This window comes from Elgaria multicarinata, chromosome 7 (assembly GCF_023053635.1).
Source record: "Elgaria multicarinata webbii isolate HBS135686 ecotype San Diego chromosome 7, rElgMul1.1.pri, whole genome shotgun sequence".
Classification (NCBI taxonomy): domain Eukaryota; kingdom Metazoa; phylum Chordata; class Lepidosauria; order Squamata; family Anguidae; genus Elgaria; species Elgaria multicarinata.
Window position 1 is genome coordinate 105,814,671 of NC_086177.1, and position 144,179 is coordinate 105,958,849.

At 44.9% G+C, this 144,179-nt stretch overlaps 2 protein-coding genes across 2 annotated transcripts; both read right to left on the reverse strand.

Moving 5' to 3' along the window:
- Positions 1-29,872: 29,872 nt before the first annotated feature.
- On the reverse strand, positions 29,873-60,100 carry LOC134401858 (cytochrome P450 2C19-like). Its single transcript, XM_063131165.1, has 9 exons — positions 59,918-60,100; positions 55,640-55,802; positions 53,923-54,072; positions 51,486-51,646; positions 48,594-48,770; positions 45,920-46,061; positions 44,708-44,895; positions 42,428-42,569; positions 29,873-31,268 (listed from the first exon to the last, which is right to left on the reverse strand). Exons 1-9 carry the CDS (start codon positions 60,095-60,097, stop codon positions 31,087-31,089), a joined length of 1,485 nt encoding a protein of 494 aa, XP_062987235.1. The 5' UTR covers positions 60,098-60,100; the 3' UTR covers positions 29,873-31,086.
- A 13,403-nt stretch (positions 60,101-73,503) lies between these two features.
- LOC134401859 (cytochrome P450 2C29-like) lies at positions 73,504-95,071 on the reverse strand. Its single transcript, XM_063131166.1, has 9 exons — positions 94,831-95,071; positions 92,463-92,625; positions 89,444-89,593; positions 87,782-87,942; positions 86,202-86,378; positions 81,319-81,460; positions 80,619-80,806; positions 77,832-77,973; positions 73,504-74,959 (listed from the first exon to the last, which is right to left on the reverse strand). Exons 1-9 carry the CDS (start codon positions 95,008-95,010, stop codon positions 74,778-74,780), a joined length of 1,485 nt encoding a protein of 494 aa, XP_062987236.1. The 5' UTR covers positions 95,011-95,071; the 3' UTR covers positions 73,504-74,777.
- Between the last annotated feature and the right edge of the window lie 49,108 nt (positions 95,072-144,179).

Below are 144,179 nucleotides of genomic sequence, written 5' to 3' on the forward strand. Positions count from 1 at the left end.
GGGAGGATTTCACGATCACCATATTGCGAGATCCTCCCCCCTCTGCCAGTAGGTCTAGCCATGCCCATAGTGTTAGTAGAAGTAGGCAGAAGAAGTAGCTAAAAAGAACAGTGGTCTGGCTCATACTGAACTCTTAACCTGTGTTATATTGTTCTTGTAGCCGTGATGTTATCAACATGGATTGTCTCAATTGTAATGGCACAGCATGTTTATAAATATTCTGACTGCTCAGGGAAAAACTCTCTCAACTTCTGTGAGGGAAGGAAAAGTTGTCAGTTTGGACAGGGATGCAACTTCACATAGGTCCTAGAAGTAACTTAGTGGAGTAGAGACTAAGGGAAGCTAATAAGCAGGGAACAGGCAATGATATAAGAAGAAAGTAGCAGGTAGTGGAGAAGGAGATTTGAGTAAGAGGGAAGATGAGACAGGAGTCTTTGCTAGTGGTGAACACATTTTACACACACACACCAACACACAAACATATCATTATTCAGCATTTTGTTTCTCCAACTGGAATGCATGGCAGCCATTCACTTATATGGGAGCAAGTAATGGCATGAACTCAGAAACATAATGGGGTGGGGGTAAGAACTGGCCCCATGCCTTATGATCTCAGTATCCAAAATGAGAAACAGGTCCCCCTCTCATTTACTTGATCCCATAGAACTCGATGGGAGTCACTGAGGCCAATTTACCACTTGGCCGTATAAACTCCTCTTGGTCCTCAATCTTGGTCATGCTGGAGTTTGGTTGAATGTGGTGAGAATGGAGCAGAATGTCTGGAAATAGCTTTTACACATAGAGAAGTTATCTCAGCCATGAAGATGGCTTGCACTGCTTTACTTATCTTTCCCCCAGACAAGAAGATGCAAAGCATAAAGATGACACAGAGTGATAGCTCTTGGAAATCATTCTGAACATAATCACATTGAGAGATCTCACCTGATAAATGAACAAGATCAGAACGCTACCTCAGCATCTGTGTCCTCTTGTTTTGAAGGCCAAGGGTACCAGAAGAAAAAGATGTTTGGGGTGGGTGGAATTCACTATAGACATCTCACAGAGCTTAAAAGCTCAATGGGCTCATCTACACCAAGCAGGATATTCCACTATGAAAGCGGTATATAAAAGGCAGGAGCCACACTACTGCTTTATAGCGGTATTGAAGTGCAGCGACAACTGTTGGGGCCCACAGACACATCTACAACAAGCAGGATATTGCACTATGAAAGCCGTATGAAAGCAGTATATGGAATGCGCCAATGGGCCCCAACAGTTGTCAGTGCACTTGAATACCGCTATAAAGCAGTAGTGTGGCTCCTGCCTCTTATATACTGCTATCATACCACTTTCATAGTGGAATATTCTGCGTGGTGTAGATGAGACCAATGCAAACTTCGGAGGTGTGAGTTCGGAACTTCGGAGGTGCAACACACATCAGTACGGACGCTAGGAAGTATTTTTTTTTAACATTAGTACTGGAGTTAGTTCATTCATTACGCAAGAATGACCACAGAAGTCACATGGAACGTTGCTTCTAGTCTCATCTGAAACCTTCAAATATTGCATGAAAAGCAGCTGAACATTCCTCAGTGCTCAAAGAGATGGTTCAAGCTAAGTTTTCTATGTTTTGGCTTTCAATCTGATTGCATTTCAAGTAAATCTCTCCAGCAATTTACAACTCTTTGCTACTGCTGGAAAATATAAGCCCTCATCCTAGGGCATAACAACTAAGTATATGTTTGTCATATACTAAGTATATGTTTGTCAGCAGTCACTATTAGGGTCATCCCCTGTTTGCACATTTGGTTGGCACTGTGAGGGAAGGTGGTCCACGGACCACAAGATTCAGTTCAGACCCCAATTGGAAATTCTGAAAGCAGATAGTTTTGCAACAGACTGATTTGGAGACTGCTTAATTTGACTTGGAGTCAAATCTGGATTCTTGTTTCAAAAATCCAAAGCTCCGTGCCTCCTACTGCCTACCAGTGGAAATCAATGGCCGCGTGGGTGTTTTTTGACAGAATTGGATGAAATGCATGGGCACTGCAGCCCCTTTGATTTCTCATCCTTCCTTATGGCAACACAGCATGTAGGTTTTAACCCTGAGACCTGAAAGCTATCAGGCCTCTCCTCTGATTCCCCCTTGACTGAGTACATAAGCTTAGAAAAGAGGGAAGAAGGGTTTCATGGACCAGCAATGTCCTGTTCGATGAGAGCAAGGGAAGGAGGAAAATGGTGTGCCCGTTCTCCTTTTTGCTCTTCCTTAAAAGTTTGGAGGGTTTTCCTTTCTGTCCCTCCAACAACGCCCTTGGGTGACATTACGTCAGGTGCTCCAGGGGATTGTGGGGATTTTTCCCATGATAGTGTATTATTGGTGAGCCCAGGTGGCCCAGGAAAGGTGTCAGTATTGGTAGGCTCTACTGGGCAGGCTTTGGACATGCCTTTCTTCACATACTCCACACTGCTAAAATTTCTACTATTGTATGAAGATTTGGCTAAGTTATGCTTCCTTTCTTGGTTACAGCTGGTAGGAAGTGTGGGCAGGAAGGAAGTGAGCATCTGGGGGGACCTGGGATGCCTCATTGTTGGCTAACTCACGGGAACTGCGTATTGGCTTGGTTGGCTTTGACCTTAATGATTGCTGATGAGTGACGGCTGGCATCACCACCACCTTTGGCTGAGCAGGCTATGGTAGTCAAATCAGTGACCTGCTGGAACTAAGGGTGCAGAAGGAGGGAGGGGGTAGGATTGCAGACTTACCTGCTTCTGTGATCTTCCCCCAGCATCTTGACAGCCATGTGACATCCTGGAAGGAAAGAGGGACATCATGGCCGCTATATATGTAATAACAGGGGAGATGGAGCGCAAGTGTGCTCCACCAAAAAGTGAGTTTTTTTAAAAAACAACAACAACAATCTCCCACTCCCCCACCCCCATGGCCCCAGAGCCACCCCATACAGCTCCGTGCCCATTTTCAGAGCCCTACTACTCGCAGGGAGGAAAGGAAGAGGTGGGAGCAGTGGCCACACCGCTTACAGTCCACGGGATGCTCCCAGGGCTGCTGGAAACATCAGGCTTTCCGTGGCTCTCAATATCCCATCCCTGCTTGCCCCCAGGACTCCCTGTGCATCATATGGACACACAAGACACCAGCCCGGATTTAATGGCTGGTGTAGACATACCCTAAGTTTGAGCCTTGGTGGGTTTGCCAATTAATGAGCACTGTTTGAAATCCCAAAACATGATTGCAATCGTGTTCTTTCCGCAAATTGCTGGACGTCTGCTCACATTCGATTTGCACGACTATCCCCATTTGATCTAGAACAAATTTCCTGATTTGTGCAACTTTCCCCTGCACACTGAAAGCCCCACTTTAGTCTATGGAGGAAAGTTCCATAAATTAGGAGACATTTGTGCAAATTTCATATTTGATGGCTTCTTGATTTGCGCAATTTCCCCATTTGCACAGAGTGAGCAGCAATCGCAAAGCCAAGCAGTAATCTAGCATGACATGAGTGGCAAGGTGGTGTTTGGAGAATCCTAGTGATTTTGGACATCACTCATTTGCCTATCCCTACAGCTACAACAGTGGGTTACATCCAAGTCGAAAGCCATGACGTTCCGCTTCAAGGTTTGGAATCTCTGTCCTTAGCTAGACCAGCGATTATCCCGGGCTGATACCCGGGATCACCCTGTGTGTCCAGATGATTCACAGAGGATCCCAGGATCGGGGAGGGATCATCCCTCCATGGCCCTGGGATAAAGCCCTACACTTTGGGCCTGGTTTTTCCCGCGGTCTCGGGATGAGCCCAAGACCGCGAGCGTGTGGCCCATTTCTATGGCTTTCCCTGACTCTGCACAATTACTTGAGTGGAGCCGGGAGCTGCTGCGCCCACTAGGGTGAGGGGAAGTGGGGAAATAATTTTAAAACAAAAAACCCTTACCTTTCTGCTCCTGCACTTGTGCGCAACCGGCCCTTTAAGAAAATTAAAAAATGGCGGCACAACGCCTCTCTTCTTGAGCTCGTCGCACCTTGTGTGTAAATGAGGGTGAGATCTCATGTTATTCACAACGCGAGGTCTCCCCTCCTCTCCCCCGGATTTTCAGGTAGGTCTAGCAAAGGCCTCTGACAGACTCTTCTTGTATCGTGGTTTTGTGTGCGTAACAACCAGAATGTTTTACAGTTGGAGTAAGAAGAAATTGTTTCGATAAAGACATGCTTACCCTTGAGAGAGACAGCCTTAACTGTAATCATTGCCAATGGAAAGGAATAGATAGCAATTCCACTGCCTTTTTCAATTCACATTTTCTCCCTGAGTAGTAACAAACCTCTCTCAATAATTTATCAACACTTTAAGTATAATAATATTGTTAATTGATAGAAGTAATTTTGATGCTTTTCTCATATAGCAAATCTCTAGTGTACAATAATGCTCATCATGAGAGGTATAAAATATGTAGAGGTGTTATTTTGAATAATTAAAACTTTGCATTGTGGGTTAATTTCATAACCAAGTGGAAATAAGGATATATACAGGAGAGTGTCATATTGGGGTAAATGTTCCTATGTGTTTTAACTGTGTAATCAGGATGGGAATAATTTAATATCAATGTATTTAAACACTAATTTCTAATGTCACCCTGGTGGAGAATGTTGTAGAGGAAATCAAGCTAGCTGGTTCTTTTACCTAATGCCCACAGGTATAAGAAAATGGATCTATAACACACTAGCTCCATACAACATAAAGTTCATATCTTCCTGCTTAATTAAAACCTATTTTTAATTTTACACTTGCTGTCACGATTCAGCTGATGCTGAAACCACATGTCACAAAACAGTTAGACAGTTAAACAGATAGTAAGATGTATTTTTAAAGGCAAGCTAACCACAACTAGGAAACATATGGAGATGTATTTCCTGTAACTATTGTAATACCCATTTTTGTATTCTAGTCAGAGAAGTACTTGAACTCTGTATATGCCTAGGTGCTTTGCTTCTCATTGGTTATTGTATTGCAGAGCTGTATTATGATTGGTGGGAAGGTTCTGTCATTGTATCTGAGGGGATCTGACCCTATAAATATGTTAACCTTTCCTGAAATTGTTGGGCAATTCCTCAGGTCTTTTGGGACTGTCACCTTGCAGCACTGCAGGCTGCTCATAATAAATCTTCTAAATTAATTATTATTATTATTATTATTATTATTTATTTATTTATTTATATAGCACCATCAATGTACATGGTGCTGTACAGATTACACAGTAAATAGCAAGACCCTGCCGCATAGGCTTACAATCTAATAAAGTTGTAGTAAACAATAAGGAGGGAAAGAGAATGCAAACAGGCACAGGGAAGTGTAAACAGGCACTGGGTAGGGTGAAGCTAAACAGTATAGAGTCAGAACAAACTCAATATTTAAAAGCTATAGGGAACAGAAAAGTTTTTAGCTGAGTTTTAAAAGCTGTGATTGAGTTTGTAGTTCTCAAGTGTTCTGGAAGAGCGTTCCAGGCGTAAGGGGCAGCAGAAGAAAAAGGACGAAGCCGAGTAAGGGAAGTAGAGACCCTTGGGCAGGCGAGAAACATGGCATCAGAGGAGCGGAGAGCACGAGCGGGGCAATAGTGTGAGATGAGAGAGGAGAGATAGGCAGGAGCTAGACCGTGAAAAGCTTTGAAGGTCAACAGGAGAAGTTTATATTGGATTCTGGAGTGAATTGGAAGCCAATTCACTAGAGAGAGAAGTTGTGTCTTGAGAGTCTGTGACCACCACTCAGCGAACCACAGGGACCCGTGGTTTCGGGTTCCACCACAATGTCTTGGTTGCTTAAATTAATCATATTTTATAGAATATTCTATTTTAGTAAGAATATAAAAAGAACCAAGTATGGATTGGACTGGTTTCCATGTATCCCATAATCCTTCTTCCAACAGTGGTCATCTAGAAGATATCTGGATGTCTTATAAGCAGGTCAGGAATGCAACAGTCCTTCTATATAGGGATGTACAGATTTTATTCCATCTGTATTTTATTTATTGTCAGGGACCTTTCATTCCATTATCCACTCATTGACAACATCAGGGTGTGGTTGTTGTTTTATGGTGGGGTTTTTTAGGAATGTACAAGAATTTCATGCCATTTTCACAAATGTGCCTATATGCATTAGTGCAAGTATGAATTTGTGCAAATGCCACCCCCAAAGTAAAATCAATCAATCAATACCTGTCTACAAGTCTGCACATGACTAAAGAACAATGGTTCACTGTAGTAGGATCTGCAGGGCAGATTCATAGAAATCTGAACTCATTTGAATCCATTACAGATTCCTCCAATGAAATTCCTCCTCCCAGGTCGTTAATCCTGCAGCAACTTCTCAGATTTCTGTTTTTATCCTCTCCTTTCCTGACTGCTCACTTGGGCTTACAGCAGCTGTGATGGATATATGGATCTGCCTTCCTTAAAGGTCTCACAGTAGAAATAAATTTGTACAGCCTAGGGATGTACGAATTCTTTTTTGCTTTGCTGTTGTTCCCTGCCTCGATCCAATCGGAGAGGCAGGTAAGAAATAAAATTATTATTATTATTATTATTATTATTATTATTATTATTATAACAAATGAACATGCTGCATTCAAAGCCCTGGATGTGATTCCAATCACGAGCACGTGTCTGCTGAAAATGTTTGCAAATTGCTGGTTGTGAGCCTGCATTTGATTTGCATCAACTTCCCGGTTTGGTTTTGCACATATTTCCGAATTTGAAAAAAATAAAATAAAATAAAATAAAAAATCTCTGTAGACTGAATCAGCCCCACTTTATTCGATGAAAGAAATTTGCACAAATTTGGGGACGTGCAGAAATTTGCGCAAATTTCACATTCGACCGCTGCTCGATTTCTGCAATTTTCCCCTTCACACAAAGTGAGCAGCAATCACAAACCCAATCAGGGATCGGGCACAAAGCCTATGCGGCAGGGCCTTGCTATTTACTGTTTTACTCTGTACAGCACCATGTACATTGATGGTGCTATATAAATAATAATAATAATAATAATAATAATAATAATAATAATAATAATAAGATGTTCAGACAATCCTAGGGATCTCAAAGATTGCTTGTTTGCTCACCCCTAGACCAGCCTTCCTCAATGTGATGCTCTCCATACGTGATGGACCTCAACAACAATCAGCCTCAGCCAGCATGGCCAATGGTTGGGAGTCCTGGGATGGCATCAGAATGGAAGGCATCAGGCTGACCTAGACCATAAAGGAGACACAGGAAGCTGCCGTAGAGCAGATCAACCAATTTGTCCATCTAGCTTAGCCCAGCACTGTTGGTGGTCCTCCATAGTTCCAGCCAAAGATGGCTATTTTGCATCACCTGTCATCAGATCGTTTAACCTGTGATGCCAGAGGTCAAACCTGGGGGGCTTTTTCCTGGAAAGCAGGGACTCTATAGATCTAGGAGGAGAGGACAATGGAATAGGTTGAAGAAAGGCCATAGACAGTAGAACAACCATAAGGGCAGGCCTATATGAATGCATCATTCCACAAAAATTGGCCCTCTGCATGAAACTTGTATGACCACAAGCATGCTAGTGATGCTGTACATCCCCATTCTTTTCCTTTGGAGGCTGCCAGGTATGGATGCTTAAGGAATTTGATCATGATATGGACTGAAGTGTTCCCACGCCTCCTGGACTGGGAACCAGGATGATCATGGGTCTGGAAACAAAGCCCTATGAAGAGAGACTGAAAGAACTGGGCATGTTTTGCCTGGAGAAGAGAAGATGGAGGGAGACAGGCTAGCACTCTTCAAATACTTAAAAGGTTGTCACACAGAGGAGGGCCAGGATCTCTTCTTGATCATCCCAGAGTGCAGGACACGGAATAATGGGCTCAAGTTACAGGAAGCCAGATTCCGGCTGGACATCAGGAAAAACTTGCTGACTGTTAGAGCAGTACGACAATGGAACCAGTTACCTAGGGAGGTTGTGGGCTGTCCCACACTAGAAGCATTCAAGAGGCAGCTGGACAACTATCTGTCAGGGATGCTTTAGGGTGGATTCCTGCATTGAGCAGGGGGTTGGACTCGATGGCCTTGTAGGCCCCTTCCAACTCTGCTATTCTATGATTCTATGACTAATGTACAGATCAGAACTTAAGTTATCCACTAGATTTTCACATTCCCTGAATGTGCTGACGTCGTTCTCAGAACGAAATGTCTCAACATATGCCTAAAAGATGTGTGTTTTGAAAGGAAGCACATGGAGGAATATGTCTTTTGGTAGAAAATACATTTTGACATTCACATTTAAATATCTATTTAAGTGCAAATTTCTGGGCAGATTTTGGGTTTGTTACAGATGCAGAAATGGAATGGAAAGGATTTATCTGTGAACAGATGCAGAAGTGGGCCGGAAAGAGACTAACTCATGCATCCTGCCAGCTACTGTGGAACAGTCTGAAAGCAGTTTGTTATACAATATACACAACAACTACAGAATGCCTTGAAACACTTGTCCGCTGAAACCATAAGACCATATTCTTGTTCCTTCTCTCTTGGGCTCCCTCAGATGGTCTATATTTAACTGCTCAGACCTATTTTCCTTTCCTCCTCTTTTTGGTCTCCAGAGGTTCTCCCAAGCATACTTTAATGCACTGCCCCTGTAGTTAATTCAGCTTACATGATGTCGGGTCTTGTCCTACATGCAGTGTTTTTTAGTAAGGCTCCGGGCCAAAACAGAAATTGACAGTGTTTTTTGACCTTTTCCTCAGACACTGCTCAGTCTCCCCTCCTGCTCAGTTCTCCTTGGCTTTTTAGTTGTGGTATCTGAGGTGACAACTTTTGCTAACACCATGTACTGAGATGCAGAAAGGGCAGAAGAGGAAGAATCAGAAACTCACGCATGCACAGATGACGCAGCAAAGTGTTCCAAGAATAGAGTCAGCAAAGGGTTGGGGGAAAAGAGAAACCACATGTATAGGATATTAATAGGAAATCACAGTCCTGATAGCTATGTGCTACCTCCAGTAGAAGAGGCAGTACGCTTATGTATATGAGTTGCTGGGGAACATGGGTAGGAAGGTGCTGTTGCACCGTGTTCTTCTGGTTGGCCACTATGTGAATAGAATTCTGGACTAGGTGAACCCTTGGTCTGATTCAGCAGGGCTCTTCTTACATTTATTTATTTATTACATTTTTATTAGCTGATGATCTCTGGGCACTGCACAATTGAAAACATAAAATAATACAAGTGTCAGATAAATTTTAAACGTTTAATTTTTTTTTTTTAAAAAAAGAAGGCAATATAAACCAGCTAAGTTAAAGTCCAGGAAAAGCTTGTGTGAGGAGGTATGTTTTCAGGAGGCATTTAAAAGAGGTTATGTTTTCTGCCTCCGAAACCACATGAGGGAGGATTTTCCAAAGGGTCTACATTGCTAACAGAGAAGGCCAGCCGCTGACGTTCTTCATGGTGACATTCTGTTTATTTCAGAATGTCCAACAAGACCTCCTCTGAGGATTATAGCTGTCATCTGGGGGTATCATCTTTTTGCTTCTTTTTATTCTGTTTTTATTTTCATTTTATTTTGTACGCCACTCTGAAATTTTTCAATGGGGAGCGGTATATAAATATTCTAAATAAATAAATAAGGGAAGGTAGTTGCTGTAGTGAGACAGCGACCGGTGGAGTTCTCTAGAGAAGCCACCTGGCCTCTGTTTGCCTTGTTACAGAGCAAGATGCATGACCAGACATGGCTATGGGGGTCTCATGAGAGCTTGCCTGAGTTTCACATGAGTTTGACTGCATCCTAGAGGAGCTCGCCTAGCTCCAGGTTACCTGCCAGATTGCCTTCTCCTGGACCATCCACCCCACACACTCAGGTCCTCTGGAAAAAATTACTTCACTCAGCCAAAACTAGGCTTACAACCATTGCCCAGAGGACCTTCTCTTCTGCCGCTCCCAGACTGTGGAATGGCCTCCCAGGAGAGTTCTGCCAGCTTAATAGTCTTTCTGAATTTTAAAAAGCCATAAAATGGATCTCTTCCGGTAGACCTACCCATTCGAATTTTAGAATTCCAGGGGGGACTGGAGCAGGCAGAGACCATCGCAGCCTCCTTCAGTTGGATACCCCCCCCCCCCACACACAGGGCTAACTGTCATCTTCACCCTGTGGGGAAGAAGAAGGAGCTGTTAATCTGCCCCTCCATTGGGAGATGAGAGGGGGCAGCAGGGCCTTCCCACCAGCCTGAACAGTCTCCTTAATTTCTTTTTATTTTCTCCCTCTTCCCTCCCCATCCCCTTTTCCTTGTGTGTCATGTCTTTTTTAGAATGTAAACCTGAGGGCAGGGACTGTCTTCTTAATGATCAATTGTAAGCCGCTCCAAGAGCCTTTTTGGCGGAGGTGCGGGATAAAAAATACTCTAAATAAATAAATAAAATGCCTTAAAAGATTTTGAGATTTTAATAACATATTAGTTTTATGTTTTTAAACAGTTTTATGAATTTTGTATTCAGTGTTGTTCCCCACCTCGATCCAGAGGGAGAGATGGGTTAGAAATCATCATCATCATCATCATCGTCGTCATCATCATCATCATCTCATTGGAACTCGCTTGGGTGAGCCCTCGCGAGAACCTCACTTCCACTACTTCTGGCAGAACAGCTATCTGCATGAGGAAGCAAACAGAGGGTATGTGGTTGCACATCTAAAGGTGGTGTGATGCCGCAGCACATATTCTCTCCTGCCCCAGGGCTGTTCCTGTTAAAAGGGGGGGATAGTATGACCCCCTGTGTCATCTCAACTTCACCTGAGACACCCACAAGCTGGCTGACAGGACTGTCCACGCCATTACCACCCAGGACCACTTCAATCCCCCCTGTGCTGATGACATGTTTTAGGGTTTAGGTCTACTGCTGCTGCTCCTGTCTCGCCTCTTCTTCAGGCTCCTCAGCCCAGCAACCTAGCCCTCAGTTTCCCATTCCACTGCCACCATTTGTTGTTTTCTCCTCAGACACCTCCACAGACCACACCAGTTGTTTGTAAATATAATTGGAATTTATTAAGTAAATGCATGCATAAGCTTAATGGTTTCCTCAGTTCAAATGTGAATGGTCACAAGGTTCAAAGTGTATTGGTTTCAGTCACTTCTTTATTACAAGGTTCCACTATTTAGTCTTAAAATCTTCTCTCTACCTCACAGAATTCTAACCTACACACTGTATCTTTCACTTGCTTCACAGACCATCTCCTAACACTCAAACTCTCATGTTCTACTGACTCATCTCACACTGACACTTCTACCCCCTCCTCTCACTCACTTAACTATATATAGATATATTTTTCTAGCTCCTCCCACTCTTACTCAGCCAATCTTCACTCCCTCTCAACCATCCAATCAACACTCAGGCATTCAGCCGCCCTCTACAAATTGTAGAGGCTTACTTATTTCCTGAACCTTATACATATAAACAATAACTTTGTATATATATATTTACATTTACATCATATAAGGCAGCTGAACATCACAGATAGCAGCTGATGCATTATGTGTGATCATGTGCCAGGAATAAACTATGGACAACTGTCAGAGGGCAGCCAAGGAGAGGAATGAAACCAGAAGTTAGAGCTGAAGATTAAGACACAGAATCTGACAGGCCCCGAAAAGGCCAGATTTCCCAGAAATAGACATCCCTATAATTGAACGTTGGTTCCCATGTTGGTATGGAAGTGCAAAAGTAGATAAGTTCACATTAAAATGAGAATCTAAGAATTTCTCCCCCATCTGAACTTCCCTCAAAGGTTCATATAATCATAGAATAGTAGAGTTGGAAGGGGCCTATAATAGGGTGACCATATTTGGGAAACCAAAAAAGAGGACACCTAGTGTGTGTGTGTGGAAGCAGCTTTCTGAGTCCTGCCGAAAGTACGTTATTCCCCCTCCACCTTAAAGAACCTGATTGGAGTGGAGGAGGGGAAAGGATTTCATTCTGCACCACCACCATCCACTCCAATTGGGGCCTTTTCTATAATGTCCACGAATGACCCACTTTCCCCTTTAAGACCTCAATTGGAGCTCGGGGTGGGGGAATGATGTGCCTCAAGAAAGCATGTCATTCCCTCCTGCCATGCTAATGGCAGCCTTAAAGAGGAAGGTGTGTCATTCCAGGACATTATTGAAAATTATAGAAAATCCCCCGACACCATGGAAAGAACAAAAACAGGACAAATCCGGGGAAATCCTGACAGTTGGTCACCCTAGCCTATAAGGCCATCGAGTCCAACCCCCTGCTCAATGCAAGGTTCCTGTTTCTAGCTCCTGTGATGCCTGAGACCATGCAACAGAAATAAAAGGACGCCGGAATCATATTGCATCTTGCTTTTCCTCTCTACTGTGAGCATCAGAGCAGAGGGCCTGAAGCAAGGCATATGTGATGGAAAGGCAGGGTGAAAGTGTTGCTGGTTGACCCCTGAGAGGGCCTTTATGATAATATGTCCTCGAGGAACCACTCAGGGACAAGCCATCCACCACTTCACACAAGCAGTTGCCCAGGCAAGACAGGAGAGCCAGCGACTCATGGGATCTATTTTGTGTACCTGCTGCTATTTGCTCAGCTGAAGGACAGATAAATAGTGGCTTTGAGGAGAGACAAAATTAGACACCTGGCCAAGAGTGGGACAGCCATGGAGTGGGTAAACAGCTGAATGGCTCAAATAGAAATGGAACTGTTGGCAGGTTGACACCTATGTCACCTTGAGGGCTAGAATGCTGCTGGATAGATGTTATCGAGACGACAAAGCTTCTGCTTCTAGTGGGCCCTCACAATTGTTCCTTTTTTTCATTACCAAAGTGTCTGCTCCAATAGAAACTAACCATAAACTGATGGTTTGGATGGCCCAGCTGATCATATCAGAATCAGGAGAGTGACACCTCCTGAAATCCCCTTTTCGGAACAGGTAATAAATGCAAAGAGGGTTGCAAGAGTAAAATACTTTTTAAAGCAAAAGTCATAGCTAAAAAAACTGGCTTTCTGAAACAAAGGCCTCATCTACACCTACAGCCCTTTTGCAATGGAGGAGGAGTGATGGTGAATTTTCCAACTTCTGCGATCGGCATTCATAGGGTGCATGGGAACGAAGTTTCCTGCAATGACAGGAGTGCCATTGTGGGAGCACGTGTGCCCGGTAATGGTGGTTCCTCATGTGTATCGGTAGAAGTGGGTGGGGCTAGGCAGATGGCCGCGGGGCGCAGGTTGTATTTTGAATTGCTCGTAAGGGATGCACACCAGCGCAGATACACAGGAACACATGGGGGAGTTGGAACTCTGATGAATATGCGCTCCTGCCCAGAGATGTGTGTTGTCATTGTTTTAAAAAACTTCAGCGGTGAAACACACCAATACCCTTACACATGCCTCTCAGAGCTAATTGGCTGTTCGCTGAGCCTAGAACTCATGGTGAAGAGCAACAACCTTGCAAAAGGGGGTGGGCACATGTAACAGCACCAACCTCATCCAGAAGGCCTTGCCTGCACAGCATTGTGCAGACTCTATACTGTTAGTTTTACCCTACCCTGTGCCTGTTTGCATTCTCTTCCCCTCCTTATTGTTTTACTATGATTTTATTAGATTGTAAGCCTATGCGGCAGAGTCTTGCTATTTACTGTTTTACTCTGTACAGCACCATGTACACTGATGGTGCTATATAAATAATAATAATAATAATAATAATAATAATAATAATAATAATAGCACACCCTTCTCAAGCCAAGCACTACCTCTTGAAAAGACTGAGCAAAGGGTAAAACCAACACAACCCCTCCCCTATATATGAGGGAACAAGGTAAAGGGTTTTGGGAAATAGGTTCTATTACTGAGGTACTGAACTGCAGGTGTACTGTTAGATGATTTTACACTGTGTAATATAGCAGGTAATAAATCCGAGCTGCCGCGTGGTTTGTGGTAACAGAACACAAAGCAAAGTTTATTGAAATTTAACAAGTCTTTAGTATTTCAATTTAGATCAAACCTGCATATTTTTATATTTAAAACAACAATCCCAAGTCCCTTAAAGTTCTATCTCTTCTCGCTCCTCACACCAAACACTCTCACGAAGCACAAGCCAGACTAAAACTCTCAGACTAAAACCAAACCTCAAAACAACCCAAACCCCACAATCCCCTCAGCCAACCTATTTATACTCCTCCCTCCCCCTTTTTCACTGCATCACTAGCCACACCCACTCAGTCAAACATTCCACACTTACTAGACATACAAAACCAGACATACCTAAGGGACAGAAAGTTCAGTATTGCCACAGCGCACCACACACATTCCTTGCAGTGGACACGAGAGAGCCAGAAAACTCATGTCAGAAGCTGTCAGGGATATTCTGGGGAAACTGAGAGGTGGAGCTGAGATCTCCACGGGAGCAGGTGAATGTCATGTGGCCCATTAGTGATGACGACGATACAATCCTGCAATAAACAGCTGGTATAGACCCCCAAAGTTTGCTCTTGGCCAATTACTGGCAGCTTATCAGGTCAGCTTGAAAAGAGAACATGAGAATAGTTCTGAAAAACATTTGCTCTCTGTTAATGAATGTTTTGAAACTTAAGATCAGACCAAGGTCCATCTAGTCCAGCATTCTGTTCACACACTGGCCAATCAGCTACCCATGGTAAGCCCTCAAGCACTAGGGTGACCATATGAAAAGGAGGACAGGGCACCTGTATCTTTAACAGTTGCATAAAAAAAGGGAATTTCAGCAGGTGTCATTTGTACATATGGAGAACCTGATGAAATTCCCCCTTCATCACCACAGTTAAAGCTGCAGGAGCTATACTAGAGTGACCAGATTTAAAGGAGGGCAGGGCACCTGCAGCTGTAACTGTGGTGATGAAGAGGAAATTTCACCAGGTTCTCCATATATACAAACAACACCTGCTGAAATTCCCTTTTCTGTGCAACTGTTAAAGATACAGGTGCCCTGTCCTCCTTTTCATATGGTCACCCTATCAAGCACGATATGAGTTCAACAGCACCCTCCCACCCATAAGAACATAAGAAGAGCCATGCTGGAACAGACCATGGGTCCATCTAATCCAGCAGGCTGTTCACAAAGTGGCCAACCAGCTGTTGACCAGGGACCCACAAGCAGGACACGGTACAACAGCACTCTCCCACCCATTTCCCCCAACAACTGGTGTACACAAGCTTACTGCCTCTGATAATGGAGGTAGCACATAGCCAATCAGGACTAGTAGCCAACGATAACCTCCTCCTCCAGGAATTTATCCATCCCCTTTTAAAACCATCCAAATTGGTGGTCATCACTACATCTTGTGGTAGTGAATTCCACAGTTTAACTATGTGCTGCGGAAAAGTCCTTAACTATCTTGAATCTCTCACCAATCAGCTTCATGGGCTGATCCTCAGTTCTAGTATTATGGGAGAGGGAGAAAAAAGTCTCCCTGTCCACATTCTCCATACCATGCATAATTTTGTACACCTCTATCATGTCTCCCCTCAGCCTCCTTTTTACCAAGCTGAACAATCCCAGATGTTGTAACCTTCCCTCAGAGGGGAGATGTTTCAGTCCCAGTTGCGCTTTTATGCCCTTCCACTTCTCTTCCAGATCTGCGATTTGCAGATCGGGCCGCTTCGCTTCTCCCTCGCTCCACCTATGTCCTCTCCGCTCCGCTGCGGAGCTCCGGATCCGGATCGGAGCTCCGTTTTCCTCCCCATAGGCTTGCATTGAAAGCTAAAAAAGTATACAACTTTTTTTCTGTTAAAGTTAGAAACCTCAAGTTTGGCACCATGACACCTCATGGAGGTATATACATACACGCCAAGTTTCAAGCCAATCCCATCATCCCCTGATTTTTGGGGAATTTTTGAAAATCGGGCAACCCCCTTCACACCCCTTTCGATAGCTCCGTCAATTTGCACGTTAGAAACCTCAAACTCGGCACCATGATAGCTTATCCAGGGATACACATGCATGCCAAGACTCAAGGCAATCCCATCATCCCCTGATTTTTAGCGGGGCTCTAACCTTTTAACTCACCCTAAATCAACTCCCATGCTACAACTACATCAATTTGCACGTCAGAAACCTCACCTTCGGTCCCATGAGAGCTTATCCATGTGTCCATATGGACGCCAAGTTTCAATCCAATCCCATCATCCCCTGATTTTTGGGGACTTTATGAAAGTCGGACACCCCAGTATCTCAGGGATTTAAAGGTGCAGACAGCTCAATGGGCCCATTTCAAAGGAAATCCCAACATGCCATGAATTGGGGAGTAGAGATAAACCTAAATATGAATCTTCTTCCACACTTGAAAAATTGATTTGAAAGTTGAGCACAAGAAGGAATTCTCCCCTGAGTCAAAGCAAGACACACAAAAACCATCCCTGCGAGGTGGGCAGGGGAGGATGGAGGGAAGGCAGGCAGGCAGCAGACATTTCTGGGGGCATAAGGAAGTGAGCCAAGGATAAGCCAGTAATGCATATAAAATGGAATAAATAAATAAATAAACAAAGGAGGGGTGGAACTAAAAGCAGCAGTGTTGCTGAATAAACAACAAGAAGAATTTTTTTAAAAAAGGCTATATCTGTCTTTTACCAGTAAGAGGGGAGTGGACGTGCCCAAGGGGAGGGGGAATCATCTGCCAATTTGACTGGTCCTGTCTAGGTACCAGTCTTTAAGAAGCAAACGATCACTTCAACTCATGATAGGCATTCTCTCCAGTGATTTACCTTTGGAGGACTCTGATGACGTGCCCAGGGGGAGGGGGAATCATTAATGCCATTTTGACTGTCCCTGTCTTGGGACAGTCTTTGAGAAGTGACCTGCCACTTCAACTCATGACAGGCATTAGCTTCACTCTGTCTCCACTGGGTTACACTTTGGAGGGCTCTGATGACCCTCCAAGGTCAGGAGAGTGCACTGGGCACATCCACATGCCCTAGGGGAGCTCATCCCCTTGCACCACATCTATTCAGTTTTTCCCCAAAGTTAGGGTGGGTAGCAGTGCTGTGTTTCCTCTCTGTTAGTATATGATTTCAGGTTGTGTTTGTGCATTTGGTGGAGCTACTGTTTTAAAAAACACTGGGAAAACTCCATTCAGAGTAGAAAGAGAAGTTTCCCAGAATCCCAAGTTACCCGTTTTGCCTATCCCCTCCTCCAACTTTGGGATCATGTGATCATGACCGGGAGTTGACTCTGCCCCTCAGCCCTTTGAAAAAGGTACATTTTTCCTGCTGTTTTACCTGATTTTTCCAAAAATTCTAGTAAGCGAACCGAAGCACGCAGAGAGCTGAGAGTAGGCTCAAAATGACCCCCATCCACGACTCTCTAAGCACAAGAAGTTTCAGAAAGATAGCTTGAAAAACAACACAGTTATCCCCTATTCTTTTCCGCAATGCAATCCTATGGGCAAAATTTTTCAAAATGGCGATCGGATTGCGCCGCGAAAAGAGAAGCGCTCTGCGTATGGGCGCTTCTCTTCGCCGTGCTTCTACGGGTCCCCGGTCCACTTCTACTCCACCTCTGGGCAAGGCGGAGCAGGCCAATTCACTTCTGATTCTCCGCTTCTAATAGGAGCGGAGCACATCCCTACCTTTTACCAGTTCTACAATTTCTTTCTTTCTTTCTTTCTTTCTTTCTTTCTTTCTTTCTTTCTTTCTTTCTTTCTGTGTGGTGACCAGAACGGTACACAGTATTCTAAGTGTGGTCACACCATAGATTTGTATAAAGGCTGTATGAGTGTGTAGTTGACAGCAGTAAATTCTGAACATAACCAATGAACAGTGAACAGAGACCACGGGGCTTTTCTTGTCCGAATGGTTATTGATGTCACATTTTCAGTTGTTAAGAGGGCTATCCCATAGCTCTCAGAAATCTGAATTTGCCATGCCTCCCAAAACTTATGATCATATGAAGCTGCTCTTTGTCCATGCATGGGCCTCAGTCCATCTAGTCCAGTATCATTCATTGGCCGACAGAGGCTTTCCAAAGAGTTCAGGCTACCCGAGAACTGAGATCTTTTAAAATAATGGGAATAGTAAAGACTGAACTTCTGACTTTCTGACTTTCAGCACATGAGCCCTGCCAGGCCATTGTGCACCAACCCTGCTTCCATTGCTTGTGTAAAATATAGGCTTTTCCATAACCTTCTCTTATCTTCCTATCAATTGTTAATTTCATTGTGACTGCTATTATCTCATCTTTTCTGAAGCCATCCTATTATAGACAGACTTCTCCTATTCTTCCTGCATTTCACAATTACTGTAGACGCTTCCTACAGCACGTTTCCTTTCTATGCAGTCGAGATGGAGATATGTCACTCGGAACCCTCTTGATCTTACATGCAGCGCAAGAATGGCATCTCAGCGATGGAGATTTATTCAAGCAATGTGGCAACTGATTCTCCTATTGTTCACTTTGGGTACCATCAGCAGCTGCAGCATGCACTGTGAATATGGATGCTGTGAATGCCTGCATTTCCCAGTAACACTTTACAATAAGTGACACATTGCGGCTGCTTCCTTTGCAAATCAGTGTAAGGATGTTAATCACACTGAATTAATTTGCTCTGGGGATGTAACAACAGAAAGGGGATTTTCTATATCTGTTATAGAGGTGAAAGCCCATTGCAATGCATGTAATCAAGGCATTTGTCGACACTGTTCCTTAATGTTTTAAATTAAACTTTGGCATGGACTGAGCCCTTGCATGGTAGGACCAATCTTTCTTCCTCCACACTACTCTGAACTTCATGATTTCCACATATGTTTAGCTATTGGGTGGCATGGAAAGGTCATAAATATATAAACATTTTTGTGCTTTCAGAGCATAAGAATATAAGAACGTAGGAAGGGCCCTGATGGATCAGACCAAGGGTCCATCAAGTCCAGAATTCTGTTGATACAGTGACCAACCAGCTGCCAATGGGAAACTTACAAAAAGCACCTTCCCACCCATGTTCCCCAGCAACCGGTGTTCAAAGGCATACTGCCTCTGATACTGGAGGTAGCATAGCCTTCTCTTCTGGTAATTGCTCTAATCTCCTTTTAAAGCCATCCAAATTGGTGCCCATCACTTGTGCAAAATGCAGCGGCCAGATTGATAGCCGAAACAGGGAGGTTTGAGCATATAACACTGATTCTGGCCCACTTGCATTGGCTGCCTATATGTGTCCGAGCCCAATTCAAGGTGCTGGTTTTAACCTATAAAGCCCTACATGGCTTGGGACCAGAATACCTGATGGAACGCCTCTCCCGACATGAACCTACCCGTACACTGCGCTCAACATCTAAGGTCCTCCTCCGAGTTCCTACTCCGAGGGAAGCTCGGAGGATGGCAACAAGGGAGACGGCCTTTTCGGTGGTGGCCCCTCGACTGATGAGGCTCGCCTGGCACCAACATTGTTATGTTTTTGGTGCCAGGTCAAGACTTTTCTCTTCTCCCAGGCATTTTTAACATGTTAAAAGCGTTTAAACAGCATTTAACAATGTTAAGTTTGTTTTTAATGGACCCTAGAATTGTTGTTTTTAAATGGATACTGTTGTTATGTTTCTGAAGTTTTTTTAAAAAAATTGTATACTTTTTAATGTTTACCATTTTAAACTGTTGTAAACCGCCCAGAGAGCTTCGGCTATGGGGCGGTATATAAATGTAATAAATAAATAAATAAATAAAATACATCTTGTGGAGGTGAGTTCCATCATTTGACTATGTGCTGTGTTAAAAAGCCCTTCATTTTATCTATCCAATCAGCTACATAGGATGACCCCATGAGGTTCCAGTATTATGGGAGAGGGAGAAAAATGTCTCCCTATCTACATTCTCCACACCACACATAATTTTCTACACCTCTATCATTTCTCCCCTAACCCTACTTTTTCCAAGCTAAACAATTCCAACTGTTTTAACCTCCCAGCCCCGGGACCATATTAGGGCACGATCCTATGCATGTTTAGACAGAAAACGTCCTACAACTCCCAACATTCAGCCAGTTAGCATGGCTGGCCGGAGAATTCTGGGAGTTGTAGGACTGTTTCCTGTCTAAACATGCATACGGTTGGGCCCTTTTCTGCAGATGGCCTGAAACCAGAATAAACTCAGGGTGAGCAAGAATCCACATTACGAGAACAGCTTGATATTCATAGAGCTATAGATTTGGAAAGGACCTCAGAGATTTTCTAGTCAGCCCCTGCAATACAGGATACAGCTACAGCATCCCTCAGGCTTTTCAGCCTGTTCTTAAATACTTCTAGTAAAGCCAATCCCACCATCTCCTGAGGCAGCGTGTCCCACTGCTGAACAGCTGTCACTGTTAGGAAGATCTGCCTTCACTCGACTGGTGAGTTGCTCAGACTGAGGAACCAGAACAGAGTTTGTGGCTTTATAGAAATGACTGGAATACTAATAGCCCATTTGTGTCACCTGATAACTGGAAGCTGCAGCACCGTGTTCTAGTCAATAGCCCCCGATACCAAAGTACAGCAAAGAATATGCTGGCAGCTCCATCTTCTGGCAAGTGGCCTCAGTCACACAGCGCATCCGTCACCTTTCACTAGTTGCCACAGTTTCTCATTTGTGGTCTCCGGCAACTTACAATTGCTCGAATTCAACTCCTTGTGAAGTAAAGATCAAGAAACTATCAATAATGAAGACATATTACCAATGGGGAAAACATTGGCACGAAGGATCAAGTTTACATAATAATAATGATTCTTGCATTCCCATGAAGTTATACAACGTGAAACATTTATTTATGTACTGCCTTTATATGCCACCTTTTTGACACTGTGCTCAGAGCAGTTAACATTTTATAAGCAGTTAACATTTTATAATAATGGCTTAACAGTGTAAGAAATGTGATACAAAGGGATAAAGGGAATTAGGGATGGATGAAATTAAGGGGAGGAAGGTTAAGTAAATAGGTATTGCTTACCTATGTGCAAGGTTTTTTAATTTCATAATTCCACTCATTTTTGCTACTAAGAAACTAATTGGCTAAGAAACTAATTAGTTACTCAAATTCACATTTGCTTTGTCATTCATTACAATAGCATATTTGTTTTTTACTCACATACGTTGCCTTTCCCATTTTTAGTAGTTTCATACAATTCTTCAGGTGATAAGAGAAGCAGAACAAATCCCAGTGGTTCCTTCCTAGCAGCTGCTAATTTATTTCCCCAGAATGCATTCTTCTGAGGCTTACATGGTGGGGGGGGGGGAAGCACCACAGTTCAGGAAGGATGCAGACAAGCTGGAGGGGGTTCAGAGGAGGGCAACAAGGATGAGGAGAGATAGAAAGAACTGGACATATTTAGCCTGGAGAAGAGAAGATAGAGGGGAGACATGATAGCACTCTTCAAGTACTTGAAAGGTTGTCACACAGAGGAGGGCCAGGATCTCTTCTCTATCATCCCAGAGTGAAAGAAACAGAATAATGGACTCAAGTTACAGGAAGCCAGATTCCAGCTGAAAATCAGTAAAAACTTCTGGACCGTATGACAATGGAACCGAGAGAGGTAGTGGGCTCTCCCACCCTAGAGGCATTCAAGAGGCAGATGGACAACCATCAGGGATGCTTTAAGGTGGATTCCTGCATTGAGCAGGGGGTTGGACTTGATGGCCTTATAGGCCCCTTCCAACTCTTCTATTCTATGAGCATCACCATTTTGTTTTGTGAGGCTACCTTATTTACATGGAATGCAATAGAATGGCACAATATCCAAGAAAAGAAAGGCCATTAGTTCTGCCTCTTATTTATTTATTACATTTTTATACTGCTCATTAGCCAAGGCTCTCTGGGCAGTGCAGTTGAGGAAGCGGACATGCCCATATCCAACAGCTTTGAAGCATCAGCAAACTTCCACAAATCCAGCTTCTCAGCAGCCCCTATAAACGGATGCAGGCAGAAGCTGCGGGCAAGTTGGTAGGCAGCAAGAAGTGTGCAAATCGGCACACTTCAAACTTTTCTAAGTTCCCTAAATTGCAACTTGAAGTTCATTCTGACTCATGTCCATATCAGATTGTAAACATTTTCTTCTTGATGCACATTTTCATGCACATTGTTGTAAATGTAGGCATCTGTTCTGGGCATGTTTGAAAACATACAGCTTTCCTCCCATTGATCAAATCGCATTTGTGCTCTCTTTTTTCCCCTCTCAAATGTGCACTTCTCTCAAATGTGCACTTTCCCCCGCCCAAAGTGCATTTTTGAACACTCCTCCCCACCTCCACAGATCACATTACAAGTTTGGAAAGATGTGAACCTTTTACCAGAATTTGCCTGGTTCACATCTATGGTTCTACTATATGTGAAATGGGAATTTTGGTAAAAAAAAAAAAAAAAGCTGAAAGAATTTTTTCTTGCCTCTCTGTTGATGATGATTATTTGATCTCTTTAGCCGTGTTGTGAACTTCTCCCTGTCTCTTTGGTATCAGAGTTCCTGATACTGCCTGAACCTCTATTTTCACTCCCAATCCAGGTACTCTTCATATGTTCTGTCTTGCCCCAACAATGTATACAGTTTTTAAATGCTACCTCAACAGTGATAGGGTCACTGCACTTAGATTAGTAAATACTACCTTACGAAGTAATGCACAATGCTCATCTGGGTGTGTACAGCTGAAAGGTTATTTTGCTGATTAAACTTTGAATCTGGAAAGGATAAACGTAACTTCTTTATTTCGGAAAAATAAACAGTATTTGCAAGATATTTTTCAACAGATGCTATCTTTTTCTTTCTTTCACTTCAACTTGTTTGAAGGTCACATTTGCATATTTCTTTCGATTGCCTGCTCATCCAATGAAGAGCAATTTCAATTGAGGTGATCACTTTATGGTGCCCAAATATCGCTCTATGCCTTAGAAAAATATTAGCCAGGGAGATTTATTTCAACACTTAAATGTTTATAGTGGGCCAATATTTATTGCTCACCCCGTAATGATGGCTTGATTGTTTCCAGGTATTAAGCGTAAGATGAATACATTGCTCACCACTTCCTGTCTGCAATGAAGTAACAAAGCAAGTGATGTAAAACTGGATGATAGCAGTGCCATGTGTATCTACTACAGCCCATAAATTCATCACGGAGAAAACATGTAAAATACAGAAAAGTGTGCAGTGCATTTTAACGTTCTTTCAACCATTGTGAAGGACAAAGTGGCACAAACAATTGAGCAAATTGAACCACCAACTCGATTCCTTTCTTGTTTCTATAGCTCATAAAATGTTTCCTGTTGATTGATTAGCAACTTTATATCTTATCCTTGTTACATTCAATAACATTAAACCGGTCAATTTATCATTTGAATTAAATGTTCTGGCTTGAAGGAAAAATAGCACGGGCTCAGTGGAAGAGAGAAGATTCTCTATAGGAGGAATAAAAAGCTCTGTCAAATCCTGGAGAGTATTAAATGTACTGAGTCTTGCTGGGAGCTTTATCATCCAGAATCTCCACCTTATAATAAGACAGAGCGAAGCATAATTCTGCCTTGCAGCACAGAAGTAATGGGATGTGTTCAAACACAGATCCACCTGGTAAAAATTAATGGGCCAAATTTGTCCCTGGCATCACTCACTGACCCCCTTAAAAAAAGAAAGAAAAGAGACTCCTACTATCTGCTCATTGGTATGAAAAGGAAAAGAAGAAATGGGAAACCATTGGTTCTAACTAGAGCAGAACCAAATATTCTCTAGCTTGGGGCTTTTTTTTAAGTAGAAGCCAGCTACTTAAGTAGTACTTAGGGTGACCACATGAAAAGAGGACCGGGCTCCTGTATCTTTAACGTTGTATTGAAAAGGGAATTTCAGCAGGTGTCATTTGTATATATCGAGAACCTGGTGAAATTCCCTCTTCATCACACCAGTTAAAGCTGCAGGTGCCCTGCCCTCTTTTAAATCTGGTCACTCTAGTATAGCTCCTGCAGCTTTAACTGCTGTGATGAAAAAGGAATTTCACCAGGTTCCCCATATATACAAATGAACCCTCTTCAAAATCTCTTTTCTATGCAACTGTTAAAAATACAGGAGCCCTGTCCTCCTTTTCATATGGACACCCTACCTAAGCCAGGTTGGCAGGGCGAGCAGTCCAGGTCCTCTCAGTGAAATTCCATTCAGGTATCTCAAAGCAGAAGTGTAGTCAGGTCGGTCCATAGTCTTTTGCCAAGGGGTCATGGAGCCAAGCATGGACACCATCAGGGAGTGTCCAGAGAAGCAGTGTCAGAAACGTGGCCTAGGCATCAGAGTCAAGATGCAGCCGGTCAAAAGAACAGAAAGTTTGCCTTCAGCAAGTTATGCTTGGGCCTGGTCTGATTTATAGCCAGCTGTTAATTAGCACAGCTGGGTCATCAAGGCCGGGTCTGGTATTTAAGGGCTCTCTTTTGCTGTGACTGACTTTTCCTCCTTCGCTGGTCCAGCCGTTTGCTTTTTCTTCGCTGCACCAGCAGAATTATGTCCAGCTCCAGCTCCTGCAAGTCAGGCATCGCTGGCATGCAGCCTGATGTGCCAGGCTGGTCTTCTGCCTCCTGCACTTGCAAAATTCCTGAAACACTGACAGTCAGGGCCTCTGGCTGTGGCACTATGAGCTGGCTCTCTTCCTCTTAGGACTCTTCTTCGAGGTGAGGCATGACAGATGGCAACAACTGAGCTAACCGTCAGTCAGTCAGCTGGCTGGCTCCCTCCCTCACAATCTACAGGCACATATTGCGCAGTGCAGTGTGGAGTGGCTCAGCCAGACATCACTTCCATGAGCCTCAGCGGCAGGACTCCCGTTGGGCAAGTTGGGCACTGCAGCGAAAGGCATGCTGGAAGTTGTAGTTTTCATTTTCTGTGTGGACAAGGAAAATCATGGTGGCAGCTTCAAGGAGGCCCTAGCCATGTGTTGAGGGAGGGAGGGAGGGAGGGAGGGAGAGAGAGAGAGAGATGATTACCACACAGACATACATCTTAGGGAGGTGGGCGAGCAACGCAAGGTATATCTGATGAGGATGAGGATGATGATGATAAATATGATCCAACTGATAGGTGGCAGTAAATGCCTTCATGCTCTGGAATATCATTTGGTTCTTCATGTAGTTCTTATGTTCCACTAACTAAGAGTAAACCTTGTTTGTAACGATTGTAAAACTAAAAGTTTTGCTTCTTTTGCTATTGGTATTCCATAATGCTTTACAGCTGATCCAATATGTTCTATACAATTTCATTACCTCATTTGCAGATGGCAAAATGGGGAGGAGGAGGGGGGCATTTGAGTGATTTGCAGGGAGCAAAAACGTTGAATAAAATAAGGGGGAGGAAGAGAGAAAGCAAGCAAAAAAAATGAAAAAAGAATGATAACTCTTTTGAACAGTTGGGAGATTAGGATAATATGAGCTACCTATGGCTGATATTATCCAGTCTTGTAGTAGCATTGTAAGAACACGGAACGGACGGTGGGGGGGAATGCTAGCTTTGCCCTTTGTGGCTGGTCTTGGCTCCTTTATAAGTATTGTTCAGATAGGTCTTTACTTGCTAAAATCTACGTGGGCAACGAGGGTGATCAGGGGTCTGCAAACAACACCCTATATGGAGAGATTGAAAGAACCGGGCCTATTTAGCCTGGAGAAGAGAAGACTGAGGGGAGACATGATAGCACAATTCAAATAGTTGAAATGTTGTCACACAGAGGAGAGCCAGGATCTCTTCTCTTCTCTCTAGAAATATAGTACTTAAGATTTTTGATCCTTCTGGAAAGGGCATTTCTGAGACATCAGGGTGTTGGTGGTTGTGTTGGGGTGTGTGTGTGAGTGTGAGAGAGACACAGAGGCCATAGCTAGACCTAAGGTTTATCCCTGGATCGTCCAGGGGTCAAACCTGTTCATCTAGGTGACACACAGGGGATCCAGTGCTCAGGCAGGGGCGAACCCTGGATGATCCCAGGAAAAACCTTAGGCCAGAGAGACTTAATTGGGTTCACAATTGTTTACTGTTCTCCTTGCCGCTGCCAAGGAGTCCACGAGGCTCCTGGATTCCAGGGCTTTTATGAGAGCAAGGCTGGACAATGGGCAGAGTCCCCTTCTCGCTGACACGCCGACCAGAGCCACTTGGGAGGTCCTTCCCAGCTAATGCAGCCACTGCTATCTACTCCCAACAGGAGACTTTATGGAACAGCCCAGGGTCACAATTAAAAGCAAGTGCTTTAAAATAGAAGAAAAAAGACAAAGGCGGTGGAAAGAATGGAGTGAAGAGTCTTGGGGGTGGGGGGGAAGCCCTCCCATTCATCAGAAGGCCACTCCCCCCAAACCTCCTCCCCTCCCCATCTCGCCGTGCATTGGGAACCTTTCCTATGTGTCTCTCTCTGTACGTCTCTTGCTTATTGGGCTCTTAAGGGCTGGCTTCCATGCATCCTCTTTACAAGCTGCAAGCTGTAATTGCGCAGTTTCAGGCTGCTGTACTATTGTATTTGCACGGAAATGAAACAAATATAAAATCAAAATAACTGCAGGGGAAAGAACATAGGGAGGGGCAGGGGCAGGGGCAGGGGCAGGGGCGGGAGATTTCATCGGGATAGTAGTGATACAGGTGAAAAGATACATGAGCCGAAATAGTGCAACGACGCATAGAGGTAAAAGTGCCCAGTGCTTGACTCGCTAAGGAAACGGAGGGCGGAACCTTGGATGCAAAGCTTTGGGGGGAAAGTAGGTGTGATGGAGCTCTATGATACGAAGGTATGAATGTGTTTGAAACCATGAGTTTGGCCGTCGCATATATGCACTTACAATGACGTACTAGGGAGTGAGTCATACAGGATGAAGACTCTTATCAGATGCACTGAGCAGATACCCTCTTTGTCAAATTCCCCAGCATGGAGGGGACGGAAATGCCTGTGCGTGCCGATGTGCTGTACTGGCAGCAAACATGATGCTGGTTCCTAGTAGGGGTGTGCACGGACCCCCCACTCCGCTTCACTTTCAGATCCGCCATTTTCGGATCGGGCCGCTCTGCCCCGCCCCCACTCCGCCTGTGCCCACTCCGCTCCGCTCGGAGCTCCGGATCCGGATCGGAGCTCCGTTCCCCCCACATAGGGGGGTTACCGGGCTCTGCCGCCGTCGCCACCCATGCGGCGACGGCGGCAGAGCCCGGTAAGGGACCAAGGGAGAGGGGGACCTTACCTGCCTCCATCCGTGGTCCATCGCCGTCTTCAATTGAGCCCGCGGTTCCACCAGGAAGTCTGGGCTGCAAGTGGCCCAGACTTCCTGGTGGAACCGCGGGCTCAATTGAAGATGCTGACGGACCACGGACGGAGGCAGATAAGGGAGAGGAGGGCGGGGGGGTTACCGGGCCCTGCCGCTGTCGCCGCATGGGCGACAGCGACAGCGGCAGGGCCCGATAAACCCCACTTACCCACTTTTCCGCCTTCACCTCGATCCTCTCCGCCACGCTCTGCCGGCCCCCCAATCCTCTTCGCCTCCACCTTAAGGGCAGGCGAAGCCCCCAGCTCCGCTCCTGCTTCTCCGGTCCGATTAGAAGCGGAGCACATCCCTAGTTCCTAGCAGTGCTCAGAGGTGATCAAAGGCATCCTGTGCAGAAGTCTGGTATGTTTGTGTTTATAGGGAGGGGCAGGAGAAAGATTGCATCCAGCAAGAAGGGTGTAAGGGGGGGGAGAATAAGGATAATAAATCCAATTAATCAGACTCCCTGCTTACTAGAGACAGGCCCTTACTTCCTATCTATATCTGGCTGTGGTTCAGAGAGATGTGGTTTGTCTTACGGCGCAAGGGAGCACTGAATTATACAGATAACTACTTGAAATTCTTTTATCAAAATAAAATAACGCACACACCATTTATCCAAACCTAATACAGAAATAGAAAAGGCTCTAGAGAGGGCCCAGTCTACCCTTAAAGACCCTCTGAATGAAGCCAAAGAAACCCCAGAATCTTGAATGAAAACAGAACATGTCTTCTCAAGCTAGGCTCTGTTTTATACTGTTGTATTTTGGTAGCTTCTATGCCCATTGCTATAAATTGAAACTCTAATGGGAGACGTGCTAGAGGTGTACCAATTACGCGTGATGTGGAGAAAGTCGACAGGGAAACATTTTTCTCCCTCTCTCATAATGCTGCAACCTGGGGTCAACCCATGAAGCTGATTAGTGGGAGATTCAGGAGAGATAGAAGGAAGGCCTTCTTCACACAGCGCATAGTTTAACTATGGAATTCACTTCCACAAGATGTGGTGATGGCTGCCAATTTGGATGGCTTTACAAAGGGGATTAGATAAATTCCTGGAGGAGAAGGCTATCAAGGTACTAGTCCTGATGACTCTATGCCCTAATCTACACCAAGCAGGATATTGCACTATGAAAGCAGTATATAAAAAAACAGGAGCCACACTACTGCTTTATAGAGGTATTGAAGTGCACTGACAACTGTTGAGTCCCATAGACACATACCATATACTGCTTTCATACCACTATATTCTGCTTGGTGTGGCTCCTGCCTTTTATATACCACTTTCATATTGCAATACTCTGCTTGGTGTAGATTAGGCCTGTGTTATCTCCAGTATCAGAAGCAGTTTGGCCACTGTGTGGATAGAATGCTTGACAAGATGGTTTGATCCCGCATGACTCTTCTTATGTTCTGAATGGTTATGACCACTCCTCAACTTTGGGGTAACACTCCCGTTCTTATGTCTCTTTGGCCAGATCTACACCAAGGCCGTTGCTAGATGGGGCTGTAGTGCGTGTTACATACCGGCGGCGTCCTTACAGGTCCACATGATGTTCACCAGGATCCATGTTCATCCTGTGGTGAATCCTCTGTTGTGCCGTGTTTTGTGAAATGGCTTTAAGCCTGCTTTATCCTGTCGGTGCGCGCTAATTTGGATATGGGCTGTGGAGGTGTGGGATGAAATGAGGTCAGCGTGGTTTCCGGCGAGGTCAGCACTGGTCAGGAAGAAGGCGCGCTAAGGGGAGTGGCCAGCGGTTTCGGCCAAACCTCATCCTCCATTTGCGTCCCGTGTGCACCTGTGGCAGTAGCGCGGCGCCTTTTTTTTTTTTTTTTACTAAATGGGTCTGCTTTGCGCATGAACGGACGACTGGAAAACTGTCTGGTGGGTTGTTGGGGGTGGGTGGGTATGTGGAGCTTGTTACCTCTGTGTGGGTAATTTTTTGGGAAGGCGGGCATCCAACTGTAATGGGAAGTTGGTGGCCTGTCGCGGTGGGCAGCCGCAGGTCCCGTCCTAATGCCAGTGGTTTAGGCTGCGCAGATGATGTAAAGGTGAGTGGGGAATGACGGGCACAGTAGAGGCAGGCAGGGCTGTGTGACTATTGGTGTGGGTACGCGGCAGCTGGGTGTAAGGGGGCAACAGGCGAGGGTGGGCGGCCATCTTCCATCGGCCACGCGGCGGTGGCAGGCGGAAGGTCAGGGAAGCATCAGCCCAGGGGGTGGGCACGTGCCCTGGGGCCCCTTTGCACTGTTTCAATACACTCCCCTATCCTTCCAACTGCATTTGCTGGGGGGGGGGGGCGGAGTGATGGTGGCAGGCTGCTGACACTGGTTTCACACCTCCGCTGGTGCGGAAACTGATGACCCCCCCTTCTTTCTGCTTGGCCCATGTGTAGGTATCAGGAATGGCTCTGAAGGGGAGGGGGTTACTTGGTGGCACCAGGAGATTCTAGATCTGTTGGACATTTGGGGAGAACAGAGGATACAGGAGCAGCTGAGGGCTAGCCACCACAACTTTAATGTGTTCCAACAAGTGGCACGGGAAATGGGCAAGAGAAGCCATAAACGAACCACAGAAGAAACGAACCGCACTAAAACCAAGGGCATGCGGACACAGTACCAGCGTGTGAGGAACCATAATGTGGGTTGGCTCCGTGGGATGAGGGAGAAGGGCACAGAGACCGGTCATCAGAGGTTAGTACACATAAAATACAGTATGCTTTCCCTTTATTTTACAAACAAAGATAAGTTTGGAATCTATTTGGTGCATGGAGAGTTGCTTTCCATTTCTTCATAAAAGCATATTATGTTTAATCTCTTTCCCTTGATCTGAAGAAAGGCTTTGACTCGTGTTGCTGCTGACATCCCTGATTTGTATATGAAATAAAAGCATAGTATTGTGTATACAAATCTGTTTTTTTGCCTTTGCCTTTAATTGGTGGAATTGTTCCCCCAATTTCTCTGCCCACAAATACAGTGGTGAATTTGCAGTGGCCACTTGTGCACAACTCTAGTATGTAAGAAGAGATTGAAAAGTCACACATGAGGGATGCTGTAGTTACATTCTGTAGTACAGGGGCTGAATAGAAAAAATATCTGAAGTCCATTCCAGATCTATAGCTCAATGGAAGAGGAAAAAAATAAGGTTAATAAATTGAATTAATCTGGCCACAGCTAGACCTAAGGTTTATCCTGGGATCATCCAGGGTTCGCCCCTGCCTGAGCACTGGATCCCCTGTGTGTCACCTAGATGAACAGGTTTGACCCTGGACGATCCAGGGATAAACCTTAGGTCTAGCAATGGCCCCAGACTTCCTGCTTATTATTCTGTATTGCAAATATGGTACTTAATGCATCATGAATGCCAAACTGCCCTGTTCTTCTATGAAAAGTATTTTAAACTGTTATAAAATACATGCTTTGTCTTAAGATCTTTTAGAAAACAGTTAGCATTGAAATAGAAATGGTATAGAAGTGAATTATTTTAAAGGACCAGAAATAATATTTCCTGGGTGATTTGCCCTTTTTGTAGTATTACTTTAGTTTGGAAGAAGATAGCGACAGTTTCATTTCATTTGATCTTGTAGGGACAGGAGAATAAAAGATAATCGAGCTTGCTGAAATTCTCCAAACTTTCCTTCAATGCTCAGTTTGGGACCTTGATTGAGATTTGCTGTGCATTTCTAAAGCTGTGGCTTCCTGTCCATTTGAGTGCCAGTCTGGAGTATTTCTACCACTTCGTTGGGCTTTCAGGACAAGAGCCCCTTCCACAAAACAAAGTCAAGGAATTTAGGATGACATCTCTGCTGGGTTGTATGGCTTCCCCATGCAGTCCTGAGACAAGCTTTTCAGCGTGGGATAGCACAGAATTTATAAGACGGAGGGTAGTTCAAGAAGAAGCTTAAACGAGGTGTGATATCGATGTCCTTGGGGTGAGTGAGAGGCTTCAGTGTGAAATTTTGCAATATGGTCGTCAAGAACAAGAAGAGTTCCATGCGGGCCAGGCCTTCTCCCACGCAAATCCGCTTACCTGCAAGGGACATGCATAAGGGAAAGTGCATCACACCTGCATCTTCAGCTGTTGTGTCAGCTCATGAAAAGCAAATGTGTTGCTCCAGGAACATCTCTTGGGAGCATCACTCATTGCATGATTTCTCCTCTTCTTGCTAGTCACAAGGAAGGGCAAAGTGCTCTGCAGGACACTAAAGCTGCCCCCAGCCTTCCCGATTATGGTAAACGGACATTTACCATAATCTATGGTAAACGGACATTTCATAAAACAAACAAACCTGAAGTAGTGATCCTTGGGAGTAAGTTTAATAGAAATCCATGAAATATGCTTCTGAGTAAACATGAGTAGGACTTTGTACAAGATAGAACTGAACATGGGAAATGGTGGAAGCACCTTCTCTCTCTCTCTCTCTCCCTCTCTCTCTCTCACACACACACAGGCACACATGGACATACACACACAATGTTAGGATCAATGTGATCTGTGCTCCTGGACATATAGATTCCTGAAGAACTATTCCAAGGGCCTGAGTCAACCTGGGTCTGTCAACAGGACAGGAACACATCTCGTTGCCTGGCCTAGGGGTGTACAATAATTGGAGATGTAATACAGCTAATGTTTCCTTAACTCATATGTTTTGGAAATGTCCTGTAGTCACCCCTTTTTGGGAGGAGGTTAAAATAAAGATAAACTTTGTATTGAAAAAATCTACAATATGGAATGATGCGTATGTCCTCATCAATTACCTACCAGCTTCTTAGAAGTTAACATATGGCAGAACTGTATGTTAACTTCTAAGTTAACAGTATGTTAACTTCTAAGTTAACAGTATGTTAACTTCTAAGGGCAGTTACCACAGCCAAAAAACCTATATAATACAGTTACTGACCATAAGACCCGTAGGAATTTTGAGGTGGACAAGTTTTCTCTTCAAATGCTGTTAGGGCATGCCTGAAGGAAGGGTAAACTCTTGGGTAGACATCTGGCAACCCGGGCATAAATTTTGTAGGACGCCATTTTGTTTTGGGCATATACGCACAGTAGCTAATAGTGAATTTTGCAATATTCTGTTCTTGTCAGTATACCTATACTAAATACAACATATTTTTGGATTCCTTATACAATTTCCTATTAGATAGGACTATTTTTACTCCTCTAGGACATTTGAATGTGAATATTTTGACTATTTTGATTCTATTTTGCTAGTATTAAAACCATTTTTTTAATTTTATCTAGTTGTTTCCTGACAAAGGGTATTTATATTTTGATGTACAAATATAATATAACAGCATTTGAAGAGAAAACAAGTCCACCTAAAAATTCCTACGGGTCTTATGGCCATTCCTATGGGTATACATTTTTATGTACAAAATATTTAACTCATGTGAATTTTGTTTCAGACTGACTAAATGAAATAGGGGATAACAAGCAAATTGTTGGCCTACCTCTGTGCCGAGCGAGTGGAACTTCAACAGATGCGGACATTTCTAAATGTATTATATGCCAAAAACACAATGAGGGGGAAACAACAACTACAACCAAAGGAAGAGAAAAAATATTGGCTACATCTGAAATATGACAAGATGATGTTTTTAAACATATCAGTCTCATTGGACGTGATTGTGAGTTCGTGTTTTGTTGTTTATTCGTTCAGTCGCTTCCAACTCTTCATGACTTCATGGACCAGCCCACGCCAGAGCTTTCTATCGGCCAGCTAGCTCAAAGCCGAAAGGACAGCTAGCGGCCGACGGTGCTGGTGGTGAACGATGAATCATATGTTCTAAAGATCAACACACTATAGGAACTTGGAATGTAAGATCTATGAGCCAGGGCAAATTGGATGTGGTTATTGGTGAGTTCGTGTATCATTGTTCAAATGAGTGTTATAAATCCTATACTCTAAAGAAAACATTACTGAAGAACAAGAGAGAAAATAAAGCCAAACAACATGAACAATCAAATGTAGATGAAATGGAAGATTCAGCACTAAACCCATGTAAAATATTGAGAGGTGATGTTGTTTCTCGTAACCAGCCATCGCCTAAGGTGGATCTTACAAATCTTCCGTGTATTATTTGTGGAAAACAGAAACACAGGAACAACAAAGAAAAAAATAGAATAAGTGGAACCAATCGTGCTCAAACATTTCTTGCAGCCACTCTGTTCTTCAAGGATGATGTATACATCAGAACTTGTGTTCTTTAAGATCATTCTTCGGTGTTTGGAGCAGATTTATACTACCACAAGCTTTGCCTTGAAGCGTATCTCCAAAGATACAAAAAACAAAGTCAGCTGAAGAATGACCAACAAACGCAAACCAAAGGCCAAAGAATAGAAGATATGGAACCACTTCTTCAAGACATTCTGGCATGGGGCGGCATTGCCCGGGCAAGCGCCGCTCGCCTGCTTGCTCGGGCGGCATGCGGCGTGATCACACCCGCCCTGCCCCCTTGCCACCCACCCTGCCATCCTTCCCCCTCCCCTCTCTTCCCCCCCCGGGCCGATGGGCACAGTGCTCGTATGAGCGCTGTGCCAGGCAGGTCCATGGCTTTTCGCGGCTACTCGCGAGTAAGCGAGTAGCCGCGAAAAGCCACGGAAGTCGCTAGACGTTCCCCAGCTCTGGCCTGAGGCCGGAGCTGGGGAAAAGGCGCGCCATAAGCGAATTTGCTTATGGCGCGTTGGAGGAGGCCTCACTGCGGCCTGCCGCCGGATTCCCCTGTGCGTCATCTGGACGCACAGCAGGGAAACTGGGTCTGAAGCCGCGCTAAGGCCTCGTCTAGCAAGGCCCTTAGTGAGATTCGTGATTATGCGAACAAACAAGCTGAAGAAGATTCACTTACAAATAAAGAAGTAAAATTGTACATGTTAAATATATTTGGAGATAACATTCAGTTTTGCAAACCACTACAAGAAAATCAGTCTCAACTTGTTTATTCAACAAAGCTCACTGTTGATCAAACAGCAGACAAACTATGTTCTGTAGACTCTATTAGGGAGGCTGGCAAACTCATTAGACAATCGCTCCTGGAAACAGATTTCAGCCTTGACAATGAATTTGGGGATGCAAACCAGTTAGAAAAATCATGGCAAAAAACACCAATCCCACACCCACTAATTGATTTCTTATCTCATATATTTAATGTGGATAAACTGACCATCCTTTCCCATGTAAATGATGATGACAACAGTCAACCATGTACAACTTCATCTGAAGCAGAAGAAGATGAACAAGAAGAAACAGACAATGATGAAATTGAAGAGATCAGTGGACAAACAGAAAATGCTGTAACATGCAGAATGAAAGCCCCTTTTCAGATATTGTTCTACAATGTTCATAAGGGAAGAAAGAGGACTCCTCTGCATCTGATGACTGGCCATTCAATTCACGAGCAGTCTAAGAGCAAGCAGCTTATCATTTTATTCAACAAAGCTGGACTGTCAGTCAGCTATAATGATATTATGGAATCTCGTCGCAACCTTGCACAGTACACAATAAAGTCATGTTCGGTGAACCCTGCACTTCTAAGTCATTTTATCCGTAGCAACTTCACTGTACGTACTATGGACAATTTTGACCATGAAGAGACAAGTCTTTCAGGTCTTCAGGGATCCCATGATACTCTGATGGTCTTATTTCAGGAAGTTCCAAGGATTATTCCCAGTAAGCCAAAACTATCAACAGTAGTTCCTAAGGAACTTGGAAAAAGGTCTGTTACTCTACTTCCATGTCAGAATGTTAGACATTATCGCAAGCCATCAACCCCTGTGAAACTTCCACCAGATTTCAAAATCATTGAAGAGGTTAATATTTTATCATGTGATGATATCAAGAAGGAAGAGACTAGGGGTGTGCACGGACCCCCTGCTCCGCTTCACTTGCAGATCCGCCATTTTCCGGATCGGGCCGCTCCGCCCCGCCCCCGCTCCGCCCACTTCCACTCCGCTCCGCTCGGAGCTCCGGATCCGGATCCGGATCTCCGTTTCCCCCCCCCCATAGGCTTGCATTGAAAGCTAAAAAATTATACAACTTTTTTTCTGTTCAAGTTAGAAACCTCACGTTTGGCACCATGACACCTCATGGGGGTATACACACGCACGCCAAGTTTCAAAGCAATCCCATCATCCCCTGATTTTTGAGGAATTTTTGAAAATCGGGCACCCCATTCACACCCCTTTCCATAGCTCACGCCACCATGAAAGCTTATCCAGGGATACATACGCACGCCCAGACTCAAGGCAGTCCCATCATCCCCTGTTTTTTGGCGGGGCTTAAACCTGCAAAATTTGGAACTTCCAAAACTCCAAGTGAGCGCAGGAAGGACTTCTCCCCTGAGTCAAAGCCACACACACACAACATCCCTGTGAGGTGGGCAGGGGAGGAGGGAGGGAAGGCAGGCAGGCATGCAGCTGGCATTTCTGGGGGCATAAGGAAGTGAGCCAAGGATAAGCCAGTAATGCATATAAAATGGAATAAATCAATAAATAAACAAAGGAGGGGTGGAATTAAAAGCAGCAGTGTTGCTCAATAAACAGCAAGAAGAATTTTTTAAAAAAGGCTATATCTGTCTTTTACCAGCAATAGGGGGACGTGCCCGGGGGAGGGGGAAGTAGCTGCCAGTTCAACTCAAGACAGCCATTGCTTCACCACGAGAGCTCTAAGAAGCAAACGCTCACTTCAACTCATAACAGGCATCGCTCCACCACTAAGAAATGAACGCTCACTTCGACTCATGATAGGCATTGCTCCACCGTTTTACTCTCTTTGGAAGGCTCTAATGGCCTTCCAGTGCAGGAGAGAGTGGGGGCACGTCCACGATGAGATGCCCTAGGGGAGCTCATCCCCTTGCACCACATCTTTTCAGTTGTTCCCCAAAGTTAGGGTGGGGAGCAGTGCTGTGTTTCTATCTCTTATTCTTGGCTTAGTATATGATTTCAGGTTGTGTTTGTGCATTTGGTGGGGCTACTGTTTTAAAAAACACTGGGAAAAGCCCGTTCAGATGAAGAAAGAGAAGTTTCCCAGAATCCCAAGTTACCTGTTTTGCCTATGCCCTCCTCTAACTTTGGGATCATCATGACCGGGAGCTGACTCTGCCCCTCAGCCCTTTGAAAAAGGTATTTTTCCCGCCGATTTTTTAAAAACTTCTAGCGCGCGACCTGCACAACGCAGAAAGTTGAGAGTAGTCTCAAAATGACCCCCATCCATGACTCTCTGTGCACAAGAATTTTTGGAATGATAGCTTAAAAACCAACCCAGTTATGCCCAAGTCTTTCCCTCAATGCAATCCTATGGGCGAAAAGCCGAAAACGCCGTTTGAGCCGCGCGGTTGACCCGATTTTCAAACAAATATAGCACGCGACCCGCACGACGCAGAGAGGTGAGAGTGGTCTCAAAATGACCCCCATCCATGACTCTCTGAGCACAAGAATTTCCAGAACGATAGCTTCAAAAAGAACGTAGTTATCCGTGATTATTTGCCGCAATGCAATCCTATGGCGAAATGTTTTCAAGATGGCGACCGGAGCGCTCCGCCTGAACTAGGAGCTCCGAAAAATGGGCGCTTCTCTTCGCCTTGCTTCTAGGGGTCCGCGGTCCGCTCCTACTCCGCCTCTGGGTAAGGCGGAGCAGGCCAATCCGCTACTGCTTCTACGCTCCTAATCGGAGCGGATCACACCCCTAGAAGAGACAGTGATAAGTATGTTGCAAAGTGTTGGAGGATTAACAAACCAAAGTCCACTGACATGGTCTGGCATTCATGCTATAGTTTCAGAAGATAATGTTCCGCTACAAGATCTCGTTTTTCTCCCAATAATGCCTTACCCAGTGACAGCATATGATACTGTGTACTCATGTATGAAGAATTTTCAAAGCTTGCTTTTACATCTTGATCAACGAGCACTGCCAGTTGCATGTGATGAAGGCGTTTTCCATATTGCCGCAGAAATTCTGTTGATCACAAATGAATTCCCAGACCTTGTGCTACTCCTGGGATCCTTCTATATGACTAAAATTATGTGCATTGGGAAATACATAACGGGCAGCGGGTTAGCCAACGTCCATGTTTTTGGTCCAAGTGTAGTCCTCAAAGGTAGCAATTCCGTAAGGTCAGGAAAAGGAATGTTTATGCTAGCAGAAGTAGTAGGGAGGCTTAAATGGAAAGCATTTTTGAGTACCATTGAGGATGATGCCGGATTAGTAACACAAGTCGGTGATGTGCTCCATTGTTTGCAACACTCAACAACTGAAGACGCAAAACTGAACTTCCAACAACTGATAGCAACATCAGAAGAAACATTGAAATCCTTGGATGATTTCACACAGGAACAAGCTAAGAATTCTGAGCAGTGCAAATATCTGGAAGGATTCTTGCATCTGATAAGTCTTTTGAAGAACCTAATAAGTGTGGACAGGAAGGGGAACTGGAACCTGTACCTGCACACGGTGAAGGATGGCCTTCCAATTTCCCAGATTTTTGATAGAATCAACTATTTGAGATGGGGTTTACTGTTCTTCGAGCAAATTCTTAATCTTGAGACTAGTTATCCTGATGTATATGACCAGTTCCAAAAAGGTCATTTTGTTGTTCGAAGAACAAATGACAAGTTTAATGCAGTGGGAATTGACATGGCTCTCGAACAAACAATAAACGGCTCTCAGAAGTCAGCCGGAGGGATCATTGGCCAAAGAAAAAGAAGGGAATACATTGCTGAATGGGAGCTTGCTTATCATGAAATCCTCCTCATAAGAAAAACATTTCAAGGGCTGATGAACATTAAACCATTTGACTATGAGCTGATAATGCATCATGAATTAACAGGAAGCCTCAGAAGTAGAATAGAAACCAATATGCAACAGATGCTCCAGTATGTTGAAAGCAGAGAAAACCCACACCTTGTAAAAGGTGAAGTCAAGCTTCAAAACATTCTAACTAATGAATTTGTTCCAGCATTGAATGCCCAGAAGATGCACCAATTTCTGACAGCTGCACAAGAAATTTTCTTCTTTTTTTGAGAGGAAAGGTTTATAACCCGCTCAAAACCACTATCGGAAGTTATTCACCAGCAAAAACTCTCCACTTTTCTAAGTCCAACACAACATATGAAGACAAAAAAACAAACTATGAAAAATGTCATCAAAGATCAATTGATGGTTCAGAGAAAAGTTGATATTGCCAAAGAGAGAGGAATGACAATGGCAGAAATTCTATCCTATGATTTGTCACCTTCTTCATTATTAGATGAGAATGGTGCTACTACCAAGCCCATGAAGTCTCAACTCATGTCTGAGTTGGCAAAAAAAAAAAAAAGTAGAAACCCCAGGTCTCAGAAATTTCCAAAAAGGACATACCCTGAAAACCTGTGTGGTTGTTGATGTCATGAATCAGTTGCGAAAGTAGGCAGTTAAGGGAAGTGACACATTTGAAGACCTATTTACAATCCTTGACAGTAATGTGAATGCCATCTGTATATTCAGTCATGTTGACTATGTTTTTGACAGCTACCTTCAAACATCAATAAAAAATGCTGAGAGAGAAAGAAGGTCTTCTGTGCAACCTCTACCGTTGACTTCCATTGCTACCAATGCAAAACTTCCTGTGCAGATGGAAAGATTTTGGGTGTCAGTTGACAACAAAAGTTTTATTCATGATGCCCTGAGTAAGTTTCTGAAGATGGTATCTGCTAATTGACAATGGGAAACTATCCTTAGTGGTCTGTTGCTTGAAAGTGGACCTACTCCTGCATTAGCAATAAAAGGTGGAAGCTTCACAGAAATCAAGGATACTCTTCAAGTAACTATTGAGGAGGCCGACTTACGTATTATTCCTCACATTTTCCACGCCGTTATACAAGGCTTGCAGCATATTGTTGTGTTGGCAAACGACACAGATGTTTTTGTGTTATTCATTCATTTCTACAAGTTTCTTAATGATAATGGACTCTCTGAACTATGGATAAGAAAGGCATCAACAGATGTCATACCAATGCCTACTCTTTTGGACAAGATAGGTACTACCACAAATGTCCTTCTTGCTACCCATTTTCTGACAGGATCTGATGTAACCAGTAAGATAGGCACCAAAGTGTCATTGCTCAAACCAGAACCAGAAAAATATCTTCACAACTTTGGTCGGCGTTTTCCACCAAGCTTACTGAATCCTTTCAGCTAGCCGAGGAATACTTGGTGAAGGTTCTAAAACCACGTTCAAGACATTTGATGCACTTCGATTGTTTTGTTCATATTCACAATAAAAAGGTGTCATTCTGACTTGAGTCTGTATGAGATTGTGAACTTTGCACACACACCCTTTTGTCATGAAAATCTGTGAATATTTTTGTGTGTATTTTTCAAATGTATGCATTTGTCTCCCATTGATTAAAGCATATTTGTGTGCATTTTTGAAAGATACACACTTTTTCATGTGCATTTTTTCAAATGTATGTTTTGTTGTTTATTCATTCAGTCGCTTCCGACTCTTCGTGACTTCATGGACCAGCCCACGCCAGAGCTTTCTGTTGGCCGTTGCCACCCCTAACTCCCCCAAGGTCAAGTCTGTCACCCCCAGAATATCATTCATCCATCTTGCCCTTGGTCTTGGCTCTTCCTTTTACCTTCCACTTTCCCTAGCATCAGCCTCTTCTCCAGGGTATCCTGTCTTCTCATTATGTGGCCAAAGTACTTCAGTTTTGCCTTTAATACCATTCCCTCAAGTGAGCGGTCTGGCTTTATTTCCTGGAGTATGGACTGATTTGATCTTCTTGCAGTCCAAGGCACTCTCAGAATTTTCCTCCAACACCACAAATCAAAAGCATCTATCTTCCTTCGCTCAGCTTTCCTTATGGTCCAGCTCTCGCAGCCATAGGTTACTACAGGGAATACCATTGCTTTAACTATGCGGACCTTTGTTGTCAGTGTGGTGTCTCTGCTCTTAACTATTTTATCAAGATTTGTCATTGTTCTCCTCCCAAGAAGTAAACGTCTTCTGATTTCCTGGCTGCAGTCAGTGTCTGCAGGAATCTTTGCGCCCTGTCACTGCCTCCACGTTTTCTCCCTCTCTTTGCCAGTTATCAATCAAGCTGGTTGCCATAAACTTGGTTATTTTGAGGTTTAACTGCAACCCAGCTTTTGCACTTTCTTCTCTCACCTTCGTCATAAGGCTCCTCAGCTCCTCCTCGCTTTCAGCCATCAAAGTGGTGTCATCTGCATATCTGAGATTTTGGTCTCTAGTTCCTCTGCCTTTTCTAAACCCAGCTTGTACATCTGGCAATTCTCAGTCCATGAATTGCTGGAGTCTACCTTGCAGGGTCTTGAGCATTACCTTGCTGGCATGTGAAATAAGTGCCACTGTCCGATAGTTTGAACATTCTTTAGTGTTTCCCTTTTTTAGTATGGGGATATAAGTTGATTGTTTCCAGTCTGATGGCCATTCTTTTGTTTTCCAAATTTACTGGCATATGGCATGCATCACCTTGACAGCATCATCTTGCAATATTTTAAACAGTTCAGCTGGGATACCATCGTCTCCTGCTGCCTTTATTTATTTATTTATTTATATATACTGCCCAATAGCCGAAGCTCTCTGGGTGGTTCACAAAAATTAAAACCATCATAAAAACAATGCTATTAGCAATGCTTCTTAAGGCCCATTCAACCTCCCTCTTCAGGATGTCTGGTTCTAACTCCCTGACCACACCATCTCACCTGTCCCCAATATTATTATCCTTCCTATACAGATCTTCTGTATATTCTTGCCACCTTTTCTTGATCTCTTCTGCTTCTGTTAGGTCCTTGCCATCTTTGTTTTTTGATCACACCCATTTTTGCCTGGAATTTACCTCCGATGTTTCTAATTTTCTGGAAGAGGTCTCTTGTCCTTCCTATTCTATTGTCTTCTTCCACTTCCGCGCATTGCTTGTTTAAAAATAATTCCTTATCTCTTCTGGCTAACCTCTGGAATTTTGCATTTAATTGGGCATATCTCACCCTATCACTGTTGCCTTTTGCTTTCCTTCTTTCTTGGGCTACTTCCAGTGTCTCAGCAGACAGCCATCTTGCCTTCTTAGTTTTCTTTTTCTTTGGGACGTTTTTTGTTGCCGCCTTTTGGACAATGTTGCAAACTTCTGTCCATAGTTCTTCTGGGACCCTATCTACTAAATCTAGTCCCTTAAATCTATTCTTCACTTCCACTGCATATTCATTAGGAATATTAGTGAGCTCATATCTGACTGATCTGTGGGTCTTCCCTATTCTCTTTACTTTGATTCGAAATTGTGCAATAAGAAGTTTGTGATCTGAACTACAGTCAGCTCCAGGTCTTGTTTTTACCGTCTGTATAGATGTCCGCCACCTTTGGCTGCAAAGGATGTAGTCAATCTGATTTCGGTGTCGGCCATCTGGTGAAGTCCATGTATAAAGCCGTCTTTTAGGTTGTTGGAAGAGAGTGTTTGTTATGTACAGTGAGTTGTCCTGGCAAAATTCTATCAGCCTATGTTCCATTTCATTTTGTTCTCCTAGACCATGCTTACCTGTAATTCCAAATGTCATTTGACTACCCACCTTAGCGTTCCAGTCTCCTGTAACGAAAACAACATCTCTTTTTGGTGTATTATCCAGTAGGTGCTGCAGATCCTCATAGAACTGATCTACTTCTGCTTCTTCAGCATCTGTGGTGTACGGTGTCAAAAATATTTTTCTCTGGTCTGTGAATCGCATAAATGTACAGACTTCTACCACAGATTGTGTCCTATTCCGTGCTCAGTCCAGAACGTGTACAATGGGTAAAGCTTGATCTAAAGTGAACTGAAACAAATCCCTCATACCTCCCCAGCTGTGGCTCTACACCATGTGTACAATGTCCCAATGAGGGAAAAGGTTCATGTAGCTGCTTCAGATGTCATGGCCTACAACCAAGAAGATAATGAAATCCCACCTGCATTGCATTGTGTCCAAGCCAACAAGAGCTCTGATAGCCAATTGGTGGCTCTCTTTACTCGTCAGCAAACCATGTGTCAGTTCATGTGTCATAGTCATTGTGTCACTCCAGTGTGAGCAGTATCAGGAAGGAGCTGCCACCTCACTGCCACAATGCAGAAATATTACGGAAACTGGAAAAAAAATGTGTTGGGCAAAAAATGAGTTGCACTTCTATTAGGTACTATCCAATGGGGAGGGATGACTTTACCTGCTGAGAAGGGCATAAAGTAGTTGCTCTTCCTGAAGGTGCCATCTTTGTGCAAGAAATGCCATGGGTCAAATTCTTCAGGGTTTGGAAATTCTTTGCTGTCATGCAGCACCGAGTTCAGTACAGGGTATATGGTGGTGCCCTTGAGAGAGTAAAAAAGCAGGTTAGAGAATTTGCCACCAAAGTGTAAGGCTGACTACCTTCAGGTCGTCTATAAATTACCCTTGTATGCCATTCTGCAGTTGGGACATTGTTATCAGTGGGGCAAAGATTTTGTTTTGAAAGTTTTTTTCTTCCTTCCCGAAAAAAAGAGATAACAGCAGAGCTCTCTGAGTGGGTCACTCCTGCGGGCCCACATCTGGCCCATGAGCCCCCCCTCCCTCCTGCTACCAACTGCCACTGCAGAGGCCACCATGAGGGAGAAAGCAGCAGCCAGGCATTTCTCCACCGTGCCTGGGTCCAGCTCCAGCTGAGAGCCCCCTCCCTCCTGCTACCAACTGTCTCTGCAGAGGCCACCATGAGGGAGGAAGCAGCAGCCAGGCATTTCTCCACCGTGCCTGGGTCCAGCTCCAGCTGAGAGCCCCCTCCCTCCTGCTACCAACTGTCTCTGCAGAGGCCACCATGAGGGAGGAAGCAGCAGCCAGGCATTTCTCCACCGTGCCTGGGTCCAGCTCCAGCTGAGAGCCCCCTCCCTCCTGCTACCAACTGTCACTGCAGAGGCCACCATGAGGGAGGAAGCAGCAGCCAGGCATTTCTCCACCGTGCCTGGCTCCAGCTCCAGCTGAGAGCCCCCTCCCTCCTGCTGTCCCCTGTAACTGCTGAACTTTCCAACTAAGATTGTAGTGCCTGAATTTGCTTTCCTTTCCCCCCTCCTCCTCCTCCTCCCTCCCAATCCCCTTTCCTTTTGTGTCATGTCTTTTAGATTGTAAGCCTGTGGGCAGGGACTGTCAAGAAATACTTTTGTAAGCCGCCATGAGAGCCTTTTTTGGCTGAATGGCGGCATAAAAATACTTAAATAAATAAATAAATAAATAAATAAATAATTGAGTCAGATATTTTGCATTATTATTATTATTGCACCAACAATGTACTTGGTGCTGTACAAAATATACAAATAAAACACTGATACCCTGCCTAGAGGCTTACAATCTAAAATCACATTAAAACATATGAAGGGGGAAAGGGGTTCACAAAGCAGAAATAAGAATAATCATAGTAATAAGAACAGTAAATCAAGCTAAAATACCAAAAGCTATTGAAAACAAATGAGTTTTCAAACGCGTTTTAAAATCTACAATGGAACTCATGGTACGTAGTTGCTCTGGAAGAGCTTTCCAAGCAAACGGGGCAGCCAGAGAGAATGGGCGAAGCCGGGCAAGAGAGAGAGAAATTCTTGGGCAGGAGAGCAACATAACATTTGAAGAATGGAGGGTACAAGGGGGATGGTAAAGTGAAATGAGAGAAGAAAGATAAGAAGGTGCAAGACCATGACACTCTTTGAATGTCAGCAAAAGAAGCTTATACTGAATTCTATATGGGATCGGAAGCCAATGAAGAGATTTCACCAAAGGAGAAACATGGCCAAAACGACGAGCCAAGAAAATAATCTTAGCTGCAGAATGGTGAAGAGAGACCAAAGAGGAGAGATGAGCATAAGGAAGACCAGCCAAAAGAAGATTACAAAAGTCCAAATGGGAGATAACCAATGCATGGACAAGGGTCTTAGCAGAAGATTCAGATAAGAACGGACGGATCCTAGCAATATTATATAGGAAAAAAACGGCAGGACTTGGCTACAGCCTCGATATGTGAGGAGAAAGAAAGTGAAGAATCAAAAATGAAGCCAAGACTACGAGCTTCTTCCACCGGATAAAGTGTGACATTATTAACAGTAACAAAGAATGAAGAGCGAGGGGACGGTTTGGGAGGGAAGACAAGCAAAACTGTTTTCGCCATGTTTAGTTTTAAGCGACGCTGAAGCATCCAGGCTGAGATGTCAGACAAACAGGCTGAGATCCTAGCCTGAACATCAGAAGAAAGTTTGGGAGAAGAGAGATACAATTGTGTATCGTCTGCATACAGGTGATATTGGAGGCCATGAGAATGAATAAGATTACCTAACGATAACATGTATAAAGAGAACAACAAAGGGCCAAGTACTAAGCCCTGTGGCACCCCAACTTGAAGTGGAAAAGGGGGAAATCCCTGCTATAAGCCTGTAAGAAATAGCCTAAGCCAATCCCATCGCTTGTATGAAAACGATGGCTCTTGAAAACCAACCTTTGGGATGATATATTGCCTGAAGGGAGTGTCTTTGAGCACCGCATGGGGAACATTAATTGGAATGAAGGAGATGAACCTCTGGATCTCATGAATAACAGCATCTGTGTATGGCATCCGTCCATGATCTGCCATGCAAGGTCTTCGTGTTCGGCTAATTTCTTGGTCAATTTCTTTGCGTACTTTCTCTATAATAAGAGGAATGAAATTTAACACCATTGCACAAACATTTGGGACACCTCATAGGAATCCTTCAAATTTCATTGACGGTACAACCAACATATCACATCACAATGTCCATTAGGTGGTTTGAATATTCTGATCCAACTTCGGTAACTCGTGTTCCTCATCACAATAGCCAAAAACTATATTTCAGCATCTTCAGCCTCAGTTATCCATCAGTAAACAGGGAATGAGAATGAGCAATAAACGAAGGAAGGAAGTTAAACGTGGTTATGGCACCTGAATTTTCTCTCCCCGCCCTTTTTTTTCTTCTTAAAAAAAAGCTTTTCAGTTTCTCATCTTTTTGTGTTAAGCATTTTTTCCAGATTTCATGTGCAACTATGCCCCTTTTCACAAACTCCAAACCACCTTGGCAGGCATTTTGTGGTCCATGCCCATGCGATTTCTCCAAAATTCAAAATGTTGCTGAAAAGGTTTGTAGACCTCTGCCGGAATTCATCCCAACTTCACCATACAAGTCTATATGGAATCATTCTGGGCAACTAAACAGACATCCAGCATTGATATGATGACTTCATTGTGACATTGTGTGAAACGTTGAGGGCTACAGAGGCAAGGTAATAAGGTTAGGCCTAGAGGGCTGAAGAAGTAGCCCAAGGAAGTTTAAAGTACAGCTAGGGTAGGAGAAGTTGCATTTTGCAACTTTTCTTTTCCTTTAATGCCTTTGAATCACTCAGCTCTATTGAATAAATACTTTGTAAATTGGTTGGTTCAATTTACTAGTAAACTGTTGTGTTAAACCTAGAGTGTTTGGTGTGGCAATCACCCCACATCTGCAGTCTAAACCCTATGTAACTGGGTAGGGGAGGGTAAAAGAAGGAAAGTGGGTCCATTAAGGAGGCAAGAGAACCTCAAGGATTTGCTCATGGGATCCAGAACAAGGAAGGAATCTTGACACCTGGAGAAGCTGAAGGGTGAGAAATGATGTGAATTGAGACTTTTTGGATTTAGGAGCAAGATTTATCATACCTTGTATCTCTGGGTATTTCAGGAGAATCAAGAGCCCATATCTGAGTGTAGTGCTGGTTGTCTCAGTCCCTGCCTCAAACAAGTCAAGTGTGGCGTAAGCCAAATTGTCAGTGCTAAACACAGAGGCCTCATTATGTATCTCCTGGAGAAAAGTACAGCATAATTGAGGGAGTTAATATAATTGTGCTCAGTAAAATATTATATCAAAACAATCTAAGAAACAACAATAGCAACAACAGCAGCAACAGCAACATCAAAAGAAAACCAATTGGTAAAATACGCCCAATCTGGAATATGGGTTTAAAAATCACAGGAAGAATGATGATGATGATGATGATGATGATGATGAAAGGCTTTTTTTATGTTTGTCCTTTCTGTAGGACCTTGCTTAAAACAAAACTGCAGTTGATAATCAGTCTCATCCGAGAATGCCTGCTGTTGTGTGTGGGCAGAAAATAGTTTAGCTGCATTATTCAAACTTTCTGAAAGGCTGAATTTAGATGGATTAAAGTGAACGTGAACAAATAGGTCTGATGGGAAGTGCTATTTTTTTTATTCCACTGTTGGTCACCACATTTAGGGCATCTTTTGCAAAGATGAAGTAGGCCATAGCTAGACCTAAGGTTTATCCCTAGATCGTCCAGAGGTCAAACCTGTTCATCTAGGTGACACACAGGGGATCCAGTGCTCAGGCAGGGGCGAACCCTGGATGATCCCAGGATAAACCTTAGGTCTAGCTGTGGCCTGAGTCACAGCACCAGTGCTGTTTTTACTCCTGGACATAATCACCACCCATGAAGGATGCGGACAAGCATCAAATGAATAGAGGGAGATGACAAAGATTATTAAGGGTGTGGGCCTAGAGACAGATCCTGTGTGGATGAACTCCAGAGGAATGGTCCCCAACATTTATGGATCAGTGGGCATGTTTGGAATTTTGGGAGAGTTTCATGGGCATTCTCACAAAATGGCTGCCCTGGGGGTTGCCCATTCATATTATTATTATTATTTATTTATATAGCACCATCAATGTACATGGTGCTGTACAGAGTAAAACAGTAAATAGCAAGACCCTGCCGCATAGGCTTACAATCTAATAAAATCATAGTAAAACAATAAGGAGGGGAAGAGAATGCAAACAGGTACAGGGTAGGGTAAGCAGGCACAGGGTAGGGAAAAACTAACAGTAGAAAGTAACAGTAGAAGTCTGCACAACATCAAGTTTTAAAAGCTTTAGGAAAAAGAAAAGTTTTTAGTTGAGCTTTAAAAGCTGTGGTTGAACTTGTAGTTCTCAAATGTTCTGGAAGAGCGTTCCAGGCGTAAGGGGCAGCAGACGAAAATGGACGAAGCCGAGCAAGGGAAGTAGAGGCCCTTGGGCAGGCGAGAAACATGGCATCAGAGGAGCGAAGAGCACGAGCGGGGCAATAGTGTGAGATGAGAGAGGAGAGATAGGAACTCATAAAAAAGAAAATCCTCACTGGGATTAAGTAAGGTCAAAAACACCACCAACACCCATTACAAATGAATTATAAAATGAACAAGGCAAAAAATTGGAAGCCTCTTCTATGGGGAAGACTTTTCCCCCCTAGGGAATTGGAGGACAGCATTTGGCAAAGTGTTAGCTGCACCATTTCCCTGTTGCTGGATGCAACGCTGCCCACCCCCACATCGCCTACAAGAGTGGTGTTGTCAGCACTTGCATTAGAGGCAAGATGTATCCACAATCACCCCACAGAAATGTAACATTTGGATGACCCCAGGGAAGGTGCTGAACCCTGAAGAATGACAACAAGAGCGGAGCTGAAATTTCTCAGAATATATATTTCTCAGAAAAGTCCTGAGCTTTTCCTTTTCTTAACTCCTAGAAAGAAAAGGACACTTTTCAGAATTTTGTCCATATTTTCATCATCATCATCATCACCACTGCATTCCCTCCCCTCAATGCCCAGAAGTGTATATGGGGCATCGTGGAGGGATGCAAAAAGGGGCCCAAGCTGCCAACATAGTTGATGTTGTTGCCACTTACAGTAACAGAACAAAACAGCCAAAAATAAACTTATGAAGAAAGAACAAATGAAAGAAAGTGTTCTACAACCCTTTCCAATGGTGATGCCTACCTGTGAAAATTGTTTGGAGAATTTCTCCTTCCCCTGGAGAAATTTGATATACTTGGATGAAATTGTCCATTCCCCCCTAATTTCTCAGCCTACAAATAGGGTGAAGAATTTTGAGGGGCTATATTAAAAGTAATTAAAGAACACAATATTTAAGGAACACCAGACTTAAAAATGCTTTTTTTGCATCACTCTTATCTCTGGTCAGTGACTGAAGATAAGAATCGGGTTTTCCCTGTGTTCTGCCTACCTGCCCCTGTTATTCAAAATGGACAGTTGTTCTTTTTTGTACTTATTTGTTATTGTATTTCTATACCACCAAATAGCTGAAGCCCTCTGTTCAGATTGGCAAGAATTTCTTTTGTGTAACTGCATGTATGGCTCCCAGCCCCTAGATGTGGCCCTCAGAGCCTAAAATGTTTTTCATCCAAGGACTAATCTTAATCTTGCAGAAGAACTTCCCAACTGCAAGAGCAGATCAGCCATGGGAAAAGCTGCCCAAAGGGAAGGCCAAGGAAACTCCTTTTGGGGAAGCTCCAGGTGTACGATACATGCCTTACCTCGTCCATTTTAATAAGGAAGCAATCAATAAAATCCCGAGGTGTGCTGGGGTCCATTGTAGCCCTGTGCTCTTTAATCTCCTCTGAAGCAAACGCCATCTGTAATAGATGGTTTTCCATCAGTCGATGATGAGGCCCAGGGATGTATTCCATGACAGAGGGGAAGAAGTTGTAGAGCTAAAGGGTACGGAGGAAGAGATGAATCACCCACTTGCAATAATTCTCTCTTTCAAGGACAGCTGCACATGTTCCGGGGGTCAATAACAGGGTAAAAGCCAACTGGTTCTTCATCCCAAATACAGTCAGATTACTTGAGGTCCCTTAAGAGCAAGAGCACACAAATGTTCAAACACAAGGACTGAAAGTGGGGGTCCAACGTCAGACATTGGGATTGATACCCAGAGAGAGAGAGAGAGAGAGATCTCCAATGTGGTTCTTCTGAAAACTGAACCCCCGGACTATCACTCATTTCTGTCCCACAGCTGATGGATGAAGATATCAGAATTAATTAAAGGGCCAGGTATAAATGCTGCAACAAAACAAAATAAAATTGGTGGGGTACTATATAAATAATAGGGGTGTGCACAGACCCCCCGCTCCGCTTCACTTGCAGATCCGCCATTTTTCAGATCGGGCCGCTCCGCCCCGCTGCCGCTCCGCCCACTTCCGCTCCGCTCCGCTCGGAGCTCCGGATCCGGATCGGAGCTCCGTTTTCCCCCCCCCATAGGCTTGCATTGAAAGCTAAAAAAGTAAACAACTTTTTTTCTGTTCAAGTTAGAAACCTCACGTTTGGCACCATGACACCTCATGGGGGTATACACACGCACGCCAAGTTTCAAAGCAATCCCATCATCCCCTGATTTTTGGGGAATTTTTGAAAATCGGGCACCCCATTCACACCCCTTTCCATAGCTCCGTCAATTTGCACGTTAGAAACCTCAAACTCGCCACCATGAAAGCTTATCCATGTGTCCACATGGACGCCCAGACTCAAGGCAGTCCCATCATCCCCTGATTTTTGGGGAATTTATGAAAATCCAACACCCCTTTCCATAGCTCCGTCAATTTTGCACGTTAAAAAAAACCCTCAAACTCACCACCATGACAGCTTATCCAGGGATACATACGCCGCACGCCGAGACTCAAGGCAGTCCCATCATCCCCTGTTTTTTGGCGGGGCTTAAACCTGCAAAATTTGGAACTTCCAAAACTCCAAGTGAGCGCAGGAAGGACTTCTCCCCTGAGTCAAAGCCACACACACACAACATCCCTGCGAGGTGGGCAGGGGAGGAGGGAGGGAAGGCAGGCAGGCATGCAGCTGGCATTTCTGGGGGCATAAGGAAGTGAGCCAAGGATAAGCCAGTAATGCATATAAAATGGATTAAATCAATAAATAAACAAAGGAGGGGTGGAATTAAAAGCAGCAGTGTTGCTCAATAAACAGCAAGAAGAATTTTTTTAAAAAGGCTATATCTGTCTTTTACCAGCAATAGGGGGACGTGCCCGGGGGAGGGGGAAGCAGCTGCCAGTTCAACTCAAGACAGCCACCAACAGCTCTGAGATTAAGAAGTAAATGCTCACTTCAACTCATAACAGGCATCGCTCCACCACTAAGAAGTAAACGCTCACTTCGACTCATAATAGGCATTGCTCCACCGTTTTACTCTCTTTGGAAGGCTCTAATGGACTTCCAGTGCAGGAGAGAGTGGGGGCACGTCCACGATGAGATGCCCTAGGGGAGCTCATCCCCTTGCACCACATCTTTTCAGTTGTTCCCCAAAGTTAGGGTGGGTAGCAGTGCTGTGTTTCTATCTCTTATTCTTGGCTTAGTATATGATTTCAGGTTGTGTTTGTGCATTTGGTGGGGCTACTGTGTTAAAAAACACTGGGAAAAGCCCGTTCAGATGAAGAAAGAGAAGTTTCCCAGAATCCCAAGTTACCTGTTTTGCCTATGCCCTCCTCTAAGTTTGGGATCATGTGATCATGACCGGGAGCTGACTCTGCCCCTCAGCCCTTTGAAAAAGGTATTTTTCCTGCCGATTTTTTAAAAAATTCTAGCGCGCGACCCGCACGACGCAGAGAGGTGAGAGTAGTCTCAAAATGACCCCATCCACGACTCTCTGAGCACAAGAATTTTCAGAACGATAGCTTAAAAATCAACCCAGTTATCCCCGATTGTTTTCCGCAATGCAATCCTATGGGTGAAAACCTCCGTTTGACCCGCACTGTCCCTGTTTGTAATGTTTGTTTACCCGATTTTTAAAAAAATATAGCACGCGAACCACATGACACAGAGAGGTGAGAGTAGTCTCAAAATGACCCCCATCCACGACTGTCTAAGCACAAGAATTTTCAGAACAATAGCTTAAACCCCCCCCCCAGTTATCCCCAATTCTTTCCCGCAATGCAATCCTATGGGCAAAAAGCCGAAAATCACCGTTTGAGCCACGCGGTTGACCCGATTTTCAAAAAAATATAGCACGCGACCCGCACGACGCAGAGAGGTGAGAGTAGTCTCAAAATGACCCCCATCCATGACTCTCTGTGCACAAGAATTTCCAGAACGATAGCTTCAAAAACAACGTAGTTATCCACGATTATTTGCCGCAATGCAATCCTATGGGCGAAATGTTTTCAAGATGGCGACCGGAGCGCTCCGCTTGAACTAGGAGCTCCGAAAAATGGCCGCTTCTCTTCGCCTTGCTTCTAGGGGTCCGTGGTCCACTCCTACTCCGCCTCTGGGTAAGGCGGAGCAGGCCAATCCGCTACTGCTTCTACGCTCCTAATCGGAGCGGAGCACATGCCTAATAAATAACATACACAATATGCCATGCAAAAGTCAACTTTAGTTTACATGAAAATGCCCCATTGGCTGGACAGGGTTGCACCTACCTGTCCCCAAATAGAGCTTGAAAGCTGGAAATTGTTGTTTGTTAAGGTCCTAAGTGCTAGAAACCTGTTGTCGATATACTCATATCGTTTCCCAAAGACAATGGCACAGATGACATTGGCGGGAGCACAACTGAGCAGAAAGGTTGGATCAAAGGGAATCCCTGGAAGTGGGAGGGGAAAAAAAGATGACTCCAATGTTTAGGCAATCAAAGGTGGCATTTGCTGGCAGGGGACTCTCTCCCATTTAGGCTTTACAGACAATTGTGGATAGCCTCATGTTCCATGGGCCTCAATCCCCTCCAAGCCACTGGAGAGAATGCTAGAACTATGCAGGTTCTAGTCAGGAAATTGTTGTCCCCTGGCATAAATCATCCCACAGGAACTGAACATGAGTGGGTCTTTCTTGTGGGTTTTCCAAAGGCAGTTGATTGGCCATTGTTTCAACATAAAGTACTGCCTTAAACTGAGTCAGATCACTGGTTCATTAAGCCCTATATTGTTGACACTGACAGGCAGGAATCCAGGCAGGAGTTTTTCTAGCCCTACCTGGAGATGCCAGGGATTGAACCACAAACCTTCTTCATGCACTAATTGGCTGTAATTTCTGCAAAATATGGCCACAATGTGCACATACTATGCAAATTATATATGGAATTTCTGCAAGTTACGCAAATTACACCAACAAGCTGTGCTATTTGCTATTTATGGGGTAAAAGGGAAGATCTTCAAGTTCGAACAAATCAATGAAATTGTATCAGACCAATCCGGGGTGCCAGGGTGTTGAACTCCCCCCAACCTCCCAACCCCACACAGATTTATCCATAGGGAACATTCGTCTGTAAGAGGCAGACATCTGGAAATGGCCCAAAACTAAGACTGGTAGTGGTACAGTCTCAACAGGTCTTGGCAGAGAGTAGGCAGTAGGTAAACCACTGGGTAACTTGCAGTAGATCAGAGAAAGGGTTCTTGACTCTCTCTACCTCAATGATCTTCACTGTTTTTTCAAGCAGGAACCACTTTGGCTCCTGGTACCACCACCAAGGCCCTGGCTGTGAGAGGACTCTCCTCTGTCCCCCTTCCCAATCCAGCAGCGATGCTTGTACAAATCCTAGATGGAGGCCGTGGCAAGGCCTCATCTGTTAGATGAGGTAGGCAAATTGTGACAGGTTCACTTTGCCCTTAGATTGGGGTGATTTTTTTAAATCCCTGACAGTGTGCCCTGTTCCACTCAGGGCCTTGCTAGATCTAAGTGAGAATCTGGGGAAGAGGAGGAGAGACCTCACATTATGAATAACGCGAGATCTTGCCCTTACTCAGCCGTGAGCCGCGACGAGCTCTGGAGGAGAGCTGTCGTGGCCACCATTTTTTAATTTTTAAAGCCACAGGAGGCAGGAAAGGTAAGTAGGGTTTTTTAAAAAAATCTCCTTCCCCACCATCCACAATCTCCCCCCGGCCCCATTCTCCTTCCCCTGCCCCCCACCCCTGCCCGCGATGTCCGATCCCCTGCCCGGCCCCGCCTGCCCCCTGGCCCCATTCTCCTTCCCCCGCCTGCTCCCCCTGCCTGCGATGTCCGATCCCCGCCCGCCCTCTGGCCCCATTCTCCTTTCTCCGCCCGCAATGTCCAATCCCCTGCCGGATGTCCCCCTCCACCCACAATTTCCCCCACGATTTCCCCTGGGCCGTGATTCCCCCCGATTCTCCATCCTCCATTTCCCACCCACCCCATGTCCCCACTGTAGCCCGTCCTGTGGAGCACTGCGGCCCGTCTGCCGCTTTTCCCGGCTACTTGGGAGTAAATCCAGTAGCCGGGAAAAGTGGTGGACCTGGCTACACGCCCGCGGTCCTGGCCTCAGCCCGACCTGAGGACGGGATCGCGGGAAGAAGTGCACTACAAGCGGTTCCTGTTAGCACAGTGCCAGGGCTGCTCGAGGCCTGGCTGAGGCCGGGATCCCCTGTGCGTCATCTGGACACACAGGAATGAGCACAGGCCTCACACTGTGCTAACCCCTGGTCTAGCAAGGCCCTCAGTGTTGCAACATCTCCCAGCTCAGGTCCACACTGCTCTCTCTTTCTCTCCTCTCTCGCCTTTGTATCCAGTTTCTCCTTCACCTCCAGCATCTGCACATTGCACCACTGCAGCTAGCTACTTACATTGCTTGTTGCCTCTTGGGTTCATTCCCCAACACAGCTAATTTTGAGAAATGTGAATACCCAACCATAATGTGTTCTGGTTCACCTATTAATTCAGGAAGTGTGATTTTTTTTTAAAAAAAATAAAAATTGGTGTGTATGTGTGTGTTAGTCCTAATCAAAATGTGCACTGAAGGAAATTCTGTCCCATCCCAAGGAAACAGGGTACCAAGATGGAAGAAGGTGCATTTACGGCAGGCTGCTTGCTCAACAAAACCCAAGGAGATGATGAGTAGTAGAGACCCACCATGTGTGTCCCGGAAGCTTTCCATCAGACACTGCGCTTCCTCCTGGATCCTCTCCTCAATGCTTTTCTTTCCCATCCCAAAGTTGCGTAGAATGGTGAGGGCAAAACGTCGTATCTGCTTCCATCTCTCTCCATTGCTGAATATAATTCCTAGGAAAGGAAGTGAGGCAGGTGGCTACTAGGAGGAGGGCTTTCTCTGCTGTGGCACCCCGGCTGTGGAATGAGCTCCCCAGAGAGGTCCGCCTGGCGCCTACACTGTTTTCCTTCCCTCGCCAGCTGAAGACCTTTTTATTCTCTCGGTATTTTAACACTTAATTTTAACTTAAATTTAAATTTTACTGTTCTAACTCTGTATTTTAATCTTATATCAATTTTGCTGCGTGGTTTTATCCTGGTTGTGCTTTTGATACTGTATTTTGTATTTGTGTTTCAAACCTGTTGGTTGTTGTATTATGGTTTTAATTTTTGTGAACTGCCCAGAGAGCTTTGGCTATTGGGTGGTATAAAAATGTAATAAACAAATAAATAAATAGGAAAGGAGAGAAGAGAAGAGATGGAAATGGCAGAGCAGGCTGGTCCTGCAGAAGAGGGGAGCAGCAGCGGCACCTTGGAGCCACAAGGATCTCTTATTCTTGATTTCAAATGAACTGAAGGTTGGAGTTTTGCTGCTTCCTTGTTCATTGAACACCAGTTGAATATTCTTCTCAGAAATATGTATGTCCTAACTGGGGATGCTGAAGAAATCCAAGACGGACTAAAATGAGTTTGGATTTCTGACCTGCAGAATCAACTGTGGATCAGCAGTTTTTACTGAGAAATATGCCATGCTTGAAAACATGCAAGAGACAATATGCTAAATGTTAGGGAATAACTTAATTATGTAAATTGTTGCAAACTTTCTTTCAGGATTATTTGCATATTTTTCCACATAATGAGGAGGGGGAATTGAATCTGGCTGTGAATGGATGACAGAACTGCACAATCCATGCAAAAAACATGTGGAGTGGATTTCACAAAATCCAGTCCTTACTGCACATTCAGGGTGACTGAACCTGCCACTTTTGCTTTCTCCAACTTTTGGATAAATAAACCCTGGGAAAACGCAATTCTTCCCACGATCTCAGGGTCATCCCGGGACTGCGGGAGGTGTGTGGCCACCTGCCCCTGCTTCATCCCACCTCCCCTTGAGTAAATGTGAGGAGGCGGGAAATGGGCATGGGGTACAGAGCTCTTTGGGAACTCTGGGCCTATTGGGGGTGGGGAGGAATGGGAGCATTTTTTTTTTAAAAAAAGCTTACATTTATTTGTAGTGCAAATGTGCTCATCTCCATTTTAAAAATAATAATGGCGGGCACAATAGCCCTCCTTCCTCCTGGGCTTTCACACATGCGTGCTGACACCAGGACAGTCTCACGAACAGAATATCACGAGATCCTCCCCCCTCTTTCTGGAAGGCTGGGAGATATAGAAAGGGCCTAATTCAGCACATGAGGACCCAAATGAGAATTTTAAGACCTAAGTACTCACAGCCCTGGTCCTGGATGGACAAATTTGTCCCTTTTGGTTTCTCCCACATTAGATGTTTCTTAATCTTAAATTCTCATTGTCCTAAATATGGAGAACTTTGCCAATTTTGGAACTTCCCTATCTAAACTCAACTGAAAGTAAATTCTCATCCATCCCTACCCACCTCCACCTGTGAACCGGTATAAAATACCTTGCCCCTTGGTTAATTTATCAACTATTGGCAGGCTTCCTCTGGCTGCAAATTCATCTCCTCGGTCAATCAGGGCTTCTTTTACTGCGTCATAGCCGTACAGCACCACGACACGTTCTGCTCCGAAATACAGCGTAAACACAGGCCCATACTTCTCACTGAGCTGGGGAAAGACAAAGTAGGAAGCACGTTGAACAGGAGTTCAGCCATCTTGGGGGGTGGGGGAGAAAGAGAGCCCCGAGAATCTCCAGCTGGAAGCAGAAAGTGGGGGTGCTTCCTAATGGGTAGGAGCTATTCAAGTTGGTTTTGGGGTGGGGAGATAGTTGCTATAGGAATGCCTGATTTCTCCCACTAGGGATGTACAGCCAATTAATTTCAGTTCATTTACGACTAGTATTTACCCAAGGAACTAAATGTGGCATCAGCGTTGCCCTCCAGAAGTTTTCACTATTTTGGGAAGTGGGAAGCAACCATAAGAAGGGTCTATATATCAGGTCAGCTGGTAGGGCTAAATTTTGTTATATCCGAAGGGAAAACAATTCGTTCCCCCTCCGCAATTCAGAAGGGAGGCCATGGGTGTAGGACGACATTTACCCCCAGTTAAACACAGCATGTGTATTTTGTGAAATATAAGCCTTTCCTTCTAATGACTTGCAGTCATTTGTAATTATTAAACAATATACACTTAGACATAAATTTATTTTAGTACCTCCAGAAAGGAAAACAAACAAACAGCGTCAGTCCTGAGGTTTTGGTGTAATGGACATTTATTTCCATTTAACAGTGCTGTGCTCTGCATGCTTATTGAAATGTAAGTCCCATTGGGTTCAGATGGGCTTTGTCCCAGGAAACTGGAGCACAATCTGAAGGGATGCCAATGCCTTTGCCAACACCCTTACACCTTGCCAATTCCAGTCTGAAGGTGGGACCCATCGCATGTAGAAGGAAGATTTTGTGCTTGCAGGGAAAGCAGAAATGAGTGAAAATGCTTGTTTCTGTTAGGGGCACGTTGGCAGAGACCACATAAATGAGCTCCATCAACTGCCCCAATTGAGAAATGAGCATTTCCATTGGTTTCAGGGCTTCCACTGTTTGCGCAAGAGAATCAGAGCTCCATCACGCCAGCATTTTATTGCACTCTCGTCATGCCTGGTTTGTGGTTTTCCGACGCGATACTCACATGACAGCATCACTGTCCTGCACTCATCTCACCTCTTCCCCTCCCTTTTCCATCTTAGTTTGGAGCGGGGAAAATCTGGTTCATTTCCTCCATGCGGGATTAAAGCACCGGCTGCCCCTGTGTATTGCTGTCCTGGCATTTTTTCTTTTGTTGAGGGCGTGTGCTTTGAACGTGTGCTTGCTGAAGAAAGAGGAGGGTGGGGTGGTTCTCTTCCTCCAGAACACCATGTCGAACGAACTGAGCTGGTCAAACAGGTTTTTGCTGCTCAAAAATGCTTATAGCTCCCTCCCCTGCACATTGGCAGATCCCTTTAATGAACTCTTTATTTTGGATCACCGGATCCAGAACCAAAGACATGGAACAAAGGCCTTACACGGCTTGGGACCACAATACCTGACGGAACGCCTCTCCTGACGTGAATATACCCGGTCACTACGTTCAACATCTAAGGTCCTCCTCTGGGTGCCTACTCCGAGAGAGGCTCGGAGTGTGGCAACGAAGGACAGGGCCTTTTCGGTGGTGGCCCCCAGACTGTAGAATGATCTCCCTGATGAGGCTCACCTGGCGCCAATGCTGCTATCTTTCCGGTGCCAGGTTAAGACTTTCCTCTTTGCCCAGGCATATGGCGGCACATCCTAATTATCCACATGTTTAATTTTTAATCGGTTTTTAATGCTTTATGTGTGTATGGTCTGTGTTTTAGAGTTTTAAATTTTGTATACTTGTTTTTACCTCAATTTTAGAATTTCTGTAAACCGCCCAGAGAGCCCTGGCTATGGGAGCGGTATATAAGTTTAATAAAATAAATAAATAAATAAATAAATAAACAATCCTCAGGTACATTGGGAAAATAAACAGAAATGGCTTTCATTAAAGCCAATTTGGCAAGCAACCGTGTTGCATGTTCCTGCACCTTCACCCCCCCCCCTTCAAAAAGAAAAGAAATAAAATCATTTTATAGTCCCACACAGCTCTGCATTGTCAAAGTACAGGATAAAACCTCCCTCGATAAATGTGCAGGGGTAGATTAATGGAGAATCAGAGTGCTGTGTGTATATATAGGGGGAGGGAGGAATGGTTTGAGAGAGAAAAAATAATAAAAATCCTTTAAAAAAAATCAACTGATGAAGGGACCAGCTTCAAACTTGGCATGCCTAAAGCCCTACTTACAAGCTATTGAGCTGCCAATTTTCATCTTTTTATTATTTTTAAAAAATAGGGAGCTGTAAGCATTTTGCTTAATTCCAATAGGCTATAATGAAGCAGTTATCCGAAAATGGAACCAAGGTGGCCACGCCACGTCTATCACAACATCAATCAAGGACAAGAACCAATGAAAATGAGGGGGAAGGAGAAGGGGCGTGGTGGAGTGGGAGAGTGAATAAACCATGAAATGAAAGTGAAGGTGACCAGCGCTTGCTTTGCTAATGAAATGGAGGTCCAAAATCACGGGTACATATCAGTAAAAAAAAAAAAAAAGGAGGTGTGATGATGCTCTCAGTGGGGTACAAGAGAATCAATGAAGGTGAAAAGCTCCTTGGATTCTGCCTTTGGTCTAGGATTACAGACTATCAACTACAATCCTATCATCAACGGACAGGCCTAAAGCTTTGCTTTAGAACTGCCCGAAGTGATGGTTCTGGCTTTTGCCAATTCCTCTCATGGGGCAATGCATTTCTTTGCTACTTCGGGACACTACGAGATTGTGTATCCAGTAACTTATTTCTTTCTTTCATTTTATTTCTTGATCAAATGCTTCCCTTTCTGATGGATAAATAAATAAATAAATAAATAAATAATAAAAAAAGCTCCAAAGGTATGAGGGATGTACCACACAAAATTAACAGTACAGAAATTTAAGTCATTAATATGCTCTTGGATTTGAAGGATCATTTGAAGTGATTCCTCCGCACATTTCTGTCTTTTCTAATGTCAGGCAGCTCTCTAAGTGCTCTTCTTAGGGCTTTGCTAGACCTACCTGATAATCCGGTGGGGAGTAGGGGCGACGGTGCGCTACAGCTAGCGCGGGCCGTCGCCCTTTTCCGCACGTAACATGCGATGGGGTAAGGGAAAGCCCCGTCGCGTCCTCCATATTATTATTTTTTAGTTAAAGGGCCATGTGCGCGGGAGTGCACCAACGGAAAGGTAAGTGGTTTTTTTAAAAATAATAATAATAAAGGGTTCCCCGCTCCCCCTGCCCCTGATTTCTCCCCTACAATGCCTGATGCCCCCCCTGCCTGCTCGCTCGCCTGTCCTCCCCCCACTCGCCATGCCCTGACCCCGTTCTTCTTTTCCCCCATCTGCCATGTCTTATGCCCCCCTCCGCCTGATCGCCAGCCCACCCGATCACGCACCTGCCATGTCCAATGCCTCCTCTGTGCCCCCCATCCATGATCTCCCTACCCTGGCTCTGCTCTTCCCCCCCATCACTCCTGCCGGGTCCGCTCTTTCCCCCGGCCCCCATCTCCCCCCCTCGTGATTCCACCACCACCTGGCCCGATGGGCAGAGTGCTCCTATGGAATGCTGTGCCCAGTGCGTGGCTTCTCCCGGCTACTCACGAGTAAGTGAGCAGCCGGGAAAAGCCACAGAAGTAGCTAGACCTTCCACAGCCCCGGCCTCAGCCCGGGGCTGTGGAAAAGCTGGGCCATAAGTGGATCCGGTTATCCCGGGTCAAGGGAGGACTTAGCCTGGCCTGACCCCGGGATCCCCTGTGCATCATCTGGTGCCAACGCTGCTATCTTTCTGGCGCCAGGTTAAGACTTTCCTCTTTGCCCAGGCAAACTCCTTGTCTAGCAACGGCCTTAGTCTGGAAGAATTTATTCCTGAGAAGGCTTTCTACCACTGGCTGTGTGTGTGTGTGTGTGTGTGTGTGCTTGAAGAAGGACCAGTTCATGCAGTTTTGGTGTTTGTGGGTTCCAGACTGTAGGAACTTTAAAAAAACAAAACAAAACCACAAACAGAAGTATTTGTGAAATAAAATAAAATAAACTGAACCTGGATCACCTCTGGAAAAAGCAGGCAAGTGAAAACAAACTAGCAATCAGGCAGTAGCCCTATGCAGCATCACAAAAGTTGAGGGGTGTGTTCCTCAGCTTACCACGTGGAGGTTTTGAGGCAACTTGCTCGTCTTCAGCTGCAGAAGGTTCCCTACGATGGGCAGAGGAAATAGGCCAGGTGGCAGGTTCTCATTTCCCGGTTTCCTGTGCCTGAGTGCAAGGAACAGAAGGCAAGAGAGACCGAATGCCAGGCACAACGTTAGCGTCCCCAAAGGCTCCATAGCAGTGAGTGGAACTACTCTGGATACTGCTGTGAGGGAGTTACTTTAAGTACCATCATCATAACCTTGTATTTTTTTTATGTACAAGGTACAGGTGCAAGCTAGCCAATGGGAAGTCTCCAAGTTAATAACATTAGCTATTAAGTAGATCAGCTTTACCTTGAAATGAAGTGCTCTGAACTTCAATTTCTGTTTATTGAGTAAAGTTCAGAGGGAAGTTCAGTTCTAAATGTTCCTGCTGTGCACAGCCTGTTCCTTCGGTACACAAAAACGATGGACAACAGGACAGTTGAAATTTGATCCATGCCAATTTTGCCCACGACGGATCGTCGTTTCTTGGTTTAAAATATTTATAGGCTGTCTTTCAGAGCAACTGCCTCCCAAGGCAGTGTACAACAATAAATTGAATCTAATAAAATTCTTATCTCTATTTATTTTTTTTAAAAAAACCACCTGATGTGGTAGTAAAAGCAGCAAAGGAGTGGACAAACTCCCCTTCCCTCCATCTCCCCTGGCTGCCTCCTGCTGTGGGTCGCTGGGCTGTGTGAGCCTCTTCTGAGGCTAGGCTTGGCCCGTTGAGTGCTTGGCAGCTGACTGACTGCGTGGCAAAATGGAGCATTTGTGCCTTCACCCTTGTGTCAGCCTTTAAGGCTGCCTTTGGGGGGAGTGGGGGGAGTGTGAAATTTCAGCATCTGGGCGGGTGGCGTCTGAGTGCTTACTTCAGCATCACAAGCGCTCAGGAAGTGGTCCGTGCTCCTGCTAGGAGTGGCAGTCTGGGTCCAAGGGACCGCACCCAGAAGCCCATAGCGGAGCAGGGTCTAGAGTAGTCACATATGCATTTAGATCTGTCTTCAGTTGTAGCAACAGATAACACAGGCCAGATTTGGGCTGCACTTTGGAAGTGTCTCCCTGTGCCAAGAAGAACCCAATAAATTCAGGGCAAAGTCCAGATAAAGAAACTAACAGATATATATATATATATATATATATATATATATATATATAATTTTTCAACAACAACAACAAAAATAACATAATACATAAACATAAAATTGCCTTATTATCATATATTCAAACTTAAGCTATTAAACATATTCATACTCAACATAACAGTGCTCCCCCCGCCTCGGGATCTCATTCCTGTTTCCAAAAACTCATAGTTTCTTCTGTTGATGGTTTCCCGCTTTCCTTAGAAAACACAAACTCTAGGAACTTTTTCCAGATTCCCTCAAAATCATTCGTTTTTACTATACCTCTTTTCATTTTAATATTGCATGTCAATTTATCATTTATAGCAATGTCCCACACTTCTTTATACCATTCTTCAATACAATAATCTCCTTGAATCGTCCAGTTCCTAGCTACGATTAACCTCGCAGCCGTCAGCAGATTCGTTATCAGTTCCTTAGTTTCTTTACTGCATTTAAGATCTTCTTGCAGTGAGAGTAATGCAATCCTTGGTGTATCCTCTACTTTAATTCCCACAATCAAGAAACTAACAGCTTCTCTGCTACTTTGTTATCACAAATAACACTCAAAATAAGTCCCTTTCGCCCTCTTCAGTTCTCTGAATGACTTAACCATCATGGAAATACGCTGCCCCGCCCAACCAACGGTTTGGGCAGGAAGCAACCGTTGTGAGCCGGGTGGGGAGGAAGGAAGACGCTCACGAGGCTCAGCCACGTGAGCCTCGTGGAGCAGGGGCGGGGCTGCATCTATAAAAGGCAGCCCCCGCCCAAGACTCAGCCTCTTTTGATTTCGGCTGCCGATCAGGCAGCAGCAAGGAGAGAGCTGAGTGCAGTTTTTGGCGGTGGTTCGGCGGCGTTCTTGGAAAGCGGCTTTGCAAGCTTTTAAAAACAACGCGATTTGGAGAACGGCTTGTGGGGGGCAATGAGGACCTTTTCGGGGAGGTGGTCTGGGTTCTACCCTGCTCAGGCGGCCTGGCCTCAGCCACAGCCATTCCCTGGCCTATCGTCCAGTGCTCTGGGGGGTTTCTAGGGACACCCGGCCTATATCCCAGCTCTTGCCCCGTCTCCCTACAGGCCAACAGCCTTTTATTCCCCAGCCATAGCTGCACAGCGTGGCTTCTCCCTGGCCTTAGTCTTTGTATTTTCTACCTAGTTGGGGCGGGCTTGTTCTCTCCCAGCCCGCGTCTCTGGCAAGTCTCACGAATTGCCTGAATACGTAGAGCCAGCCACTTTGCAGTAGCTAAGCAGGGCTGGGTCTGGTCAGGGTTTTTGTGAGACCAAGTTAAAATGTTTTCTGAATTCTAGTTTCACTTTAGGTAGTAAATACGTTTCTGTGTGTTTATCTGCTCTGTTTGCCCTGATTTTATTTTGTTTTTGCCCAATCGTTTGCTGCGGTGCGTTTTGGGATACAGGTCTGATCCCCTGAGTTCTATTGACTCATTTAATTTTAATTAAATTTTAATTTTAAATTTAATTTATTTTAATTGTTGTTGTTGTTGTTGTTGTTGTTGTTGTTGTGCTTTTGCCGCTCTTTAGCGGGGGGCCTAACGTTCAGCATGCCATCCAAATTAGAGGTGTGCTCCGCTCCGATTAGAATTGGAGAATCAGAAGCGAATTGGCCTGTTCCGCCTTGTCCAGAGGTGGAGTAGAAGCGGACCGTGGACTCGTAGAAGCATGGCGAAGAGAAGCGCCCATAGGTGGATTGATTCTCTTTTTGCGGCGTGATCCGGTCGCCATTTTGAAAAATTTTGCCCATAGGATTGCATTTCGGAAAAAAATAGGGGATAACTGTGTTGTTTTTTAAGCTATCTTTCTGAAACTTCTTGTGCTTAGAGAGTCGTGGCTGGGGGTCATTTTGAGCCTACTCTCAGCTCTCTGCGTGCTGCGGTTCGCTTGCTATATTTTTTTGAAAAATTGGGTAAAAACAACGGGAAAAGGTACCTTTTCGAAGTGCTGAGGGGCAGAGTCAACTCCCGGTCATGATCACATGATCCCAAAATTGGAGGAGGGGATAGGCAAAATGGGTAACTTGGGATCCTGGGAAACTTCTCTTTCTACTCTGAACGGACTTTTCCCAGTGTTTTTTTAAAACAGTAGCCCCACCAAATGCACAAACACAACCTGAAATCATATACTAAGCAAATAAATAACAGATAGGAAACACAGCACTGCTACCCACCATAACCTTGGGGATCAACTGAATAGATGTGGTGCAAGGGGATGAGCTCCCCTAGGGCATATGGATGTGCCCAGTGCACTCTCCTGACCTTGGAGGGTCATCAGAGCCCTCCAAAGTGTAACCCAGTGGAGAGAGAGTGAAGCTAATGCCTGTCATGAGTTGAAGTGGCAGGTCGCTTCTCAAAGACTGGTCCCTAGACAGGGACAGTCAAATTGGCATTAATGATTCCCCCTCCCCCTGGGCACGTCCACTCCCCTCTTACTGGTAAAAGACAGATATAGCCTTTTTTAAAAAAATCTTCTTGTTGTTTATTCAGCAACACTACTGCTTTTAATTCCACCCCTCCTTTGTTTATTTATTTATTCCATTTTATATTATTTACACCCCATAGCCCAAGCTCTCCTGGCTTTTTCTCTTCAGTGAAGTCAGGCAGGCTGGTTCAACTCCTTGTTGTTGTTGTTGTTGTTGTTGTTGTTGTTGTTGTTGTTGCTATTAATATTAATTAGTACTGCTATTAACATTATTATTTTGTTGTTTAGTAATGGCTGTGATCACAGTGCAGTCAATCAACTCTGAAGCAAGGATCACAAAGCTTTACTCTTATCCTCCTAGCCTCCTAGTAGTTATGGGATGCAAAAGAAAAGGCATCTCTCTGTGCTGCTCCCACCTCACAGGGATGGTTTGCATTACTGGCTTTGAAACTATCCTCGGCTCACTTCCTTGTGCCCCAGAAATGTCTGCTGCCTGCCTGCCTTCCCTCCCTCCTCCCCTGCCCACCTCGCACGGATGGTTTGTGTGTGTCTTGCTTTGACTCAGGGGAGAAGTCCTTCCTGCGCTCACTTAGACTTTTGGAAGTTCCAAATCCATTTTTCAAGTGTGGAAGAAAATTCATATAGGTTTCTCTACTCCCCAATTCATGGCTTGTTGGGATTTCCTTTGAAATGGCCCCATTGAGCTGTCTGCAGCTTTAAATCCCTGAGATACTGGGGTGTCCGATTTTCAAAAGTTCCCCAAAAATCAGGGGATGATGGGATTGGCTTGAAACTTGGCATCAATGTGGACACATGGATAAACTGTCATGGGACCGAACATGAGGTTTCTGACGTGCAAATTGATGTAGTTGTAGCATGGGACTTGATTTGGGGTGAGTCAAAATGTTTAAGCCCTGCCAAAAATCAGGGGATGATGGGATTTGCTGGAAACTTGGCATGAATGTGGATCTAGATGGCATCTGTGGGGGTGCCCACTTCAATTTTTTTTATCTGTCAAAACGTCGGAGAACAGTCCATGTCTGAAAATGGGGGGTCCGATTTTCATAAATTCCCCAAAAAACAGGGGATGATGGGATTGGCTTGAGCTTGGCATGCATATGTATCCATGGATTATCTATCATGGTGCTGAGTTTGAGGTTTCCAACGTGAACATTGACGGAGCTATCGAAAAGGGGTGTGAATTGGAGTTATGGGTGGTGCGTTAGAGGTTAGAGCCCCACCAAAAATCAGGGGATGATGGGATTTGCTTAAGTCTTGCCATGAATGTGGATCTAGATGGCATCTCTGAGGTTGCCCACTTCCATTTTTTTTATCTGTCAAAATGTCGGAGAACAGTCCATGCCTGCAAATGGGGGGTCCGATTTTCATAAATTCCCCAAAAATCAGGGGATGATGGGGTTTGCTTGAGGCTTGGCAAGCATGTATGGATAAGCTATCATGGTGCCGAGTTTGAGGTTTTACTTTCTAACGTGAAAATTGATGGAGATATAGAAAGGGGGGTTTGTTTGAATTGCGGTTAGGGGTGCTGTGTTGGAGGTTAAAGCCCCCCCAAATCAGAGGATGATGGAATCTGCTTGAAACTTGCCATGAATGCAGATGTGCCTGTTTCCAAGGTTTTTTTATCTGTCAAAATGTTGGAGAACAGTCCATGTCTGAAAATGGGGTGTCCGATATTCATAAATTCCCCAAAAATCAGGGGATGATGGGATTGGCTTGAATCTTGGCATGCATATGATTCCATGGATAATCTATCATGGTGCCATGTTTGAGGTTTCTAACATGAAAATTGACAGAGCTATCGAAAGGGGTGTGAATTGGGGTTATGGGTGGTGCGTTAGAGGTTAGAGCCCCACCAAAAATCAGGGGACGATGGGATTTGCTGGAAACTTGGCATGAATGTGGATCTAGATGGCATCTGTGAGGGTGCCCACTTCTAATTTCTTTATCTGTCAAAATGTCGGAGAACAGTCCAGGTCTGAAAATGGGGTGTCCGATTTTCATAAATTCCCCCAAAATCAGGGGAGGCTTGGAATGGCTTGAGACTTGGCATGCATGTGTATACTTCCATGAGGTGTCATGGTCCCAAACTTGAGGTTTCTAAGTTTAACAGAAAAAAAGTTGTATACTTTTTTGGATTTCAATGCAAGCCTATGGGGGGGAAAGCGGAGCTCCGATCCGGATCCGGAGCTCCGCAGCGGAGCGGAGCGGAGCGGAGCGGACTATAGGCGGAACGGGGGTGGAGTGAAGCGGCCCGATCTGCAAATTGCGGATCTGGAATAGAAGCAGATCGGGGGGTCCGTGCACACCCCTAGTCCTGGCAGCGTAGGACAGGATCTCATAACTCTGTCCATTACTTGGACAATTTTCTTTTTGCAGGGGTGGCTAATTCGCCCCAATGTGCTCACCCCATGAAGGAATTTGAGGCACTTTCCTCTCACCTAGGTGTTCCCTTGGCTCAAGAGAAGACCGAGGTTCCCACCACCTGTCTGACATTTTTGGGAATACAGCTCGTTGATCATGATCTTCTTTTAGATTCCCTTCATGACCTTGGATTTTGTGGCTCTGTCTATAACTGGTTTGCCTCCTATCTAGCAGGTCGCTCTTTCAGCGTGTTGGCTAATGGAAGCTCGTCTTCTTCTTTTCCCCTTTCAGTAGGGGTTCCGCAAGGCTTGGTGCTTGGTCCGTTGTTGTTTTCTTTATACATGTTGCCCTTGGGTAATCTTATTCAATCTCATGGCCTCCAATATCATCTGTATGCTGATGATACACAATTATATCTTTCATCTCCGGAGCTTTCTCCTGATGTTCACGATCGTATCTCGGCATGTCTTTCAGATATCTCAGCTTGGCTGCTTCATTGTCGCTTGAAACTTAATATGGCAAAGACTGAATTGCTTGTTTTTCCTCCTAAACCTTCTCCTCATCTCTCACTCCCTCTTACTGTCAATGATGTTACACTTACTCCAGTCAAGGAAGCTCGTAGTCTTGGCTTTATATTTGATTCCTCGCTCTCCTTTATTTCTCATATTGAGGCAGTAGCTAAATCCTGTCATTTTTTCCTGTATAATATTGCCAGGATTCGATCATTTTTGTCTGTCTCTTCTGCCAAGACTCTTGTTCATGCATTGGTTATTTCTCGGTTGGACTACTGCAACCTTCTTCTCACTGGCCTTCCTTCTTCTCACATCAGTCCGTTGGTTTCTGTTCACCACTCTGCTGCTAAGATCATCTTCTTGGTTCGCCGCTCTGAACATGTAACTCCACTTCTGAAATCTCTTCATTGGCTTCCAATTTACTTCAGAATCCAATATAAACTTCTCCTGTTGACCTACAAAGCTTTTCACTGTCTAGCTCCTGCCTATCTCTCCTCTCTCATCTCACACTATTGCCCCACTCGTGCTCTTCGCTCCTCTGATGCCATGTTTCTCGCCTGCCCAAGGGTCTCTACTTCCCTTGCTCGGCTTCGTCCATTTTCTTCTGCTGCCCCTTATGCCTGGAACGCTCTTCCAGAACATTTGCGAACTACAAGTTCAACCGCAGCTTTTAAAGCTCAGCTAAAAACTTTTCTTTTTCCTAAAGCTTTTAAAACTTGATTTTGTTCTGACTTTATACTGTTAGTTTTACCCTACCCTGTGCCTGTTTACCCTACCCTGTGCCTGTTTGCATTCTCTTCCCCTCCTTATTGTTTTATTATGATTTTATTAGAACGTAAGCCTATGCGGCAGGGTCTTGCTATTTACTGTTTTACTCTGTACAGCACCATGTATGTTGATGGTGCTATATAAATAAATAAATAAATAATAATAATAATAATAATAATAATAATAATAATATAATAAGACAATCCTGTAGCCTTCCAAAGGATATGTTGTACACCCTTAGAAGACTTATTAAATATTTAGTCAAGGCATGGAAAATCACACTCAGACAACTTTAGGAACTTGTGGGACACCTGAACTTTGCCTGTAGGGTGATAGCCCCTGGTAGAGCTTTTTCTAGACGATTATGCGATGCGATGAAGGGTGTCAAGCTCCCCCTTCATCGCATTCGTGTTTCAGCAGAAATGAGGGCAGACCTTGAAGTCTGGGCCTCTTTCCTGAACCTATACAACGGTATATCTTTTTTAGAGGACAGATTTGTTATTAGAAGCCCAATTGCAAGTTTTTTTCTGATGCATCCGGATCTTGTGGGTTCAGGGTGATCCTCAGGGATCGCTGGTGTGCTCAGCAATGGCCTATGAGTTGGAAAGAAGCAGGAATCTGTCGTGATCTTACTTTTTTGGATTTTTTTCCCAATTGTCGTTGCAACTTATTTGTGGGCAGTTCTCCTCGCCAATTCATCCATACATTTCTGGTGCGATAATCAGGCCACCGTCCAGGTGGTTAATTCCTTGTTATCCAAGAATGTTCAAGTTATGAGATTGGTTAGGGCAATGACACTTTGTTGCCTTCAGCATAATATCATATTTTACGCTCGGCACATTCCGGGACTGGATAATGGAGTTGCTGACGCTTTGTCGTGTAACCAGATCTCCAGATTCTGGGAGTTGGCCCCTGCTGCTCATCAGTATCCGGATCCCATGCCAAAGCAGCTTTGGGATCTTGGAGAGCTGAGGCGATGGAAGCCATGAGGAGATCCGTGGCCCCAGGTACCAAAGCATTGTACGAACACGCAGGTAGGGAATTCCACTCCTTCAGGACATCCCTAGGTCTGGCAGCTCTCTGGCCAATTCCCATTGAACATCTCATGCAGTTCTGTATAGCTTCACATCATAAAGGTGTTGCTGTCAGGACTTTGAGGGGAAAGCTAGCCGGCCTCTTGTTTGAGGCTAAGATACAAGGTTACGCTGACATGGCTGCCGACCCTAGGATTAGGCGAATGCTAGAGGGTTGGGCTAGATCTGCCCCAGCTCCTCCAGATAAGCACAAGCCAATTACCCCCGAGATTCTTGTTGGACTCAGAGAGCAGTGGGCGGCTCTCTGTTCCTCTCCTTATGAGCAAGATCTCTTTCACGCAAGTGCCCTTATTATGTTTTTTGGAGCCTTTAGGGTTAGCGAGGTTTTAGCAAGCTCTAAGAATGACAGTTCTGTTAGAGCCCTGCAGGTTGGTGATATTGTACTGTCCACAGATGCAGTAAAAATCCAGCTAAGACGTTCCAAGACAGACCAGAAAGGTAGAGGCACCAGTATTGTCTTGGCCCCAGCTCGGTAGGGTGAAATTTGCCCAGTAACAGCAATGAGAACCTTTTTATTTTCCAGAGGATTTGGCCCAGGTTTCCTCTTTCGCCACAGGGATAAATCCCCTTTGACTAAGTACCAGTTCTGGACAGTTGCCAAGAGGGCCCTTTTTGCAATGGGCATTGATAATTGCCAATTCGGAACGCGTTCATTCCGAATTGGAGCTGCCTCTACTACTGCCAAGGTTGGGTTTGCAGAAACAAAGGTTAAGGCCATAGGTAGGTGGCGTTCCACTGCCTTTAAGGCTTATGTTTGTTGAACAAATTTTCCACCAGTTAATAGTTATTTTTCTCCAGCAGATGTTGTGGCAAGACCGGACCTTTCGCAGATACTCATCTGTGGGCACAGCATGTTTTTTTGGGCCAGTCACAGAGAATCGCATACAACCATGGGCTCACAGTTGGGCCTGTGTTTTGAGGCCTACATTCACTGGGTTGGACAACGAGGTTTGCGATGGGGTGGTCTTTTGCACATGTTATTTCAGTTTGAGGCTAAGTTCTGCCTGCCACAGGTGTTGGTGATCCACCTGGGGGGTAATGATCTGGGTCTACTAAAAGGGAAAGCCCTCATTCTGCAGGCTATAGCAGATTTTGAATTTATCTGGAGACGATGGCCGCTGACGTGGATCGTCTGGTCTTGTATGTTGCCTCAGTGCAATTGGCATGAGGGACGTGATGCTAGGGGCTTAAATAGGGCAGTAAGCAAAGTGAATAGGGAGATTTATTTATTTATTTATTTATTTATTTATTTATTTATTTATTTTATTACATTTATATACCGCCCCACAGCCGAAGCTCTCTGGGCGGTTTACAACAATTAAAAATAGTAAACATTAAAAGTATACAAAAATTAAAAAAACATAAAAACAGTATAAATACAACACTATTAATAGGGAGATCAGACTGTTTCTCCAAGGTAAGCGAGGATGGGTCATCACGCACCGTGCAATTACTCCTCACAGACCGGAGCTTTATAGGGCAGATGGGGTCCACCTCTCTGATGCAGGAAATATTTTCCTGTTGGATCTGCACGTAGGACTGCGGGACTTCTTCCCGGGTTGGTGGGGGGAAAGGGGACCTAAGCTGAGGCTTGGTCCCCTTTTGTGGCAGGGAATGTGCGGGAATGAAATGTTATTGACAGGGACGGTGAGCCCTCTGGCACCCTTGGCGGTGATCAGCATATCCAGAGGACCTGCTCCTCAGGGACTATGCAGCTCACGTGTCAGGATATAGTGTGCCTTTGGAGACCATTCTGTCCCCATTCACTTGCTGTCCCTTATGGCAGTGGGCGGGGGTGTAGTGGGATGGTCTCCCCACACTTTCAGGGTGTCACATAAGCAAGAAGTCGGTGTACCGGCTTCTTGCTTTGGAGAGTGGCTTGCCCTATGGCAGGCAACAGGCCTGAGTGATAGGATTATTCCCGCACTTTCACGAGCAGATCCTAGGAGGGATGAGACAACATGGTTATTTAATAAAGAGGCCCTAGTTTACCCAAGCTCTGGTGTCTTTGTCTTCTTTTCATGTGTCCGCCTCCACTCACAATAAGAGGAGATGTCCTCTTATGGATCAATAACTGGTTAAAGAACAGAAAGCAGAGAGTAGGAATAAATGGTCATTTCTCCCGATGGGGGGAAGTAAATAGTAGAGTCCCACTGGCATCTGTGTTGGGACCAATTCTTTTCAACTTGTCCATAAATGACCCGGAATTAGGAGTGAGCAGTGAAGTTGCCAGATTGCCAATGACACCAAATTATTTAAGGTGGTTAAAAGAAAAAGGGTTCGTGAAGCACTCCAAAAGGTTCTTTCCAAGCTAGGAGAGTGGGCATCCTAATGGCACATGCAGTTCAATGTAAGTAAGTGTAAAGTGATGCACGTTGGGACAAAAAAATCCCAACTTCAAGTATGAACAAATGGGATCTAGCGGTTACTGACCAAGAAAGAAGTCTTTTGGTTGTGGTGGGCAGCTTGATGAAAATGTCTACCCAGTGTACAGCTGCTGTAAGCAGCCTTTATACAACCACCCTTAGAATACTGTGTATAGTTCTGGTTATCACACCAAAGGAGAAGAGGACGGAGAAGGATATATTTTAGATCTGGAAAAAGTGCAGGAAAAGCCAACTAAAATGGTCAAGGGATGGGAGCATCTCCTCTATGAGGGAATGTTACAATAGCTGGATTGTTTAGCTGGGGTGGGGAGAAAGGGTAAAGGATACAAAATCATGCATGGTATGGAGAATGTGGATAGTGAGACATTTTTCTTCCTTTCCTGTAATACTAGAACCCAGGGTTCATCCCATGAAGCTGATTGGTGGAAGATTCAGTACATCTTGGCACAGCGCATAGTTAAATTATGGAACTCGCTATCACAAGATGTACTGATGGCCACCAATTTGGATGGCTTTAAAAGGGGGTTGGATAAATTCCTAGAGGAGAAGGCTAACTAGTCCTGATGCCTCTATGCTACCTGCAGTATCAGACACAGTTTTCATCAGTTAATGGGAAACATGGATAGGCAAATGCTGTTGCACCACATCCTGCTATGGTTTCCTGGTCGACAGCAGTTCTGCCACTGTGTGAACAGAGTGCTGGACTAGAACGACCCTGGTCTGATCCAGCATCAGGGCTCTTCTTATTCATCTATATGTTCTTTTTAAACCTGGTGTGCATTCCTGCCAATGTAAGCTTTACATTCTCAGTATAGAATATGGAAACACAAAATAGATTTTAGCTTTGTGCGTGGAAATGCCAACAGCTCTTTGCTTAAACTGAGATGAAATATCTTCCATACACCTTTGTCCCTTTCTTTCTTTCTGTTTTATTAATTTTTCATATACAAAGACAAACAAATAAGCAAAATTACATAAAATTTAACTCCACTTGTCGACAGAGGTTAGTACATGTAACATACGCTTTCCCTTTATTTTACAAGCAAAGATAAGTTTGGAATCCATTTGGTGCCTGAAGAGTTTCTTTCCAGTTCTTCATAACAGCATTTTATATTTATTCTCTTTTCCATGATCTGAGGAAATGCTTTGACAACTGTTGCTGCTTACATCCCTGATTTGTATATGAAATTAAAAAATATGCCGTTGCATATACAAATCTGATTTTGTCTTCGCCTTGAAGTTGGTAACTTTTGTCCTGTCCCAGATTCAACTTGCAGGTCTCTTTGTCAACCAAATTATCTCACTTTTAAAAAAAATCACAATTGACATTTAATTGTAGGATATTTTTGATTTTATGCGTTTTTATTAATACTTTTTCTTTCCTCTTGCAAGGAACCCAAGGTAGCTTATATAGTCTTCTTCCTCTGCATTTTCTCCTCCTGACAACTCTATGAGGTAGGGTAATCAATGAGAAGCCCAGAGCCATCTAGTGAACTTCATGGCCAAGTGGGGACTAGAACCCGGATCTCCTGAATACCAGTGCAACACTCTAACCATTAAACCACAGTGGCTCTACATGAACAAACAAACAAACAATCTGAATTTCATCTTCCCCTCCAAACCTACTGACCTAACTCCCCCATCCACAGCTCTGCCTTGTTCAGTTAAAACGCCTGCCAGCTCAGTTCACAGAACTTGAACACATTCCAGGCCTGGCCATGCCTTTTCTGCTCATAGCTGCTTTGCTGCACAGGCCAAGACAGTAGACCAAAGTTCATTGTGCATACATTCATTTAATGGCCAGATCAGCTGGTGAGTTCATGCACATTTGGATTATTATCAAGGTGGGAAGATTAAACTGTGATGTACTGAAAGATCTGCCCTGACTCAATTCAATCCTAAATCTTTAAAGCCCTAAACAAGGGTTGGACTATTTGGAAGACTGCCTCTCTTGTTATGAACCTGTCCAGTTATTAAGATCTGCCAGAGAATCCCTTTTGAGTCAGGATGTTGCAGAAGCCTGACTAGATCCAGGCATCTGATGGACTCTCTCATGTCCACACCTTTGGACCCAGTTGGGCACCTGTGGTGTGTTTCCGAGTCAAGCACCTGGCAGCCATTGACCCATTAGTTCAGAGGAGGGCAACCAGGATGATCAGGGGTCTGGAAACAAAGCCCATGAAGAGAGACTGAAACAACTGGGCATGTTTAGCCTGGAGAAGAGAAGATTGAGGGGAGACATGATAGCACTCTTCAAATACTTAAAAGGTTGTCACACAGAGGAGGGCCAGGATCTGTTCTCGATCCTCCCAGAGTGCAGGACATGGAATAACGGGATCAAGTTACAGGAAGCCAGATTCCAACTGGACATCAGGAAAAACTTCCTGACTGTTAGAACAGTACAACAATGGAATCAGTTGCCTGGTGAGGTTGTGGACTCTCCCACACTAGAGGCCTTCAAGAGGCAGCTGGACAACCATCTGTCAGGGATGCTTTAGGGTGGATTCCTGCATTGAGCAGGGGGTTGGACTCGATGGCCTTGTAGGCCCCTTCCAACTCTGCCATTCTATGATTCTATGATTCTATGACTATTGAACTAGGCCTGTTTTCAAATCCCTAGCCCAAGTTCAGTGAATGACCTTGGACCAGTAGTTTTCACTGACTCTGTTCTAGAGATGAGCTGCATTTAAAAACCTACAATAATGTGGATTCTGGGATGCAACTTTGTCTCAGCTCATGAGGTCGAACTGGGTAAATCTGTTGTGGAATTGAATAATTTGCAGAGTGCGTAGCATACGCGATAGCTGGAAGCACTAAATTTCTGACTTGAGAGACTTTCTGAGGAAAATGTCAACACTCACAGGATTTTGTCAGTAAGAATAACTTTACTGAAACAAAACTTTCCTTTACATATGGTCATCAATATATACAGCATACTTCACTAACAACATGACAACATGACAAACATGACAAACATGACAACAAGATGCCTTTAAACAGGGACATCTTAAATACTTTCTCCCTTTGGTTCAATTAACCAATTGTCTCTACTCCAGGTCTTGCACGTAGGCCAAAACTGCCAGGCTCCGGTTTGAACTCTTGCTGCAGTCCAGAGACAAATCTGCAAAGCACTTTAACAGTATAAAGTCATTTCCTTCCTCTGTGGAGAAAATTCACCCCAACAAAATCTGCTAAAAACCAATACCCTCAATGGAATGATTTTCCCACCATCCCTATTTGGAGCTCAACTTTGCTTTCAGTTAACATCTGGGTACTCATTTTATTGACCTCGGGAGGATGGAAGGCTGAGTCGACCCGAGCCGGCTGCCTGAAACCAGCTTCCACTGGGATCGAACTCAGGCCGTGGGGAGAGTTTCAGCTGCAGAAACTGCTGCTTTATCAGGACACTAATTTAGCTTTTAGGCCCTGGCTTTAGCCCTGGCTACAATTCTGTGCTTAAACCCCACCCCACCGGCCACAAATTTGGCCATACCAGTTTATGCACCTCGTGACACTTTTCATGGATTTATTTTATTTTCAGATTTTAGGCCATGAGATGATTCCTCTTCCCAAACGTTGGTATTTTGCTAGGGTGACCATATGACGAGGAGGACAGTTATCTGATCAAGAGGGCAGGGCTCCTGCAGCTTCAACTGTTGTGAAGAAGAGGGAATTTCATAGGTGCTGCATGCATGCAAATGACACCTGCTGAAAGTCCCTTTTCTATACAACAGTTAAAGATGCAGGAGCCTGGTCTTCCTTTCCGTATGGCCACCCTAGATTGTGCATTCGAGGAGTGGTGGTGTAGAGACTGAATAAACAGGCCTGAGGTTTGTGTGTGCATGTAATGAGAGTTGTAAGTAGAATGGTAAATCTAGGGAAAGGGGCAGGTAGGGAGTTTTGGTGGGTCCTCCAAATGAACAGGTTTGACTCACTGATTCAGTGGAAGCAAGAGCCCAGCTTTTAAAAAAAATTGGCAGAAAACACCTTTTATGGTTTTGATCCCCAACCAGAAGGAGCTAGAAAACAGTTTTATGAAAATAATGTAGAGCTGGGCATTCCAGGCTGTCATCTCTGCCAGTTCGTACGGTTGCCATGTGCAGTCCAGAGATCAAAGGATTACCGTGTGCGGTTCTTTTTCAGCGCGGGACAGCAAACATCTGATAGGACCGAGGTAAGTTTCCAAAGCTGCTCAGCTTGGGCGTGAGGTCAATGTCCTTGGGGTCAGTAAGAGGTTTCAACGTGAAGTTCTGCAATATGGTGGTCAAGAACAAGAAGAGCTCCATGCGGGCCAGGCCTTCTCCGGCGCAAACCCGTTTGCCTGGAAGGGAGATGCATTTATGATGACTTTTTATTAATTTATTACCCACGTTTACATATATAATGCTTTCTACAGAGTTATCAAGTGGTTAACATACAATGAGCATTGCCATAAAACAATAACAATAGAACATTATTATTATTATTATTATTATTATTATTATTATTAATTTATATAGCACCATCAATGTACATGGTGCTGTACAGAGTAGAACAGTAAATAGCAAGACCCTGCCGCATAGGCTTACATTCTAATAGCATAGCAACATAACAATAATAAATCCTTGCTAACCAGCAGTAAAATGTCACACTCCACTGTGCACTACAGACCACAGCGGTCTGAGGTAGGATCTACACTGCTGCTTTATAGTTGTGTTGAAGTGCACTGACAACTGTTGGGGGCCTCCACATACCACTTTCATACTGCTTTCATAATGCTATATCCTGCTTGGTGTAGATCTGGGCCACACTTTAGGGAAAGTCTGTTTGAAGAGATGTTTTTTGAGAAGACATCTAAACTAGGGATGTCGCGGGTGTCTGATACATGAGTGATGTCTGATTAGGGCGACAATATGGAAAGGAGGAGAGGGCTCCTGTATCTAACAGTTGTACTGAAAAGGGAATTTTGGCAGTTGTCATTTGTACGCATGCAGCACCTGGTGAAATCCCCTCTTCATCACAACAGTTAAAGCTGCAGGAGCTAAATGTCATGTCTAACCCTAGTGCCCCTGTTTTGGGAGAAGGTGCTTCAGGTAATCAATCAGAATCAGATTCGGACCTAGAGGAGGAGGCACCAGACACCAGCCAGCCTGTACCAGTGGGGGAGGAAGCTCTCACAGGTCATTCACCAGCTGGAAGTCACCCCTCTCCAGAGCTTATCTCCTCAAGGCCAAATCCTACACACTCAGTGGGAAGTGAGTTTTCTTCCCGAGGAGAGCGCCCCGACTAGCTAGCTGATGCTAGGGTCTGCCAGAAGCTAAAATGCACAGATCAGAAGAAAGGTGTGAGAAAGTTGGTCCATCTAGGATTGCATCAGAACCTGGCTCCGCACCAGGCTCTCTGAAGTTACGGGCATTTGGGAAGGGGCTTCCTGTTCTCCTTGGTCGGACAATTGTCTCAGTTTGCATAGCTTTGCCTAGGGGGTAGTTTCCAAGAGATTAGACTCTCTTCAGGTAGAAGAGATGTTTGCTGCTTAATAAAAGCTTTTTGGGTTACCTAGCAGGCATCATCATTTATCTCTCATCGAAAACAGGAGCTTTCTGAGAAAAAGGACACTATGCTAGAGTGACCAGATACGAAAGAGGGCAGGGCTCCTGCGACTTTAACTGTTGCGATGAAGAGGGAATTTCACCAGGTACTGCATGCATACAAATTATACATGCAGAAATTCCCTTTTCTATTCAAACGTTAAAAATACAGGAGTCCTGTCCTCCTTTTTATATGGTCACGCTATCTGGTGGACTCCCCGCTGTTTGTCCCCCCAGGCCCCCACATGTAGACTGCACATCACTCACCTGACCCATCTCTGAGAGCTGCACAGTCCGTGAGCACCTTTCTCTGCCCACTCCTTCTTCAATCGGCCATTTTGCATGAGAATGGCAGCTTGGGCCTTTTTGGAATGGCGATATTGCATAGATTGCAACTATGAAGGGCAATCTACACAACCTCACAAGTGTGAATGAGCCTTTCATGCCAGGAAAGTTGCATAGATCACCCTTTACGGCTACAATTTATGCAACATGACTGTTCTGCAAAAGAGCCAGTCAGCATTCTTACACGAAATGGTGGCTCAGGGAAGGAGCAAGCAAGGAACAGAGGGCCCCAGATGGAGGTGAGTCCATCCGTACTTCGTATATTCATCAGGACTGTGGGTGCCTGTCTAATGACAGACGGTGATACTTTCCAGAGGATGAGTGCTGTGTCACTAAAGTCTCTACTGCAAGTGTTTCTGAGGCAAACCTCGGAAACATGCAGGCCTTCAGAAATGCTCCCACCGTTAGAGTAAGGTGCATCACTCCTGTGCCTTTGGGATGCTTTTCAGGATGTTTTAACAATGTATACTATGTTTTAAATCAGTATTTTATGTATTTATACTTACTTCTGTTCCCTGCCTCGATCAAAATAGAAAGGTGGGTAAGAAATTTATTTATTTATTTATTTATTATTATTATTATTATTATTATTCTGTTAGATGGAAATAGTGATGAGGCGATACATCAGATGTGTTGCTCCAGGAACATCTCTTGGAAGCATTCCTCTTTGCATAATTTATTCTTCCTCTGCTAGTCAAGAGAAAGCCCAAGCAACTCTATAGGGTGCAAAAAACCCCATCCTGCACTCCTCATTTTTCTGGGAACACTATTCCACAGCCTTTCTGAGACACCTTATACTTAAAAACTGAAGCAGTCATCCTTGGGAGTAAGTGTAACTGAGCTCAGTGGAACTTAGTTCTGAGTAAACATGGCTACAAGTTGCATAGGATAGCACTGCACATGTAAAATGATGGTGGCACCTATGGCATGTACACAGAATGAGAACATGGTGATGGATACAGAGAGCTTCAGATGTGATTTTCTGCACATGGTGTACATTGAAAAGCAATGAAAGCCCATCTGTGTTTCATTAAGGTCAACCCTGAATGTGTCCCCATAGGTGTGGCCATGGCTGAGACCCAATTAGGAACTCTTTTTACTCTGGAGTGACCCACTTGTCTGAATCAGTGTGAGATTCTAGTGTGGGCTGCATCAGGGAGGAACTAGGGCCTCACTGCCCCAGTGATCGAACACAGCAATATGAGGGAGACCAGAAAGACCTGAGTTGGCCAAGAATGCAATTCTCTGGGATGCTACTCAGTATGGGAGGGATGATTTTACCTGCTGAGAAGGGCATGAAGTAGTTGCTCTTCCTGAAGGTGCCATCTTCATTCAAGAAATGCTGTGGATCAAATTTTCCTGGATTAGGAAATTCTTTGCTGTCGTGCAGCACAGACTCCAGAACCGGGTATATGGTGGTGCCCTTGAAAGAGTAAAGAAGCAGGTTAGAAAATTTGCCACCAAAGTGTGAGGCTAGATGCCTTAAGGTGGGACATAAACTTTTCATTGATCCCTCTAAGCAGTTATTTTAAAATTGGCCCAGAGAAGGCCTGGCTGGGGGGAAAAAGAGGGTTTTCAACAACTGCCAAAAACATTCAGTGGAGCACTTTGAGCAAATCTCCCTTGGAGAATCCTCCGTAAAATTGGTGGCACCACAGAAAATGCTGTTTAGGGTGGATAACTGTCACTGCCTAGATGGCAATGGAACACAATGCAAAGTTTGTCCGGTGGATCTAAGTTTATACCAGGTAGTGTTATCTGTGTATGTGTTGTATTTTGTATGGGAAAGGGTATTTGTTAAGGTATCTATTAAATACATTTTCCCCACTAAATGCATTTTCCCCACTGAGCAAAGAAGGCATTTTGAAGTTCTGATTATGGGTGAATGAGCCATACAGGCAGTAACCCTGAAGTGCTCTAAGAGGCTTCTCAAGGAGAACTTTAATCATATAGCAGGATTTTCAGCCATGTCAAGAATGAAAGAGGGAGAGGGTGGGAGTTAGGAGAACAAAATGCATGGATCAATCATTGGCCATTTCTACTCCTGCCTTTTATATACCGCTTTCATACCACTTTCATAGTGCAATATCCTGCTTGGTGTAGATTAGGCGACCATGACTACCAAGTAGAGTTTTGAAATAGCCCAGCAGCTCATCAGAGAAGTCTGGTGTAAGAGTGAGAGAGAAGTGTCTCCGGTACGGAATAACACAGTTTGGTGAAGTTTTCAAGGGTCCTTGAGTTAGAAGGGAATGATCCATTGTTTCTTATGAACCTATTTAAGGGGAATCAACTATGAAAAAACATTTTGAACACACTGTTGCTGATGTAGCTGCTTAAATGTACCTTTATTCTCCACTTAGCTGTTCAAGATTGTAGTTGACAAAGTTGTATATAGTGGATTAATAGGAATATCCTGGGTGTTGCTGATTGGGAGGTCATAGATTTCAAGGAGTTGGTCAATTATAGGATGAAATCAATGGATTTGCCTGCTCGTGATAAACATTTCCCATTTTGGCCTGTTGCAGACATCATCCACAATTACATTTTTATCCATAATCCAAATTAAGATCAACAACAGAGATTGATGCAGACAAATAGCTGAGGCAGTTGAGAGATCACTGATGTGTTGCAAGACTATGGCCTTAGCTATAGGGGAAGAAGAAAGACCGTGGGGACAGGAGCAGGCCGAGGAAACATCAGGGCCTGCTCCTGTTGGACTCTTCCCCCACCCCCACAGGGCAAACTGCCATCTTGGCCCTGTGGGGAAGAAGAAAGACCGAGGGGATAGGAGCAGGCTGAGGAAACATCGGGGCCTGCTCCAGTTGGACTTTTCCCCCACCCCCACAGGGCAAACTGCCATCTTGGCCCTGTGGGGAAGAAAAAAGACCGAGGGGACAGGAGCAGGCCGAGGAAACATTGGGGCCTGCTCCTGTTGGACTCTTCCCCCACCCCCACAGGGCAAACTGCCATCTTGGCCCTGTGGGGAAGAAAAAAGACTGAGGGGACAGGAGCAGGCCGAGGAAACATCGGGGCCTGCTCCAGTTGGACTCTTCCCCCACCCCCACAGGGCAAACTGCCATCTTGGCCCTGTGGGGAAGAAGAAAGACCGAGGGGATAGGAGCAGGCTGAGGAAACATCGGGGCCTGCTCCAGTTGGACTCTTCCCCCACCCCCACAGGGCAAACTGCCATCTTGGCCCTGTGGGGAAGAAAAAAGACCGAGGGGACAGGAGCAGGCCGAGGAAACATTGGGGCCTGCTCCTGTTGGACTCTTCCCCCACCCCCACAGGGCAAACTGCCATCTTGGACCTGTGGGGAAGAAGAAAGACCGTGGGGACAGGAGCAGGCCGAGGAAACATCAGGGCCTGCTCCTGTTGGACTCTTCCCCCACCCCCACAGGGCAAACTGCCATCTTGGTCCTGTGGGGAAGAAGAAGGACCGAGGGGACAGGAACAGGCTGAGGAAACATCGGGGCCTGCTCCAGTTGGACTCCCCTCCAGCAGGACAATCCCATCAGCCCTTTCTCCAGTCCACTTAATTTCTCTCTCTCTTTACCTCTTCCCTCCTGAACTCCTTTTCCTTGTGTGTCATGTCTTTATTAGACTGTAAGCCTGAGGGCAGGGACTGTCTTTTTTGCTAAGTGTAAGCCGCTCCGAGAGCCTTTTTTGGCTGAGGAGCGGGGTATAAATATGATAAATAAATAAATAAATTAGCTAGACTATGGCCTTAGCTAGACCTAAGGTTTATCCCGGGATTGTCCTGGGGTTATCCCTGTTCATGTAAATGACACACAGGGGATCCCAGGATCAGGCAGGGATGACCCCAGGACGATCTCGGGATAAACCTTAGGTCTAGCTAAGGCCTATGACTCATATGGAAGATGCATAAGAGTTGAGTCAAGTCATGCGCTGGTGACCTATCAACCTTAAAAGAAAGGTTGCCAAACTTCTTTAAAAATGGAGTTACTCTATTATTGCTTCAGGTATGGATGTGATCCACTTCATGCCTTTAAGAAGTGGGTTAGGCCCATTCCCTTGTTGGTATCTGAACTGTGGCTCTTGAACACTGACCTTTGGGATGATGTATTGTCTGAATGGAGTGTCTTTGACCACTGCATGGGGGAGGCTCAGTGGAATGAGGGCGATGAACCTCTGGATCTCATGAATGACAGCATCCGTGTAAGGCATCTGTCCACGATCAGCCATAGAAGCGCTTCGTGTTCGTCCAATGACATGGTCAATCTCTTTTTGCACTTTCTCTGCAATGGGATTAACAAGATTATTTTGACTGCACAAACATGCAGGGAATATCAAGTAAGTCATTCAAAGAACATGAGCAAAATATCCCATCGAGGTGCACATGAGATGTTTTGAGAGTTTAAATCCCAGCTCAGTAACCATCACCATAGCCAAAATGTGTACCCCCAGCCACAGTCATCCATCTGTAAAAAGGAAATCAACATGACCAATAAATTAAAGAAGGAAGTTAAAAGCAGCTGTGAAGCCTTAGTAACCAACTGAAGTTTGCTGGTAAACATCCCTGTTTCTCATCTTTTTATCCTAAGCACTTGTTTCCCGCATTTAATGTGCTTCTTCCATGCACACACACACTTCACCTCCTAGCTCATCCCTGTCCTCCACACAACTCTGTACGGAGTTGTTCAAGAAAAGAAAACAGAAACTCTATATTGATTCAGTGACTTTGGTTTGGAAGAGCTGAAAAGGGAAAAGAGGAATGGATTTGAGGCTGTTGGGATGCACAGACTGGTACCTTGTATCTCTGGGTGTTTCAGAAGAGTCAAGAGGCCATATCTTAATGTGCTGCTGGTTGTCTCTGTTCCTGCTCCAAACAAGTCAACTGTGGAATTCACCAAGTTATCCATATTGAATTCAGAGGCACCATTGTGATTCTCCTGGAGAAACAAGCAGAACAGTCAACTGAGTCCATTTAATTGTGCAACCTAAGAGAGAAGTATTTTTGTAAAAAAAATAAAATAAAATGACAGCGTACATCTAATCAGAGTTTAGGATTAAACTGCCTTTATCATCTTCTGGATACAAAGCCCTATGAAGAGAGACTGAAACAACTGGGCATATTTAGCCTTGAGAGGAGAAGACTGAAGGGAGACATGATAGCACTCTTCAAATACTTAAAAGGTTGTCACACAGAGGAGGGCCAGGATCTCTTCTCGACCATCCCAGAGTGCAGGACATGGAATAATGGGCTGAAGTTAGAGGAAGCCAGATTCCGGCTGGACATCAGGAAAAACTTCCTGACAGTTAGAGCAGTACGACAATGGAACCAGTGACCTAGGGAGGTTGTGGGCTCTCCCACACTTGAGGCCTTCAAGAGGCAGCTGGACAACCATCCGTCAGGGATGCTTTAGGGTGGATTCCTGCATTGAGCATGGGGTTGGACTCAATGGCCTTGTAGGCCCCTTCCAACTCTGCTAATCTATGATTCTATGATTCTATAAAGCTGGATAAAGCAGTATGAAAACAGTATATAAAAGGCAGGAGCCACACTGCTGCTTTATAGCAGTATTGAAGTGCACTGACAAGTGTTGGGGCCATTGACACATTCCATAGACTGCTTTCGTACTGCTATATCCTGCGTGGTGTGGCTCCTGCCTTTTATATACTGCTTTCATAGTGCTATACTCTTCTTGGTGTAGATGAGGCCCTGGTGTCTTAACTTGACATGAAACCAAACTGAACTGAATCCAGTCTTGGAGTTGTACAGCAAACAGTCACTTAAGCATCTTATCTAGGAAGGGACTTTTTAAAACAACCACCACCACCATCTAATAGTTGTTATAGTTAGAACTTGCTGTGTCAACTGCCTTACCTCTTGTGCTGCTGTGGGTGGGGGCTGCTAAATTGTTCATACTTATCGGTAGGTCTTGATTTCTGAAGGGTTATTTCAGATAGTCAAGTGGACAGATAAGTGGTGAACAGGTGGAAATATGTTTGATGGGGATTAGTGGTGGTCAAAATCGGTGAACGCTCCCCTTACAAGCGGTCGCCACACTGCTCCCCCCTCATTCAAAGGTGGGGTAGGAACATGCAGTTTCCAGTGGCTGCCATTAACAGAGGGAGGAAAGTGCCTGTAGCCAGGGCAGACCTGTGCCTGAGAGCTTGCGGGGGGCCTTGTGAGGGCGAGGGCGCAGGTCTGCACTAGCATCCGAGTGCATCCAACTGGGTGCACAAGGGCTGCATGTGGGGTCCTACTGCCCTTGTGGACCAAATCGGATGCTCCCATCATCCCTACATACAAGCAAAACTCAAGTTTATTTATTTATTTATCCTGCCTTTTTTCCTCCAAGGAACCCATAATCCTCCTCTCCATCTTATCCTCACAACAACAACCCTGTGAGGTAGGTTGGGCTGAGAGTCTGTGACTGACCCAAAGTAAGGTGACCATATGACCGGATTTGCCAGAGGAAAAGAAATGGGAGCTACTAGCTGCAAATAGTAGTGCCATTGCTGGTGGCAAAAGAAGTACCTCTATTGCAAAACAGGTAGTAGTGATCTAAAAAAATCACATATCCCACTAGGATCCCAGTTTTCAAGCCAAAAATTAACGAATTAGCCCTTTTCTGGGCAGCATCTACACTACTGCTTTATAATGGTTTATAATGGCATTGATAACTTTTGGGACCCATGGCTCATTCCGGCCTTAGCTAGACCTACCTCATAGTCTGCAACAGAGGAGGGAAGATCTCGTGTTGTGATTAACGTGAGATCCCTCCTCCATTTACAAGTGAGGCACGGCGCCCTTAGGAGGAGATGTGTTGCTCCCGCCATTTAAAAAACAACAACACAGGAATGCATGAACAGTCATACGCTAAAGTTAAGTTTTTTTTAGGGTGACTATATGACCAGATGTGCCCGGATTTGCCTGGGCTTTTGATGGCAAATCCGGGGTGGGGAGGGGAAATCCGGATTTCCCCCCAAAGAGGAGCTCTAATGGGAATTAACAAAATGCTTATAACTCCATCATTTTTTAAGATAAAGACATGAAACTTGGAACAATGGTAGCTCTTAGGAAGGGCTTTAGTCACACCAAATTTGAAACAGATCCGTTCATCCATTGATTTTTTAGGATTTTTTTTAAAATTGAGGTTTTAAAATTATTATTTGTAAAATCGTCATTTTTAAAGTTAAAGAGATGAAACTTTGTACCATGATAGGATTTAGGTAGAGCTTTAGCCACACCAAATTTGAAACAGATCCGTTCATCCATTGATTTTTTAGGATTTTTTTTTAAAAATTGAGGTTTTAAAATTATTATTTTGAAAATTGTCATTTTTAAAGATAAAGAGATGAAACTTTGTAACATGATAGGATTTAGGTAGCGCTTTAGCCACACCAAATTTGAAACAAATCTGTTCATCCATTGATTTTTTAAGATTTTTTAAAAAAATAAGATTTTAAAATTATTATTTTTTAAGCTGCCATTTTTAAAGATAAAGAGCTGAAAGTTGGCACCATGATAGCTTTTAGGTAGCACTATAGCCATAACAAATTTGAAACAGATCTGGGGCCAGTAGCAAACCCTGTTAACAACAACAGCAGCTTGCAATGAGTGAAGATACAGTCAGAAAAGATATTTGAGGGAAGTGGAGAATGTAACACACAGAGTATAGCAAAAGCTTCAAAGTACAGCAAAACCTACAAAAGTAGGAGTGAGTGAAGTTAATTTCAGATACATTGAATCTCTCACTTGTTCTTTATTTCAGTGATTTTAACATTAAGATGTTATGAAGAACAGATTTGTCTTAAATGTGTGCTGTAAAATCAGACATGCGACCAAGGCTATGTTCAGGTGGGCACGCCCCCTTGGTACTGGACACGCCCCCTTGGGGGTGACCATGTTGTCCTTCTTTTTGGTTTCCAAATATAGTCACCCTAACCCAAAGTCACCCAGTGGGTTTCCGTAGCCGAGTGGGGACTAGAACCCAGATCTCTTGACTCCCAATCCAACACTCTAACCGCTACACCACACCATACTTGTCAAAGTTCAACAAATTCCACCTTGAAGCTTCTCCCATCTCATGTCTACATCAGATCACAATCTCTGTTTGTTTTGTTTTTTCTTTCAGCATGAACATTTATGTGTATTTTATGCATCTGCTTTTCCAAATGTATGCATCAATTAAATATATCTTTCAAATGTACTCATTCTTCACCGATTGATTAAAACCTGTTTGCAAACTTTTTAATGTGCATTTTTCAAATGTTCACATGTTGAAAAGAATTATTATTATTATTATTATTATTATTATTATTATTATTATTATTATTGTCCTCAAATCATGTTACAAGCTCAAAAGACTTTGTCTGCAGGTTTGCATTTGAGTCCGTCTTTGGTCTGGAAGGTGCAAACTGGGTAAATTCTGATTATTATTTAAAAAAAAAAAAAACAGACCAAAAGAAAACCCTCATACATCCCTAATTTTGGACACATTTAGATGAGGATGTATGAGAAATTAACTTCAGTTCATTTTGACCAGAATATACTGAGTTCACACCTCCTAGAACCTAACCCACACCCCAAAGCAGTCTGAAGTCTGAGCTTGTGATGCACTTTCTGAAACAAGAACAACAACAACAACAACACTGATGGAAAAATTAGAACTTTTGACAAATCTGCATAAAAATGTGTTTCATCTGAAAAATGTGCACAGACATGCTTTAATCAATGGGAGAAAATACATAGGTTAAAAATGTGCGTAATTGATGCATCCATTTGGGGAAAGAATGTGCATAAAATGTAGGGCTGTGCACCCCCTCCCCGAACTGCTTCAGATCCCGATCCGGATCTTCCAGATCAGGCCCGAACCAGTTCGGGTCGATCTGAACCTCCCCCAATCTGCTCCAGAACTGGATCCGGAGCAAGATCCGGAGGTCCGGATTGATATTCGGCCCCCATTTTGCCGTCCCATCCCCACTTACTTGCCTCTGTGGTGGATGGAGGAGGCAGAGAAGGGGGGACAAAATGGGGGCTGAATAAGCCCCCCTCCCCTTACCTGGTTCCTCCATCCACCGCCGTATGGACTGCAGCAGCGGACAGTGGAGCCAGGTAAGCCCCCCTCCCCCCTTACCTGGCTCCGTTGTCCGCCACGTCCTATTTCTGACCTTAGGCCTGGGCAGCAGTTGACGCCATCCCACGGACCACAGCGGACAATGGACCCATGAACAGACACTTGCAAAACTGACACTAAATGAAAAGAGTCTTTTCCATTCATCCCTTGTCGGAACTCCTTTGCAGTTAACATTCTGTTGCTATTGAAAGCCAGCTGGAATTAGTTCTGTGATTCAATGGTGCCATCAAAGCATCCTTGGAACTTAACCACTGCCCAGCTCTGATAATCAAACTGCTTGTGGCACAATTGAACTGACACTCAACTCTCCTTGGTCCAAGTGCCTGGAGGCTAGGTCTTGCTGAGTTTGGGCATCTATTAGAGGCTTAATTATTAAGGAGAATGTCCTGGATGCAAGACCATAGTAGCTGTAGGGAAGGCTTCCCAAAAAGGGAGGCCATGGAATCTCTTTCCTTGGCAATTTTCAAGAATAAGCTGGGCAGGGGTTTGTTAGAGAACCTTCAAGGTGAGGAAATCTTGTCTTGCTGAGTCTATGATTTTGCCTTACCTGATCCATTTTAATATGGAAGCTGTCAATAAAATCCTGAGGTGCAGTGGGGTCCAGGATAGCTTTGTGCATTTTAATCTGCTCTGAAACAAACTCTCTCAATCTTTGAATATTTGTCTGCACCCTGTGGTGAGGTCCAGGAACGACTTTCATTAAAGAGGGGAAGTTGTTGTAGAGCTGAAAGGAATGGCATAAGAGACACGTCACCAATTTCAGTCATTTTCTCTCGTTTTATGGACAGCAGCAGATGAACTGAGCATCAGTATCAGGACAGCTGGCAATGATCCTTATACCCCTAATGCAGTCAGATTGCTTCAAGGAGCAAGTGCACACACCCCTTCTAACTCAATGGTGACATCTAGTATTACCAGTATTATTCTATACTAGTTTGATATGCACAGAGCATATACACACTGGTACTTTATTGCTCAGTGTTATACTTTCCCAGCTTTTCTATAGGCACCTGGAAAAAGCAGGCACAAGGCCAACTGGGGCCATAGCTAGACTTAAGGTTTATTCCAGAATTGTCCTGGGGTCAAACCTGTTCATCTAAGTGCCACACAGGGCATCCAGCACTCAGGCAGGGATGAACCAGGGATGTTCCTGGGATAAACCTTAGGTCTAGCTATGGCCTGGGAGTCCATTGGACTTCCCCCTCCCAGGCACTCCCCCCCCCCGCTCCCCCGCTCACCTCCATGAGACTTACCTGAGGCATGTACACATGCTGGCATTCCACCTGGCCTCCTCTCTGGGCTCCTCTTTCCTAGCTACTCTCCCCACTCACTCCCCCCTGCTCCCAGCTGCATTTATATACATCCTGTTGCTTAGCCACACAAAGTTCTTCTCATAGCTCAGAACCTCCAGTGTACAAAGTTCTTCTCATAGCTTGGAACTTCCAGCGTGTCATAGACCAGAACCTCTATGCCATACATTGCCACACATCGAGTTCATCTCTCTCTGACAACTGATGGATAGAACTATCAGGAACTGAGTTGTCTCCTTTTTCTTGTTCATGGTTTCTTCCTTCTGCACTACTCTGTATCAGAAGGAAGAAATCCAGGCCTCCAGGAAAGTGTTGAAATAAGGCGCTACTATCTCAAGTAGGAAAATACACATGACTATCTGTTTGTTTGTCTATGTAAAATTATTTCTGTTCCTCCTTTAAGGGTGGAACCTGCTCAAGGCAGCACAAAATATGAAAATCATACAGAGGGTATTGATTTGTTAAATGCATGTACTGGTCAAGCATAAAAAATTCCTCAGGGTTCAATCATACCCTGATAAACCCAATAAAACAACAAAAGATATTCATATAGCACCCTGTTGAGAAAAGGGTGGTGATGTGTTAATAAGCCTGGCTGCTGGTGACATTGAATAACCATGAAAACTTTCCATTCTCCAAGGATTAACTCTGTTTTCATTTATTATGTCTTTCCAGTTATCAAAACCAGTCCGCCCCCACCCCATCCTAGTTCTATGTATGCGCTTGGAGGAACTATATGTGTAAAATAATAATATTACATGCAAAAGCAAAAGTTAGACCACACAAAAAGGGCCTTTAGCCAGAAGATGGCACTTACCTGTCCCCAAGGAGAGCTCAGAATGCTGAAGTTGTCATTCAAGTGGGCCATAAGGGCTAGAAACTTCTGGTCATCGTAGTTGTATCGGTTCCGAAAGATGATGGCGCAGATGACATTGGAGACAGCACAGCTGAGCAGGAAGGTTGGATCAAATGGTTTCCCTAATAATGAGAGAGAGAGAGAGAGAGAGAGAGAGAGAGAGAGAGAGAGAGAGAGAGAGAGGGAGAGAGAGTTCTTGTTTTAGTCCAGCTTTTAAGCAATATTCTTACCTGAAAATTCTGGGCTGGTTTTTGCAGCTAGTGTCGGTCAGACAGGGCATGGACTTTGGCAACTCTGCTGCCACCCATCTTGAAAATGTGCTGAGAATTCCTCTAGGAACTATCCTATGGCATCACAGTGGGTAGTTCCCAGAGGCAGTAGGAGCTCTGCACCAATGCATCAGCTTGGAGAAGCAGCTTGGCTTTTCACTTTTACATTTTAAAATGGTAAAGAAGAGAAAATAATGAAATCCTTGCTACCCTGTAATTCAGGGATGGGCAACTTCCCCCCCCCCTTTTCTCAAGTGCAGCATCAATGGGTAGTGTGTTGGGTTCTGCATGCCAGTGGTCTCTCTCCCTTCCTCCTTCTTTCCCTCTTCCTCTCTACAAGCAAGCTGTCAGGAAAGGGACAGTTCACTCTTGCAGAGAGCTCAGCTGATGGCTTGCAGAGGGCTTTGGAAACTAGGTCCTAATCTACATCAAGCAGGATATTGCACTATGAAAGGAGTATGAAAGCAGTATATAAAAAACAGGAGCCACACTATTGCTTTATAGAGGTACTGAAGTGCACTGACCACTCTTGAGGCCCATAGACACATACCATATACTGCTTTCATACCTCCCTCATACCACTATATCCTGCTTGGTGTGGCTTCTGCCTTTTATATACTGCTTTCATACTGCTTTCATAGTGCAATATCCTGCTTGGAGTAGTTTAGGCCTAGGACAAGGGCTTCATGAAACTAGGTCAAAGGCCACATGCAGTCCTAAAACGGAACCTTGCTCATCCGAGTTGTAAAAGAAAGTACACTACCTAACTGAAAGTCATCCATTGCTGGGGATAAAGGCTCCAGCAAAGGCACTAATAATGTCCTCTATTATACTTAAAAGGTTAAAATACTTAAATACTTAAAATACTTAAAAGGTTGTCACACAGAGGAGGGCCAGGATCTCTTCTCGATCCTCCCAGGGTGCAGGACACGGAATAACGGGCTCAAGTTAAAGGAAGCCAGATTCCAGCTGGACATCAGGAAAAACTTCCTGACTGTTAGAGCAGTAGGACAATGGAATCAGTTGCCTGGTGAGGTTGTGGGCTCTCCCACACTAGAGGCCTTCAAGAGGCAGCTGGACAACCATCTGTCAGGGATGCTTTAGGGTGGATTCCTGCATTGAGCAGGGGGTTGGACTTGATGGCCTTGTAGGCCCCTTCCAACTCTGCTATTCTATGATTCTATGATTCTGTTTTCTTTCCTGGCAGGCTCACGCCACTATAATTCTAACACTGTAGCAAGGGAATCTCATTGTACAGCTCATTTTATGGGGAAATAGGGTGCTAGACGATGAGGGGGTTAAAGCAGCCTGCTTGCCACTGGTGGGCATCTAGGAAATGGTGGACAGTAGCTACCTTGCATGTCCCTGAACTTTTCCATCAGATACTGAGTTTCATCTTGGATCCTCTCCTCGATGCTTCTCCTTCCCATCCCGAAGTTGCGGAGAGTGGTGAGGGTAAAACGCCGGAGCTGTTTCCATCTCTCTCCATTGCTGAATACAATTCCTGGGGGGGGGGGGGGGGAGAAAGAAGAGATGGAAATGAAGGAGTAAGTTAAGAGCAAGGAAGAACAGAGAAAAAAGAGGAGACACAACAGAGGAAGCTTTGGTGAGAGATAGGAGAAACCGCTAGGAACAAAAGGGATTGTTGTATGTGAGTGAGTCAATGGTTTGAAGCGTTGGACATGTCTACACCAGCCCTCTATCCTGGAATCGTTCCTGTGCATCCAAATTCCACACAGGGGATCCTGGGAGCAGGCAGGGATCATCCCTCCATTTTCCTGGGATAACACTTAGGTGTAGAAATGGCCCTTTATACTTTCTTGTAGGGGTGTGCATGGACCCCCCACTCCGCTTCACTTTAAGATCCGCCATTTTCGGATCGGCCCGCTCCGCCCCGCCCCCACTCCGCCTGTGCCCACTCCGCTCCGCTCAGAGCTCCGGATCCGGATCGGAGCTCCGGTCCCCCCCATAGGGGGGGTTACCGGGCCCTGCCGCCATCGCCGCCCATGCGGCGACGGCGGCAGAGCCCGGTAAGGGACCAAGGGGGAGGGGGCCTTACCTGCCTCCGTCCACAGTCCATCGCTGTCTTCAATTGAGCCTGTGGTTCCACCAGGAAGTCTGGGCCGCAAGTGCGGCCCAGACTTCCTGCTGGAACCACGGGCTCAATTGGAGACGCTGACGGACCGCGGACGGAGGCAGGTAAGGGAGAGGAGGGCGGGGGGCATTACCGGGCCCTGCTGCTGTCGCCGCATGGGCGACAGCGGCAGGGCCCGGTAAACCCCACTTACCTTTCCGGCGGAGCTCCGGATCGAGGCGAAAGATCCGCCTTCACCTCGATCCTCTTCGCCATGCTCCGCCAGCCCCCCAATCCTCTTCGCCTCTGCCTTAAGGGCAGGCGAAGCCCCCCGCTCTGCTACTGCTTCTCCGGTCCAATTAGAAGCGGAGCACATCCCTACTTTCTTGTTTAATAGTTGCTGGCTGGATATGCTTTTCATAAAATATATGCTTTTATTGCCAATAATTTTCAATATCTTGGCACAGCTATTAAACAAAATGGAGACAATAGCCAAGAAATCAGAAGAAGGTTAGGTTTGGGATGGGCGGCTATGAGAGATCTGGGGAAAAATCTTTAAAAGTAAAGATACAACATTGGAAACCAAATTCAGGATTATCCAGACCATGGCATTTCCAATCTCCATGTATGGATGTGAAAGTTGGACCATGAATAAAGCAAATAGGAGGAAGATCGACTCATTTGAAATGTGGTGTTGGAAGAGAGTTTTGCGGATACTGTGGACCACAAAAAGGACAAATAAGTGGGTTCTAGAACAAATTGAGCCAGAACTCTCTCTAAAAGCAAAAAAATTTGCTGAAACTGAGGCTTTGGACATAGATTAAGAAGAAATGACTCATTAGAAGGGGGAAAAAACACAATACTTCTAGGAAAAACAGAAGGAAAAGAGAAAGACCAAACAAGAGATGTATTGACTCCTTAAAGGAAGATACGGAAATGAAGTTAGAAGATCTGAATAAGGTGGTTTACAACAGATGCAACTGGAGGTCGCTGGTTCAAAGGGTCGCCAAAAGTCAAAGCCGACTTGAAGGCACATAACTAACTAACTAACTAACTAATTGCCAATACCAAATGTACCTGAGCCATTTATTTTAAAGCATCAAACTGTTGTATCCAAACTATTGCAATCCAAGCCTGATTCCCACATTCACACTTGTCATGGTGACATCACCAATTTGGTTTGTTTATCTGTCGGGGATGCTTTAGGGTGGATTTCTACATTGAGCAGGGGGTTGGACTCGATGGCCTTGTAGGCCCCTTTCAACTCTGCTATTCTGTGATTCTATGATTCTATGATTTGTCTATTATTACATTTATATACCACCTCTATTTCCTCTTACAAGGAATGTGTATCTTATAATGCAGCATCTTATGCATGTAGGAATTTGGCCCCATAGGAACCTTTTCTCTTCCCCTATAATTCATCAGACCATGGGCTCATCTACACCAAGCAGGATATTGCACTATGAAAGCTGTATATAAAAGGCAGGAGCCACACCAAGCAGGATATAGTGGTATGAAAGCAGTATATGGTATGTGTCAATGGGCCCCAACAGTTGTCAGTGCACTTCCATACCACTATAAAGAAGCAGTGTGGCTCCTGCCTTTTATATACCGCTTTCATACCGCTTTCATAGTGGAATATCCTGCTTGGTGTAGCTAAGCCCCATGAAAGACCAATAGTTTGCATTGTAGAATGGGAAGGACAGGAATGAATGAATTTAGAAAAGGCACCTTAATCGCAGGATGAGCCGAACTCTCTTCTTATTTCAGGTGCTTAGGTGGCTTCCCTGAAGTCAAGCAGTTTATAATGGGCTCAACTCATCTTCTCATATCTCCATCCTTCCCTGTCATCTGATGATAATTTCCATGGGCAGAACACCATTTAACACCATTGTGCTCCTGAATACCACTGTGTTATAGCCAATGTATCCCTGACCATTTTATCTTAACAGCCGTGCTGGATTAGACCAAGGGTTCATTTAGTCCAACATCCTGATCATGCAGTGGCCAAACAGCTGTTGACCAGGAAGCCACAAGCAGGACACAGGTGCAACAGCATCCTCCTGTCCATGTTCCCCAGCAACTGGTGTATACAGGCTTACTGCCTCTGATACACATAGCCATCAAGACTAGTCGCCACTGACAGCCTTCTCCTTCAGGAATTTACCCAACTCCCTGTTTAAACCATCCAAATTGGTGTCCATTGCTACATCTTCTGATAGTGAATCACAGTGGTTCAGTACAGAAGATGTTTCCTGCTCCCTCCCATCTCTAGCTGTGAACAAGCATCAGGTACCTAGCCCTTTGTTGATTTCGTCGGCTAATGGAAGTCTTCCTCTGGCTGCAAATTCATCTGCTCGGTCAATCAGGGCTTCTTTTATGGCATCATAGCCACACAGCACTACAACACGTTCTGCTCCAAAATACATCATGAACACAGGTCCATACTTCTCACTGAGCTGGGGAAAGACAAAGAAGAAAGCACATTTATTTATTTATTTATTTATTTATTTATTTATTTATTTATTTCACTTATATACCACCCACATAGCCAGAGCTCTCTCATAGGTCAAAACTAGCACCTTGAATTGGGCTCGGAAACATGCAGGCAGCCAGTCCAAGTGGACCAGAGCAGGTGTTATATGGTCAAACCTTCTGGTTCCCGAAAAAAATCTGGCCGCTGCATTTTGCACGAGCTGCAGCTTCCGAACCGTCTTCAAAGGCAGCCCTACATAGAGTGCATTGCAGTAATCTAACTTGGAGGTTACCAGAGCATGGACAACTGAAGCCTGGTTATTCCTGTCCAGACAGGGGCGTAGCTGGGCCACCAACCGGAGTTTGTAAAAGGCACTCCGTGCCACCGAGGTCCCCTGAGCCTCAAGTGACAACGATGGATCTAAAAGAACCCCCAAGCTAGGTGGCTCTGGAGGCTCAGAGAGGTTCATCTCGTTGAGGATGACTCAAGGGTGACTTCTGATGTTTTGTTTAACTAGCCTTTTCATCCAGAAACAATTTGACAAGAAATAAAAGAGCAGCTATTCAATATACATGGAGGCCAGGCATGGCTCCATAAAGACACAAGAATCAGACTTACGGCCTATCTAGTCTATCATGCTGCCCTCAAGCTGCCACAAGCTGCCCTCCCCTACCGCTTTCCCCAGAAACTAGTATTCAAAGGCATGCTGGTTGATCCTGGAGGCAGTTGGGCCAGTTTGCACATCACAATAAACCAGACCGTCCATCAGTGGCTTGTTAAAACATTGTGAGAAACAAGAGCACTGGGTTGTCTCTGTCCCATATGAAGTAGAATCAATAGCCATGGATTATGGTTGATTTATGACTCCGACCTGACAGGGCAGATAGAAGTTTCCGATTCTCGTGTGTATTCCTCCCTTTCCAGGGATGTTATTTTAATTAGTGCTGTGTCAAAAAAAATTCCCACATTTTTCCTACCACTCACATGCAATTTCAGAGAAATGAAATTGCTTTTGAAAAGAAATTAAATGGTGAGGAAAACTTCAGAGAACCGAATTAACCTAATTAAAAATGCACCACTCAACAGTCTTCCCTGGATACTCAGAGCAGAGTGGAAGGAGGGTGGGTAGAATCCTACCCACAAGTTTTCTAACCATTCAGGTCAGATCTTGGCCATTTTCTTTTCAGTGTCACTTATCCTGGGTCTCAGTTAGACCTACCGGTTTAGTATGATGAAGGGGTGAAGATCTCACAATATTTTATCTCCCCATCTGTTTACACTTGGTGCGCGATGACCTCAGAGGTAGAGGACGTCACACCCGCCATTTTGTTTTTTTTATTTATTTATTTATATTTATTTATTGCTTTTATATACAGACCCATAGCTGAAGCTCTCTGGGCAGTTTACAAAAGTTAAAAACAGTAAACATTAAAACAAATATACAAAGTTTAAAAACATAAAAAGCATAAAAACACAGTATCATAGCCTTTCTTTTAAAGAGGAAGGAGTGCATGAGTGCTCATGTGCAAAAGGTAAGTGTTTGTTTGTTTTTTAAAAAAACCCGCTCCCCCCCCCCCCGATGGTTGCAGAGTTCCTGAGGAGCTCTGAGCCCCATGTGAGGGTACCAGCTCCTCGTGAGTAACCACGAGGAGCCGGGACAAACCAGGAGAGCTGCTCACACGTTCCGTGGTCTCAGGAGCAGCCCGAGACCATGGAAAAAGTGAGCCTAAAGTATAGGGCCATATCCCGGGGGAAGGGAGGGATCAACCCTCCCTGATCCTGGATCCCCTGTGTGTCAAGTGAACACACAGGGATGGTCCTGGGGATCACCCATCTAGCTATAGCCCTGGAAAATTTGATTTTTAGAAGGGCTCCCTCCAATTGGAATAGCAGGTGCTCTGCTGAAAGCTTCTGGGTATGATATGTATATAATTTTGCATTCATCGCAACCTCTCCCGAAAACCCACCTTTTCTATGAAGTCTTTGGCACAATGCCCTGTGCCTCACTTCTTTGGGAATGGAAAGGCAGAGTAAACAAATAAATAATTTGTGAAATTAATGTGAAATGAAATACAATTTAAAAATGGACCAGCTCTAGACAAAACAGTCAAAGGGGGGAAAAAAACTAGCTATCAGGTAAAACCTACGCCCATATCACGGTTGTTGAGGATAGCATTCCTCAGCTTACCTTGCGGAGATTCTGAGCCAATTGGTTTGTCTTCAGATGCAGAGCATTCCCTATGTAGGGCAGAGGAAATGGACCAGGTGGAAGGTTTCCATGACTTGACTTCCTGCTTCTGACTGCAAGGAAAACAAGGCAAGAGATACAGAGGACCAGGAAAATCGTTGCTGTTCCTAGAGGTTCCATAGCAGTAGCCAAAAGCCAACTGGGAGTAGAATTACTCTGTATGATGAAGTTAATGTATGCTCCAAGGTTTGAATCGTATATTTATATACACTGGAAAGCTCAGCTATGGGTGTACATTCACCAATGGGAATTCTAGATGTCTCTTAATCAATAAGGTTACGTATTAAGTAACTCAGGTGATGAGTTATCAGAATGAACTTCTCTGAACTTTACTCTGTGTTCACTTGTTTATTGTTTTCTAAGCCAATTATAACAATGTTCCTCAGTGTACACAAGGGGGTGGAAGAGGTGTTCTCATTTTGACCTGTGTCAATTTTGTACATGGTAGATACAAAGAGTATTCTGACCCATCTATACACAGAATTTTAGAGGGGGAAATCCACAAAAATTATCTTACAAAAAATCACAAATGTATATAATCTGAGGGCTGCCTTTAACTTCTTTGGTTAGTTTTTGATAAATCTGTCATATTCAGTATCTCTTTGATTCACTTTATTCCAGTCTTAAAGTCCATTCATACAAAAACAAAGAATTTGAGGATTTAATAGAGATAAAGGCCAAGTTCTTCACCTAGGAAAAAGAAACCAAACACAGAGTTACAACATGGAGGGCACTTTGCTCAGTAACACTACAAGTGAGAAGGGTCTTGGAATTGTTGTAGATCACAAGCTGTGGGCTCTCCCACACTAGAGGCATTCAAGAGGCAGCTGGACAACCATCTGTTAAGTATGCTTTAGGGTGGATTCCTCTTGGACTCGATGGCTTTATAGGCCCCTTCCAACTCTACTTTTCTATGATTCGTTGATTCTATGAATATGAGCCAACAGTGTGATGTGGCTGTAAAAAAGCAAATGTTATTTTGCGATGCATTAATAGAAGTATAGCTTCCAAATCACTTGAAGTTCTGGCTCCCCTCTATTCGGCACTGGTTAGGCCTCATCTTGAGTATTGCGTCCAGTTCTGGGCACCACACTTCAAGAAGGATGCAGACAAGCTGGAGGGGGTTCAGAGGAGGGCAACGAGGATGTGAGTCAGCCCCACATAATAAAGCACATGGCAGGAGTCAAACATAGGGTTTACCAAAGGATGTATCATGGTAGACACCTTATCTTTGCTGCTCAGTAGAAGACATAGGTGGTGCATCATGTGTAGCTGGAAAAGTTGCACCTGGCTAGGGTGACCATATTTGGGAAACCAAAAAAGAGGACACCTAATGTGTGTGGGGGGAAGCAGCTTTCTGAGTCCTGCAGAAAGTACGTTATTCCCCCTCCACCTTAAAGAACCCGATTGGAGTGGAGGAGGGGAAAGGATTTCGTTCTGCACCACCACCATCCACTCCAATTGGGGCCTTTTCTATAATGTCCACGAATGACCCACTTTCCCCTTTAAGACCTCAATTGGAGCTCGGGGTGGGGGAATGATGTGCCTCAAGAAAGCATGTCATTCCCTCCAGCCATGCTAATGGCAGCCTTAAAGAGGAAGGTGTGTCATTCCAGGACATTATTGAAAATTATAGAAAATCCCCCCTGACACCATGGAAAGAACAAAAACCAGGACAAATCCGGGGAAATCCTGACAGTTGGTCACCCTACACCTGGCCCCAGGTGCCACCTGAGAATCTGGCAGGAGAGCTGAGTCCAGAGCACTTCCATGTGCAATTAGATCTGCCCCCACTTTCTTTGGACTCTAATAGCAGCAGAAACTGCAGTCCAGTGAGGAGAATTTGAAGGAGCCCCATTGTATGACTGAAGCTAGGACGTGTCTCCCTATGCTAAGAATTTCAGCCCTGACTCCCAGGAAATTCAGGGCAGGTTCCAGAGAGGCGAATGTCTCCCCTTTGGCTTGGACTGAGGTTGACAGTTATTGAGGGATAGGTGAGAAATTGATTAGTTTGGTTTTTTGACCAGAATGTATCCAATTTGCGCATTACAAAAGCAAATGCAGACCCAAACACAATCTGTGTTCTGAAGTTGATATCTTTCCAAGCTTGCAATGCAATTTGTACAACAACAACAACAACAACACATTTGAGAAATAAGTACAATTTAAAAATGTGCATAAAAAAATGAATACATTTTAAAAATGTGCATACATTTTAGTGAGTGGGGGATATGCATACTTACTCCCCCCCCCCCAAGTGCACTATTGAACCGCCCAGAGAGCTCCAGCTATTGGGCGGTATAGAAATGTAATAAATAAATAAATAAATAAATATTGATGAAAAATGTGCCTGGAAATACATGCAAAATTTTGTGCACTCCTGTGTTGAGTTGGGTTCTGGTTCTGCCAGGTCCAAGCCATCAATCGGGTTCTTTTTGTTCTCAGGATGAAACAAGCCACTTGTGCAAAATGTTAACTGGAAGGAGTTTCTAACTTTCTTTGCATATGAATATTCTGCATCCATTTTCTAACTATATAAATGGTCATCTTTTTGCACAAGCAGCTTGTTTCATCTTGATAACCAAAAGGACCTGGTTGATGACTTGGACCAGGCAGAACCAGAACTCAAACTCAACACACATACACACACACACACACACACAAGTGCACAATCTGATGCAGACACAAATCTGAATGAGCTTTGAGGTGCAAAATGGAGAAATGTCAGGAACTCTAGTTTCAGGCCTTAGCTAGACATACCTGCTAGCACGTGACGGAGGAGGGAAGATCTCATGATGAGTTTACTGTGAGATCACTCCTCTGCTTAAATACGATGTGCGATGACCTTAGAAGGAGAGGCATCACACCCACCATTTATTTTTACTTAAAGGGGCAACAGTGCATGAACGCTTGTGCGCAAAAGGTAAGTATTTTTTAAATTTAAATTACATTCCCCACTCCCCCTTACCCCCAATGGGTGCAGTGCTCCTGAGGAGCGCTGTGCCCTGTGTGTGGCTCCTGGCTCCTCGTGAGGAATCATGAGGAGCCGGGTCAACCTGCAGCACCCGGCCACACGTTTTGTGGTCTCGGGCTCAGCCCGGGATTGAGAAAAAACCAGGCCAAAGGGAAGGGTGATTCCCAGGGCAAGGGAGGGATCACCTCTCCCTGATCCCAGAATGCCCTGTGCGTCATGTAGACGCACAGGTATGATCCCGGAGATCACTCCAGGATTTCGTCCTGTCTAGCTATGGCCTCACTGAATGACCCATCCCTACAGATATTGTCCACTAGGCATGTGCTCCGCTCCGATTAGGAGCGGAGAAGCAGTAGCAAATTGGCCTGCTCCGCCTTACCCAGAGGCGGAGTAGAAGCGGACCGCGGACCCCTAGAAGCAAGCCGAAGAGAAGCGGCCATTTTTCAGAGCTCCTCTTTCAGGCGGAGCGCTCCGATCGCCATCTTGAAAACATTTCACCCATAGGATTGCATTGCGGGAAATAATCGCGGATAACTGGGTTGTTTTTGAAGCTATCATTCTGAAAATTCTTGTGCTCAGAGAGTCGTGGATGGGGGTCATTTTGAGACTACTCTCAGCTCTCTGCGTCATGCGGGTCACATGCTAGAAGTTTTTAAAAATCGGGTAAACAAACGGACAGCGCAGGTCAAACGGCGGTTTTCGCCCATAGGATTGCATTGAGGAAAAGAATTGGGGATAACTGGTTTGTTTTTTAAGCTATCATTCTGAAAATTCTTGTGCACAGAGAGTCGTGGATGGGGGTCATTTTGAGACTACTCTCACCTCTCTGCGTCGTGCGGGTCGCGCGCTAGAATTTTTTAAAAAATCGGCGGGAAAAATACCTTTTTCAAAGGGCTGAGGGGCAGAGTCAGCTCCCGGTCATGACGATCCCAAAGTTGGAGGAGGGCATAGGCAAAATGGGTAACTTGGGATTCTGGGAAACTTCTCTTTCTTCATCTGAACGGACTTTTCCCAGTGTTTTTTAAAACAGTAGCCCCACCAAATGCACAAACACAACCTGAAATCATATACTAAGCCAAGAATAAGAGATAGAAACACAGCACTGCTACCCACCCTAACTTTGGGGAACAACTGAAAAGATGTGGTGCAAGGGGATGAGCTCCCCTAGGGCATCTCATTGCGGACGTGCCCCCACTCTCTCCTGTACTGGAAGGCCATCAGAGCCTTCCAAAGAGAGTAACCCGGTGGAGCAATGCCTATCATGAGTCGAAGTGAGCGTTCTACTTCTCTTAGTCATGGAGCAATGCCTATTATGAGTTGAAGTGAGCGTTTACTTCTCAGAGCTGTTGGTGAAGCAATGGCTTATATGAGCTGAACTGGCAGCTGCTTCCCTCTCCCCCGGGCACGTCCCCCTATTACTGGTAAAAGACAGATATAGCCTTTTTTTAAAAGTTCTTCTTGTTGTTTATTCACCAACACTGCTGCTTTTAATTCCACCCCTCCTTCATTTATTTATTTGTTTATTTATTCCATTTTATATGCATTACTGGCTTATCCTTGGCTCACTTCCTTATGCCCCCAGAAATGCCAGCTGCATACCTGCCTGCCTTCCCTCCCTCCTCCCCTGCCCGCCTCGCAGGGATGTTGTGTGTGTGTGGCTTTGACTCAGGGGAGAAGTCTTTCCTGCGCTCACTTGGAGTTTTGGAAGTTCCAAATCCATTTTCAAGTGTGGAAGAAGATTCATATAGGTTGATCTCTACTCCCCAATTCATGGCATGTTGGGATTTCCTTTGAAATGGCCCCATTGAGAGGTCTGCAGGTTTAAGCCCCGCCAAAAAACAGGGGATGATGGGACTGCCTTGAGTCTCGGCGTGCGGCGTATGTATCCCTGGATAAGCTGTCATGGTGGTGAGTTTGAGGATTTTTTTTAACGTGCAAATTGACGGAGCTATTGGAAAGGGGTGTGAATGGGTGTTGGATTTCATAAATTCCCCCAAAATCAGGGGATGATGGGACTGCCTTGAGTCTGGGCTTGCGTGTGTATCCCTGGATAAGCTATCATGGTGGCGAGTTTGAGGTTTCTAACGTGCAAATTGACGGAACTATGGAAAGGGGTGTGAATGGGGTGCCCGATATTCAAAAATTCCCCAAAAATCAGGGGCTGATGGGATTGCCTTGAAACTTGGCATCCATGTGGACACATGGATAAGCTATCATGGTGCCGAGTTTGAGGTTTCTAACATGCAAATTGACGGAGCTATCGAAAGGGGGGTTGTGGGTGGTGCGTTAGAGGTTAGAGCCGTGCCAAAAATCAGGGGATGATGGGACTGCCTTGAGTCTGGGCGTCCATGTGGACACATGGATAAGCTTTCATGGTGCCGAGTTTGAGGTTTCTAACATGCAAATTGACGGAGCTATCCCAAGGGGTCTGAATGGGGTGCCCGATTTTCAAAAATTCCCCAAAAATCAGGGGATGATGGGATTGCCTTGAAACTTGGCGTTCATGTGTATACGTCCATGAGGTGTCATGGTGCCAAACATGAGGTTTCTAATTTGAACAGAAAAAAAGTTGTATAATTTTTTAGCTTTCAATGCAACCCTATGGGGGGGAAACGGAGCTCCGATCCGGATCCGGAGCTCCAAGCGGAGTGGAGCGGAAGTGGGCAGAGCGGGGGCGTGGCAAAGCGGCCCGCTCCGAAAATCGCAGATCTGCAAGTGAAGCGGAGCGGGGGGTCCGTGCACACCCCTATTATCCACAGCGCAGAACTTAGGGGCCTTCCAGCTTCTTCAGTTCTGCAAATGGCAAAAGACAGGGCCATTTTTAAAAACCCTTGTTCTTTGTATTCTCATTAGGCTTTGTATTCTTATTGCAGGATTGGAAATGCAAAGAGCATTTGAGTTTTGTTTGTGAACCTAAACCAAAGCTCTTTGTTTAAACTCAGATGACACAACTTTGAATACCTTTGTCCTTTCCGTGCTTGAACACATAGTGTACTTTTTCATCTAAAGATACCTCACTTCTTTGTGCGTAAATATTAACCTTCCCTGAGATTTTTTATTTTATTTTATACAGTAACAAAACATATCCCCCTTCCCCCTTTCCCTCCAGACTGACCTGTTTTCTTCTCCCTCCTGTCACCTCTGTTTTACACATACATCTCTACCTCTTGAGTGCCTGCCAGCTCAGTTCACCGAAGTTCAGCACATTCCATATCTGGCCATGTGTCTTTAATACATGGTTGCACAGCAAAAGCCAATCCATTTCACCAAAGTTCAGTTTGCATAAGCTTAGTTTATGGCCAGTTCAGCTGGCCAGGTCAGGCAAATTCAGATTCAGATGGCAAACCCAATTCCCACTAAATTCACAGCAAGGTCTAGAGAGGCCAGTATCTCCCCTTCGCCTTAAACTCAGGCCAAGTGTTCAGACATACGGCATAACACAAGTGCCTATCACAATTCTTCACGTCGGCAAATGGCAAGAGGGAGACATTTTAAAAATCTAGGTTGCATGCTTGCCAATTCAGGTTTAACAATCGCATTACAGAGGGCAGAACTGGGCATGTTTAACCTGGAGAAGAGAAGATTGAGGGGAGACATGATAGCACTCTTCAAATACTTAAAAGGTTGTCACACAGAGGAGGGTCCGGATCTCTTCTCGATCCTCCCAGAGTGCAGGAAATGGAATAATGGGCTCAAGTTAAAGGAAACCAGATTTCAGCTGGACAGCAGGAAAACATTCCTGACTATTAGAGCAGTACAACAATGGAATCAGTTACCTAGGGAGGTTGTGGGCTCTTCTCCAAACACTAGAGACCTTCAAGAGGCAGCTGGACAACCATCTGTCAGGGATGCTTTAGGGTGGATTCCTGCATTGATCAGGGGGTTGGACTCGATGGCCTTGTAGGCCCCTTCCAACTCTGCTATTCTATGATTCTATGATTCTATGAAATGCAAAGACCTCTTGAGTTTTGCTTGTGAAAACTAGGGCTGTGTACAGCCCCGCGCCCCATCTCACCTCCGAGGCCAAGCAGCTGCTGGCTGGCACCCAGACACGAGACCAAGCAGGAGTCCATTGAACTCCTCCATCCATGTTCAACCCCAGAACCCAGAACTGCTGCCCCCACCAACCTCAGGACTTACCTTAGCTGCACATCCTCGATTAAAGCCACAATTTTACACAAAGATGGGGGCTCAGTAGTATTCCTAGATCTGTGGATGCAAATTACTTTTTATGGTCACTGTAGCTAGCAACCATAGATCAAGGCAAACAACAGAGCTCCCATCTTCTATAAAATGGCAGCTCTAATCGAGGATTCAGGGCTAGGGTAAGTCCTGCAGGCAGTGGGGGAAGCAGTTCTGGGGGTGAGCTGGGAAGGAGGGAGGAGGGCAGAGGAAAGGGGAGAGGGAGGGAGAGGGAGAGGCAAGCAGGGAGTGCAATGGAATCAAGGTTGGCATCGCTGCTGTCATGGGCAGTGGCTCACCACCACCATGAATTGGGACAAGGCACCCTAAAGTTTTCAGACCTATTTCCTATCCAATCATTGTGATCAAGTCCACCTCAAGATTTGGGCCAAAGAAAGATGAATTGCCCCACTTCAACTCAGATTCGGGGTTCGCCCCCCGAGGTGGTACACAGCCCTCGTGAAAATGACAGCGCTCTTTACTTAAACTCACATGACACAACTTTGCGCAACACTGTCCTTTTCCCTGCTTGAGGCTAAAGGTTACTTTTCTAGCCAAATGAATCTCACTTTTTAAATTGCAATTGTTAACATTTTATTGGAAGTTATTTTGATTTTATACACGAATTAACATTCCTCATTTCCAGTATTCCTCCAGAGCACCTGTTTATCTCCCCCTCCTGCCACTCCTCTTTGACCTCTGCATATTTCAATTAAAGGACCTTCCTGCTCAGTTCTCATAAGTTCAGCATATTGCAGGCCCAATCACAGCTCTTTAGTTCATATCTGCTTTGCAAAGGGTGACATAGTTCACCGAAGTTCAGTTTGCATAATCTCTGTTTCTGGTCAGGTCAGCTAGTGAGTTCATGTACATTCAGATTACGGTATGACTAAGGCTGCAATGCCGCACCCACTTATCTGTGAGTAAGCCCCAATGACTTCATTAGGACATACTTCTGATTAGAGAAGTATAAGATTGTGCTGGATATCCTTACATGCCACATTAGTCCACAAATTAAAGAGACAATGAGCAGAAGGTTGCATGCCTCTGCCTACATTTGAGGATGAGCATAAATGTGTATGTCTAAAAGGTAGGGCATGAGGTCCCACAAGGAACTCCACATGGACACCACATTGCTTGACAGAATCTTTATCTCTCTCTCCCCCCCCCCCCCGCACCAAACAGAACAAACACACACCAGACATTTGCACAGGTTAGGACACCCCTGAGCAGTTCTAGAAACAGACACAAACCAAAACCAATCACTTTATTTTATTTTATTATTTATTACATTTATAGCCCACTTTTTTTCCTCCAGGGAACCCAAGGCGGCATACATAATCCTCCTCCTCCTCTCCATGTTATCCTCACAACAACAACCCTGTGAGGTAGGTTGGTCTGAGAGTCTGTGACTGGCCTGAAGTCACCCAGTGAGCTTCCATGGCTGAGTGGGGACAAGAACCTAGATCTCCCAACTCCCAGTCCAACACTCTAGCCACTACACCACACTGGCAATCATTCTGCCATTCATATACATTGCAACACACAAATGTGAGTGGGTTTTTTTTGGGGGGGGGGAGTCACCTCCATGCTGGAAAATGTAACAGAGAGAGGACCTGCTAAGCATGCTATAGGGCTCACTTCCTAGCATGAGGGAAGGCCAGGTAAAGTTCTTAAACCCATCCACGCATCTGTACGATGCAGCTAGCACAGGCCTGTCCTGTTTATACTTCTTGACACCAGTCCAACCCTGTCACAAAGCTGAAAGCTAGCTGGCACCCATCTCCTCTCCTTACAACCCTACTACCAGTCCTAATAATTAGAGATGTGCTTTGCCTTGGTCCCCGACACCACATCTCGGCCCACCTTGGCCCACCTCATCTCAAATATGTTTCAGGGACATATTGGGCTGCCTCAGCCTGAAGCAGCACAAGCATTTCAAGTTGATTCTGCCTGATTTCCAGCTACTGGCGTCCACCCGCCGGCAGGCTGGCCGACGGGACTTACCTAAAGCCTCCACTCATGCTGGTGAGCTGCCCGTCTTCCAGGAAGCTGCTCTGACCTGCTGTAGACCTACTGTTGTAAACTACAGTGACCAGAGGCAGATCCACTCAACGCCGGATATAACACTTTCGAAGCAGTTTGAAAACGGTATATTATGGAGGCCTTAGCTAGACCGGGTGAAATCCCAGGGTGAACCCCGGGATCGTCCCTGTGCATCCACATGACGCACAGGGGATCCCGGGATCAGGGAGGGATGATCCCTCCCTGGCCCCGGGATACAACCCTACACTTTGGGCCTGCTTTTTCTGCAGTCCCGGGCTGAGCCTGAGACCATGGAACGTGTGGCCCGTAGCCACGGTTTGACCCTGCTCCGCATGATTCTTCGTGCAGAGCTGGGAGCTGTGCCCATCAGGGGTAGGGTGGAGGGAGCGGGAAAAGTAATTTAAATAAAAAAAAACTAGGGTGACCATATTTTGGAAACCAAAAAGGAGGACAACATGGTCGTCCCCAAGGGGGCGTGTCCAGTACCCACCCGAACATAGCCTTGGTCACATGTCTGATTTTACAGCACACATTTAAGACAAATCTGTTCTACATAACATCTTAATGTTAAAATCACTGAGATAAAGAACAAGTGAGAGATTCAATGTGTCTGAAATTAACTTCACTCCTACTTTTGTAGGTTTTGCTGTACTTTGAAGCTTTTGCTATACTCTGTATGTTACATTCTCCCCTTCCCTCAAATATCTTTTCTGACTGTATCTTCACTCATTGCAAGCTGCTGTTGTTATTAACAGGGTTTGCTACTGGCCCCAGATCTGTTTCAAATTTGGTATGGCTAAAGCTCTACCTAAAAGCTATCATGGTGCCAACTTTCAGCTCTTTATCTTTAAAAATGACAGTTTTAAAAATAATAATTTTAAAACCTCAATTTTAATAAAATTCCTAAAAAATCAATGGTGAACGGATCTGTTTCAATTTTGGTATGACTAAAGCCCTTCCTAAGAGCTACCATTGTGCCAAGTTTCATGTCTTTATCTTAAAAAATGACAGAATTATAAGCATTTTTGTTAATTCCCATTAGAGCTGCTCGTTGGAAAAAAAATCTGGATTTCCCCTCCCCCACCCGGATTTGCCATCAAAAACCCAGGCAAATCCGGGCAAATCCGGTCATATAGTCACCCTAAAAAACCCTTAACTTTAGTGTATGACCGTTCATGCGCTCCTGTGTTTTTTTTAAAAAAAATGGCGGGCGCAACGCATCTCCTCCTAAGGGCGTCATGCCTCACGTGTAAATGGAGGAGGGATCTCACGTTAATCACAACAGGAGATCTTCCCTCCTCTGTTGCAGACTATGAGGTAGGTCTAGCTAAGGCCGGAATGAACCATGGGCCCCAAAAGTTATCAATGCCATTATAAACCATTATAAAGCAGTAGTGTAGATCCTGCCCAGAAAAGGGCTAATTCGTTAATTTTTGGCTTGAAAACTGGGATCCTAGTGGGATATGTGATTTTTTTAGATCACTACTACCTGTTTTGCAATAGAGGTACTTCTTTTGCCACCAGCAATGGCACTACTATTTGCAGCTAGTAGCTCCCATTTCTTTTCTTCTGGCAAGTCTATTTTAAATGATGGTAAATGATGAAATACTTTTGTTTCCCAGAAACCTATGGGGAAACCAATAGAGGCCTCAAGGAACGACACAGCCACAGCTACTACTAGTAAGATTCTCATTTTGCCTCTCACTGAAGCAGTAAAATTGGGGAGAGCCCTGCAGATCACCTCCAAAACATGATAAAATACTAAGAGCAAAAGAACCTAACCTTTTATTGCAAACATCTTTCTCATTTAAATTATTATTATTATTATTATTATTATTATTATTATTATTATTATTATTATTTTCTTTAAAGGATCAAAGCATTTTACAACAAAATCAAAACATGAACAATTTAAAACAGCCACAATGAATAGCCCATCATATGCCACCAAATTCCTGGGAATAGAGGAAAGCCTTAATCTGGGGAGAGCATTCTACAATCTTGGGGCTACCACTGAAGAGGCCCTCTCCCTTGTTGCCATCCTCTGAGCCTCTCTCAGAGGAAGCTCTTGGTGGTAGCCTCAGATATGGATCATATGGTGCTATTTGATTTTGTTAGGTTTGACTGCATGTACCATTTATGGTCTAGATGGATCCTTGGTCTGATCCAGCATGGCTCTTCTTACGTTCCCCTTATCATTGCTTTTATGAATGCTTTTATCATTGTTTTATTTTGTGTCATGGTTTAAATTTTGCTTCATACCATGTTGTGAGGCTCTAACCTACAAGGTGGATTATAAAGGTTTTGCATGTATGCAAATAAATAAATAACTGCAATTCTAATTACCAGATCCATGCATTTATGGAATGAGATCTAAATGTTATTCTGTGCCTGCCAAATTTTATGTTGTTTCTCTCCCCATTCCCCAGAATTTCAAGCCAAGTCACTTAATCAATTTATCTATATTTCTTGGGCGCCCTTCCTTTCCTCACTGAGCTTGGAGCAGGTAACGTGTTTCATCCTCATACTATCCTTGGAAGGTAGAGAAGCTGACAGATCGTATCTGGCCCAAGGTCATCCACTGAGCTTCACAGCTGAGTAGGAATTTGAACTCAGGCCAGATCTACACCTATGAAAATGGTTTGAAAACAGTATATGGAGTGTGTCCTGGGCCCCAACAGTTGTCACTACTGTTATAAACCATTTTAAAGCAGTGGAGTAGATTCTGCCTCAGGCTGTAGATAGACCTAAGGTTTATCCCTGGATCGTCCAGGGGTCAAACCTGTTCATCTAGGTGACACACAGGGGATCCAGTGCTCAGGCAGGGATGAACCCTGGATGATCCCAGGATAAACCTTAGGTCTAGCTGTGGCCATAGTCTCCTAAATCAATCACACTCTATCTGCTACACCACACTGACTTTCTTCCATTATATTATCCTTATAGCCTCAATGACTATTCTATCCATTGCATCACGTAATAATATTCTGCCAGAGGTGAATTCTCTGATTTGACATCTAGTGGTTTTTTTCTTTTTTCTTTCATTAACCACCACTTTCATCCTGTCAATACTGAGTGCTTTGTTAAATCCGCACAGATTATGAATGACTTTGCTGAGTATGGTGAGGTTCCTCCAGATATGCACATGTGTAACTGAGACCTGACTTTAAGCCCATTGTGCCTAATTAAAGGACAAAATCTATCCTCTTTTGATAGAATTAAAGCTGCATTGTTAAGAGCAAGTGCCTCTTATTCCTTCCAGCATTAAGGGATTAGAAGATCTGTACCATGTTGTTATGACAACATGTATCCAAGTCTCAAGAAGCAGTTGGATTATTTTAGTTGAGTTGTTCTGTTCCCCATTATATTTCCTTTCTCTGAAGGGGGAAACAACAACAACGAAAATACAAGGTGAAGGGTCAATTATTTATTTTTCTATTTAGCCTGCCCCATCCCACTGGCTTTGACTAAGTAATATTGTCTGAAACATAACTAAAGACATAATACATGGCTTATAAATTCAGAAAGGATATATACGAGAGGCAAAAGAAGCTATGAAGATATATATATATATATATATATATATATATATATATATATATATATGGAAAACTGGCAGTATGGAACCTCAGTTAATGATGACCCTGCTTAGGAAACATGCTAAGCCACTGTGGTTAAGCATTTTGATCTAAATATTATGGCTAGGCCATAGCTAGATAGGGCTTTATCCCAGGGCAAACCCCGGGATCGTCCCTTTGCATCCACATGATGCACAGGGGATCCCGAGCTCAGGCAGGGATCAAGCCTGCCTGGCCCCAGGATATAGCCTACCCCTTTGGGACCACTTTTTCATACAGTCTTGGGCTGTGTGGCCAGGTGTTGACCCTGTCATGGGCTGAGCCCATGGTTCCTTTAAGAGAACATCTTTTGCTTCCTCCAAGGGAGAGGGAGAGGGGTTTCTTTGTGTCTGAAAAGGGAGTAGCAAGCGAAATGCCAAGGCTGCGCTGGGTGAGAAGCGCCTGGCATCTGATAACGCCTCCCCGGGCTGGTGCCGGAAGAGTAACAAGTTGCAGCTGTGCAATGTTTGGGAGCATCCCCCCTCCCTTCAGGAGAGGTGTGGGTTGCTATGGGGTTTCTATTGGTCAGGGTGGGTCTGGTGACAAAGGGGTCCCAGAAAGGAATAAAAGGCTTAGGCACCTGAGGGTCTGGTCTCTTTCATGTGGGTGTTAGGAATCCAGCGTGTGTGTGGTGAGTCAGAGCATCCAGGCTGGACCAGCTGGATGGCGGAGGCCCCACACGGCCACTGAGGGAAGGAGTATAGCTTGAGTGGCGTAAAGCCAAGTCAAAGTGAGCAACAAGAGGTTGAGTCCCAGAGTTAAGTGTTTGTTTTGTTTTAGAATAGGTTTGGGTACAATTTTGGGGCAAGGGACCTTGCCGGAGTTACAGCTGGTGGGGGTGGTTAAGTGGGAAGTGAGTGTGAATTCTATTAGGCTTGAGCGTGTGAAGGGGAGGGGTGAGGTATTAGTCCCTGCTATCCTATATGTGTCATTCCTTTGTTTGTGTTCTTCCCCCAAACCTCTTAAGTGTTTGCCTTAATGTGTGGACCCTTATAGAAGTGTGTTGTGTAAAGAATAAAAGTGTTTGTTCCCTATTTCTGGAGTGTGGTGTGGTTTCCTTGAGAACCTAGACTGTAAGGAGTTAACAAGTGGCAGTGAAGGGGCGTGTGTCTGGGCTGGCTGAGTCAGACCCCCCCCTTCTCCAGCCGGGGAATGGCTAAGCCAAATGGAGCAATTCCACTACAGACCTGGCTCCACGCAATTACTCGCGAGGAGCTGGGAGCCGCGCACAGGGCGCAGCGCTCCTCAGGAGCACTGCGCCCACCGGGGGTAGGGTGGGGGGAGCAGGAAAAATAATTTAAATTTAAAAAACCACTTACCTTATGCATACGAGCGTTCGTGAGCTGCTGGCACTTTAATAATAATTTTTAAATGGTGGGTGCAATGCCTCTCCTTCTGAGGTTGTTGCGCATCGCATGTAAACAGAGGAGGGATCTCGCATTAAACACAACACGAGAACTTCCCTCTTCCGTCGCGGGATAGCAGATAGGTCTAGCTAAGGCCTAGTGTGTCATGTGGGTCATGACTAGTATGTCGTATCAATCATTCCCAACCAGGGTGGCTACCTAACAAGGGTTTAAACATTCTCGCTAGCCATTTGCTGTGAAATGGTTACAGGCCTAACCAGGGCTTAGCATGTTGTCTGAACAGGCCCAATATCAAACAATGGGTGTCCACTATCAATCAGTGAGGTCATTTTCCTTCGCCCCTCATTTGTTCAATTCTATTGGATGTGGCTATTTTCTCCATGATATCACACCATTCCATCTGACGTGATGACATCAGAGATGCTCGAATAAAAAGTCCTTCAAAGTCAAGCGGGTCATTGCAGCCAATCAGATTTAGAAGTAGTTTGGACAAGTGGGGCTGAAGATGGACAGGTCAAAGTAGAATGAAAATGGTACCAAGCAGCAGTAAGCAGGAAACCAAAAGGTTGCTGAACCAGTGCCAATATGAGGGTTCAAGGTGAGGGGTTACATGGGTTGATTGGTTGGTTGGTTATATGCATTGAATGAGTTATTTCCCAAAAGATGTTAAAATGAGAGAATAAGAAGTATAGCCCTAGGCCCAAGGCCCTCATATGAAGGCTAACAACATGTCTACAAATCAGGAATTCCATGTTAACATACAGATCTTTTTTGACTGCATCTACATTTTAAAAATTAATACAGCTTTTGCTAACTCTTTATCAACAAAGAACCTTAGGAAATGGTGCATTTTTGAGGCTTGATTTTACTTCTGTTTGCACTTTGCATTTAGAGTTGGAGTACAAAGTAATTTCAAAAATGTTGACAATTCCTGTGAGATGAAATTCCCGGTTTCTAAGCATGTCTGCTGTTCATACAGTTGGTTAAACAACATCTGGCAACTTCCAGTAAAGGAACAATGCTGAACTCTCCCTAAGGGGGCTTTGATAAATATGTCTGTACTCTTGTTTTCTGTTCTTTTTGTTGTCCCTGTGAGATTAAACATCTACCTGCATTTTTAGGCTCTTCCATTTGAAATGGTGGCATGTAGCAGAGAACTCTCTGAGCTCATTAGTGGTCCCATGAGAAATCCATTACACTGGACCTATAACATAAGCATTAAGAAGAACTATAGGGTTTTTAAAAGATCTGGAGATATTCCAGTATGAGTCCTTCACCCAGGCAGAACACACACATGCCAATGCACACACATGTACATACATACATACTGTACATTTCTAACAGATCCACCAGTATCAAAGATATGATAGCAATCTTCAAATACTTAAAAGGTTGTCACACAGAGGAGGGCCAGGATCTCTTCTCGATCCTCCCAGAGTGCAGGACACGGAATAACGGGCTCAAGTTAAAGGAAGCCAGATTCCAGCTGGACATCAGGAAAAACGTCCTGACTATTAGAGCAGTACGACAATGGAATCAGTTCCCTAGGGAGGTTGTGGGCTCTTCTCCCACACTAGAGGCCTTCAAGAGGCAGCTGGGCAACCATCTGTCAGGGATGCTTTAGAGTGGATTCCTGCATTGAGCAGGGAGTTGAACTCGATGGCCTTGTAGGCCCCTTCCAACTCTGCTGTTCTATGATTCTATGATTCTAAGGGGGCGGGGTTGAATTGGTTACACCTTCCCCATTCCCAAAATTAATTGTGGGCTGTATGTTTCCAGATCTCTTCTCGATCCTCCCAGAGTGCAGGACACGGAATAACGGGCTCAAGTTAAAGGAAGCCAGATTCCAGCTGGACATCAGGAAAAACGTCCTGACTATTAGAGCAGTACGACAATGGAATCAGTTCTCTAGGGAGGTTGTGGGCTCTTCTCCCACACTAGAGGCCTTCAAGAGGCAGCTGGGCAACCATCTGTCAGGGATGCTTTAGGGTGGATTCTTGCATTGAGCAGGGGGTTGGACTCGATGGCCTTGTAGGCCCCTTCCAACTCTGCTGTTCTATGATTCTATGATTCTAAGGGGGCGGGGTTGAATTGGTTACACCTTGCCCATTCCCAAAATTAATTGTGGGCTGTATGTTTCCAGATCTCTTCTCGATCCTCCCAGAGTGCAGGACACGGAATAACGGGCTCAAGTTAAAGGAAGCCAGATTCCAGCTGGACATCAGGAAAAACATCCTGACTATTAGAGCAGTACGACAATGGAATCAGTTCCCTAGGGAGGTTGTGGGCTCTTCTCCCACACTAGAGGCCTTCAAGAGGCTGCTGGACAACCATCTGTCAGGGATGCTTTAGGGTGGATTCCTGCATTGAGCAGGGGGTTGAACTCGATGGCCTTGTAGGCCCCTTCCAACTCTGCTATTCTATGATTCTATGATATTGATAACCTGATCACTGCGGTCATCGGAGGGCATGCTCCTGGTGGTTCCACATGGACCTATGGCCAGCCCCAGGCACTCTCCTCTCAGGCCCAGGATGGTAAGCCACTTCCAGATGATGGCTGCCAAAGCCCGATAAGTCTTCCCTCCTGCCCAAAGCATGCTGAGAGATATAGGCATGAATAATGTGTTAATCTTTGAACACCATCTGAGGTGTTGTGGGAGACAACTGGAGAGTGGGCCTTCTTAGGCCATAGCTAGACTTAAAGTTTATCCCAGGATCATCCCGGGTTCATCCCTGCCTGAGCACTGGATGACCTGTGTGGCACTTAGATGAACAAGTTTGACCCCAGGACAATCCTGGGATAAACCATAGGTCTAGCTATGGCCTTAGTCGTGGCACCCTGCTCATGGATTTCTTTTTTCCAAGGCAGGCTGGCCTAGTGACTGCATTAATGTCTTTCCAGGGCAGGTGAATATTTTGATGAGATTTTTTTTTATTATTCTGTTTCCTCCACCCCCTGTTATAACTAAACCTCAACATTACAAGACAGATGAAAGAATTACTGAATAAAGTATATGATTTTTATACAAAAGCCTGACTATACCATTGAAACAGAAGAGTGAATGGAGGAATGACTGATAGCTGAGGCTAGAATGGAATGGTGGGCAGGTTTAGTGGCAGTTGGGGAGAGTCAGGTAGAAAGAGAACAAAGGCAGTTAGTGAGTTAGGATTGAGAAATAGTGACCTGGTTTGCACACAGTGACCTGGCTTACTAACCAACCCATGTTTTATTTAAAATCAGCGACTCTACATGCTGGTACTACACCTCCCAGCATACCATTGGTGGCCCACAGGTGTCCGCATGCTCTGAGAGGTGCTTCCCTCCTTGTGTTGCCAATGCTGCTCCTTGATGGAGCATTAAGGAGTAGCATCTCTGAGATGGCAAGGTCAGTGTCTGTCAGTGGATGTGACCAGGGCCATAGCTAGACCTAAGGTTTATCCCTGGATCGTCCAGTGGTCAAACCTGTTCATCCAGGTTACACACAGGGGATCCAGTGCTCAGGAAGGGGCGAACCCTGGATGATCCCAGGATAAACCTTAGGTCTAGCTGTGGCCCAGGTCCTGCCAAGTCCTCCTGGGACTGCCTTGGCCTGCTTTTCTCGACCACCAGGTGCTCCATCAGAAACCTCTACTGAAGGCCCAGGGCTGGCCAGGGCACTTGCCCCCCTTCATTGGGCCTGTTTCTAAGCACGTGCAGAGTGCCTCCCCTCCCTCCCTCCCTCCTAAGGGTGAAGGCCATGCACACACTTTCCCCAGATTCTGATAAAACAGCAATATCAGGATGGGGTGCCTTTGAGCATGTTCAGAGTTTGGCCTCTCAAAGTCAAACTCTTGTATCTACTTATGATGGGAGGAGGCACCACAAATGGACGCATCCCATTTATGTTGTTTGACTGCTTGAGACCAACCTTAGGGGTCTGGGTTGTGAAAGGCATACAGTGGTCACCCGTCCATGCCCTCACAATGGCCACCAAAAGCTGGTACATCTGGCCTTCTGCCCAAGGCATGCTGGGAGTTGTAGGCATAAACCTAGATGTTTATTAAATTCTTTAAAAATACCTAAAATCCCCAAATTCATGTTTTTAGGGGGGAGTTGGGTACATTGTACAGCCAGATCTATCACTGTGTCAAATTTCAAGTTTCTAACTCATCTGGAAGTGGGTAAACATTTCCAGACGTGCATGACACACATATAATTTCTGCTTTATAGGTTGAGATGCCTATGTTCACTGTAATAGAATCTGTCTTAGATAATTGAGTAGTACATAAATATTGATAATAATAATAATAATAATAATAATAATAATAATAATAATAATAATGTGGCATGAGCAGAGACTAGTGCTGTGCAAAAAAAAAAAAATTCTTCCAACCCCCCACCCCCCAACCATTCTTATTCAATTTGTTTTCAGGGGGAGACCCAGGATATAAATCAAATAAATTAAACAATAATCACTAACATTCTCTCGGTAGACATTCAGACAATTCACATAGGTTGGGGATAAAGCCTACTGCCACAGGGGTTCTCCTTCCTTTGACGTTTGGCCTTCACAGATCAAACATCTTCACCACATCCCAAAACATTTTGGACAAGGTCATTCCATACACATCTGAGGCCTCAGCTAGATGAGGGTGGGTGGGTGGAGGACAACAATCTCACAATTTTATGATCACGAGATCATCGCCCTCGTTTACACGTGGAGCGTGACATTGCACCCACCACTTTGGTTTTATTTTTATTTTTAAAGGGGATGGAGCACTCGTGTGGCAAAGGTGAGGTTTTTTTAAATAAATAAATTCCCACTCCCCCCCACTCCACCCCGATGGGCACAGAGCCCCGTGCCTGGCTCCTCATGGTTACTTGCGGGGAGCCAGGACAAACCGCAACAGTGGGCCACGGTCTTGGGATCATCCCGAGACAATGGAAAAAATGCAGAAAAAGGGGAGGGTGATATCCCGGGGAAAGGGAGGGATCAAGGGATCATCCCTCCCTGCTCCTGGGATCCCCTGTGCATCATGTGGATGCACAGGGATGATCCCAGGGCGATCCTTGTGATATCACCCCATCTAGCTACGGCCTGAGAACTGTTTAACCTTCTCCAAGAGAGAGTCAATAGAACCACTGGACTGCATGGTTAACCCAGTGAGTTAGTAAAATATTTTGTATTGAGAATTTTAGAAAAAGAAGAAGAAAAGACCAGGGCAAGAGAGAGGGAAATGAGGGAAGAAACTGAAGCAACATGATATTTTCTTTTATTGAGGCGATCAGTAATGTAGACGTCACAAAGAAAATTCTTGCTGAAGTCTGGCTTAATCATAGGCCAGGAAAAGGGTGCGATTTTGTTAAGTCTAATGAAGGCAGAGAAAAATAGTTGCCAGTCTGGTGTAGTGGTCAGAATATTGGACTGGGATTTGGGAGATCCAGGTTCTAGTGCCCGGTCATCCACAAAGCTCACTGGGTGACTTTGGGCCAGTCACAAACTCTCAGCCTAATCTACCTCAGGGTGTTGTTGTAAGGCTAAAATGGAGACCATAAGGGCTATGAAAGCCACGTTGGGTTCCTTGCAAAAGGGAAATAAGATAATAATAATAATAATAATAATAATAATAATAATAATAATAATATGCACTTACCTCATTGTCACAGCAATATGTAATGACGAAAATGTTGTAGTAGAGGAAAAAAGAGAAAAATATCCACCACTGGATACGAAAGTTAAACAACTATGGCAATAGGAAAAGGTCACAAAACTGGACCTACCAAAATGCATCCGCACCAACATCCAGAAAGCAGTCATACTCAAAACATGTTCAATAGTAAGGATGGTTCTGATTCAGTAAAGGGCAACATGACTTGGCAAAGCCTGTCATGTTTGTCTAGAAAAACTTATCTTATCTTGTGAACCAGCCAAAAGAATAAGAAGTAAATGAGGGTTGTTACTGTGGAGTAACTCTAATCAAATGTGTTTACTTTGGAATTGTTATTTTTTACAGAGTACTAAGACCGACGTTTTTGAAGAAGATACTTCGAAACAAGGAATAACATGAACCTTGTTGACTAAATTTGGTCTTAATATACTGTTGATGTGATTAGATGAAAGTGTTTGATGTTTATGGGTCGGATTTTCATGCAATGACTGTTTAAATTTGGTTTGAAATTATTGTTAAGTACAATTGAATGCTATTGATTTGTAATGAAATGCTACACTGATGTGATAGTTGATTGTTGTAGACTTGTATTAGTATTGGATTGTAAGTAGTTATTCTAGTATAAATAAGTGTGTATAATTTTTGAATGACGATTTAATTCATGGGGTTTATTTTGTTTCTACGGTGGTCGCCTTTTGGGTTCCTTTTGTTCATATTTTCACCACCACTGCCTCCCTTACTATAGTGTCAAGAAAAACCGCCATGAGCAAGAAAAGAGAGATGACGATGACGATAATAATGATAATGATAATGATAGTAATAATAATAATACATTGTAACATTAAGGAAGGAAGGGGGGAATCCTAGAGTGGATCTACGCAGAGTCGTGAAGGCGTCCTGAAGGCGCTTGCGTGCGCCTCCAGGGCGCCCCGAAACTCTTTGTGTAGATCCTGCCTACCTGGCCAGAAGAGGAGGAGGAGGAGGAGGCCCCGCATCGCCCCTCGCGGGGACGGGGTGAAAAGTTCCCGGGCTCGGCGGCTTCGCTGGGGAGTCCTTGCCGCCACTGCCGCTGCCACCCACCTCCCTGCTGGCCTCCTGCTGCTGGCGAAAGAGCCACCCGAGGCGGAGAGCTCAGCAGAAGAAGGTGGGGCGGCGGCTTCTTCCGCCGAGCTCTCCAACTCGGGTGGCTCTTTCGCTGGCAGTAGGAGGCCGGCAGGGAGGTGGGTGACAGCGGCAAGGACTCCCTAGCGAAGCCACCAAGCCCGGGAACTTTTCGCCCCGTCCCCATGAGGGGCGATGCAGGGCCGCCGCTGCCACCTCCTCCTCCGCCTCTTCTGGCCAGGTAGGCAGGATCTATACAAAGTGTTTTGAGGTGCCCTGGAGGCGCACGCAAGCGCCTTCAGGACGCCTTCACGACTCTGTGTAGATCCTCTCCTACTTCAGTTTTGAGGGTCAACAGCCTTCCCTGCCTCTTCCTGCATTCCTACTGTCTTTGTGATGCGTTTGCAGCTGACCAGACTTTTAGCATCAAAGGCTTTGAAAAGATGATGCATTAATGACGCAAGGGACGTGTCAGTACTTGCCAGCACAGGGGCTCATAGGATCTGCCTTTAAGTAAAGTTTACCGCTTTTCGCCAGTTCGAAAGGGGATTGAAATGCCTGTTTCCAGAGGAGATATGCATACAGCTCTGCTGCATCTCACCCACCCCTGTCCTTCTCTCTCATCTCCGGAGACACACTGGCAGCTGCGAAGATAATGCATGTCACCATGATATCAGCCACATTAGCAAGAAACCCAGGAAAATGGCTGCATCGTATGATTGCAATAATCTAAATCCATTCTTGATGCCTTTTCCCCAGCTTGGTTGAGTGACAGCTCAGAGCCCAGAACAGCACCGCAAGCTTCCCTTGGGTGCCAAAAACTGTCCAGAAGGTTGACAGCTGGTTTTAACATGCACAATGGCTAGACAACTTTCCATGCAATTTCTCTCACACCTTCACATTTACAGATATACAAAGATTCCAAAACGAGGCCTAATCTATCCTTCGTACATGAATGTCAGGTTTTGTGCCTAAACGTTTTCTTAAGCCTTTTATGTATAAGATTGCTTTCAATTATCATCCAATAGCAAAGGAGCAACCATGACAATGTCATTGGAAGGAATATTGATTTGTGTGCGTGTGTGTGTGTGAATATGACCTTTTGTATCGTGGCGGGATTTTTCATTAACTGGCAATTTGGAAAGTGGCCTTCGCCCAAGCTAAGGCTGATAGATGCATGGGCCCCTGACAGAATATTCTGAACACATACCTAGCTCTCAGTCTGGTACAGGTGGAATTTCTACCAAATTTCACCCAAAGTGCAATTTTAACACAAACGTTGAGGTACATATTTAGGAGAAATCTCTAGAAGGCTTTGAGGGAAGCAAAATGCTTTTAGAAGGAGTAGAACCATTCCTCATTGGTGGTTGTAGTGGTGTAACATCTGGGGGCATATCAAATGCCATCAAACACAATACAGTAATTTCATTTTCTTATGGTTAGATGGGTCATCTGAAAACTTCAACATCTCTCAATGTTTATGTGTAAATATTAGCCTCAAACCACCAAATGAGTGGTTATCTGGTGTGAGATTTCAACCAGGATCCATGCAAGGGTTGTAAGCTTTTCAGTAGTGGCCCCCCAACTATGGAATGATCTCCCCAATGAGGCTCATCTGGCACAAACATTGTTGTCTTTTCAGTGCCAGGTTAAGACTATTTATTTATTTATTTATTTATTTATTACATTTTTATGCCGCCCAATAGCCAAAGCTCTCTGGGAGGTTTACAAAAATTAAAACTATGAAGAGCTCCATGCCCGTGGGGGTGGGGGTGGGGTGGGGTGGGAGGCGTGTTTTTTTTTTAAAAAAAAACCCCTCACTTTTGTGATGGAGCGCTCCTGCACTCTTTTTCAATTAAAATAACATGGCGGGCGTGACGTCCTCTTCCTGCCCATTAATGAGCAGGCACTAAAACACTCATCTGATGGAGCTCTCAAATTCAGACCCCTGTGCAAATAGCATTCTTGAATACATGGAGGTTAGGAGCTGGGCCATCTGGTATAAAATGAATTTGCACATTAAGGTTGTGTGTTAAGAAATTGTGTTTAGTGTTGCATAGATGGAATGCATTTATTTACATTTTACCCTCTTTCCCTGCCCCTAAGCAGCATACATTTTTTTTTCTGTCCCTATACTAATTTTCACAGGTAAACACTGAGAGACGGGTGAAACATGATTTTCCTTTCAGATTAGCCTTCTAGCCATCAGAAGAGGGAGGTGGAATCAAGTGACATTTTTCAACAAAATTCAGCTTAACCCAGAATACCACTGACAAAAATTTGATCCTATAAATGCTCACCTTCACTGTGCAGGGATGAGTCATTTTTATTCCTTATGAGTTAATTCCACAGAGGGATGTTCTCAAAGACAGGTAGCGTCAAATCTCTAGTTTGGTTTATTGTACACATGAAATGTGTAGAGAGTCGCATGCTAGTGTTGTTTTCAGGTGGAAGGATCTTTTGCGGGAGGGATTAACAGTGTATCCCAAGTCACGTCCATGCCATAATCTGCATAGAAGAATGTGCACTGTCCTCTTCATTAGTGATCCATAGCAGGGCAATTTCCAAGTACAGCCTGGAGCAGAATAAATGAACCCTTTCTACAGGATTCCATGCTAAAATCTGCCAGAGTGGAGGCTGAAAACTGTAAAATAAAGACAAAACAGTCTTTACAGTCAATACAGTATTACAGTGTAGATCATCTTAGTTAGCAGCTAGTGGTAATTCCGAATGGTCTGTGAGTATCAAGAAACATATATGGTTTGTTCTATTAGATCCAAATGCCTTCTCTTAAGAAAGTGTGGTGAAGAGAAAGGAGAGAAAGCAGTTTGATACATGGGTCAGGATTTCTAATTCACATGGTTGTGTGTGTCAACAGCAACCCTTACTCAGGGCTCATCTACACCAAGCAGATATTCCACTATGGGCCTCCCTAGACAAGGCCTTAGCGTGCCTTCAGACCCGGTTTCCCTCCTGTGCGTCCACATGACGCACAGGGGAATCCGGCGGCAGGCCGTGCTGAGGCCTGGTCTAACGCGCCATAAGCGAATGTGCTTATGGCGCGCCTTTTCCCCAGCTCCGGCCTCAGGCTGGGGCTGGGGGAAGTGTAGTGACTTCCGAAGCTTTTTTGCGGCTACTCGCTTACTCGCGAGTAGCCACGAAAAGCCACGGACCTGGCACAGCGCTCATATGAGCGCTGTGCCCATCGGCCTGGGGGGGGGAGAGGCATGGGGCGGCATTGCCCGGGCAAGCGCCGCGCTCGCCTGCTTGCTCGGGCGGCGGCGGCTCGCGGCGCGATCTCACCCGCCCCCCCTTGCCACCCACCCTGCCATCCTTTCCCCCCCCCCCCCGGTAAAATAAACACAAAAAAAAAGGACTTACCAGTCCGCCGTCTTTGGGCCGCACCCGGCCCCTTTAAAAAAAAAAAAAAAAAATGGCGGATGCCGCAGGGATCCGACGTCCCTGCGCGTTCGACGTCTGGAACCCTGGGCGAGGCGCGCTAACGTTAGTGCGCCTCGGCCCCGCCTCCCTGCCGGGATAACCCGGCAGGTCTAGCAAAGCCCTATGAAAGCAGTATGAAAGCGGTATGTACAATGCAGGAGCCATACTACTGCTTTATAATGGTACTGAAGTACACTGATGACTGCTGGGACACATGACACATACCATATACGACTTCCATATTATTATACCCTGCTTGATGTAGATGTGTCATGGGCCTCAACAGTTGTCAGTGCACTTCATTACCACTATAAAGCAGTAGTGCAGATCCTGCAGTGCACTTCAATATCACTCTAAAGCAATAGTGTGGCTCCTGCATTTTATATACCACTTTCATACTGCTTTCATAGTGGAATATCCTGCTAGGTGTAGATGAGCCCTCAGTGATAGATAATGTGAAAAGCTTTTCTTCGGCCATGGAGTCTTGAGCATTGAGAGCGAGACTTGTTCTCACATCACTGAAATGCTATGTTTTCATTGCAATGCAATGAAAATGCATTGCAATGCAATGTTTTTATTGGGGTCCTATTCTGGCTTTGTGAGGTGCTCTGTTCTTAGAAGCCCCCTCAGGTTTATCCTCGACAGTGATCCACAGAGCTGTGTGGGAAGCTCTGTTGGGGAACATGCTGGGGAACGTGGGTGGGAGGGTGCTGTTGCACCATGTCCTGCTTTGTGGGTCCCTGGTCAACAGCTGGTTGGCCATTGTGTGAACAGAGTGCTGGACTAGGCGGACCCTTGGTCTGATCCAGCATGGCACTTCTTATATTCTTATGTTCTTAAGTGTTCGAACTGGGGAGGTACAAGAATTTCATTGACTTCCAAAAAATATATATGACCAACTTGCCCTACTTGCAACTTCGAACGCATGCAGAAACAAAACTTTTGGGAAAGCTTCCACATTCTCAAGCATTCAGAAAACGTGTCCTTCTTGGAAAAAAATATATGTTTGGTTGAAAATGTGCATTTTCCAAAAGGGATGCATGCTCCTGGCTTAATCAGTGGCAGAAGTCCCAAAGGCAGTCCACAGTACCTGTGGCAACTGGGCTATTTCTTTGGAATTGCTTCAAGGTTGCCACTTAACTATGTTCTGGGAGCTCCTGTTGCCAAATTATATACCTGAAGATAAAAACAGAGGTGTAACACTTGATGGCATATCTCACAGAACAGATATGAAAGTAGACCTTGAGGTTGTAGCAGAAAGGGACACTTTTGATTTGTTTTAATCTTGTCCTCATATAGTTTTGCCACAACCAAGGTCAACAGGGATGTGAAGAAGAAAAGGACAACATTGGTAGAAAACACGAGTCTATCATAAAATAGGAGGAATGTAGGCTGCCTGAGAGGATATCCTTTTCGACCTCAATTGGAAGAACAGCTCTACAATAAGTTAGGAATGTGCAGATTCCTCAGTGTCTCTTGCATATATTAAAAGAAAAATCTGAAGTTTTTCTCTCAGAGATGAACTTCACAAATTTGAGAAAACTCTTATCAAAAGATTTACTGGAACAAAATTCTTATTCATCTGTCCCAGCCATATTCAACAGTTACAGCTAATCTCAGCGTGGCAGGGAGGTATGATGTACCTCCCTGCCATGTAGCTGCTAAAGATGTGGAAGCTATGGGAAAGAAGAAGGAGTCTGGGAAGGGGGTGGAGTCCAGTGGAAATTCCCCTGTTCAGCTTCCCACATGCCAGTCTGTGGACCCCTGAGCTTGCCCAACTTAGCATGTGCTGAGTCAGGTGAGGTCGTTGCATCCTGCATATGAGCCGCCATTTTGTGGGAAATCACAGCTTACAGAAATGGCCATTTACTCAAAATGGTAGCCCCAAAATTCCAGGTGTAAATTGTCTAATAAATTCTAATTAGATCATTTACACCTGCAAAGGGTCTAATTAGACCACCTACACCTGCAATTTTGCCTAAAAAGGATTATTTATGGCCACTATTTTGCTCAAAATGGCAATTTTCTGCAAAATGGCGGCTTGTGGGTAAGCAGGATATCCGGTACTCTGCACCTGCAGATCACGTGGCACATTGCCCTGCATGCCGAAGAGGGTTGGGTGGCTGCCAGGAGTCAGGCGAGCAGCGAGATGAGCGTACGTATATTTGCCCATCCCTAGTCAGAAATAAAGAAGTCCGATCCATGCCCAGCCGGAATGTCTTGGGGGTGGGTCAGTAGTTGCGACAGGAGGGGAGCCAGAGGTAAAACTGAATTCTGTGCCAGGCACGTGTATTTCCTCATGAGGCAGGGGCGGAGCCAAGGTTATAAAGGGCTCCCCCTTGGCATTCATCGGCCTCTTTCAATTTCGGCCCCACCCTCCCTCCCTATAACTAGTATGGGAATCAAACCCAGTCACCTCTTTTGCAAGAGGGGCTGAGTAGGAATTTTCCCTGACATCTAGGAATGTCAGATTTTCTCCTACTCCATACTGGTCTTAATTTTTAGATTGGAGGATAAATAGGTTGATTAGTAAAAGGCAGGGTTCGTGTGGGAATTTGGAGAAATCAGAGTAGGGATGGTGAGCACTCAGGCACCTTTATGGTGATTGGCAAATCAGAGGTTCTGCTCTTCGGGGGCTTTGCAGCCTTCGTGTTGGGATATGGTTTGCCTTTTGGGACCTTCTTGTCTCATCCACTAGACTATGCAGCCAGAGTGGGGATGACGTGAGTTGGTCTCACCAAACTCTTAAAGTATAGCTGGGAGAGGGGCCGGGAAACCAGTTCCTGTTTACAACCTGAGTGGCTCACCCTGGGAGGCAGGCTAGAGCCTGCAGACAAATAGATTCCCACACGCTCACGCTCAGATCCGTGGAGAGTAGCATATCCATGTGTAAATAAAGAGGCCCTAATTTACCCCAAGCTCTGGTGTCTGCGTTTTATTTCTGGAACTTCTCCTTCCCCTCGCAAGTGGCTACCCAAATTTAGCACCGCAAACGTGGTTGCATACACAGAGATTGAAACCCAGACTTTTAAGAGCACAGCATTTAAAGCCCTGGGCTTAGATGGGCGGATCTGTCAGTTTCTGGTTCTCCCACACTTTTTTTTTTTTTAATTACAAAGAAAAAAACTCAAATTCTTTCTGTCCTGAATATGAAGAACTGTGTTTATTTTTTTGGTAAATTCTTATTAAAACCAAACTGAAATTAAAGTCTCACCCGTTACTACTGAGGGATGATAAAGCCTGGATCTAACACTCTGATTCCCTAGATAGATGATAGATAGATAGATGATTGATAGATAGATGATTGACAGACAGATAGATAAACAGATAGATAGATAGATAGATAGATAGATAGATAGATAGATAGATCGATCCCTCTCCCTGGCTGCTGATTAGAAGATTCTGTATGTAAAGTAGACCTATTGGAATTTTGGACTCTTTGGCTATAAAGTTGAAGATTTGACAGTTTGGAGACTATTCCCCCATTTGTCAATTGCTGCCTTTTTTTATTTGTCCCATAGAGGTTACTGGAAGTCTTTGAGGATAGCCAGGGCTGGGCAGGAGTGGTGGTGTGGGGGGGGGGGGGCAGTTGGCATGGGCCTACGATTTTGAGGAGGCCTACTCTGAGTCCCCCTGGGCAAATGTGCTTGATTTTTCTGTTGTTGTTGATGAATTTGCCCAAAGAAAAGCATGTAAAGCGTTTCTGAACGTGAAGAAGTGATGTCTTATGTACATCTTGAATAAAAGTTCTTGCCCTTACCATTTTTTAAATAAATCGTTCTTGTTCATATGTATTTAGAACTGATTAAGAAATAATTAATGAGCAGTTTGAAACGGGGCCTACATTTCCCATCTGGCCCAGCTTTGCCTGGCCCTGAGGATAGTTACTTCATCTTTATTTGTAGTTCCACACTTTCCCTTGCACAGCACCCTGGGTTCCATTCCTGGATCAGGCATATTGATTCCATTGTGATAATAAGGCAAATAATGTTAACATGCCATTAAAAGTGCATTTCATGTTTGCTCAATGTGATTTCCCCCCTACCGTTTCCAAAGCATTAGTCTGGCACTTGGAGAAAGAAAACAAAAACCATGCAATTTAGGTGCATGCTTAGCGGCATGCATTACACACACACACACACACACACACATACTGCACTTTTCATTTCAACTTCCAATGTTTCCATGGCCATATGTTCTTTGACATTCATTTTAATTAGTGACAGATGGATGAAGAAATTTTAGATCTTAGTCTCAATCTCATGCTGTTGTGGTATTTTTGAAACGATACTTCTCATATCGTCTACTGTTCTTAAAATTACCTTGATGTCTCCTTTGCTTGATCACTGTCAGGAATCACGGCAATGTGGCAGCCTTCAAACTCCCCGGATAATTCGGAACTTGGTCTGTTTCTTCTCCCAAGTTAACTGCCGAAGTTGCAGAGACTGTAGATAAGAGAGAGTACCATAGGGATGCATGGAAATTTCACTCATCTTATCGGAATTCTTTGAATGTGCTCAGATATTTTCCTCAGGAAATGGCACTGCAGTAGTAGTAAACTGAGATAACAGCCAGGTTAGAGATGAAAAGATAAGGCATTCTCACACTGATTGATTGATTGCATTTTTATACTGCCCAATAGCCAAAGCTCTCTGGGTGATTCACAAAAATTAAAACCACGAAGACAGTTTCAAGCATATATATGCAGTATAAAAGTACAACATAAAAGCACAACCAGGATAAAGCCAAGCAGCAATGCAGAGATTAATACAGATTTAAAATACAGATTTAAAACAGCAAACTTAAAAAAAACCAAAAAACTAAGATGACAAACTGTTTAAATTCTGGGAAAATAAAAGTAGGGTGACCATATGAAAAGGAGGACAGGGCTCCTGTATTTTTAAGAGTTGCATAGAAAAGGGAATTTCAGCAGGTGTCATTTGTATATATGGAGAACCTGGTGAAATTCCCCCTTCATCACAACAGTTAAAGCTGCAGGTGCCCTGCCCTCTTTTAAATCTGGTCACTCTAGTATAACTCCTGCAGCTTTAACTGTTGTGATGTAGAGGGAATTTCACCAGGTTCTCCATATATACAAATAGCGCCTGAGGAAATTCCCTTTTCAGTACAGCTGTTAAAGATACAGGAGCCCTGTCCTCCTTTTCATATGGTCACCCTAATAAAAGGTCTTCACCTGGCATCGAAAACTGTATAATGTAGGCATGTGCTCCGCTCCGATTAGAAGCGCAGAAGCAGGAGCGAATTGGCCTGCTCCGCCTTGCCCAGAGGCGGAGTAGAAGCAGACCGCGGACCCCTAGAAGCAAGGCGAAGAGAAGCGCCCATTTTCGGAGCGCTCCGGTTTCTGCGTTCCGCTTCTATTGCCATCTTGAAACATTTTGCCCATAGGATTGCATTGCGGAAAAGAAAGGGGGATAACTGTGTTGTTTTTGAAGCTATCTTTCTGAAAATTCTTGTGGTTGGAGAGTCGTGGATGGGAGTCATTTTGAGACTACTCTCAGCTCTCTGCGTGGTGCGGTTCGTGTGCTAGATTTTTTAAAAAAACCGGCGGGAAAAATACCTTTTCCGAAGGGCTGAGGGGCAGAGTCAACTCCCGGTCATGATCACATGATCCCAAAGTTGGAGGAGGGGATAGGCAAAACGGGTAACTTGGGATTCTGGGAACTTCTCTTTCTTAGTCTGAACGGACTTTTCCCTACTTTTTTAAAACAGTAGCCCCACCAAATGCACAAACACAACCTGAAATCATATACTAAGCCAATAATAAGAGATAGAAACACAGCACTGCTACCCACCCTATCTTTGGGGAACAACTGAAAAGATGTGGTGCAAGGGGATGAGCTCCCCTAGGGCATCCCATGTGGACGTGCCCCCACCCTCTCCTGTACTTGGAGGGCAATCAGAGCCCTCCAAAGAGAGTAACCTGGTGGAGCAATGCCTATCATGAGTTGAAGTGAGAGTTCTACTCCTCAGAGCTCTCGTGGTGAAGCAATGGATTTCATGAGTTGAACTGGCAGCTGCTTCCCCCTCCCCTGGGCACGTCCCCCTATTGCTGGTAAAAGACAGATATAGCCTTTAAAAAAAAGTTCTTCTTGTTGTTTATTGAGTAACACTGCTGCTTTTAATTCCACCCCTCCTTTGTTTATTTATTTATTTATTCCATTTTATATGCATTACTGGCTTATCCTTGGCTCACTTCCTTATGCCCTCAGAAATGTCTGCTGCCTGCCTGCCTTCCCTCTCTCCTCCCCTGCCTGCCTCGCAGGGATGTTGTTGTGTGTGTCTGGCTTTGACTCAGGGGAGAAGTCCTTCCTGCGCTCACTTGAAGTTTTGGAAGTTCTAAATTGATTTTTCAAGTGTGGAAGAAGGTTCATATAGGTTTATCTCTACTCCCCAATTCATGGCATGTTAGGATTTCCTTTGAAATGGCCCCATTGAGATGTCTGCAGGTTTAAGCCCCGCCAAAAATCAGGGGATGATGGGACTGCCTTGAGTCTGGGCGTGCGTGTGTATCCCTGGATAAGCTATCATGGTGGCGAGTTTGAGGTTCTTAACGTGCAAATTGACGGAGCTATTGAAAGGGGTGTGAATGAGGTGCCCGATTTTCATAAATTCCCCAAAAATCAGGGGATGATGGGACTGCCTTGAGTCTGGGCGTGCGTGTGTGTCCCTGGATAAGCTATCATGGTGGCATTTGAGGTTTTAACGTGCAAATTGACGGAGCTATCGAAAGGGGTATGAATGGGGTGCCCGATTTTCATAAATTCCCCAAAATTCAGGGGATGATGGGATTGCCTTGAGTCTTGGCGTGCGCGTGTATACCTCCATGAGGTGTCATGGTGCCAAATGTGAGGTTTCTAACTTTCACAGAAAAAAAGTTGTATACTTTTTAAGCTTAATGCAAGCCTATTGGGGGGGGGGAAACGGAGCTACGATCTGGATCCGGAGCTCCGCAGTGGAGCGGAGCGGGCATGGGCGGAGTGGGGGCAGAGCGAAGTGGCCCGATCTGCAAATCATGGATCTGTAAGTGAAGCGGAGCGGGGGGGTCCGTGCACACCCCTAGTATAATATAGGTGCTAGGAAAACCTCTCTAGGGAGCTCATTCCACAGCTGGGGTGCCACAGCAGAGAAAGCCCTCCTCCTGGTAGCCACTTGCCTCACTTCCTTTGGCAGGGGCTCACAGAGAAGGACCCCTGAGGATGATCTTAGGGTCTGGGCAGTTATATATGGGTCCAGGCAGGTACATTGATCCAAACTCCACAAAGCCAGGGAATTAGAAGCTAAAGCTGAAGCCTTATTTGGCATGCCCTGTGATCAGTCATGCTGTTGTGCAGTGTCACAAATTATGCTTTCCTACAGCTTCCATGCAGCCACACTTTTCCCGGGTCTTTCAGTCACAAATCCAGATTTGATTATGTGTTTGTTGGTTGGTTTGTTCGGAATTTGAGGAATTATTAATACAACGCAGCCTTCCACAACTTGGTCCTCTCCAGATGTTTTGGACTTCAACTCCCATAAATCCCAGCCATCATGGCCAATGATAAGGAGTAGTTGCAGCTGCAGTCCAAAACATCTGGAGGGTACTGCATTAGGAAGACTGATATTAATCACAATGGATGGATAATACTAGGATGCCACAAAAAGTTTGAATGAATTGAACGTGGGATTGAATTTCAGAAAAAGGGGGGCTGAAATGGAGCTCTGGCTTTGCATCACTTATTAGTGGTGACCATTCTACTCCCCACTGTTTGCTGCAGCCCATTCTTCTTCCAATGCTTCCCATCTGCAAGACTCTGATTTGCCTTCAGGTCAACACCACGTACCAAGTGATATTTAACTGTACACCAAGGTCTGCAGTACTTGCTATCATGCTCAGAGGTTACGTTCTAAAAAAAAGATATGACACACACAGAAAAGGGGGTGAGGAGGGAAGAGGGTGGAAAGAAAAGAAAAAGAAATCAAACAGTAGACTGTTCAGCAAGTCTAGGTTGACCATATGGAAAGGAGGACAGGGCTCCTGTGTCTTTATCAGTTGTATTGAAAAGGGAATTTCAGCAGGTGTCATTATTCTGGATGCAGCACCTGGTGGAATTCCCTCTTCATTACAACAGTTAAAGCAGCAGGAGCCCTGCCCTCTTTTGTATCTGCTCACTCTGCAGCTTTAACTGTTGTGATAAAGAGGGAATTTCACCAGCTTCTCCATATATACAAATGACACTGCTGAAATTCCCTTTACTATACAACTGTTAAAGACACAGGAGCCCTGTCCTCCTTTCTATATGGTCACCCTAAGCAAGTCTGGTGGAAAGGCCCTGTTCCCCCATCTCATCTCCAGAAGGAGGGACAAAGGAACAACAACTTCTTCTTCTTCTTCTTCTTCTTCTTCTTCTTCTTCTTCTTCTTCTTCTTCTTCTTCTTCTTCTTCTTCTTCTTCTTCCTTCTTCTTCTTCTTCTTCTTCTTCTTCTTCTTCTTCTTCTTCTTCTTCTTCTTCTTCTGGTCATGATATCAGTTAGCCCTGTGGGAAGTGGGTCCAACTTGACAGGCCCTGGTTTTCTCTCTGCTTGTGCCTGTCTCCCTTGCTATATATGTGTGTGTGTGTGTGTGTGTGTGTGTGTTTGTGTGTGTGTGTGTGTTTAAACAATATATTGATCCTAGCTGTAACCACTCCTTTCCACACTGGTCAATAGCTTGCATTTTATGTTTCTGGGCTCCCCACGAAAACAAAAATTTGGAAACTGAGATTTTTATGGCCCTAGTAGTCAAAGCATAGGTTTTCTTTAAAAAGTACCTGAACAGAACATGTTTACAGGTGCTATGTCACAGGTGGAGTCTGGCATCTGTGTTGCATTTGACATTTATGACATGATATCCCAGTCGTTTGGAGTATCCGTTGGTTGCCTGCTCTCCCTTTTCAGCTTGTATAGGAAAGAGCTACTGATTGGAGAAAAGCTTCCTAGTGGTGTGTTACTGGTGAATGGTGGGCCACTTGGTGATCTGAATCAACCATAATTTCCATATGTTGCTGGATAGCTCTGTGGAGATTAAAAAGTGATGTAGGATCAATGGTTCATTTTTTTTCAGGAGTGCAAGGATTCAGAAGACTGCATCCTTATTCCATTACAGAGAGGACATAGCTCAGTGTAGGGCACATGCTTTTCATCCAGTAAGTCCCAGGTTCAAGCCCTGGTAGCTCCAGGAAGGGCTGAAAAATTCCTGCCTAAAACCTTGAAGAGCTGCTGCCAGTCTGTGTCAACAATACTGGGCTAGATGGACCAGTGTTTGGACTCTGTATATATAGCAGCTTTCTATGTTGTTCCTAATAGGGATGTGCTCCGCTCCGATTAGGAGCGTAGAAGCAGTAGCGGATTGGCCTGCTCCGCCTTACCCAGAGGCGGAGTAGGAGCGGACCGCGGACCCCCTAGAAGCAAGGCGAAGAGAAGCGACCATTTTTCGGAGCTCCGAGTTCAGTCGGAGCGCTCCGGTCGCCATCTTGAAAACATTTCGCCATAGGATTGCATTGCGGCAAATAATCGCGCATAACTACGTTGTTTTTGAAGCTATCGTTCTGGAAATTCTTGTGCACAGAGAGTCGTGGATGGGGGTCATTTTGAGACCACTCTCACCTCTCTGCGTGCTGTGGTTCACGTGCAATATTTTTTTAAAAATCGGGTCAACCGCGGGGCTCAAACTGCGTTTCGGCTTTTCGCCCATAGGATTGCATTGAGGGAAAGAATCGGGGATAACTGGGGGGGGGTTTAAGCTATCGTTCTGAAAATTCTTGTGCACAGAGAGTCGTGGATGGGGGTCATTTTGAGACCACTCTCAACTTTCTGCATCGTACGGGTCGCGGGCTAGAAGTTTTTTAAAAATAGGGTCAACCGCGGGGCTCCGTTTCGGCTTTTCGCCCATAGGATTGCATTGAGGGAAAGAATCGGGGATAACTGGGGGGGGGGTTAAGCTATCGTTCTGAAAATTCTTGTGCACAGAGAGTCGTGGATGGGGGTCATTTTGAGACCACTCTCAACTTTCTGCGTGCTGTGGTTCACGTGCAATATTTTTTTAAAAATCGGGGTTTGGGTTTTTTTTTTTTATTATTATTATTTTTTTGGAAGCGATGACAGGCACATTCAACTCCCAATCCTGATGAGAATTCATCTCCTCAGAAAGCATCCTCCTCCAATCCCAGCGTTGGAGGGGGGACTAAGGCAGACCCACCCTGAGAACTTTCTGTTTTGTGTCTCTTTGTGGGTTGGCGTTCGTGGAGGGAACACTTACTTAGCTAGTGCTCCTGCTTTGGAGATAGATTAATTTAATATAGGTTTAGTTTGGCGCGTGTGTGTGTTTGTTTGCTTCTTTCTGACTTGTAGCTTAGTTTGCCCTGTGTTTTCCCCTTACTTTGATTTAATATAAACTTTATTTTTGAATTTTGGAGTGTGTGGTTGGGTTGGTTGCCCCCCCCTTCCCTGTATTAAAGCCTGACTGTTCTGCTTTTGTGAAAGCTTTCTTTTGAAAGCATACACACACTTTTTGTCCCATTTCCCTACATTTATATTCTTAAACATATTTTATTATATTCTTTCACATAGTCCATTAGTATATATTCTCATACATATTATATTAGTATTCATATTTTGTTCTTCTTATAGTAGTGGTTGGTTCTTTTTCCCCCTCCCCTCTCTTAAATCCTGATTGTGTTTCCTTCTATCTTCTATATACCAAATATACCAAAAAAATTGGATTCTCTTTTTCTTCTCTGTGTAACTTCGACGGAGTGGGCTGCTTTTGTCAAGTTCAACAGGCAGCCACAGATTGAGCATTTTGGGGAAAGCATACGCACACCATTTCCCTATTCTTAAACATATTATTATTATATTCTTTGACATAGTCTTAGTAGTCTATTAGTATACATTCTCATACATATTAGTAGTAGTATTCATATTTTGTTCTTCTTATAGTAGTGGTTGTCCCATTTCTTGTCCCATTTCCCTACATTTATTAGTAATATTCTAAAACATATTATTATATTCTTGTAGATATTCTTAGTAGTATATTCTCATACATATTAGTAGTAGTATATTTTATTGTTCTTGTCCCATTTCCCTACATTTAAACATATTATATTCTTCTTATACATATTCTTAGTAGTACCTTATACATAGTATTAGTAGTATTAATATTTTGTTAGTCATCATGAAAAGAGAAAGCAGGCGTGCTGAAAGCAGCAAGGCTCAGTCTGCCAGCAGGGCTTCCTCTCCTCCTGTGAAACTCAAACGGGCAACTCCTTGGCTGACTGCTCCAAAACAGAAGCAGGACAAGCAGCAGGCAGAGCCACTCTCTTCTGCAACTTGTGCCCGGCGTTCTCTTTTTGAGGGTGGGAATGGGAAAAGTGCCCGTTTGCAAGAGGCACGTGGCAGCAGTGCCATTAGAGGAGGAGGAGTATCCCCAACTCCTTCATTCTCCTTTCAGCCCACGAGCCCGCTGATGGACCTAGACGAGGTCCTCAGCACAGTGGAGGGGGGGGAGGAGGAGGAGGCGGTGGGCCTCCAGGATGTGGGGGCTGAGGAGGAGCAGCAGCAGGCCGAGGCTCTCTCCCCAGTCTCATCCCACACCCCTGTTTCTGTGGCAACACCAGAGAGCTCAGGCGGGCAATTGGTGGTGTCACCACAGAAACGAAAGACAAGCATCGTGTGGGACCACTTTGAGTTGGGAGCGGATCCCCGCTTTGCTGTCTGTCGCCACTGCAAACTCAGCCTAAGCAGGGGTTCATCGACAGGGCATTATGGAACCAGCAGCATGAAGATGCATCTTCATAGGCAGCACCAGGCGATCTTGCTGGGGAAAGAGGCGGGCAAGGCGACTGGTTCCAGGGGAAAGCCGAAGGCTGCTGCTGGCACTGCCACTCTAAGCTCTCCATCTCCCATCCCCACAAGGGTTAGGCAGGCAACCCTGCAGGACATGGGGTGGGGGAAGTATTGACCCACAAGATGGCGTTTTCCAATGCCCACCCAGGGTGCTACTGTGTTGGGGCATCTGCCGGGACTGACTCCTCCCCAATACTAGATCTATGACATGTCACTCTGCCTGCCCCTCTGCTAGCCTGTCCTCCTCGGTGACCGACTCGCTGGGATGGTTTGCGTTTGCAATGCGTGACTAACTGCAATGCTGGCTTAGAAACCAGCCATCACTTCCTTGTGCCCCCAGAAATGCCCGCAGCCTGCCTGCCTGCCTGCCCGCCTCCCCCGGGGTGCTGCTGTGGTGGGGCATCTGCCAGGACTGACTCCTCGCCTACTCTGCCTGCCTCTCTGCCCGCCTGGTGCCTGGTTTGCTCCCAATCGTCCTCCTCTGTGCCCCTCAAGGCGTAACTGCTGGCTTAGAAAGAAACAACCAGCCATCTTTGCCTCACTTTGCGCCCACTTATGGGTTGGTTTGCTATGCGTTAGTGCTCAAGCCATCCTTGCGGCACTACAATGCATGCTGCCTGCCTGCTTTCCATTGATGGTGCTATATAAATAAATAATAATAATAATAATAATTCTCCCCTTCCCGCCTTGCAGCGATGGTGTATGTGTCTTGCTTTGACTAAGGGGAGAAGTCCTTCCTGCGCTCACTTAGACTTTATCAAATTCAATAATCCCTTTTTCAAATGTGCCAGAAGATTTAGGGTTATCTCGTGGCATGTTGGGATTGCCTTGGAACTGGCCCCATTGAGCTGTCTGCAATTGCAACTTTAAATCCCTGACATACTGGAGTGTTCAAATTTCAAAAGTTCCCCTAACATCAGGGGATGATGGGATTGCCTTGAAACTTGGTGTCCATGGGGACACATGGGTAAGCTGTCATGGGACCAAAGGATAGGTTTCTAACGTGCAAATTGACGTAGTTGTAGAATGGGACTTGATTTGGGGTGAGTTAAAAAGTTTAAGCCGCGCCAAAAATCAGGGGATGATGGGATTTGCTTGCAACTTGGCGTGCATGTGGACACATGGATAAGCTCTCCTGGTGCCGAGTTTGAGGTTTCTAACATGCAAATTGACGGAGCTATCCCAAGGGGTGTGAATGGGGTGCCCGATTTTCATAAATTCCCCAAAAATCAGGGGATGATGGGATTGCCTTGAAACTTGGCGTGCATGTGGACACGTGGATAAGCTATCATGGTGCTGAGTTTGAGGTTTCTAACGTGCAAATTGACGTAGTTGTAGAATGGGACAATTTGGGGTGAGTTAAGCCATGCCAAAAATCAGGGGATGATGGGATTTGCTTGCAACTTGGCGTGCATGTGGACACATGGATAAGCTCTCCTGGTGCCGAGTTTGAGGTTTCTAACATGCAAATTGACGGAGCTATCCCAAGGGGTGTGAATGGGGTGCCCGATTTTCATAAATTCCCCAAAAATCAGGGGATGATGGGATTGCCTTGAAACTTGGCGTGCATGTGGACACGTGGATAAGCTATCATGGTGCTGAGTTTGAGGTTTCTAACGTGCAAATTGACGGAGCTATCTAAAGGGGTGTGAATTAGGGTTATGGGAGGTGCGTTAGAGGGTAGAGCCGCGCCAAAAATCAGGGGATGATGGGATTTGCTTGCAACTTGGCGTGCATGTGGACACATGGATAAGCTGCCCTGGTGCCGAGTTTGAGGTTTGTAACATGCAAATTGACGGAGCTATCCCAAGGGGTGTGAATGGGGTGCCCGATTTTCAAAAATTCGCCAAAAATCAGGGGATGATGGGATTGCCTTGAAACTTGGCGTGTGTGTGTATACGCCCATGAGGTGTCATGGTGCCAAACGTGAGGTTTCTAACTTCAACGGAAAAAAAGTTGTTTACTTTTTTAGCTTTCAATGCAAGCCTATGGGGGGGCAAAAACGGAGCTCCGGATCCGATCCGGAGCTCCGGGCGGAGCGGAGCGGAAGTGGGCGGAGCGGGGGCGGGGCGGAGCGACCCGCTCCGAAAAATGGCGGATCTGCAAGTGAAGCGGAGCGGGGGGTCCGTGCACACCCCTAGTTCCTAAGGCCACACATAGGCTCAGTTCAGACAACACATTTCTCAATGGTGGTTTCAGAACACAATGAAGTTTTACACTACCGTTGAGAAATTTGTTGTCTGGTGGGAAAGCACTCCATGCAGAATATCAACGCTGTGCAGAGGAGAGTTTCTGCAGAACCATTGTGTTGTGTGTTTTGTGGCGGGCTCTGTGGAGTTTTCCATTGTGTTGAGTTGACTTTTCCCACTGGCTACAGAGTTCTGTGGCAAGAGCAGTGAAAGAACAGAGTGCTGTTCTAGGAGAGCCACCAGGATTTTTTTTTTTTTTTGCAGCAATGGCTGATGGGATACCATCGGGAGGATCAAAGGAGGAGAGAAGGTGGGGGAAACTGTTAATTGACCCCAGATCTATATTTAGGCCTGGCTGAGAGTTCACAGTTATTTTAAATAACTGTGAACCGCCCAGAGAGCTTCGGCTGTGGGGCAGTATATAAATGTAATAAAATAAATAAATAAATAAATAAATAATGAATATTGTCCTTGTATGTTGTCTGCTTTTATGGTTTTAAATTTTGAATATCAATTTTTAAAGTTCAATGTTTTAATCTTGTAAACTGCCCAGAGAACTTCGGCTATGGAATGGAATATAAATGTAATAAATAAATAAATAAATAAATAAATAAATAAATATAATATGATTGGCCATTGTGGAATGGAATGCTGGATTACATAGGCCTGCTGTCTGATCCAGCAGGTGTTTCCTTACATTCTCATGCACCTTTAATAAAGCTCTGGTCTGTTAAAACTCATCAATTGGTATCTGACTTCTTTATTTCTTGTGGTTTGCGGGAGTAAGATGGACAGAATCAATGCATTTCCCAACTTCCCCATGCATTTCCATGTGGATGGATGCACCTCATGCCTCATGAACATGAGAGCGCATATATCTGGAAATCACATTTTTTTGCTCCAGGCATGGTTGAATGTTGCAGCTGATTTTTAATGCCATTCCTGAATGTCATGTATTTCTTGGCATACTTTAAAACTCCCATTCTCAAATATTACCAAGAACATCATCTTTGTTGGACACCTGCGGTCTCTCTTTGGTGCTTCTTCAGTGGATGCAAATGATTTCTTCCTGCTTGCTTATTAAAAGGAAACTTTCTTCCACTAAATCTTGCATAGTTTCATGCAGACGTCATTTAAATGTAACCTCAACCCATTAGTCTGGTCTCTGTCAGATAATAAAATGAACAATATATATATCAGTATTTATCCTTCTTGTCCTTCTCCTTTAGCTATTAATCACGACTGTTTAAACACACCCACCCACACATAGCATATTGCATGAGAGAAAGTGTTTTAAGTCTTAAATGTATGAGTAATGATGGCAGAAAAAAAATGGCTTCAAATTATAGACCCAACAAGAAAAGGCAGTAGCCTGTAGGGAAAAGGAGAAGAAGAGATATGAGATATTTGTTTCAGTTCAGTTTCATTCAGGATTTGCCCAATTCACACTTTCCAGGTCAAATATGATTTTGGATGCAATCTATGGTCGAAATCCCTACATTTCTGAGCTTGCAGTGTAATTTACACTACAGACCTACCAGAAGTGTGTTCAACAGCCTGCAGACATTTGAAAAATGGGCATGAAATTTTTTTGTGGTTCTGAAAAAAAATGCTCACAACCACGTTTTAATCAATGGGAGAAGAATATGTACATTTCTAAGATGCGCGCATTTGAAAATTTTCACAACAAATGAAAACAAATGAAATTCTGTAAACCGCCCAGAGAGCCTCAGCTATGGGAGCGGTATATAAGTGAAATAAATAAATAAATAAATAAATAGCACACACACATACACACACACTCACAATCTGATTTGAACTGGAGTCAAAACAAAATTCAAAATGAAATTCGGAAAGTTTAGGTGAGCTCAAGTGTCACCGATTTGCACATCACTGTGTGACTTCAAGGGGAGGGGAGGAGGGGACTGTCTCAGTGGGCAAACATAATTCCTATTGCATGAGTGGACTCCTGCTCGCTTGACAGCTGGATTCAAAACCCATTGACTTATTCCCTGATACAGATGTGCGGAACTACTTTTGGCTGTGTGGAAGGTTGATAGCAGGGGAATGTGACCCCACCCCCTGATGTCGCTTCCTTTTCCCCGTCTACATTCTGGAATGAGTTATGGAGTTCCATGCCTCCTCCCAGTATAGATAAAGGGACTTGTCTGATGCCCCTCATCTCTGCAGCCATTTCAGATTGGAGATAACAGCTGGGATCCCAGGTAGGTATGGCCGACAAGCGACGTTCGAGATCACCAGGGGCCTTGCTAGACCTACCAGATAATCCGGTGGGGAGTAGGAGCGACGGCGCACTGCAGGTAGCGCGCGCCGTCGCCCTTTTCTAGACGTAACACACGACAGGGTAAGGGGAAGACCCATCACGTCAGCCATTTTCTTTGGGATCTTAAAGGGCCATGTGAGCAGGAGCGCACCAATGGAAAGGTAAGTCCTTTTTTTTTTTTAAAAAAAATAAAGGGTTCCCCGCTCCCCCTGCCCCTGATTTCCCCCCCCACAATGCCTGATGCCCCCCGCCCACTCGCTCGCCAGTCCTCCCCCCGCTCGCCATGCCCGTCCCCCGTCCTCCATGTCTGTCCCCGTTCTTCTTCCCCCCTCTCTTCTGCCAGGTCCGATCTTTCCCACGGCCCCCATCTCCCCCCCTAGCCCGATGGGCACAGCACTCCTATGGAATGCTGTGCCCAGTCCGCTGCTTCTCCCAGCTACTCACGAGTAAGCGAGCAGCCTGGAAAAGCCGTGGACCCTGCTAGACCCTGAGGACCCTGAGGCTGGGGCTATGGAAAAGCTGGGCCATAACCGTATCCGGTTATCCCGGGTCAAGGGAGGACTAAGCCTAATCTACACCAAGCAGGATATTTCACCATGAAAGTGGTATGAATAGGGTGACCATATGCAAAGGAGGACAGGGCTCCTGTATCTTTAACAGTTGTCTTGAAAAGGAATTTTCAGCAGTTGTCAATTGTATATATGGGGAACCTGGTGAAATTCCCTCTTCACCACACCAGTTAAAGCTGCAGGAGCTATACTAGAGTGACCAGATTTAAAAGAGGGCAGGGCACCTGCAGCTTTAACTGTTGTGATGAAGAGGAAATTTCACCAGGTTCTCCATATATACAAATGACACCTGCTGAAATTCCCTTTTCTATGCATCTGTTAAAGATACAGGAGCCCTGTCCTCCTTTGCATATGGTCACCCCCAACAGTTGTCAGTGCACTTCAATACCTCTACAAAGCAGTAGTGTGGCTCCTGCCTTTTATATACCGCTTTCATAGTGCAATATCCTGCTTGGTGTAGATTAGGCCCCAGTCTGTGTGGGGGGATGCACATGGATTAAGTAAAACCAATGGCAAAATCCATATGCACTATAGAATAATAATAGCAACATCCTAACACATTGGTTTCATCGGGGAGCAATTTGGATAAAGATATTTCGGGAAGCACTTCTAGAATGATGGTGGTCTCCTGCATCAAACATTTTCAATGATTGCTCAATCACTCATGAATGATTTTGTTGCAGAATTCACTGGACGCCAAAACATCTCACAGAACTGCCACACCTGTAGCTGTCAAGACAGTTATGAACACCTGCCAATGATTAGCGAAGAAACATATGCAGTATATAGTACATTTCGTGCTGGTAAAAGAAACAAAGAAACAAAGATAAAGCTAAGCAAACACAACTGCTTGAACACAGAGAAAGATGATAAAAGATTAGTCCCATTCTGTGGTTAATGTTTAACAGCAAAACTCTGCCGGCAATGCTTTAACAATGAACGTTCTTAAAATATGTTGTGTTGTATTCATGGTTGCTTCCTGATCCCTTAGTCCCTACAAAGGAAGAAACATTGGAGGAAAGAGAGGACAGGCAAACATGGCACTTCATGTGGGTGGTGGGTGGGTGGGTGGGTGGCGGCTCCAATTAAGTAGAAAATACACAGCCCAAGGATGATAGGCAGGGCCGGTGCCAGACTATTTTGCGCCCTAGGCAAGGTGAGCTACTTGCATCCATCCCCCCCCCCCCAAATTGTGCGGAAGTCCGAATATGTGCGCTGAGTGGAGAGCTGGGACTGGCTGACTTCGATTTGAGACTGAGCTATCTGGAATTCACAGGGGCTTATTTCCGTGTGAACGCAACCCGCTATGCAGCCTGGCGTATCCCTGGATTTGTATCCCTGGATAAGCTATCATGGTGGCGAGTTTAAGGTTTCTAACGTGCAAATTGACGGAGCTATCGAAAGGGGTGTGAATGGGGTGTTGGATTTTCATAAATTCCCCAAAAATCAGGGGATGATGGGACTGCCTTGAGTCTGGGCGTGCGTGTGTATCCCTGGATAAGCTATCATGGTGGTGAGTTTGAGGTTTCCAACGTGCAAATTGACGGAGCTATCGAAAGGGGTGTGAATGGGGTGTTGGATTTTCACAAATTCCCCAAAAATCAGGAGATGATGGGATTGCCTTGAGTCTTGGCGTGCGTGTGTATACCTCCATGAGGTGTCATGGTGCCAAACTTGAGGTTTCTAACTTTCACCAAAAAAAAGTTGTATACTTTTTTATCTTAATGCAAGCCTGTGGGGGGGGGGGGGAAACGGAGCTCCGATCCGGATCCGGAGCGCCGCAGCGGACATGGGCGGAGCGGGGGTGGAGCGAAGCGGCCCGATCCGCAAATCGTGGATCTGGAAGAGAAGCGGAGCGGGGTGTCCGTGCACACCCCTAAAAATAAATACTGAACTATGTAAGGATTACTGAAAGAATGTTTGTAAAACTGCATTGGTCACTGAAGGAATAGTTAAAGGAGTGTTAGCATAATATTGTGATGCTGCTGTTGCTGATGATGAAGAAGATTATATCTGTGGTGGAAGATATAATAGCAAATGATAATTACCTGACAACATGTTATCAGCAGTTCAACATGAATTTCCAGAACTGTAACATGTGAAATGGGAAGTAGGCTGGTTGATTATTGTATTTATTTAGTATTCCTCTCCCCTAGGTCTGTGGAATGCCTTTCCCAGAGAGATCTGTCTGGCATCTTTATTGTATACCTTTAGCGGACAGGTTGAAGCCCCGCTGCCCAACAGTCTCCCTGCCTGAGCTGACGGAGGTTGTCTCAGACCTGGTGTTGAGGACCCCCAGGATGGTGGTTCTGGGGGATCTCAACTTCTATGCCGAAGCTGCTGTATCTGGAGCGGCTCAGGACTTCATGGCTGCCATGACAACCATGGGGCTGTCTCAACATGTAATCGGCCCAACACATGCAAAGGGACACATGCTTGATCTGGTTTTCTCGACTGGGCAGGCGGATGGTGATCTGGAAGTGGGGGAACTAACATCTACCCCCTTGTCATGGTCAGATCACTTCCTATTGAGGTTTAGACTCTCGGCGGCCTTTCCCCTCTGCAAGGGTGGGGGGTCTATTAAAATGGTCCGCCCCCGGAGGCTAATGGACTCCAATGGATTCCAGAGGGCTCTGGGGGATTTTCCTGCTGATATGGCCGGTGCTCCTGTCGAGGCCCAGGTCGCTCTGTGGAATGCAGAGATGACTCGGGCGGTTGACACGATCACGCCCAAGCGCCCTCTGCCTCTGAGCAGAGCCCGGTCAGCTCCTTGGTATACACCTGAGCTGAGGGCAATGAAGCAAGAGGGGAGACGGCTAGAACACAGGTGGAGGAAGACTCGTGCTGGGTCTGATCGAACACGGGTTAGAGCTCACTATCGAGCCTACTCTGTGGCGGTGAGGGTGGCAAAGAGACAGTTCTTTTCCACCAGCATTGCATCTTCTCAGTGTCGTCCGGCGGAGCTTTTCCGGGTGGTTCGCGGCCTGTTACACTCTGGGCCAGGGCGAGAGATGGTGGAACCCTCGGTAGCACGCTGTGACGAGTTTGCACGGCACTTTGAAGATAAAGTCGCTCAGATTCGTCATGAATTGGACACCACACTTAATGCAGCTCCACTAGTAGAGGCGTTCAGAGCACCGTCCGGCTCAGTTTTATTGGATGAGTTTCAGTTATTGAGGCCCGAGGATGTGGACAAGGTGCTTGGCCAAGTCCGGTCGACCACCTGTGTGCTTGACCCTTGCCCCTCGTGGCTCATTACATCAAATAAGGAGGGCATCGCCGGCTGGGTCCAGGAGGTTGTAAATGCCTCCTTGAGAGAGGGAGTGGTGCCGGCCTCTTTAAAAGAGGCGGTAATTAGACCACTCTTGAAGAAGCCTAATCTGGACCTGGAGGATGTTAACAACTACAGGCTGGCGGCTAATATCCCTTTCCTGGGCAAGGTGCTTGAGCGGGTGGTTGCAGGACAACTCCAGGCACTCTTGAATGAAATGGATTATCTAGATCCATTTCAATCGGGTTTCAGGCCTGGTTTTGGAACGGAAACTGCCTTGGTCGCCCTGTGGGATGACCTCTGTCGGGAGAGAGACAGGGGGAGTGCGACCCTGTTGGTTCTCCTGGACCTCTCAGCTGACTTCGATACCATTGACCATGGTATCCTTCTGGATAGGTTGTCTGAGCTGGGAGTTGGAAGAACTGCGTTGCAGTGGTTCCGCTCCTACTTGGATGGCCGATTCCAGAAGGTGGTGCTGGGGGATTATTGCTCTGTGCCGTGGCTTCTAAGCCATGGGGTTCCACAGGGCTCTATTTTATCCCCTATGCTGTTTAACATATACATGAAGCCGCTGGGGGAGGTTATCCAGAGATGTGGACTGAGGTGTTATCAATATGCAGATGATACCCAGCTCTACCTTTCCTTTTCATCAAACCCAGGTGAGGGTGAAAAAAGTGGGAGAGGTACCTTTTTGAAGTGCTGAGAGGCAGATTCATGATCACATGATCCCAAAGTTGGAACAGGGGATAGGCAAAACGGGATACTGTTTAAGTGATTGCATGTAAACTGGTCTGGAGAGGAATGAACAAATATAAATGCTCAAAGCGAGAAACCAACATAGGGAGCAAGGCGTACATCTTGAAAGACAGTGTGCCATTTTCCTCTGCCGTCCCCGTCCTTTTTTCCTTGTGTGTCGTGTCTTTTAAGCCTGCAGGTATGGACCGACTTATTTAAGTGATTGCATGTAAACTGGTCTGGAGAGGAATGAACAAATATAAATGCTAAAAGCGAGAACCCAACATAGGGAGCAAGGTGTACATCCTGAAAGACCGTATGCTATTTTCCTCTGCCATCCCCATCCTTTTTTCCTTGTGTGTCATGTCTTTAAAGATTTTTAAGCCTGCGGGTAGGGACAGTCTTAGTAACTAGGGATACTGGGAAACTTCTCTTTCTTAGTCTGAACGGACGTTTCCCAGTGTTTTTTAAAACTGTATCCCCACCAAATGCACAAACACAACCTGAAATCATATACTAAGTGAAGTCAGGCAGGCTTTCATTGTGGTTCAACTCCTTATTGTTGTTGTTGTTGTTGTTATTATTGCTATTAATATTAATTAGTACTGCTATTATTAACATTATTATTTTGTTTTTGTTTAATAATGGCAGTGATTGCAATGCAGTCAATCAACTCTGAAGCAAGGATCCTCCTAGCCTCCTAGTTATGAGATGCAAAAGAAAAGGCATCTCTCTGTGCTGCTCCCGCCTCACAGGGATGGTTTGCATTACTGGCATCCTTGGCTCACTTCCTTGTGCCCCCAGAAATGTCTGCTCCATGCCTGCCTTCCCGCCTCCGCCTGGGTGCTGTTGTTTTGGGGTATCTGCCGGGACTGACTCCCCCATAGATCTATGGCATATCATTGCCTGCCTCTCTGCCCGCCTGTCCTCCTCCTCTGTGCCCGCCTCGCAGGGATGTTTTTTGTGTGTCTTGCTTTGTCTCAGAGGACAAGTCCTTCCTGCGCTCACTTAGACTTTTTGAAGTTCCAAATCAATTTTACAAGTGTGAAAGAAGATTCATATAGGTTTATCTACTCCCCAATTCATAGCATGTTGGGATTTCCTTTGAAATGGCCCCATTGAGCTGTCTGCAGCTTTAAATCCCTGAGATACTGAGGTGTCCGATTTTCAAAAATTCCTGAAAAATCAGGGGAGGCTTGGATTGGCTTGAGTCTTGGCATGCATGTGTATACGTCCATGAGGTGTCATGGTGCTGAACTTGAGGTTTCTAACATGAAAATTGACGTAGTTCTAGCATGGGACTTGATTTGGGGTGAGTTAAAAGGTTAAAGCCCCGCCAAAAATCAGGGGTTGATGGGATTTGCTTGAAACTTGCCATGAATGTGGATCTAGATGGCATCTGTGAGGGTGCCTGCTTCCAATTTTTTATTTGTCAAAATGTCAGAGCAAATCCCATGTTTGAAAATGGGGTGTCCGATTTTCAAAATTTTTCCAAAAATCAGGGGAGGCTTAGATTGGCTTGAGTCTTGGCACGCATGTGTATACATGGATAAGCTATCATGGTGCCAAGTTTGAGGTGAAAATTGACAAAGATATCGAAAGGGGTGTGAATTGGGGTTACGGGTGATGCGTTAGAGGTTAAAGCCCCGCCAAAAATCGGGGGATGATGGGATGTGCTTGAAACTTGCCATAAATGTGGATTTAGATGATATCTGTGAGGGTGCATGCTTCCAAGTTTTTATCTGTCAAAATGTCAGAGAACAGTCCATGTCTGAAAATGGGGTGTCCGATTTTCAAAAATTCCCCCAAAATCAGGGGAGGCTTGGATTTGCTTGAGTCTTGGCAAGCGTGTGTATACGTGCATGAGGTGTCATGGTGCTGAATTTGATGTTTCTAACAGAAAAAAAAGTTGTAGACTTTTTTGGATTTCAATGCAAGCCTATGGGGGGGGAAAAGCGGAGCTCTGATCCGGATCCGGAGCTCCGCAGCGGAGCGGAGCGGACTATAGGCGGAGCGGGGTGGAGCGAAGTGGCCTGATCCGCAAATTGCGGATCTGTAAGAGAAGCAGATCGGGGGGTCCGTGCACACCCCTAATACCAACTACGCCCTTATCTGGACAGAGATAGCCTAGCTACAGTTATCCATGCTCTGATAACCATTCGTTTGGATTACTGCAATGCGTTATACGTGGGGCTGCCTTTGAAAATGGTCCGGAAGCTTCAGCTGGTACAAAACAGGGCAGCCCGTTTACTAACAGGGACTGGCTGGCGAGATCACATTACGCCAGTCCTTTTACAACTTCATTGGCTGCCAGTCCAGGTCCGGGCCCGATTCAAAGTGCTGGTATTGACATTTAAAGCCCTAAACAGTTTGGGGCCAGGTTATTTGAAGGAACGCCTCCTCCCATATGTACCTGCCCGGACCTTAAGATCATCTACAGGGGCCCTTCTCCGTGAGCCCCTGCCAAAGGAAGTGAGGCAGGTGGCTACTAGGAGGAGGGCTTTCTCCGCTGTGGCACCCCGGTTGTGGAATGAGCTCCCCAGAGAGGTCCGTCTGGCGGCTACACTGTTCTACTTTTGTCGCCAGCTGAAGACCTTTTTATTCACTCAGTATTTTAACACTTAATTTTAACTTAAATTTAATTTTTACTGTTTTAACTCTGTATTTTAATCTTATATCAATTTTGCTGCGTGGTTTTATCCTGGTTGTGCTTTTTATATTGTATTGTGTATTTGTGCTTTTAACCTGTTGATTGTCTTACTAGGATTTTAATTTTTGTGAACCGCCCAGAGAGCTTCGGCTATTGGGCGGTATAAAAATGTAATAAATAAATAAATAAATAATGCCTTCATATTCAAAGAGGCATTTAATCTTATTATTGATTTTACTACTGACTCATCAATATTTTCAATATTTTCTTTTGATATTTCATATTGCATGTTGTTGTTGTTACTTTGACGTTGTTCTTTGGTTTTATTTTCATACACCATCCCAAGGGGCATTTGCTAGTTGAGTGGTATACAAATATAATAAATAAATAAGAAAATACTACTCATAGAATCATAGATCATAGAATAGCAGAGTTGGAAGGGACCTACAAGGCCATCGAGTCCAACCCCCTGCTCAATGCAGGAATCCACCCTAAAGCATCCCTGACAGATGGTTTTAATCCATCCAATAATAAGCACACTCTGGGTAGATGGAATAGCACATGATGTCTTAATATCCATTCATGTGCATCAAAGGCAAGTAGCACCTCTAATTAGTATAAATATGTCCAGCACATCCTAGAGATAAATATTTGCTATTTAAAAGCTGCTTGGAAACTTCATATGATTCTTATTCACCCCATCAAACATATGGCATGTTTAATTGCCATTTAGGATCTATTTATATCTACCTCTCTTCTTGAAGAAGGATTATAATTAATTGCATTGCACTCTGCGTATAAACACTTACATTTGAATAAGGAACTCATGCCTTCGTGGAACCGTGACAGCTCCCCTAACAACAGTTTTGGGCTGGAAATTACAAGGTTGTGTCTAGAAGCAATGAGCAAAATATTTGTTTTCTCTAGTGCTTTTGCAGAAAGGATGGGTGGCATTAAAGATGTTGTTACCCAGCAAATCTTTCCATGTGTGTGTGTCAGGGCTGACCCAAGACGTTTTGGGCATATCTACACCAAACATGATATTGCACTATGAAAGCAGTACGAAAGTGGTATATAAAAGGCAGGAGCCACACTACTGATTTATAGTGCTATTGAAGTGCACTGACAACTGTTGGGGCCCATTGACATATACTATACTGCTTTCATATTGCTTTCATAGTGATGTATCCTGCTTGGCGTAGATCTGGGCCTAATCTACATCAGCAGTTTATTCCGGAATAATCTCAAGGTTGTCCCTATTGGGACACATGGTGTTCACCTATTCCCACGGTGATCTAGGGACGACCCGTCAGTTATCCAGGAATATCACTGAT

Excerpts from the sequence above, each read along its gene's own strand:
- LOC134401858 (XM_063131165.1), bottom strand. The coding sequence starts at position 60,097 with ATGGAGCCTTTGGGGACGCTAACGTTGTGCCTGGCATTCGGTCTCTCT. Across the intron at positions 54,073-55,639 it reads TAAATTAACCAAGGGGCAAG|GAATTATATTCAGCAATGGA; the intron begins GTATTTTATACC and ends TTCCTTTCCTAG. Across the intron at positions 44,896-45,919 it reads GAAATACCCAGAGATACAAG|AGAAAGTACGCAAAGAAATT; the intron begins GTATGATAAATC and ends CTCTTATTATAG.
- LOC134401859 (XM_063131166.1), bottom strand. The coding sequence starts at position 95,010 with ATGGAACCTCTAGGAACAGCAACGATTTTCCTGGTCCTCTGTATCTCT. Across the intron at positions 92,626-94,830 it reads TGGCTCAGAATCTCCGCAAG|CTCAGTGAGAAGTATGGACC; the intron begins GTAAGCTGAGGA and ends GTCTTTCCCCAG. Across the intron at positions 74,960-77,831 it reads CTTCATGCCCTTCTCAGCAG|GCAAACGGGTTTGCGCCGGA; the intron begins GTAAAATCATCC and ends TCTCCCTTCCAG.